Here is a 144,179-nt window from a genome sequence, read left to right as displayed (position 1 = left end):
AAATACAACTTTCAAGATAATAGAGGGTCTTAATGAGTGGTTAATTATGTCATTTGGTCTTACAAATGCACCTAGCATATTTATGAGGTTAATGAATCTAGTGTTGAAAGATTATATAGGAAGATTGTAGTAGTGTATCTTGATGGCATCCTCATATTTAACAATTCAAAAGAACACATGAATCGCCTAGAGATTTTGTTAAGGAGGTTACATAAAGAGAAGCTAGTCATTAAGCTAGAGAATAGTGAGTTCTTGAAGTAAGATCTTGTGTACTTAGGTTTTTTAATCTTTCAAGGTGACTTGAAAATCGATCCAAGCAAGATAGAATCCATCCTTAATCGGACCATTCCAAAAATAGGGATTGATGTAAGGAATTTCCACAAATTGGTTCAATTTTATATAAAGTTTATAAGAGGATTCAGTGAAATATGTGCACCTATTATGGACACTATCAAAGGTGGAATCAAGACCAAGTTTAAATAGACAAAGGAGGATAATGAAGTATTTGAGGAGTTGAAACAAAAAGTAGCTACACAACCCATCCCATTGTTACCAAGATTTGACAAACTATTTATTATAGAATGTGATGCAAAAAATGTAGTTGTGGGAGTTAAGTAAAGAAGGAAGGCCTATATCATTTTTTAGTGAGAATTTGGAGGAGGCTAAATCAAGGTACTCATCTTATAACCTATAACTTGATGCATTGGTTCAAGCTCTTAGCAAGTGGAGACACTAATTTTTACCTAAGGAATTTGTAGTCTACACTTATAATCAAGATCTAAGCTTCATAAATACACAAGAGAAGCATATTCATAGACATATCAAGTGGATGAAGTTTCTTGAAGCATATGCCTTTACTATTGAGTGGAAAAGAGTTCTTGCATGATCTCAAAAGGGTAAAAGGAGTTGGATTTATAATTGTAGTAAAGCCCAAAGAAGAGGAGAAACCAAAAAAAAATTGTTAGAGCAGTGGAAAACTACTATCTACAATTGTTAGAGCAGTTTAGTGATATCATTAGTGATGGAGCACCTACTACATTACCTCCTCAAAGGGCCATTAGCCATTAGATAGAATTCATACCAGGGGCATCTTTTCCTAATAAGGTTGCATACAAGATAACACCATACCAAAATAAGGAAATAACAAGACAAGTTTAAGATTTACTTGGTGAAGACTTAATCAAGAAGACTATAAGCCCATGTGTTGTTCCAATTGTCTTGGCACCCAAGAAGGGAGGTAATTGGAGACTGTGTGTTGATTCTAGGGGAATTAATAAGATAACTATAAGATATATATTTCCTAATCCTAGAATAGAAGACTTTATGGATTGTCTAGGAGGGTCTAAGTACTTTACTAAGATTTACCTTAAGAGTAGATACCATCAAATTAGGATGAAAGAGAGGGATGAATAAAAGGTAACTTTAAAGACTATAGATGGTCTTAATGAGTGGTTAATTATGTCATTTGGTCTCACAAATGTACCTAGCACATTTATGAGGTTAATGAATGAAGTGTTGAAAGATTATATAGGAAGATTTGTAGCAGTGTATCTTGATGGCATCCTCATCTTTAACAATTCAAAAAAACACATGAAGCACCTAGAGATTGTGTTAAGGAGATTACATGAAGAGAAGCTAGTCATTAGCCTAGAGAAGAATGAGTTATTGAAGCAAGATCTTGTGTACTTAGGTTTTGTAATCTCTTAAAGTGACTTGAAAATAGACCCAAGCAAGATAGAATCCATCCTTAATTAGCCCACTCCAAAAAGAGGGATTGATGTAAGGATTTTCCACAAATTGGCTCAATTTCATAGAAATTTTATTAGAGGTTTTAGTGAGATATGTGTACCTATTATGAACACTATCAAAGGTGGAATCAAGACCAAGTTTAAATGGACAAAGGAGGCTAATGAAGGATTTGAGGAGTTGAAACAAAAAGTGGCTACACAACCTATCTCATTGTTACCAAGATTTGATAAACTATTCATTGTAGAATGTGATGAAAGAAATGTAGTGTTGGGAGTAGTCCTAAGTCAAGAAGGAAGGCCTATATCATTTTTTAGTGAGAAGTTGAATGAGGCTAAGTCAAGTTACTCATCTTATGACCTAGAACTTTATGCATTAGTCCAAGCTCTTAGGAAGTGGAGACACTAACTTTTATATGAGGAATTTGTATGCTAAACTTATAACCGAGATCTAAGCTTCATAAATACACAAGAGAAGTGTATTCATAGACATGTAAAGTGGATGGAGTTTCTTGAAGCATAAACCTTCACTATAAAACAAAAGAAGGGTCAAAATTAAAAGGTGGTAGATGCACTTAGTAGAAGGTTGTTCACTATCCAAGAAATCTAGCTACAAAGCATTGGAATTTAAGGGTTCAAAGATCTATATGAGGGAGATGAACAATTCTAAGAAGCCTACAAGGTACGTTTTGATTTTCATAATAATTTTCATAGCTAGTTTGTTGACTATACTTTTTAAAGTGGGTTGTTGTTTAAAGGAAACTAGTTAGGTGTACCTAAGGGATCTATGAGGGAAAGATTCATCCAAGGGAAGCATAATGGGAGTCTTCATTTTGGCTTAAATAAGACACTAGACTTAGTCCAAAGGTTTTACAACTAGCCAAAGATGCAGAGAGATGTAAGAAGGTACGTTGAGAAATGCATAGTTTGCCAAAACACAAAAGGGACATCTTCCGATGCAAGACTGTACTAGCCTTTACCTACTCCTGATAGACCATGGGAATGTCTTAATATGGATTTTATAGTAGGTTTTCCAAGGAAAAACATTGTTTTTATAGTGTCTTTGTGGTAGTTGATAGATTTAGTACAATGAGTCATTTTATATCTTGTAAAATAGCTCATGATGCTAGTTATATTGCTCATATCTTCTTTAAGAAAATAGTAAGAATTCATGTCTTACCTAGAAGTACAGTCTCTAATAGAGATGTAAAATTTGTGGGACATTTCTGGAAAACTTTGTGGAAAAGACTAGGCACCAACCTAGTATATGGTTCAACACAACATCCATAAAAGGATGGTTAGAAAAAGGTGATATATGTAATCACCTAAAATTGGTCATCTAGACTATTATCCCCCTTCTTCGTAGTTTGGCTAAATTAATTAATTAATTCCTAGACAAAATTGCTAAAAATCAATTTACTTGATTATAGCCTATAGTTTGACTATAATATCTGAAGTCCATATTTTATTAAAAGAACATGTCCCCCTTTTAATTAAATTATAGACCCTATTCTTTTAACCCACTTAATGTACACACATAAAGTTCTTTTTTCTATTTTCAAATTAAAAGAAAAGGCTTTTGTCTCACATAAAAAGTCAGCTCCTTTTCATTGGTTGACTTTCTCTTACACATGCATCATGCCAAAAGTCAACCCTGACCCTTGATCATCCACTTCTTGATCTTGATCTCAACCATTCATCTATCTTTAAAAGAGAAGGCTCTCTCCTTCTCAAAGGATCTCATCATGCCAAAATTCAACCCTGACCCTTGACCATCCACTTCTTGATCTTGATCTCAACCGTTCATCTATCTTTAAAAGAGAAAGCTCTCTCCTTCTCAAAGGATCTCATTTTGATCTAATGTTATGCTATAGGTTTCTTGGAGCAATTGTCGAGAATTTCTAGTCTTCTCATCTCATTCTTGCATCCTTCATATTAGCACTAGATTAATTTAGATTAGTTTGATTTTCTATGGCATAGTATAAGTTCACATTGTCTAATTAGCAATTGTTGTAATATGCCCATCTTGCTTAATCTAGTTGTATTATGCATTACATTCTAGCTTAGATCATTTCTTGCATTGTGTGTTTGAGAGTTCTTTTGGACACTTGTATTCTTGATCTTGTTTAAGGAATCTCCCATTGCATGGTTTACTAGCAAGGGTTGTGTCTCTAAGGCTCAGCTAAGAGCTCTTCATATGCTAAAAAATATAGCTTTTCACTCCATGGATAGGGAAGTCTAAGCCAATATTTGAATGTTCCAATCTATGAGATATCTTGGATAGAAGGGTTTATAGAAGTGTTCATTTTTGGCATCCACTGTGGGGCAAAATGTTCTAGTTTTGCCTCTTAATCGACACTTTTTCTTTCTTTTTCTACTTGCTAATTCTTTCTTTTATTTTTTGCACTTGTAATTATTGTGCGGTACTTTCTCAGTATTGTATGATAGTTCTTAGTATAGTTGTGTGATTCTTTTCTAGTAGAAGTATCACGTGCCCATATAAAAGTCTATCCTACCAGTATACAAGAATCTATCACTCAAGTATAGTGCAAAGTATTGTACAAAATAGAATTATTGTATCCCTATACTAAAAAGTATCATATGATATTCTATCAGTTGAAAACTATCACCAACCTAAAACTTGTAGTTTTTTGGATTCTTTGATCAATTTTTGGTCTTTAGTAGTCTACTTTTTGGGTTTTTTAGATTCATTACTATTTGGAAAATGTTTTATTACATGTTTTCACATTCTTTTGGGAGTAACCTTTGTTGGAATAATATTTTTTCTTTTAGGATTTCTCTAAATGCTTGAAAATTTTCCTTAAATTAATGTTTGTTAAAGCTTCAAATGCAAAAAGGCTACTAACAATTGTTTGTAGGGCTGCCGAAAAGCACAAAAACAAATAAGTGCTTCTATTTTCCTTATCTTGGTGTGTGGAAATATTACTAGTTGTTTATCTTTCATAAGCACATAAGACTTGAGATTGGGGTCTATTAGTGGTAGGAAAGTATGCTCTCCACCCTTGCAATGAAACAAAAATCTTGAACCACCTTTAGATTTCAAAATTGAACTTTTTTGGCACTTTTGGGGGAACCAATCAAGATAGGAGAGTATTCTCTTCACCCTTGCAGTGAATCATAAATCTTGACCCCCATGAGTGGATCCAATCTATTTTAGTCTAGAATCCTTTAGAGGGCTTGCTCTTGAGAAATCAAGAGGAATGGCCCAAGTGGGGTTAACAAAACTTGACTATTTCAACCCATTATAAACTCAAGGTTATCAAGGACACAAAACCTTGGTAGACATAGTGCTTGTCTTCGCTTAGTGTGAGTACTTGTGGGGTTGGGACCATGAGAAAAATGCTAGGCAAGAATGTTTAAGGTACTCTTGTAGCTGCAAGGTCCATTACTTGTTGCAAGGTAAGGTGTCCTATAATTTGGTGCAAGAGGAGTACTATGAACGGAAGCCCGATCTAAACACTCTAGGTTAGAAACTATCTTATTTCTCTTCTCAACATCTTGGTGCAAGGACCGATCCTAGTGGATAACCTAGATCATCACAACATTTTACACTCACCATTTGTGTCCCCATGGTTATGCTAATGATAGCTCCATTACAAAGCCAACATCTCTTGTGGGCAACCACTAGGTGTGAGGTGAAGGGGCATCAAGTGTGGGCCAAGTCATTGAGTAATGAATGGTGACTCTTAGGTAGATCTTGCTTGGCATATATCTTCAAATGGTAAAAAAATATGTGTAAACATTCTTGTAAATCAAACATCTTATTAGCATTCATAGCAATTTTCTTTGATATCCCAATTGTGTGTTGGCAAGGTGGCTTTATCCCTTGTCCAACTATTTGAGACATGCTAGTTACCCTTACTATTTTCAAACCAAGTTGTTCTCTGCTATAAATTGAGGTCCTATACTATTTGCATCACATTATGGTCTAGAAACATTCAAAAAATATCCCAAAACATAAGTTTTCTAAGCTCAAGATTGCCTTTTTCACAATTCATTAGTCCTTTATCACACGACCTTTTGAGAAATATCATACGATATTTCATACTGTAAAAGTATCGCCTACCTATTGTAAAGTCTATTGCCTAATAGTAGTGAATTCTATCACACTCCTTAAGGAAAAATATTGTCTAGACCAAAAGTATTGCCCAACTATTGTCAATTCTATCGTACAATACATTTTGTTGTCCTAATATCACCTACTTCTTTGAGAAATATTGCTTGGTTTTTGTTGCTTATAAAATAGAGTCAACAATTACATCTTACCTAATTTAGAGGTGTCATCACTTCATCCTACCTAAATCTAGTCTAAAATCTTCATGTTAGGCACTATTCTAAGTTGAAAAGATGGGTTTAGTTTGTCAAATGTATTCTCCAAATGTCACTAATGGTCACTTGTCAAAATATAGTTAGCTTTCTATGTTAGCTACTTGCTATCAAGATTCTCTCTCTCTCTCTCTCTCTCTCTCTCTCTCTCTCTCATTGAATTATTAGTGTTGTAAATTCTTGAGCACTCTCAACAAGTTGCTTACTCATTTTATCTCTAACAAGTGATTATTCTTGACCTTATGAGCTCCAAATCTAGAATGCTTTTACCTCATCCTATTAGACAAAGACATACCCTTACATGTTAGTTGTGGCTAGGTTTCAAGTCAATAAAGGAAGTCATCCTTCTTTCACCTTTGAATAATTAGTGACTCCAACTAGGTGTCCTTGTGGACAACCTTGTGTGGAGGAACTCATCTCTGACAAACTGCAAGATGCCAACTCTTGGCATAACCCACTCCATAGCTTTGAGAACCCATTTAACACACCCTTTGATACATCTAAAGTAGAAGACAATCCATCACTCACCATGCATATAGAGGAGAGGGAACTCCACTTAGAAGAACAAGCATGTCAAAAAAAGGAAATAATGTAAGAGGCCATACATAGGACCACTAGAGAAAGATCTTATCATCAAGCTAAGGCTATCACTCATGCTAATTCTCATAATATTGAAAATAGACATGGCTAATATAATAACCACTTTGATAATATTCCTTTTGGTGGCAATGATGGGAACAATACACCCCCTAGGAATTTGAGAATAAACGATGGAGGGTTTCCATCACCATCTAGGCACTCATAATCATGTCACAAAAGTGAGACTAATAATAAAATTACTAGCAAAGATCTCATGAGGTTTCAACAAGATGAAGTCGCCTAAAGGCTAATACTAAAGGCCTTGGAACAAAATGGGGACCAATACTTCCAATACATGATAACTAAGGGATGGAAACTCCCTCATGATTTTGATGTGCAAAGAATCATCTAGAAATGAGAACCTACTAAATTTGAGATCTTGAGAGAGGAAATGCGAGAACTCAAAATTCAATTTGCACAATTACAAGTTCCAAGGAACAACCCAAGACCTCCTCTATTGAATCAATAAGTGCTCTTCCTTTTAATTGGAGTCTTTCAATGGTCCCATTTACTAGGGATATAGAGGTTCCCAAATGTGATAAATATGGTGGAAATGGTGATCCTTATGATCATGTAAGGCACTTCTATGCTCTTAGTATGGACTTCATGCATGAAGACACTTACCTTATGAGGCTATTTCCTAGGAGCTTGAGGGCCCAATCTATGGAATGGTTTACAAAACTATCACCCCCTCTCAAGATGTTTGAAAAAATTCCAAAATTCTTTATCCAAGAATATTCTTATAACATTCAACATCCTATTACCATGCTAGACTTGTGTAATATTAAACAAAAACAAGGTGAACCCTTTACAATGTATCTCCAATGATGGAGATCTTTACACTCTAGGTACCCTCGGTAGATTCTTGAGACCAAGAAGATTAATTTTTTTGTCAATACACTTGTACCTAAACTCTACTTCAATCTTAGAAAACAACTATTAACATCCTTTAATGATATGGTTGAAAGTGCATACTGCATTGAGTATGTTGTTATTAGAAAAGGTGACATTCTCTTAAATAAAGACAAAAATGACAATGACAAAAAAAAAACCTTAGAATAAGAACAAATGCATTGTCAATGATGGAGTAGTGGATGATCCTAAGACCAAGGAGTCAACCTTTAACCTTTCTAATGTCATTTATGCTTCAAAATAACAAGATACTTCAAAGTCTCAAACTTTTGACAAGAACAAACGAACATCTAAACCAAAGCATGTTTACACACCTATGATGGAATCTTACAAAGTGGTCATAAATACCTTACTTGAAAATAAACTTGTCACACTTCCATACAACTCCTAACCCTATGACCCACTCGTTAGACCACCTTGGTGGAGAGGGGATCATCTCTGCAATTATCATAGGAGCAAGGGCCATAACACTAAAAATTTCTTGAAACTTAAAGATGTTATCCAAGACCTAATCGATGGAGGAAAATTCATAATAGATGGCTTAGTCAAAAATTATAATCACAAAGCCTTCAAACAACCATTACTTGAGTATGAAAAAGGGGAATCATCCAAGGCTAACAAGAAAAAAAAATGATACAAAAATCAACTATACCTACATTGATGCTGACAATGTCATAAACATGCTAGAACCTGTTGAACATATTTGCATGATGGATCCTATGTTTTATGAGGAGCATAATTATGATATAGATGATGAAAGACCTAAGGTAGTCCTAAAAATGTGCAATGCTCAACAACATCATAGGGACACTAGGCCTTAAGTAATTCTCAAAGTGGAAGAACCCTCCCCCTCATATGGTGAGACACTTAATGCTATCACTAGGGGGCAATCTAAAGTTTCCCTAATAGCTGAAAATGATCCTAATAATGCCTCATTGTCTAAACAAGGAGTTGTCCTAGCTATATCCATCTATGACCTTGTCAGTCAGTTGCAAAGAACCTCGACACAAATTTCAATCTTTGAGTTGCTAGAACTATCTTGCTTGTACAAGGAAATTCTCTAGAAATATTTATGCACAATGAACATACCCACAAATATTGACATTGAGTGATTCCAAGCTATGGTGAATCACATTCTTCACCACATTACCTCACATTCTGAAGTAGGAACATCTTGGGGCTTTAAGCAATCTTGCATCAAGCAATAATAATAATAGATTTCATGAACCTTATGGTTTGTGAAGTTGGGTATGTGTTTGAGAAATGTTTTTGAATCTTATCCTATGTGCACATAAGGATTGGATGGACTGTGTTGAAATTAGAGTAATTTTACATTGCTATTGGAGCTATATTTTCTATTTTCTATGTGTTATTTTCTCATTGTGTATCCTTGATCCTTAATGAATAATATTTTTTACACTTAAGATATTAAAGAAGACCTAAATTAATACCTTTAGTTAAGAGCACAAGTCCTAATTCATTTAGAGTTGGGAGATATTGTCATTTTCCTCAAGTATCAATTTTCGACTAGTTTTCACAAAATATGTGGAGTTTTTTTGTCTTGCACGGTTCTATATGTTGAAATGGGATCTTTTTAAATTAGGGACATGTTCTTGGGTCATGTTTGGACCTAAATATTATAACTTGGTATCAAGTTTTGTTCAAATTTTCTATAGTTTGGTTTACTCTTCCAAGGTGGACCTATAATGTAATTAAATGCTTGACTAGCCAACTTGTGGCTTAGCTAGCTATATAAAGAACTTGGATTGATGTGGAAGAATAATTAGAGATCATTAGAAGATCCTAGAGAAGAAGGAAACATGCAAGGTTGGACTTTATTTCATAAATCCTTGTATATGGCCACAACCCGGAAGGCCTCACAGCCGGGCATGTTTGGATTTCTTTTATGAAAGTTAATTAATTACATCAGTATGGTTATCTGGAATCTGATCTTTTGTTCTTTTTTGTTAATTTAATTTGTATGTTTATTCCACAGATAAATCTAAGTGGGAAATTTTCATAAGTTTAGATTGGATTGATTCCTCTTGAATGTTCTTGTACCCACGTCACATTCTTCGAAGAAGATGACAAGTCACCCAGTCATTCCCATAACTTAGCTCTACACATAGACATCCAAATATTCTATACTCACATTCATCAAGCCTTGATAGATAATAGTGTTGGGTTAAACATCATTTCCTTCAATTTTATTCAACAACTAGGCATGTTTGAATTTACTATTGACCCTACACCATCAAAGCCTATGATGAGGTTGAATGACCTTCTAAAGGTCTTATTGTGTTGCTAATCCATGTGGGTCCTATTGAAAAAGACATGCTCTTTCAAGTTTTAGACATCCCACTAACATATAATTTATTGCTAGGAAGAACATGGATTCAAAACATGCAGGTAGTACCATCAATGTACCATTAGTGTATAAAGTTCCCTTTTAATGGTATCAAGATAGTCAGTCTAGGGGACAATCCAATGTCTATCAACATGCTATCTATTGCTGAAATGTTAGTCCCCTGCAATCACTCTTCTCATGAGCTCAAGCTGTCTCTTAAAGAATGTGACCAAAAATAGAAAACAATGAGTCTTGGTATGGATGAGTACACTCTAGACTCTATGGTTGCTTTATCAATTTCTCCTTGATCTTATGGGAAACCTTTTGAGAAATTGAAGCCCTTGGCTTTTGCTATGACCATTTTTGGAACCTTTAATTAGTACTATATTCCCTTAGAAGCAGAAAAAGGAGACCAAGCTATTAGAGATTGGATCTATAGGGAAGAGGAAGATATAGAGGAAGTTGTAGTCACTACTCCCATTTTCCCTAAGTGTTACGGAAAAGGCTACAATTTTTTGAAGAAAATGGGGTATCATGGACAAGGATCCCTAACTAGTGACAAGAAAGCTCTTATTGAACCCTTAAGTCATACTAAGGGATGTAAGAAAAGAGGAACTGCTACACTAGACTTTGGCCTCAAAAATGAATTACCAAACTTTGATAGAAGTGCTCCCATGTTTAGTGATTTAGAGGATGATGATCCACCATTTGTCACTACCATTCTACAAGAAGAGATTTCATGTGTCCTACTTCTCTCCTTTGGGAGAAAGAATAAATGGTTTCCCACAATGATGATAAGATTTCTACCTCTAAACACCATGAACTTGATGAATTTGACCATGAGAATCCTAATAGAGGAAGGATAAGAGAGAACATTACTTGATTATTAGCTAGAGACCAAAGTACTGACTCTGGCGAATATGAATAGAACTCCCTTTCAATTGCTCCCTATGAATTAGAAGTGGTTGTCATCCATGCCTATGCTATCCAACCAAATGTAGCCGAAGAGTCTAGTCTAGGGCCTAGCATGTTTGGTTCATAATTTGCTCTAATCACTAGTAAATTTAGCCCTAAATTTAAACAAGAAAAAGTCATAATTTTGATTAGAGTTCGTCAAATAGACAACTAAACTTGTCGTTGATATTTTTAGTCAATATTTCATCATATTCATTATGTGTCAAAATTTTGACTTAAAAAAGGTCGACTTACCAATGAGAGGTTCATTGATTTCCTTAGTCTAGCTTGAACTCTTATTTCCTCATTTGCATCCATTGTTGGTTGAAATTTCAATGAACACCCCTTGAATTTTGCAATGGTGAAGCCAAACCTTCAATGGAAAAAATGACCAACCACTTTTGAAATTGTGACCAAGATCCCTTCAATCTTCTATGGTGGTGCCATACCCTGGACGACAAAATTGAGCAACCGTCGTTGAAATTGCAACCAATACCCCTTAATTTTCTTTGGTGGTACCATATATTCAATGACAAAGGGAAGATATGGTCATCAAAATTGAGACCAACACTTGGTAGAAATTTAGATGGGCTCTGCCAATTATTGGAAAAGCTTTGCTCTCATAGGAGCCTTCTAAATTGCACAAAATTTAATTCTAAATCATAATTTCTTAGTGCATGAGACTTAGGGTATTGTGCACATTTCTACCTCCACACCATTTTTTCATTCATCACATGATTTATTTCATACAAAACAATGGGAAGGAGGAAGAAATGTGCACGATATCCAGAGTCTCCACTGAGTAATTATGCTTTAGAATCAAATTTTGTGTAGTTTAGAAGGCTCCTATGAGGGCAAAGCCTTTACAATAATTGGCACAACCCATCTAAATTTTGGTTCTTGAGACACCATTTCTTGTGAAGATTGTAGGGAAAAATAAAATTAGGAAAGAATTATTTATCAAGAATGAAAGCCAATAACACTAACTAATCTCTATTTTTCAAACAAATAAATGTGACAATAAAACTTACAGTCCCAATCACATCATCATAAGAGTGCATATATAACTATAACCCCTTATTTGGCTACTTGTTGATCAATTCCTTGGCAAGAGCATGTAGGACATAATATTAAAACAAAATCACTCATTGAGCCTATTAGCTCTTTCCTACCACCAAGTTTGGAACATAGTAACTTTGTGGATAGAATCAAAGAAAAACAATGCCATACATATGGATAACAAATACTACTAAGGAGATAGAAGCTCAAGTGGAATTTTTAAAGGATCAGCTCAAGGAAGATTCATGGAAGATCTTGGCTAGACTAGTCTCAATTTTTTCAACCTTGGCCTCATTCATGAATGAAAATGTTTTAGGGCATTAGAGACTTTTGTACCAGAAGTGTTGTGCATAGTCCATAATATCATAGTCCAAAAATCAAATGTGATAAGATGTTTTTCTTGGAATCACAATTTCTTTTGTCTTGTCTCCAACAAACTTGCCAAAAACTGACAGTGTTTCAATTCGTCACTTTCATAACAAAACAAAACACAATAGTATGACAGTTCTTCAAATTATAGAGAGAAGCTACTTAGGATCTAACTATGTCTAAAACCAACATAATTTGCAAATATCCACAATCCAAATATTATCCCTTGATGTTTTCTTTAATGCAAAGATTTAACTCAACTATGTTATCGCCTTGGATATAATATCAAACTGTCATTAGGCTAAAGACTGCAATAAGATTTACAAATGCAAGGAGAACTACCCAACCAAAGTAGAAAATGACATGAAAAGTTAACAATCTATCAATTAACACCTCTAGATGAAATATTTCTAGCAACTGAACTGTACTATAGAAACAAAAATTGCCTTAAAATTGACACCTCACTAGTTGTAGTTCATTTGCATCCGTAATGGCTTCACAAAAGTTGAAAGCTTACCATTTTTCAAGAACACAAAAGGCACTCGTAGTTTAGTTGCATCAATAGAAGTAAATTTATTTGAATGTTCAAAAAATATGAAACTTCCACTTAATAGCTAGAAAAGCCATATCCTCAGTATACATCATCTTTTATGGAATGTTCATAAGTGAATGATTTTCTCTAAAAGTTCAAACTTATGCACAAAGAAGCATCATGCTCTTGAAGATATATATATATATATAGGTTAGAAGACTAATATATCAAATGGAGCATGGTGAGGGCAAGAGACTATCAATATCGATTGTGGAGTTGTAGATAGGTAAGTGATAAACATAAAAAGGTAGTACAAGGCACTATTTTCCATGTCCTAATATGATGAACTACCTTGGAGCTGGTTCTGAACCTTGATTGCTTAATGTTGGATTTGACCAATGGTACCATTATTTGGAGGAGGTCCCACACCCCACTTTCCTTCTGATTCTAAAGGCCCAACGACATAAACTCCTCTGTCAGTCATTCCAAGAGCGAACTAATTTGAGTCAGATAGATGTGATGCAATTACTAGAGGATAGACACTGCATGAACTGCATGAATAATCAAAGGATACATTTTGAGTTAAATTATAAAATACTTGGGGATCCATTTATCCATACATAATATAACTTTTTCCTCCTTGGGCCAACCTACCTATTCATGCCTAAAGCTAAATATGAAGAAGGTGCAATACGAGAATGTGGCCTCAAGATCTCTATATCAAATGCTCCAATGACACCATCACAGTAGTCTACAACTATGAGAAGGTTGTCGCATGAATATACCACACTTGAAATGGTAGCAAATAGAGAATCATGAGGTGTCCATTGCAGTACAAAAAAATGTGATATCAGTTTACACTCATATAGAGAAGGTAGCTTATATCATTATCCCTTACTAAATTTGAATTTTAAATTGCCAACAAAGACTTACATAATGCAAATGGTCAAACTTAGAAGCATCATAAATAGCAAGATAGCTCTCATGAACAACCAACAAGTGAACTTGATCATTATGGAATTGTACTCTTGTATCCCCAACCAGTGGTGATGATCTTCCTGTTTGTACTTGAAATTTTTTTGACTTTCGCTTCTCCCATCTATCAATGCTCTAGAAAAAAAGCTGCAAGAACATTAGCCAAACATTTACTAATTTGAATCTATAAACATGTGAATGTAAAAAATGAGATGGCAATGGATATACAAAAATAAGACAAACCTGGGCATTGGCCCCAAAAGATACCAATACATTCAAAATGTGTGAAAATGCCAAGCCTATAATTTTCTTTTGGTGGCCTTTAAGCTTCATTTTTATCTAGTTAGTTTAAACAAGTTTTGAAAAGACACAAGTTAGAAGTCACCATTTTTAAATATGCACTAAATGAGTGAGCAAGAAAGAGACTCATTGATCACACCTCATCTACTCAGACATTGTATATCTAGATTGTTGAATCTTCCATCCCAATTGCAATTATGTTATTATCTTGAGGGTGAAAAGCCAGAAAAGTAGTTGTAGGAGGAGGTGCCATGAAGATAGTCATAACATGCTATAACACTCATTAGCAAGCATGCCACAAAATATTTTCTCAAAATTTTGGTTGAAAAAAGGAAACAAAAAACTTGATAAGGAACCCAAGTAAGATATAACTTCTAAATTGACTAGTTTAATAGTCATGTTGAAGAGGAACATATTTTCAAAAGATGGACCTTGAATGTCATCATATTGAACAAGGAGACCTTTCTACTAGAGGCAAACATTACATAGGAATCATTCTTAGACAAAGCTATGAAAGCATCAACTTCTTTTGGATTCATAGCACCAATATCATTAGTCATCACAATCCCACTAGTTGGTTGCCACATTTGTGGTTGAAGATTGGTAATAGACTATAAAGAAGATCATTGTCTTAGTCACTTAAAAGACAATTTTCTAAGAAGCATAGAGAAATTCTTTCCAAATTAAGAGCATTACCTTTCCAGATGGATTTTTCTCATTCCATGGCCATTTCCATAGTTTGTGGAGTGCATTTGATGCCAATGCTAAAAGAGCAACACTAGAATTAGTATATATCAATCTTGTAACTTATACAAAACAATAGGTGCTTCCTTATAGGAATCTACTTTTGGATTGTTGAAGATATAGTATAATGTCATATTAGTTCATGTATAAGACCCAACTTTGGTGGTAAGACATTTTTGGATCTGTATATACACTGGCAAATGAGGAATACAATTTTGATTTCTATTGCATTCATTTTTGGTGCATTCCCTAAGGGGGAATCGAGAGGGATAGGGGAAGCTAATGTAAATATTGAAGTCATGAATTGCAAAGAAGGATATGTGGGTCTAGTTATAGATATGACTTTTCATATTATAGGGAGTAATGTATGGTAACACAAAGTCCATATAGTGTTTTAGAGGACACCCTTTGTCCTTGATGTTGGGGGAGGGGGGATATATGACATTATGAAGAGTCCACAAGTGTTGTCATAAATGACAAAGGGGGGTATTGATGCAAATATGTATGTTGGGTTGCCATTAATGTCAAACTTGTCATTGATGTCAACTATGGTCCAAAAGGTGTGTTAGCAGTATTTCTTCCCGTTTTGTTGTGGTATAGTGACAACAATGCCTGCACCAAGAGTTTTGGTTGTCACGATTTCATAGCCAAATATCTACTTTAGATTGGCATCAGTTTAGAGTATAGCTCATCTAAATCCTTCTTCAAATTTTGAATGTCTACTCACACAAGGTTCACATGGAGAAAGTAAGCTCTAGAAGTTCATGAACCTTGATCTTACTTATCTCCATACTCTCAATAGAAGATGGCAGACAAATTGAAAGAAAAGATGTAGCAAAAAAGGGATGATTTGGAGAAACATTATGAATGGATATAGGCTATAAGCATGAATCCATATTAGAATGCCACATAATATCATATAAATAAAAAGAACACCATAAACTTGTAATCATAGCATCATGATCATACCATTGTATCATCATATGCTTCAAGTTCAACATCAAAATAATAAAATGTTAAATCATAAATCATAACATCCAGTTCAAGTAAAGGAAAGAGAGCCTAAGAGACTAATGAAAGAAGGCAATACTCTAAACTGATGAGCTATACTCTAAAGTCTAGATGAGCATTATATCTACTTTAAACAAGTATGAATTATAAGAGACTAAGAAAGAAGGAAAAGGTGTTACCTCACCAAGATGATAGTAATAATGATACAAAGAACCATGAAGAATAAATCCAAGGAACTAGATTTGAACATCCAAGTTCATTCAAATTCAAAAATTGGTTTTCCTTCATAGCACTGTCAAGTCAACAACATGAGCATTATTTTGTGTCTAGAGTGTCATCAATGTTTTTAAATGTAGAATGAAATGGTTATAAGTATGCATTTATACCACATGAAAATTATTTTGAGATATAGACCTATGCAATCCAATCTCCTAAGGAATAGACAACACGACTTATCGCCATCTTTGCCAAAATAGGATTTTTCATAAAGTGATGTTAGAATAGTTACTAAAATGGTCATAAACTATGTTCTTATAGTAAAAGAATACTTTGACTTAAGAAAAAAACTACACAATATTAAAATATGACATTGCGCTTTAAAAACTAAAAAGGTACCAGTAATGAAGAACTTCATTTGGACTTGCTAATTGGTTGTCACTATTAACTATAAGCTTATCTTTAAAGTTTGAGCTTCACTTGGTTTCAAGAATAGTTTAATATTCTCTACTAAACAAGGCCAACCACGTGAAGGTGGAAGCTCATTTGGCCTCTCGCCTCCCCCCCACCTATCACTCTAAATTCCCCATTAACATTTAATAACATTCATTCATTCATCCATTTTTTAAATATAACATTCAATCATTATAATCACATGATAACGTTCATTAACACATAAAAATCATTAACACACAATATTCATGTATATTTCATTAACACACAACATTCATGAGTAAGTCATTCATGAATAATTCATTAACACAAAATTCATTAACACACAACATTCATGAATAAGTCATTAACACATAAAATTCATTAACACACAACAATCATTTCTTTTTGGCTTTCTTGCTTTTTTTTATTTTCATGAAATTTCTAAGAGGAATATAATGTCCTCATCACCCCCCTCCTCTACTGGTTCTAATTGCAATGCATGTCTCCTCCTCATCTCTTCAGGAACATTAAGTCGCTACACCAAAGGAGAGTCAGTTGCAATAACAAGTACTTCATGAGTTAAATTCACACCATTTTATATTAGTGAATTATGAGTTTTTATTTAAGTAAAAGAACTGTAAATCAAAAAATTAATTTAAAAGAACAAAACATAGATTTTCTTTACCTGAATGTGCAATATGATCTATCTTCTGATCAATCTAAACATCCTTCAACACTTGTTCAACATGACATGATTCTATATCCTCTAAAATATACATAAAAAGGTTACACCAAGTTCAATTAAGGATGTTAAATTGTATTGATAATTACATAATTAGTTTAGCAAATAAGCACCTCCATGGACAGTACGATTTACATTAGGGGCTTCATGATGTTGCATATGGTCTATGTCACAATTAATAGGCTGGATTGCAATGTCATGCACATTATTATCAAATAGATTGTTGCTCAAGTATTCTCTAATATATTTTTTGGTATATTTACCTATGCACATGATGTAGGAGACTGTTCAGTTGGGGCAATGGAAGCTTTCCATAGGCGTTCAACCACGGCTGCATAGCCTTGCTTGAAGGCAATTCTTTTGTGTTCTTTTGTGGCCTCCAGATTAAAATCAGCACCCTGCATTTTTTTATTAATTGACAAAATTATTTTCATTTTATAAATAATTTTTCTCTACAATTCATTTACTACTACTTACAACTCATGCTTTGATTTTAGAATATCCCCCAAAGCCAAGTCTATGCTGCCCAACCTTTTCCAACTTGATCTTTGTTGCCTTTGATGTGTCCTACAACCTATGAAAAGTTTGAAATATGTTAGATGATATAGATATAAATATTAGTACTAATTAGTTCATTATTACATTAATGTACTAGTAGTTAATACTATTGCATACCTTCTCGCATTTGCTGTTGTAATTTATCTTCAGCCATCCCCTTTCTCCTTTGCATCCAAAATGAAGTCATTCCATTCCCTCACTGTAATAAAGGGAGGACACTTGTACTTTGGGTTTAGGATGAGACTCTTTCTATATGAGTCCCTCACAACGTTAAGATGTTTGCAAGATTTTTGTAACATTTTCTTATGATAAAAAATATTAATACCAAACTCATGCTTTAAATATTTGATGAGCTGATCTTTTAATTTTTTTTAATCTTGGAAGTTCCACCTTTTAAGAAAAAACACAAAATTGTTAGATATAGCCAGTAAAATAAAAGACCCGCATAAAAGGAAAAATGTTGCACCAATTAATGATATGAAAAAAATTAGTGGGATAAAATTAGTTCACTTATGATGTTTCACCTTGTACGTATGGTGGGCCCAAATGTTTGCAGTGTGAAGTCATAAAGCTTCTTATAAAATGTATCATTTCCTGCAAAAAATGTCATGGGATAATCAATCCAAAGCTTCTTATGAATAGGTAAATGCATATTACAATATAAAAAATAATTATTTAAAGTACTTGGAATCTTAGGACTTTTTAAAGGCATTGATTCATCATTGTCAATCAACAACAACATCTGCATAGCTCTCGTGCTAGAAACACTGGTAGCTCCAGGAAATGATGGTGAATTATCACCAATACATGCACTATGATCTGTATTTGGTGTAGTAGACAGTGCATCTCCTACCACCGAAAAAAAATCCACTATGTGATGCACCCAGATAAAAGTACAAATTATCAACTCATAATTAACATAAAACCAAATATAGGAAAACAAGGATTTACTAGCTAGACATCCCCTTGTTGCCAACATTATAGTTGGAAATCTTGTATACGTCCGTCAACCTCCTAGGAGTCTCTTGCACTTGATGACCTGAACAATACATTGTTAGCAAAGACATTCTAAAATAATAAAAGTAAGAGTTAAATTTTTTTTGAATGTTTGAAATACAAAATTCCTTGTAACTTGTCAACTAAAAGATTATTTTACCAGTGGCAGTCGAAGCTCTACTAGTATTGGCCTCACCACGTTGTCCTTGACTAGGTTCTGGATCAGCTGCCAAAAAATCCTGTAACAAGAACACATATTACATATTTTACTTTACAACATAAAAGATTATAAAATATAAACCTTTATTGAACTTTTGTTATAATTAAAGATTCATTACTGCTTACTTCATAAAGAGAAGCTTGTGCTCTCAAATCAGATAGCCTCTTCATCATCTCCTCAGATGGAATATTTGCTTCATCCAAAATTCTCATTATTTCTAAATAAATTATTATTATTTTTTTCTTCAACATAATTGTTACATTAGGTGTTTCTACAATATCATCATCAGAAGGGGTAGCTATTGCCTCTGTACTTATTATAGGTGCTTTTCTCTCATCCTGAACATCAAATTGTGAGAGGAATATTAGTAAAACTATCATAAAAGCTCAAAAACTATAAAAAATAATAATGTAATAATATAAAATTTTCAACTATCTAATTTGTACAATTTTAATAAGGTTTACCCTTACTAAAGAATGGGTGGGAGTAGCATTCTCGTGGCCTCTATCATGTATGGGATCCATATCATCTTGTCACAAAGATTAAACATAAAAACTTCAGCTAACTGAAAGCAATAGACAACAAAAAAAAAAACTTATTAACAAAATAGTATATAGTACTTTAAATCCTCATGATAGTAACTTTGTTTGTATCTATGCAATTTAAATGGTAATCTATTAGTAGTTCTTCCCCTGCACTTATTGATTTTATTGCACAAACAAAAACTTCATTCCCCTCATGCGCCTCAAATATGCAATTGGGTTGCTTACTAGTTGAGGAAGGTTGTGTACTATTTAAAAAATCTACAATATTACCTATTCTTTTGGTCTCCCATCAATGTACATAGAAAATCTTTTACTTTGATCATTTTCTTTCCATTGTATATAATTAGTTGATAGTGCATACCTATGCATACTTTTTTTATATTGAACAATCTACATCTAATCATTGTAATTGTACCATGGACTGACATACTTGAATAATTTGACAACTTTTTTGTAACATACCTTTATCCCATCCATGGAAAATAGGCCCAAACCATGTAATGAGGATGGAGCAATGTGATATATCCTCTCATTAACAAAAAAATTGGTGTCAATTGGAGGTAGCTCATTGGGTACCCATTCTTTCTCAATGTGTGTGTACCGAAAGGGCACCTTGATGTCACCTTTGGTCTCATCATCATAAGAACATGACCCCCCATTATCAAGGAAAAATTTCATGCATTTATCAAATTTTTTTCTAATCTTTTGATCTCTAGTTAATCTCCCTATTTTAGCCGTACTACATGTAGAGCTTTCATCTACCTTTTCCTCATTTCCCTCATTCAATATAGATAGATCTAAAAAGTACCTATGTGGTGGGTCCTACAAACCATCAAATGAAAATTTGATAATATTTAAATAATATATATAGAATAATCAAGTTGTGACTCATACAGTTCTTCTTTGTCTATACGTGAGAGATATAAAATGTAGTAAGTTGAAAGTGATTATACAATTATATTTCTTTATGAACCTTCTTTGTCTATATATACATTTTATGATTAGATAATATGTCTATTTATAAAATATGTTCTCAATGATAAACAAGAAGAATATAAGAAAATTATGTCTATTTATTGACTTATACCTGCTAATCCATGTCACTGTGCACGGTCCATGCTAAAGGGGTCAAATTTCTTGCATATGTTAATCATTTATCTTAAGTTAGCTAAAAATTACATGATACACATATGCTACAAATAACTTAGAAGACAACATGAACAATATACAACATCATAAGCATGAACAAATTTACCTTATATATGGAATGCAAGATCGTCAGTAGAAGGGGTGAGAATGTCTGTAGTCAATTTCCTATTTGCAAAAAGTGTGATAATTAAACACAATATAAACATTGGTAATTATAAATAACATATGTTGTAATCATTAGAATTGAACACAATAAATATGTAATCAAATTTTCTTCATATGTTAATCATTTATCTTAAGTTAGCTTAAAATTACATGATATGTGTATACTACAAATAACTTAGAAGACAACATGAACAATATGCAACATCGTAAACATGAACAAATTTACCTTATATATGGAATGCAAGATCATCAACAGAAGGGGTGACAATGTCTATAGTCAATTGCTTTTTTGCAAAAAGGGTGATAATTAGACACAATATAAACATTCATGGTAATTATAAATAACATATGTTGTAATCATTAGAATTGAACACAATAAATATGTAATCATTACAATTGAAAGCAATAAATCATGTCAATCATTTCATTGATCATTTCAATTATGTCATTGATTGTCTTCTTCTTCATTCTCCTCCTCCTCCTCCTCCTCCTCATCATCATCATCATTATCATTTCCATCATCATCGCCATCATCACCATCATCATCGCCATCATCCTCACCATCATCACCATCATTATCGCCATCATCACCATCACTATCATCATCATCATCACCATCATCATCATCATCACTATCATCTTGATCTTCATCATCTACTTCTTCATCATCTTCAATATCTTCTTCTTCCATAATATTATACTTTATTGGCCTCCCTCTTGGATAATGTCTAACAACAAATGAACAAACCTATTTATGTGGAACCTCTGAGTAAAACACTTGCTCACATTGGCTTGGAAGAACATAGGGCTCATCTCCAACTGGCTCAAATGACCTTGTATTAATCATTGTAAATCCATTATCATGTTGGATAACCATTCTATTTGGATCATTTTGATTTAGTCGTAACTTATACCATTTGATGACAAATATAACTACTTTGAAGGAGTTAAAGTTGCACTCAATTATATCATCCAAGATGCCATAGTATTGATTTTGAGATTGTTGAGGATGTATGCCATTTCTAGATGATATATTGGTGACCTCAAAAACTACAGTTATCCCAAAATCACAAATTTTCTTTGTGTCATCCAACTTTTTTATTCAAAATTTGTGGCCATGATAGTACATAACTTTGTGGTGCTTGACCTACAATTTTTGAAGCGTGCATAAATTATTTTCATTATGAGTTGATATGAAACATATGTTAAGTTAAGATCATTAATAGATTTCTACATACCTCTCCACGTCTTAAACGCTTTACTAGATCAACTACCATCAGCATAACATTGGAATCTTCATTAAGATGAGCTTCTATAACCAATGAAGCAACACCTTCCCATGTTAATGAGAAACCATTTTGTTGACATCGCTCAATCCATATTGTCATCCAATCAAGATTGTTCACAATATACAAATGTATTGTATCCCACTCTCGACCACCTGTATAAAAAAATATACACCAATTATGAATAACTTATATTGAATATTTATAAGAATTAATTAACTACAATAACATCTTAGATTTACCTCTCACTTTCCTCGATCTACCTTTTCCCATCAAGTACTCTTCTTCAAATTTGTTAATTGTGTTGGGATCCCAAATACAATCTACATGGATCTTTGTTGCAAACTTAGGAAGATATTCACTAATGTACACCATGGTCTAGTATACCATATATCCCTCCACCATAGAACCCTCAAGATGTGCTCTCTGGCAAACCAAGCCTTACAAAAATTTCAAGTGCCTCTCAACCATCCACATTGACCTGGTTGGTATAGGTCTACACAATTCAATCTCCTGAACTTGATGTATGAGGTAGTGTTCTTGTGCATTGAAAAAACTTGGAGGTAGACACTTTTGCATTTCACACATAAGAAGAGGAATTTTTCTCTTCCAATATTTTATATCTTCTTTATTGATTTCTTTAGATGACAACCACCTCATGTATTTTCCAAGATCATATATAACTTGTTTGACATTGTTGGCAAAGTGGTGTGGGAGAGATAGAGGTAGAACATACTGCAATATTTGTAAAATAATCTTGTTAATATTTAATAAAAGAATGCAATTAAAACTACATGTAGTATACAAATATATAGTGAATACAAAATAACATGAATTACCTTAATAAATGTATGCTAATCATGTGTTTTCAACCCTAGACCAAATTCACTTTTCTTTGATATGAGATTTTTTATGTTCGCAGAAAATCCTGTGGGAAATCATATTTTTTTATGACTTCTTTTATAGCATTACTTTGCTACTCCGACGATAACCAACTAAGGGCACGTGTATCAATCTAGTCTCCATTGTTATTTGATTGAATCAAAAAAATGCATAGGATCAAACAAATTGCATAGGATAAATTTTTAGTCCTTTTGGAAGTTGGTCATTGATGCCTTGATGAACTTCACAAGCATCAATTACATCATCAGTAAACAAAACACAATATCAAAATATATATTTTAAACAAAAACCATCAAATGGAATGACATTACCTTGACAATTTATTTTATTGTATACCAACTTCCATAGGTGAGGTGTCATTCTCTATGGCTTTGACATAGTCTCTTCTTTCCCATTGAAAAGATGTTTTTTAGTAATTGGGTACTTATGATTTCTGTGTAGAAAGTGTCTATTCTCATCGAACACCTACTTTCTTAAACTTTTTGAATGATGAGATTTTGTCTTTGGACCACAAATTGGACATGCAAATTTTCCCTTTGTCTGAAGACCTACAAGATCATGTATAATTGGATTAAATGTGTTAACTTTGTGTTGTCACTATAGCATACCAAAAAAGAGGTGTTAAGAAGAGAACATACCACAAAAATGTGTTATCCCAGGGGCATCATGTATTTATCATACAAGCATTGCATGAAATTGAAATTGTCTTTGTCCTATTAGTCTATAGATGTCATACATAGTAACCCCATTCCATAACACCATCAACTCATTGATAAGGGGTTCAATATATACATTTATATCTTTAACTTGGTACTTACCTAGTTGAATGAACAAAAACATCACATAATTATTATGACCATTTTGATAGATTAGTAATAATAAATTAATTTAGATGAGCATTAAATCAAAAAATACCTGGAACAATCAGTGTCAACATTATGTGCTATCTCTTTATGTACAACCAAGGAGGTATGTTATTGTTGATAACAAAAATAGGCCACACCGAGTAAGTAGATCTCATCTCTCCAAAAGGATTGACACTATCTACTACCAATGAAATCTTGAGATTATGAGGTTCTTCTTTAAAGTGTGGCCATTTTTCTTCTATTTTCTTAAATTCCAAACCATTTGTAAGCACTCACATAATGTTATCTTGACTTCTATTGCATGCGTGGTAATCCATAAATTGTGCCAAGCTATTGCACTTGAATAATCGTTGCAGACGTGGAATAATGGGAATATGTCGAAGAACCATGAGAGGCACCTTTTTTGTTAATCGATCTGATTGATATTTACTAATATGACAAATAGGGCATTGTGTTGCAAATTCATGATGTTTATGATATATAATATGATAATTCAGACATGCATGTATTGTTTGATACTCCATTCCAATATCTTTCATGATGGCAGATAATTCTCGGTATGAGCGAGGTAGAATGTTTGATGGTGGTAACAAACACTCACCTATCAACCTATGACCAAAAATATAATTTGTTAATTTAAAGAATATTAATTGCTATACGAACCCAATGTTAATTGTAAGGGAACTACAAGTAAAATAATGAAAGAAGATGACATACCTTAACATACATGTCATTGCTACATTGGATAAACCATTCATAACCTTCAAGTTCACCAACAACAATACAGTGGCAAGAAGAGTTGTTTTGGAGCCTTCATATAGGATTCGTGTGCCTTCTCAAGTATAGGTACATCAAGCTCTACGTTAACATCATCATCATCATCATCTTGATCTTCATGATCTTCATCATCGTGGTCTTCTTCCATGGTATCATTACCTTCTACTTCAATATTCACACCTATATGTTCCCTCATTAGGAAATCTGCATTCTCTAAATTGTCATGGTCCATAACATGAAACTCAAGGATGTTGACCTATATTAAAATGATGACCTTATATTAACCATGACCATGATCTCATCATCAAATCATGTCTTATGTAATTTATAAATTTTTAAAATACATACCAGTGGACGATATTCATTTCCCCCTTCAATGTGACCATGTTGCTTACAATGTTCCTTAGCTATTTTGATTAGATATCTTCAAGTCTTTAAGCCCTTAAAAATTTTGCAAGGACAATAATATTTTCTATCACCTTTTCCTTTTAAGTTAGACCATAGTTTAGGAATTGCGTCCCTATTTTTTTGTGCATTGATATTGTCAAACATGGTCTTTCTTGAATGGAATGACTTGTTGGTGGAAGAAGGATGATTTGTTTGCAACCTGTAGATGGAGTAGTAAGAGGAAGACACATATAGAAATGAATACTAAAGTGAGACAAATAGAAAGAGGTATAGATAGAGAGATATATTGATAAAGAGATAAAGAAATATAAAAAATGAAAAGAAACAAATACTTAGTTGACCTTCCATAACTCTACCTCTACATATTGCACCTACTACATACAAGTACTTCCTAAGAAAATGGGCAACAATAGCCAAGAAGGGAATAGGAGAGTCCATTTGGCTCAAGAGGAGGATGCACAAAGTGACCAAGGGGCGAGAGGAAATGCTAACCCAGAGAGAGGAGAGTCTATAATGTTCAATAGAACCCTACTGAAGACTGTCATAGAGCAAGAAACTCCCCAAAGAAAGACATTATTCAAAACTCTTTGCAAGGTAAGAGGTAAGGTCTACAAAGTTATTGTAGATTCTGGTTCAACTAATAATATAGCCTTAGTAGAAATGGTAGAGAAGCTTGGATTGAAGAAGTTGCCTCATCCTAACCCTTATAAGGTTTCATGGCTAAATAAGGAGCAACAGGTCATAGTAAATGAACAAGTTCATGTTCAATTTCAAATAGGGGAGTACAAAGACAAGATCTAGTGTGATGATGGTTGGAGAGGAGGAGTTTTTGAAGACCCTCAAGGTGAAAAACATCTCGTGCTTTGCTATAGTAGTAAAGCAAAAACTTGGAGAAAAAGGAAAGGAAGGCAGATCCAATGAAAGGATTGTGGGACCCAAGGAAGTAAGGTAGCTATTGGACAAGTACAAAGAAGTAATTTCAGATTGCACCAAGGGAAAATACACCAAAATCATGATGAGGAAGATGGGACCCTTCAAAATTTTGCAAAAATATGGCACAAATGCATATAAACTTGAACTCCCTACTGACATTGGTTTATCTAGCATTTTTAATGTTTGTGATTTGTATCCCTATAACGGAACTGCTGACTGTGATACAAGTCAAATGGATGGGGTGGAGGTGACTGTGATAAGGAATTTCAATTAACCATTTGTTCACTATTGAACATCAAAATTCCATAAGCTTGTGATTCCACTGAAACATGATTCTGTTATATAGATAATTATCCACAACAAAATGACTAACCTCCTCAGAAGAAGAATCCTCACTGCTAGAATCTTTTGTTGGCAGTTTCTTTGCGATGGCAAGATTTTTTCTTACAGTATGCTTCACCTTTATCTATAGAGCATTAGCACAAAACTGAGTACCATAAAGTCAAAACATATGTTATATTATCAATATGATCCCAAAAAGTAACAAAATAACTGGTATTCTTCAGATTTGGTATTTTTTTCAACATAAATGTTCTAGTTCGCTCAAAGACAAAGACAAAGACCTTAGGAGAGTGGGTTCCACTTGGGAAGGTAGAGAGCCACATGTGGTAGAGCTTGGTAATAAATGTATAATAATGCACAATCTATGTTGTGCTATCAACCATCTCAATAAAAAAAAATAGAGAAAATTTGTACTTGAAATTAGATGGAGAAAGATGTAGCACATGACTTCTGAAACCAAGGCTCATGATCTATAGTATAAAAAGTTGGATTTTCAAGTGTAAAGAATTAAGTTTAAATGCATTCATTTTTTTCAGTCTATAATGTATGTCAAATGCCATGCTATGCAATCAAGGGTTAAAATTGAAAACAACTCAAAATGCATAAATAAACATTCTTGCATTATCACACACTAAATGAAAAAACAAGTTTGATTCTAGAGAAACCCTCAAATAGGAAGAAAACTCTTGTAGAGTAATTTCTATTCTTAATGCCACTATATTACGATCTAACAAGAGTACAGGTGGAGTCTCTTATACCACAGATGCATGGCGTTATTTCCTAAGAAGTTGTTGGTGCAAAGGTGGAGTCTCTTATACCACAGAGGCCTGGTGTGAATGCCTAAGAAGCTACTGGTGCAACTGATGTCATCATGGTAGCCATAAAATACATTTCTACTTCTTGGGAAGTTCATTATGATGACAAAGATTATCACCATGAAGACCAATCTAGGGCTAGAAAAGTTGAACAAGTATTTTTCACAATCAATGATGTCTATTGTTAAAATTTTGACCATTGTAAAATTTTATTCATCATAAATGTTTCAGATCATACGTCATGATCTAAAATTTAAGTTCTTCAATATTGATAAAAATCACAATCTAAAATTTAAGTGTGATGAGAAATCGACTAAAAAAGATCGATGAGAAGTTGTCAAGGTTGGCATGTTATTGCAATAGTTCTTAGGTTTGTCACAATGGGTCAAATTTTGTGTTTGACTAAAAAATGAGTAGGAGGGGTCTCAAAATAGTTAGATATGTTATTGAAACCAAACTAAACCCTTTAGGAGTGATCATGACTTTCCAAGTCATCAAAGTGAAAAAATTACAAAAATTGTCAATGAAAACTTTGATAGCAATATTAGAAAGTCACCAAGAAATGGTTGGGGATCGATGAAGAAAGTTGGCACTTGGACAATAGAGTTATATAAGCTCATTTGAAATCATTTTGAGGGGTTGGAGTTCCCAGTGTATGAAATATTGACTAATAAAGAAAATTGTTATATTAAAAAACTATCACAATGATTTTGCAACTCAGAACTCTATATTATAATGGATTGAAATGAGTGGTTTGATGAATCATTCCAAGTAATTTCTTAGTACATTAATTAAGTTCCCATTTTATGTTTTGGTAGTTGTAAATTTTTTTTTTTTTCTTGGCTAGTTTATTGGCCTAGGTAGAGTAGTTGGTGCAAGAGCCCCACACACAACCAAGCCAATGGTGCAGCTTATGAAGAGCACAAAGATAGCTAGAGGAAATCAAGGAATTAATTGGCAAGTTATAAGAATTAGGCTAATATGATGATTCAAATATTTGTAATCTCCTTAATAGGACTAAATGAAATTCTAATGGATTGTCATTGTCCAAGCACAAATAACATTGGAGTGTTTAGAGTCTAGGAATGTTAGTGATCATAAAAGATTGAAATTTGGTTAATGGTCTTTTTGTTTAAAGGGATTCCATAAAATATATGTCGACATTAGTTTGAGTGTGTTCTATTTTAAAACCAAACCATTCAACTAACCAATAATAGTTGTATTGGTTTTGAGTTAGTTTTAGGCAATTCTATATTTTTGTTTTGGGTCTTTGTTATAAGAGAGACAGTCGAGTGTACAGACAGAGGAGAAAGACAAAAATAAGAAAACTCTATTCTTTGCAATTGATTTCCATTACTTTGGATCTCCAATCAATTGGTTTTTATTTGAAAGATTTTGACCAGGTTTTATGCATGAATTACTATGTTTTATTGATACATTTCATAACATTGTAGGCTTGCTATTGTACTGTTCTTGACTTAAAATAGTTACTCTTGATTTCAATTTGCTGTTGTAGTAACACCTTAGATAGAATTAGGATCATCCCACAAATGTAGAGGCCTAACCTTCATCGGATGAAATTGTAAACATGTATTATAATTTTCTAATAGTGCATATGCAATTTTGTGGGCTGTAGAAGTGATCACAGGTTGAAGATATATTGGAATTGAAAACAACATACAACAGGGAGTATTCTACCCAAATGTGGAGTGAATCCTATGTTGGAAAAAAATATAACATATTGAATTTGTGTGTAGAGGTAAGAGTTTGAGGGAACTCTAATCAAATCAAGTTTGAGTCAAGATTCAAGGACTATGGTGTTGCAGCACTCGAGAGGTCAATCATTTATGAAATTTGATCATTTGCAGTCATTTCATGACTTTGGTGTGAGTTTGGAGAGATAAGGATAGCAGGTGTGATGTCCCTTATTAAATTGATGAATTCTCATGCTTAGATGTGGGGTATAGTTATGTATAATCCTATTGGTCTATGGTAACCATAGACAATCCTTTGCTATGTTATAAAACTCTTTAAAAAGGGTATTAGGAAGTGTCTTTAGATTGTCAAACATTTTGAGGAAAACCAAAGTTGTCCCCATTCCAAGCATGCAACAGCACTGACAGGTAGGGTATTGTGTATTTGAGATAAATTTATAAAAGTACGGTATTTTCTTAGAGTCTTAAAGAACCTTGTGCCAGTTAATTGGGTGTTTAAGAAACCAAGTCAACATCTAGGAATATTGTGATAGACTTAAACAAGTTAATTCCTTGAAGAATTTCAAGTTGTTGATAGGCACAAGTATCTAAGTCTCTTAAGTTTGCAACTTTTATTATGTATTTAATACCAACCACCCTTCCTCTGCATTAGTAGTTATCATAGAAGTTGCTCTAATTTGATTTCTAATTGTTGGAATACAACAACATTTAGGAATCTATTAGGGAACTATAAATAACTTGGGGTCAATATGAAATGGTCTTCTACTTTTGGAATCAATCCCTAGGCGGATTCAAGCATACCTGACAAGGTGACTTGATGGTTATAGGGTTTGGATAGAGGAGTAGTTTGATTGGTTTGTGCCAATTGAGGATTGGAGTATGCATAAAAATATCTAAAGGTATAGTTTCCAAGAACTAAGAAGGATTTGAATCTTTTTGTGTTCCTTTTGAATCTTTGTAAGGCCCATCAACAAGTAAATTCTTAAAACCCTTGTAAGTAGGCTATTTTATAGGAATGAGTTGTACAGAGGGGTTGAAGAACTAAAACCTTGAAAATATTCAAGCTCTCTAAAACCATAACTTAATTGGTATCTTCTTGAGTTTTTTTTGAAATATTTTCAAAATGGAAAATTTGGAGGCCTAATTAGTGGTGCAAGGGCACCAAGATCATCGTATGAAGACACCAAAACATACCATGAAGACCAAAGGAGTGAGTAGGAAAAGGAGAAATCCAAGCAATACAAATGGACTATAATTAAAAGATATAATGGTTTTCATAACCAAACAATGTAATCAGATGAGTTTATTTTGTAATGTCCTAAAAGGACTGAAAGTCATACTTGTAATGTCTTTAAAGGACCAAGAATTTGTTTTTATTGGACTAATGTTGTCCAAACCTAAGTTATGTTTACAAGAAGTTTAGAATGGGCATGGGATAGGTCTAGGTATTAGAATAAGGGTTGAATATAAATTTAAAACCATTTTTGTTATTTAAAATTCAAATATTAAAAAAAAAAACAGATATAAAGGTATTTGGAGGGAATTAGTGTTTAGGGTGTCTTTAGGCTTAAACTAAGCCTCCAACTGGTAAGAGTTGGTTGTGATAGTTTGAGGAAGGCTATTAAATTATAAATGCATCTATTGTACAACAAAGATCTGGCTGTACAGACTGATAAAAATAGTGAGCAATAAAATCCTTATTTTGTTGTTTCATTGATTTGTTGAACTCTTCATTGTTTGGATTGACATATCTACGAATTAGAAAGGCTTACTAATTTCATTTTAATCATTGTTGGATGAACTTCGTTTTAAGAAGTCTGTATGCCTGGTGCAAGTAAACAAGTGTTGATTCTGTTAGTTATCTTGTAACTAGTCCTAAGACCTATTACTTTATGGCCATCCCATGAATTCTAAGGGCCCAGACTTCATGGGTGTGCATTTCTAACATGTATAATTGTCTTCTAACCTTTTAATTACAAAGGAGAAAGCAACATTGGTTGAATGTTATGAAACAGTGCAGGTTTCCTACAAGGAATTCGTGGGTATAGAGCAACAATAGAGTTTTGGTCTGAGGGAAGAACCTATTTTATGGTTTGAACCATCTTAGTATGATCATATAAAGGAGAAACAACTATCAATTGTTCTTGGAATTGATCGGATATAGTGGATTTGAGAAACCCTTGGATTGAGGGTTTGGAAGTCATAAATTGGGGTTTTGGGGGTTTCCAGTGGATTGAGTCTTAACCCTTTGTGATTTAGTCATATTTAGCCATTATATGACTCTATTGAGAGTTTGGAGTGATAAGGATGAGAGAAGAATGAGGATGCTCTATTAATTGATGGGATTTTATGCTACTTAAGGGTCACATTGTGTAGACAGTTAGACCTGGTCCAAAGAAGTCTATAGTAAAGTCTAGGTATGTTAAGGTACTTGGAAAATGGTATTTGAAAATGCTTTTACTTTACCAAGTGTTTTGGGAAAAGGTAAAGTTATTTGTGTTTTAAACCTACTGCAGACCTACTAGATTGTCAATTCCCCCAATCAAAGATGAAAAGAATAATGTAAATAGTCAAATTATTTTTCAAATTTCATTGCTTAGCAAACTACCCATTCCCATCCTTGCAAAATAGAAAATTTTTTGCTATTTTTTAGCTCACCTATTCACCTATTCACTAGTTGCAATGTAAAGCTAGGCAAGTTTGTGTATGCTTAAATGACAATTGACAGTTTGAGTTTAGGGCTACAATAGATGCTCATAATGTTTCCAAATGCTCCAATGTTAAATGCTCGAAAGATGCAGAATGCTCAAAATCCTCAAATTATTTGTGAATGATGCTTTAAATTCTCATCTCAAGTGAAATGCTCAACTCTTTCAAACACTACACTTCTCCTTTCTCCAACAATCTGATCGCACCCCTAGCCAACAACTCAGTGTCAATTTCTTCTATGATAAAATCACCTAATAGCCCTAATCTATCTATAAATTACTCTATTTGAATCTTGCAAATTGTTTAAAAATAATAATTCTTTTTTCATGTCACTAAAAACACCTAAAGGGTGAGGTGGATGATAGGAGTCTTCACAGGCAAACAAGTCTCCCAAAAGAAAAATCTCCCATAGATCCCTTGATTATATAATCATCATCAATTGTTAAAATAATTATTTTCTATTTAGATTGTGTTAGCAGAAAATATCCCTAACCTTTTTCACTATCTCTATGGAAGATGTTATGGCAGATGGAAAGAGATGAGTTCTGATGATGTGCCATATCATGTTGGTCCTCAGCAACTAGCTCAATCAACCTTCCCTCGTGTATTATGGTGCTCAAGTGAAATGCTCAACTGATTTGCCACTTTTTAAAAAAAATCTTTATGTTGTCGTGTTGGTTGCAATTGAGACCAACACAAAATATAAAGCATTGGTCGCAATTGTGACAAACATAGGCATGTATTAAAAAAAACAAAAGTTTCCTTTATAATGCGACCAACCAAGCAATTTATACTTGATTGGTTGAAATTTAAGGCAAAAATTTGGGGTTAAATGTACTAGTGAATGGATCATGCTGGTCCCTCTAGATCTATTCTTGCTTTGGATTCTTTTGGGGATTTCCCTATAGATCCTACCTCTCATGTCACCAAAGATGAATCTTTCCATATCAAAAACCTTGAAGCCTCCAATTCACTCTCATTACTCAAACCTAGTCTCATAGACTGGTCTACCTAACACCAAAGACCAAAATTGTCATCTTTTCAGAATGACTATGAGATTGCTCACTACCTCAATCCTATTGAACTTGTGATATCTTCCACTAGTAAACCCATAGTTAACATGACATAAACAAATATCAAGTATCCAAGTTAGGAAATTAAAATTGAAACAAGAAATAAGCATTTAGAGGGAAAAAAAACCAATTTGTGGCAGTATCTAAATCCCAAAAAAGTAAAAATAAAGACATATCTAAGGGTGAAAACCTCTTTGAGGAACTTGAAGACGAGGTACTTGGTAGTATACCAAGCCATTATTAGGACACATATTTGATTCTTATTGAACCTACACAACCTATTAATCTGGGTACAAAAGAGTCCTCTTAAATAATTCATGTTGCTCAATCTCTATCGACTTAAGAAAAGGAGGACTTCGCTAAGTTCTTCCAAGAGAAGAAAATCAAATTTTCTTGGACCTATTCAAATATGTCTAGCCTTGACATGGATTTAATCATGCATCATTTGTGTCTCTCTTGGTGTCAAACCTGACAAGCATCAATTGAGAAAAATGCATCCACATGTGGCTCTCTTGGTCAAGGTAGAGCTAGAAAAGCTCCTAAGTGCAAAATTTATCAGAGCTATTGATTATGTGGAGTCAATCTCCAACATTTTACCTATGTCCAACCATGATAAGTCCATTCAAGTGTGAACCAATTTTAGATACTTAAACAAAGCATGCCCTAAGGATGATTTTCCACTACCTAACATAGACATGATAGTGGACATGACCGTGGGTTATGAAATGTACTCTTTAATGGATGACTTGTTTGGGTAAAATAAAATCAAAATTGCCCTTGGGGACCAAGAGAAAATATCCTTTACATATGCATGGTGTAGCTTTTATTGGAATGCCAGGCCCTTTGAACTAAAGAATGCATGAGCTACTTATCAATGAGCCATGATCACCATCTTCCATGATATGAAGCACAAAAATATGGAAGACTATGTTGATGACACATTGGCCAAATCTAAAAAAAGAGATACATGTCTTAATGATCTTAGTTTGATAGTGGACTATGGAACAATTTTAGCTTAGGTTAAATCCCAAAAAGTGTGCCTTGGTATCGCATTAGGCAAATTGTTAGGCTATATCATATCTTTGAAAGGCATTGAAGTTGATCTAGAAAAGGTGCGAGCCAATATGAATATGCCTCCTAAAAATATTGGCTAATTAAGAAGTCTTTAGGGGCATCTGCAATATATTAGGAGGTTCATATCTTAGTTGGCTGATAGAGCTCAATCTATCAACAAAAAATTTCACAAAGGATCCACGTGTATTTTGAACAATGAATGTCAACAAAGCTTAGATCAAATCAAAGGGTATTCAACCAAACCTCTAATATTAGTATGACATATACCAAGAAAAACCTTTGATACTATACATCTCAGCTACAATCTCATCTCTAGGAGTATTGTTAGCACAAAGTGATGACAATGGAAAAGAACATGTTATTTACTAAATTGCTCACTCTTTGGTGGCTTATGAGATGAATTAAAAAAACATTGAAAAGGATTTTCTTGTAGTGGTATTTGCCTCTCAAAATCTTAAATACTACATGTTGGTTCACACACTACATCTCATTGCAAAAATTGATCCACTTAAATATTTATTGAGTAAAGTAGAAATTATTGTACGTCTTGCTAAATGGATGATGATTCTCTTTGAATTTGAGATTCAATACGTCAAAGACAAAGCTATTAAGAGACAAGACATCACTAATCAACTTGTTGATTTTCCATTGCAAGATACCACTCCTATGTATATTGAATTTCCTGATGCTTCCATCATGTATATCACTAAAAGGACTTATAAAATGTTCTTTGGCAGTTCTCACAACTAGAATGGGGTTGGTGCAAGCATTCTGTTTGTCATACCTCACGGTTATACAATCCTAAATTCTTACAAACTCTTATTCTCATTGACTAACAATATAGAAGAGTATGAGGCTTTAACAAATGGGATTAAAATGGCTTTAGAATGGAGGATCATAGAGCTACATATATATGGAGACTCCCAACTTATTATTAGCCAAGTTAATAATGATTATCAAACAAAAGATGACACGTTGGTACCCTACAAGAAATTGGTTGATGCTTTATGAAACTACTTTACATTTGTGACATTTCAAAAAATTCCTAAACAGAAAATAAGGCTATAGATGCTATAGCCACCTTAGAATCTATTCTTTAGTTGCAAGAACATGAATCACATTTTGAGTTCTTGGTGAAAGAATTATGTCATCCTACATATGAACCCCCTAATAATCATGTGATCTACACCATTTTTGGTCATGATTCCTCTTGCTACTCCACTGGCTTCTTCTACATGTGTGATGAGATCATTCCTAAAAAATCTCACGCATAACCAAAAATTCCAACTCCTTCACAATGCCTCATACTACACCCTTGTCTCTAGTGACTTGTATCAGGAATGGTCTAGAAGAAACACTTCTTAGGTGTCTAAAACTAGAAGAGTCCAAAAAGGAATTGGTCAAAGTTCATGATGAAATTTGTGGGGAAAACTCGAATGGCCTTGCACTTTCTCAAAAACTACTTAGGGTGGGATATTATTGGCCAACTATGTAGGATAATGCTATTAGATATGCTAAATCTTGTAAGAAATGTCAGCTACATGGTAATTTGATTTTTGCTCCTAGACATGAGCTTATGCCTTCTATTACATATTGGCCTTTTTAGCAACAAGCCTTTTAATTGATAGGAAAGATTTATCCAAGTTCATCTAGTGGCCACAAGTTTATCATTACAATGATATAATACTTCACAAATGGGTTGAAGTTGTACCTTTATCTAATGCTATAGGAAAGTATGTTGCCTTAATTCTTCTCAACCAAATTATTTGTCACTGTAGCATCCCATCCTCCATCATTATTGATAATGGAGGACAATTCCAAAAAAGGGACCTTAGACAACTTTGTAAGAAATTCAAGATCAAAATACACTAGTCCTCAATATACTTCACCTGAGAGAACATTCAAGCTGAGGCCTCTAACAAGACATTGCTCAAAATCCTACACATAACGGTCCACAGATCAGGTAGAGATTGATACCCACAGATCAATTTGCCACTATGGGCTTACAAGGCCACTATACATACTCCTATAGGGGCTACACCTTTCTTACTGGTCTATGGTTATGAGGTTGTCTTACCTTTAGAAGTCAAGATTCTCTCACTACAAGTCTTACTACATGGGTTGATAACTAATGAAGAACATAGGGCTATGAGAATACATGAGCGAGAAACCCTCAATGAGCACCACAAGGCTTCTTTTGATCACATGAGGGCTTATTAGAAAAGGATGTCCACTACCTATAATAAAAAGGTCCATACTTGTGAGTTCCAAGTGGTTGAGCTTATGCTCTCAGAAAACCCCAAGAATCAACAAAATAAGGAACAAAAATGGAAATTTGAGCCTAATTGGTTGGATCCTTACGTTGCCACAACAACATTTGGATCTAGTGCATATCATCTTTCTACTCTTGAAGGGGAACAACTTATTGAGCCTATCAACATTCTACATCTGAGGAAATCCTATGCTTAAGGCTCTTTTGGCTCAACTATTTGTATATGTCTATTGATCCTAAAAAAATCCTAAAAATTAGAAAATGTCCTGAAAAAAAGATCTTCTTAGTGAAAAACTAGAAATAGGCACTTTGATGTATCACCACAAAAAAAAAAAAAAATGATTCAAAAATACAAAAAAATTGAAAAAATTCCTAAAATAGTCTGCCAAGTGGTGAAAACTTGGAAATAGGCACTACTTGACACTCTCGCACCTATGTCTACTAGTCTCACTTAACACTCATTCACTCCACAACACATTTTCTAGCTTAGAATTCTCTCTTGTCCTTGTCTCAGGGGCATGACTGGTTAGTTTATTAGGACCTTCCTATGCATTAGGATTTCTTTGGAAACTTAGGCAAAACAATGTTCCTCAATACTACCCCCATTAACATCAATTGTTTCTCAACACTTTTTAGATACATTACCTATAGTTTAGGATGTTACGATATTTATCACTATCAAATGTGAGCATTAAAGAAATGACCATGTGACACACACACACACACAAACTTAAACATTGAACTCCTTGAGCTATGATGATTTTTTTTTTCTTTGTGTGATGTCTATGACAATTTCTTTGTTGAGTATTCCCTCACTAATAATTTTTTGAGGATGTCCTATACTAGAAGATTGGGGGCATGGGGCATATTTGACTTTTTTTTTTCTTGTGGGTATGCTTTGTTAGTCTAAGTTGTTAAGAGAATTTATGCTTATCCTACTTGACACTTTGGGCCTACAATGTATCATCCTTGCCTATTTTCACAAGACCACACTCAAGGGTCATCCTGGTGCTTATGCCTTGATACATGTGTAATCTTGTAGCTATACTAAACTTAGGGAATCTAACTGCATTAGTCATATTGAATTAAATGTCTTTGATGCTTAGGTTGGATTCTCACATACCTATCCAACACAGATCATATTTATAACTTCATAGTTATACTAGCAATGATTGTGTGATCTTTCGATGTCTCTTAAAATTCTTAATTATGAAATAAGAGTCTAAATGTTTTGCATCTTTTACAAGTAAACCATTTTGATACTAGTTTGTGTTATAGGCTCATTCTAGCTTAGTTTTGCATTTTGCATATGGGGAGAGCTCTCTCTTCATCTTTCATAGACACATCAGCTAACCGCTTTCATATTTTCTTCACTTTCTTCTCGATCATATCTTTTCATTTTCTTGATCTTTCATGCCACCTCTTTTCTATCATGTCATCACATGGGGTTAATATGAATCATCACATCTAATCTATCCAAGTATCAAATTTTCAAAACATGAGTCTACATCACAAACATAACATCTAAAAACATCTATGAGAGAGAGCCATGAGCATATAAACATGAACATAAAACTGAGCATACATAAACATGAGTAGAAGATGAAACATCACATGAAAAAATAAACACAAGTATTGGAATTTCCATATAGAAAAAATAAGCATAAAATGAAACAAGTACACAAATACATTGATCAAATCCAATATCTCATATATATCAAGTGTTTCAAAGTACATATGCAATATGGGATCTAAAATCTAGAAAATTGTCTCAAAAAAATACATATGGTACAAGGAAATTATCTTAGACCTACTCCTAACTCTAGGACTAATTCCTATCCTTTTGGGCTAGTGGTGGTCATGGAGGTGCAACTTGTCTCTTGTTTGGTAGTTGTACTGCACCCTTTGATCTCCCTACCCACTTAGAGTAGTCTGTTAGTCCCTCTCTAGGTAGTACCACACACCTATATGTAACATAGTAGTAGGTAGACCATCCTCCATGATGCTTTGACTCTTGCCTCACAACATCTTGCTACTTGCAAAGCTCCTCGCTTTGTGATCACTCATCTATCAACAACTAATTTTGCATGAATATTGTAATCTGTACCACCTATAGCTCTACCTCTAAATTCCATATATAAGCATCGTGATCATCCTATCCTCCTCGGTAGGTTGCTTCTACCATGGCTCTGCTCGCTCTACTCTCTTAGATCTGAATGGATGATCCTCTTCCTCATTCTCCCCACTCTCCTCCTCTCTAGTGGCTTGGGCCTATATCTACCTCACCCTAGTAGATTAGGAACTACTCTTGACCTCCATCTGCTTACCACCCCTGACTTTGCCATCTCCCCCTTGTCCTGCTGCTATAGGTGGTGTATCTGACTATGTTTACCATGGAAATAGATGTCTCTACATCTCATATAAGTATGTTGGATCCTCTCCTGCATCTTGTAAGTCTGGGTAGTAATCCTAGGGTTGTGGAATTAGTGTTTCTATATCTCTCAAGGTTGTCTAGTAGTCCAACATGGGAAACCAACCCTACACCTCCTCCTTATGAAATTGAGCATAGGTGGTGGTCTACATTGAGATCACCCATCTCTAAGAAAACTGTTGCCATACTTGGTTGATAAAAAATCTCTCCACTATGTCTGAGTATCTTCCAACCAGTCTCCAGTTGTATTGCATATACTCCAACTCCCATGCATTCGAACATCTAGCACACTATTGATATGACCACCAGACAAAGAGGTAAGCTCATCAAAAAACTGTCAGTATTATGTCACATCCTTGCTTTGGATTTTAGAGATGAACCCTATATATCTAAAAATGAATGGCTTACTCCACTCTCATGGTTGTATAACTATGATATTCTCCCATTCCAATATTTGGGCTAGCACTACATTGCATGCCTAGGCCTTGCACTCTTAGTACACTATCTCATGGAGCTCATGATACATGTTATCAAGGATAGTGGGTCCCCATGCTATCCTCTAAGGCTACCCAATCGAGTTTTCTACCAACTAACCCCAACCAAAAGGGAAACCCTTCTGACCCCTATCAGTGACAAGGGTCTAAGAAACTATTAAACAAAGGAGGTAGGGTAATGTATACTGGTCTCCATACTCATTTATGAGCCTCTCCCAACTCAAGTGGCTATCTAGGATGGTGACATCCCTGAACAACTATTCAATGATAACTTTAAGAAACCCCTCTCAAAAAAATGCCTAAAATGCTGACGAATCCAACATTTCATGGGCAAGAAAATTTTAATGTCAAGGGTGATTATTTTGTTCCATATAGGGAAATAAAATATTATATGTTGGCAAATTTTTTATTTGCCCTAGAAAAAATCATTTTAAATACGGTGAACTAATGTTTTTTCTTGTTGATAAATAAATAAATGATGGTTATTTTTCTCTTGCCAAAAATGAATTAATAATGTTAGATGTGAATTACTTGTTTTCTAGGAAAATGAATAATAATGGTCTTGGTTAATTTGAAAGTGAATTTACACATGTATTGGCTAGTGACTGTACTGACTATTGAGTAGTCACTTCAAGTTTCAACTTGTGTATTGTCTTAGGTCTATTACTAATAATGTTGTAATGTCATTATGTCAGTGTTACTATTACCAAGTCGGCTACCATCACTTTTTGTATTTTAATACAATAGTTTTATTGATGGTTGATTAATTAGAGATCAACGATAAAAGATGCATTTTAGGGCCACTTTCTTGAAAATACTTGAAGTCGCATGAAATTCTTTGAAATGGAGACATGTGGAAAGTTTTGCATGAAAACCATTAACTGGAATGTACCCAATGTAGTGAACATCACAACAAGATTAAAATCATGAATGTGGTACTAATAGTTACAATTATTACATTCCATTTACAACCACCTTGGTAGGCACTTTCGATTATCTGAAATTAATGCAAATACATTTCACACACTTTAAAATTAATAGGAATACAAAAAAATAAGTTATGAAAGATCGAAAATTCCAAACAATTTAATGCAACTGCCATTAAATAGCCTCTTCAATTCCTCTTTCATTATCATTTCTCAAATTCTTGAATCTAAATTTGGTTTGCAAAGTTTCTTGAATCTTAGTCATGGATATGCCAATTCGCCATGTACTATAATGGCTCTATAAAATCCCTTTTTGGACATGATTCCTTACGATGTCCTTGACATGGTTTGCAAGCAAGATGCCCAAGGTCCTTTTATCTGCCATGCTTTATTCATGGTCCTCAGCCATGAATTCTTAAGAAACAATAATAGTTATAGTGTGTCCATAGATATTACTTCCTACTTCCTCATATCTCTTCTCAACCTTGGAGGTAATCAAGTAGACATTTTTATGCTTCTGCATAAATTTTTTAAAGAAACATTTTTAGAAGATGACATCAAAATTCTTGTATTGGTCGAGCAGGTATCGGGGCCAGGCATTGGCATCCCTTTTGCAGATGTAGCAGACAAGTGTTGGGAGCAAGGCATAAGGAGCATTGCACAAAAGCATCCCTTCCTACTCAACATGAATGAACAACAGTTGGCTCACCATTGGAAGTGGGCACACTAGTACATTTTTCGACCATTTTTTGACCATTATTGGTCGAAATTTTGACCCAATTTTTGACCAATTTTTGACCAACTTTGACCAACCCATTGGTCAGAATTTTTTTGGTTGAAATTTTGACCAACCTTATGTTGGTTGAAATTTTCACCAATACGTTGGTCGAAAAACCTCAATTTCCATGTGCAAGTTCTAGCAGGAATTGGTCGAAATTTTGACCAATAAAGGTAGAAATTTCGACCAATGAAAGAAAAAATTTCAACCAAAAAAGGTAAAAATTTTGACCAATGAAGGTCAAAAATTTTGACCAAGCAAGGTGGAAATTTTGACCAACGAGGGTTAAAATTTTTTGTGGATTAAGGTAGAAATTTTGACCAATGAAGGTCAAAAATTTCGACCAATGAAGGTAGAAATTTTGACCAACGAAGGTCAAAAAATTTGACTAGATAAGGTAGAAATTTTGACCAATGAAGGTCAAAAATTTTGACCAATGAAGGTAGAAATTTCTACCAACAGATAGGTGTAAATTTTTTTTCAGGCATTCTATAAAATAGTCACATGTCTTGCGTATGATATGACATTTTGCATGCATCCTGCACTCTCTCATCCAGTTGATGATGGATTATGGAGAGTGATCTAAAACCATGGTGCTAAAAAACACACACAATCAAATCCAAAATGAACTTGCATTACAAATGGATTGTGGAAATTTGATATTTTTAATTTTGCATGCATGTCTACCAGGACAAATATATGTTTAAGTTGTGATTGTCCTGGTAGACATGCATGCAATTTTACCACTATCAGATTTCCACAATCCATTTGTAGTGCAAGTTCATTTTGGATTTGATTGTGTGTTTTTTAGCATCATGGTTTTAGATCACTCTACATAATCCATAATTAGCCGAATGAGAGAGAGTGCAGGATACATGCAAAATGTCATATCATACGCAAGGCATGTGAACTATTTTATAGAATGCCTGAAAAACACTGACAGTAACTAATATGAAAAATATATAATTAGTTATATGATTGAGACAAATCATGTACCAGTGAGTTGGTCAAAATTTTGACCAGATAAATTTTGACCAATGGGTTGGTCAAATTTGGTCGAAAATTGGGTCAAAAATTTGATCAATGAAGGTCAAAAAATGAAGCCAAATGCACTAGTATGCTCGCCAAGTTGACTCTTTGAGTTTGGTCATCAAGTCACCCCACCAAAGTGCCTCAACAAGGTCAATCTTTAGGTTCGCTCATCGAGCTTTCTCACCAAGTCAGCTCGCCATGTCACGTCTCTAAGTGGCCTCGCTAAGTCGGCTTGCCAGCTCCCGGCCAAGTCAGCCCACCAAGCTAACAATTGAAGTACGCTTACCAAGTCGACTCTCTAAGTTCACTCACCAAGTCTACCCCCTAGGCCAACTCTCCAGGTCAGCTCACCAAGTCACCCCCACCCAGTCACCTCAACGAGTTGACTCATTAAGTTAGCTCAAAAAGTTGGCTCACCCAATGGTTTTACCACCTTGCCCCAACAAGTGAGCTCACTCAGTGTGCTTACGAAGTTGCCCCATACAGTTGCTTCTCTAAGCTCGCTCACCATGTAAACTCACTTGGTCAGCACGCCAAGTTGACACTTTAAGTTTTGTCATCAAGTCACCCCACCAAAGTGCCTCATCAAGGTTAGTCTTTAAGTACACTTAGTAGGTCAGCTCACCAAGTCGCTTCGCGAAGTTGCCTCACCAAGTGGCCTCGATAAGTCAGCTCACCAACTTGCACCACCAAGTTGGCACTTTAAGTCGACTTGCCATATCAGCTTGCCAAGTCGACTCTCATAGTCAGCTCGCCAAGCTGACAATTCAAGTACACTCACCAAGTCAACTCTTTAAGTTCACTCACCAAGTCTGCCCCCTAGGTCAACTCTCCAGGTCAGCCCACCAAGTCACCCCCACTGAGTCACCTCAACGAGTTGACTCTTTAAGTCAGCTCACCAAGTCTACTATTCAAGTACACACGCTAGGTCGGCTTGCCAAGCCCACCAAGTCATGTCACCAAGTTAATTGTTCGAGTACACTCACAAAGTTGACTCTTTAAGGTCGGCTCGCCAAGCCAGCCTACCAATTCATGTCACCAAGTTGCCTGACCAAGTCGGCTCGCCCACATGTCCCACCAAGTCCCCAAGTCTGCTCACCAAGCCAACAATTCAAGTGCATTCACCAAGTTGACTCTTTAAGTTTTATCACCAAGCCCATCCCCTAGGTCAACTCTCCAGGTCAACTCACCAAGTCACTCCCACCCAGTCACCTCAATGAGTTGACTCTTTCAGTCAGCTCACCAAGTCTACTGTTCAAGTACTCGAAGCATGCTCTGCCTCAACAATACTCGAATTTAGGACAGTACTCTTTGGTTGATTTCTATTATTATTGTACTTATATTAATGCTTTTAATATAAGGTGTACAACCCCTCCCCACTACAGATTTGAACTTTTGACCTCTTACAAGAGCACAAGTTCTCTACCATCCACAATTGGCAAAGTATCAATTCATTTTTCACTTTCTATATCATTCAAAGAATATGATATTAACATTATTTCATCATCCTAGGGCAAACAATTTGGATTATTGTCATCCTTCATCTTTGCTCCAGGCCTTTAAATCTATTCATCTCAAGGTTTGATGAATGGAGAAACTAACCTTGCCTAGTTTTTGTGTGTGCGTGTCATCATTTACAATTTGATGAAGCAAATTATGTCATGCCCTTACACATCAACAACAATGATTTTAAGTGATTGTCATTGTTTTTGCACCAATAGACTCAACAAGACTTTTCATAAAAGCATGCAAATCAAAAGCCAACTAATGTTGTCAATCTTCAAATGTATAGCTATGGAAATAGCATACAAATAAGCTCAAAATGCAAAATCATAAAGTTCACCCCACATGTAATATTTTGATGTGTGCAGTTCTCTACCACTGAGTGGAACTTCGCTTCTTTGTGTAATGTGGAATACTATTGGTTATTGTCGTGATAGGCACTCATTGTATTCTCTAATAGCCATGGTGAATTGTAACTCCTTGCATGTGTGCCATACAGTGCCCATTGCTTATTTTATTGCACTTGAACCCCAAATTTAACATTAATCTAAATTGCAAAAAGTATAAAACATATAGTTACAATGAAAATTGACACCAATTGATTTAAACTTGAAAAGGATGCCATCCGTGCAGTCTAATGTGGTCTTTAGCTGCCAAAGAACTACATATTTAACTTTGATCTACATTACACATTATATAACACCATAAGGTTAAAATGCCAAAAATAATACAATGATTGATTTCAGCATAAAAGGTGCCACACATGCAATAACATACAACCATTCAATTTATCACCAGCTCCTGATTATGGTTTCGTGAGTTATATGTTACAACACATTGCATTTTTATGTTGTGAAATCCATTCTTTAATTTTTTGCGACATTAATGTAATTTTGTACTACCAAACTCATGTGTCAGTCACCTTGTTTAACAATTTGATGATATAATTCTTTATGATACAAGTAAAGATCGAGCACATTTTCTATATTACAGAAAAGTTAAATATGAGAAATGCTAAAATACATAATGTTTAGTAGAATCCAAATCCACTAAATAGATATTGGGTGCACATCACTCACAAATAATCCCAATTTTATAACAGGGAATCGGGAACTGCAATTAAGGCACTTGACATGCACTGATAGGCCATATAATTCACCTTTTATGTAAAATTATTTTGCGAGGCCCATTTAGATATAGCCTAAAATTTGATAAAATTTGGCGAATTTGCATGGCACTTGATGTAGATTCAGGTTTCTCAAAATTGACCTCAAGAAGGCAACTTCTAGAGGTGTATTAAAAAGATTAAATCATTAAGAAATTTTTTTCATATCTACTACAAAATTACATTGGCTTTACAACAAATAAAAGAATGCATAGATTGAGAGGACAAAATTAGAAAATTCTCTCTGCACTACGTCTCATGCCAAGCCAACTTCCTAAAAATACATTTGATATATTCTCGAATAAAATATTTTGGCCGGCCACAGTTAGGGGTCAGAACGATCTTGGTGCTTGAAACTTGAAATGTGGCAGACGACCTTAGACATAAAGAAAACATTGACAAATTAGGAGAATGTGTTGCTATAAAGGATTTCCCAAAACAAGCACCAAGTTCTCCTATACACTAACGTACATACCAGGCATATCACTGAGAGAAGCAACAAATATATGATACGATAATTCCAATTTTCTCCTCATGCTCATCATGAAATATCTATAGAGTACAAAGCAACACTTTTGCGAGTAGCTTGAATGCGACCCCATCTACCTAACCGAGGCTCTTGTTTAAGAAATTTCCAATTAGATAATTAGTGCTTGCTCTAACTGTTAATTTTGATTGATAAAATAACTTGAATTGTAATCTATGAAGGAATCCATACAGAATTCAAAATGAAAAGATATGTAGATGAATGTGAAAAATTGTACATTTAGCATTGGTTTGTAGCTATAAATCAACAAGCAAGGAAGCAAAAGTATAGGAGCAAATAGGATTTATTGAAACTAGAGCCCTCCCTTTCCCAAAGACATGCAACACCATATCCAATACATTTAGTTTGGATATGTATTAACTTGTTAAATGTATTGGATATAGTACCACCAAAAAAATCAAGCCGTGAACTAATTAAGAATAGTGCAATGCAATCTTTTATAACAAGGTAAGCATTTAAGTAGGTACGATGAGCATAGATAAATCATAAAAATCAGTCATAATTATGCTTGTGACCACTGATAATGCCAAAGCTTGAAATGTACAGAGTTCGGATAATTCCATGCAAGTTCTGGTGCAGGCAATTTTAGAGGAATGGAGACAAAAAGCTGCAGAACCAAAAACTCAGGTGAATGCTGCATTGGAATTACGATCTTACAGTTTCTATTTAAGAAAAATATTCAATGATAAACAGATATGATATATCTAAAAAATGTACAAAATGATAGACCAAATGCAATACTAGAGTGGAATCCTCCAAGTATTGTAACAACAAAATATACTCAACATTACGAAAAAAAGGAGAACAGAATATAAATTTGATAATAGAGTGATGGCCTTAGACTACCTATAAATTCTACTACAAAATTAACATGTGAGATGAGCTGGCTACCCTCTTCCAAAACATGCCCACATACATCTTAGAGTATCAGTAATACATATATAAAGATATATTTAAGACCCATTAATGGAGTTTTGCATCCACTCTAATATCACCCCAACATCATTGCTTAAAGAGCCTTGACAAAGGCAAAATTCACTTAACACTTTGTGACAATCTTCCATCCCAAATCTTTGCACAGCCATGAGTACTACTCCCTTGCACTAATTACAAAAAACAAGTTGCAATGAAAGATGTCCCAATAGAAATGTGGCTAAATTAGCATATAAAGGTAGAATCATATAAAGTGATTGGGAAGCATGAAATTATTGGAAGTAACCTAGAACCCTAATAAAAACACTTATATATTGTATGCAGAACTTCGCAGAGAATTATGTATCCTCTTTGCCATAAGTCAGAACATGAATGAATGCATGTCTCAAGGTTCACCTTTTTAAGCTTATTATTTGAGTCTGTAAGACATGATTAAACTCTTCTTTCGAAACAGTGCAACAACTTAAGGACAATGAATTAGTGAACAGTAACCAGCCAGGAAGAATGGCACACATTAAAGCAATTGAAGCATAAGAAGAAGTTTCGTGCAGTAAAATTGAAACACAAAATAGTAATGCGTAACAAAGGAGTATATGTCGGTCAATGGAAGGGTGGTTTTTAGGCCTTATTTCTAGATCTGAAATCCTTTGACCTCTTTGCCGTTTCAAATTTCTTGTAGTGTTATTTTTAATATTTTATTGGTTTGTGTTAGTATTTCTTTATTTAGTTATTAAATTTTATTTTTATTTCTATTGAATTGACCCACAAATCTGTCAGCAACCTTGGTTAAAAGCCAGCAACAATTCTTTCCAGTATATAATCTGATAGAAACTTATCTTCAAAATTAGACATGGTAGCTTAATGTAGAACATTAATTGAACCTCTGTGCAGATGCACAAGGCAATTGCAAGCATTTCTATCATTGGTTAAAATGAAGCTTTTGTACAGTAATACTTAAAAATGTTTAACAGGATAAACTCAACCTTAATGTGTATTGATTTCAGTATTTGTGTAATTAGTAGACACATATTAAAGAGCTCAGGAAATATTGAACTCAACCGCAGTGTTTTTAGAATTACAAATTTTATGGTAAAATTGTTAATGTAGCATAAAACTTCCAAAAAATTCTACAAAAAAAATGGTTTGATGGTGAAATGTTTGCAAATTAATGATAGACTACTTAATTTGGTACAAGTAGTTCTATGTCTTGTCTGAGATGCATGAGTTGATTTCTAGCACCACAATGCACAACATGGAAAAAAATTATCCTATTTTTTGAGACAATTTGGTATGTGTTGCCATCTCACATCAAAGTTAGGCAGTGAAAATGTCTTAAGGTTGTTCAATCCTAGTGATCTCTGCCCTTTTTTTTTTTTTGGCATTGGTACTAACCAATAATTGCTATTGGTGTGCGATGGGTACACCAAAGAGGAGTGGAAGGTGAAATGGGGAAAATTTTGGTCTATTTTTGACATACATTTTTGATGTCCATGAGAGAGAGAGAGAGAGAGAGAGAGAGAGAGAGAGAGAGAGAGAGAGAGAGAGAGAGGTTGAGGAAGAGGAAGCTAGAGAGGGAGAGAAAGAGATGAGAGGAGAGATGAATGGGCAAAGAGACTAAGATCAAAGCACGCTCTGCCCCAACAATGGTTGTTATTCGAGATGTATATTCCCTAAAATACTGTACTTGCTTCCACAATGCTCATTTAACAATACCTACACCAATCAGCAGACACCAAAGAACTAGCAAATTCAGAGCCAGATGTTACAAACACATTGCAGAGCTAAGTCTTATATGACAAAGCATTATCTACAAAATTTGTGTTGGGTTCGTTTAACAGAATTTGGAAAGACTTTAGCAAGAATATGATAAGGACCAAACTTTTGCAAGAATGGGACTAGACTTTGGGCTTGCCAATGAAGAATTTGATAACATAGTACTCAATGAAAAATTCCTGCAAAATATATACTTTCAAAAGAAATTTTGACCAGAAAGGCACCTGATAAGCTGAAGGTTCAAGAAAATTTTTTATAGGAAGATCAGAGCGGAAGACACCACTTTCAAGACATTCAACATGGCCTCCAATATATGTTTCACTCTCAAGTAGATGTCCATTGTAAAACTTTTCTGGTTCAGATTGATGCTTGTTGGAACAAATGATGTTTGCCTTGAATGCCTGCAAAGGTTCATACATTAATAAAAATCCAACAATAATATCATCAAAACCCTATATTATAATCACCAAAGCACTAATAATCATGTTTAAGCCTCAAAGCACCTTTCAAAAAACCTGTGAACAAAAAGGATGAAATTGCTAAAGAAAATAAACAGATTTTTCTAGAATGATAATCCGGGACTTGAAGAAAGCATTTAAGCATTATAACACTTAATAAGATCTAGCTTGGATTTAACCAATGTTGTACCAAAATAGTAGGGAACAACCAGGAATGTAATTATTTCAATAGCCATTTCATTTACAAAAAATCTTTAAAAGTATACATTATTGAATTTCAGTTTTCTAAATGTGTGAATATTCCAAAACCTTGATAGATTTAAGTGACCCTAAATTAGATTGGAACAATTTATAAAATATTTCAAGCCATTGAGAGATTAGTCACCTGAACCATAAGCAACATTTCACAAAGAGTTCCACTGCCTTTGTGTAAAACTTCATCAGGGGGCATAGGGATTATTGTTGCTAAAGAAAAGATAAAAGGGTGTACATATGTCATGTAAAGGTAATATGTTGCAACTGCATCAAATACTAAATAGGAAGCCATTGTTTGCACAAAATAAGTATCAAAAGAACATATCATGGCACTCAGAAATGGAGAACAATGAAACCAGTACACTAACAAATAATTTAAACAAGCAATGTAAATAGTAATGCAATATTATCTTTTACTCCTACCAGGGAAATACAAAATGAGTGAATCAAGAAATCGGCATCAATATTCAAGTGTATCATTATGACTGACCTGTGGCTCTTCCATTGCAAAGAAGACCATATCCTTAGGATTTACTTCCAATGAATCATAACCATGAATGAACAAGAATAAGTCAACAAGCTGGAACGTACATAAGATATAATACAAGCAAACTAGGAAAACTTGTCCTAGGACAATTAACTGAATTGTTAAGCACTGACATTATACTTGCATATTTCTGATTCGTTGTCTACAGCTTAAAACATGGAGCATCACAAATCTTGGTGTTACTTTGATTTCATCTTGAAGCTTTTTTCTATTTGTTTGAAGCTATCCTGGGTCAATCATTTTTCTCTAAAAAATTAATGACTTGAACTAACAACTATGTAGAAACCACATATTTGTTAAAAAATAGTGCTATCATAACAAAAGCATTTTTGGTTCTAATGGGAAATTTTTCATACCCACACTTTCTTCTTCATTATGGACTTCGTTTGGTTGGTTGTTCTTTATGCAATGACTAGTGCAAGTGGCATCTTACAATGTGGAATAGTCCTACTGATCCCTAATCATGTACCCAACCTCATTGCCCCACTATGGGAAGTCCTTTTGAGAATATTAAACTATACATTCTCCTCCTAGGTGCTCTTAGCACTGCAACCAAAATGTACTGTCAAATTGTATAGTTGCACCATATTTTTTAGATTGTACCCTACTGCAAGACCTATTGATGAGCCCTAGAGATACAAGGGGCCTAGAAGGCATGATATATGTGCTCAAAGGTCATATGGACCTAAACTGATGTAATGAAGCCTTTAAAGACATTAATATATAATAAGCTCAACATTGGTGTCAAAGGACCCAATTGACAAGAATAATGTAAAAATGGTCAAAATGACCAAATGATACAAATATGGGTGTTTAAGGTCTAGGAGTATTGGGATAATTGTTTTAAATCATAAAAATCATGATTAAGTCATTTTGATGCCTTTTCAATAGGTGGAAAGAGTGAAGCAAATTGAGTACAAGCAGATGGGTTCAGAAGTTTGCAATTTTAAAATCTTGCTTTAGGAATGCAATATAGAAACTAGTCACACGGTGCAGAGGATGAAGGATCTACCCACAAACTTGCAAACTCAAACACAATATGGACCCAAACCCCTATGTTTCAATGGTGTTCCCAAAAGCACACAATGCCACCAAAGACTCCAAACTTGGATTTACCTTCACCAAGTGTTTCCTCCACCTCTACACACCTTAAAAAACTTCAACCAACATGTTTCTAAGGTTTCCAAACCCACAAATCTTTGTTAGATACAAAAAATAACAGTTCTTCCCTTTACTAGGCTATTCTCTTCTTTGGATCAGCAGACCCTGTTTTCTTGATTTTCCTCTGAAACTTTCCAAAACACCAAGAAAATAAACAAGAATTTCAGATACCCTTTTGGGAGTTCTATAACATACTCAAAAATTAATATGGAATCCTTTGCAAAAATATGCCAAAAATCATGATTGTCACTGTTTTTCAAGGGTAAAACATGAGGTTTTACAAAGCAACTATGCAATATACTTTACCCAACTCCACCAAATTCATAGATTCATCATATTTTGTGCCTAATTAGACAAATCCATCATCAATTTCATCCTACGAGGACTTTTGATATGAAACCCCCAAATTCAAGCCTTAAAACCCTCAAAATCAAGGGTATCACCAATCTAGGTCAAGCACACACTTCTAGGATCTAAAACTTAGGATTCACCATCCACTCATCATGTATTCAAAGAATATCAAATAAAAAGTATACCTTGTTAAGCCAAATGTACGGCTGCATAACACCTAGCACTCATTTGGGTACCCAAATTAGTCCTTCTAGCACTCAACTTTGCATTTCTTTCACAATAACCTGAAAATATTCACTTTTCTTGCATATTAGAGGTTATTTGGGCATGTTAGTGCTATGTGTTCCATCCCAAGAAGCAGTTAAGAGTACACATTGGATGGAACCCTCATTTCTTCATGTTAAACTAGGCAAAACTGTGACTTTCAGCGTGACGACAACAATAAAGATTTAAACCTGTTAATAAATGTATTAAATATGATTCAAAGTATCTTAATAACAATTTACAAACATGAATGAAAGATTACACCACCAAAATATGCTTCAAATGTGCAAAAAAACTCAAAAAATTTATTCAATTCTTGGTTGTCCGTACAATTTCTATACTATTCCGTACATACCAATATAGACACTAGTCATATTAAAAGTAATTTACTTTGAGATTGAAGATTTTTGGTGATCAAATGTGTATGGGGGGATCAGTTATGAAGTGTTTATGCAATTATTTTGTTCTGGTGATATGGTTAGAGGTCCTATTGAACATGCCCTAGATTAGTGACCCCAAAACCAAGGGTTTGGTGGCAAATGTGTTGTGTAAAGGGTAGAACCTTAAAATATTGAAAATATATTGTTTCTCAACCCCTAGAAGGACTATTTCACCCTTTGGAATCGTAGGGTTCAGTGGAGTTGTGGGTTGCTGTGTAAAATTGGAGAATTAGGCCTAGTGTGGATAGGCTAGGGGTATCGGATCTTGGGTATGGTCCAAAAGAGTTGATATTGAAACTTAGGGAGGATGTATAGATCCCAAAAGGGTATCTTAATCATGTTTTAGTTTCTATAGTTGTTTGGGAACTATTGGAGAGAAATCCAAATTAGTGACTGGTGAGGGCTACTAGCTTTAAGGCTAGATATGAATGTTGGGTAAGAGATTAGTTGTCCAAAATGAATGGATGGATGGAAAATGGTGAAAAGGCCATGAGGAGATGATTCACAAAGGAAGAATGAAGGTTGAAGCCTTGGAAGAAGTTATGGTGTTTGGGAAACTCTAAGTGCACTTGGGGTAGCCTAGAAGGTAAGTCCTTGAGGGGACATAGGAGTAAAGAGTTGTTGCTAAATGAATGGATTTTCTATCTCATATGAAGAAGATGGATACCACACACCACCTCTGCATCATAGACTAAGAGTGCATTGCGCTTGTTATGGCACTTGGGAATGTAGTTTCTTCATGTGATGCATTGGTCTTGGGGATCAATCTCGATTGGGTGTCAATGTTGGGATTTCTCAACAAGAAGTAACAGAATTGGTTGGGATTCACTGGAGTGACCTTGGAAGATATAAGGATGAAAGTTTCAGAAATTTAGGTGTTATTCACCATTTGACTAGTCACTTTGTGTCCCTGTTTCATCTAGAGATTGATTGGGACAAGATTCTCAATAAGGATTGGAGCATTGATCAAATTGGTACACTTGAGATCGTTGCTTGGAAATCCTTGGTGATGGAAGGCTCATTCCTTTAATTGTGAACTTATTGGTTGGTTTCAGACCAGCCACACCACTCTGTAGTTTGCCATAATAGTAGAGAGTTGGCAAGTTCTTCTTGGCCAAGGCGGGGAGAGTTCATAGTCTCAGATTCATGCAGGCTTCTTCCAGCCACTTTTGAGGCAATCTGGACTGAGGCATTACTGAAAATTCATGCTAAGACTATAGGCCACTCCTATGCTTTGAATAGAGTGTTGAAATTGGTGATATCAAAATGTATTTCACAAATTCATGTTATGGGCAGCAGTAGTCATGGATCATTTTAGACCTACCACATGCGAAGTGTCTATTTTATGTTAGTTTGAGCTTCACTTGGTTTCAAGAATACTATAATATTCTCTACTTAACAAGGCCAACCATGTGAAGGTGGAAGCTCATCTAGCCTCACCCCCCTCCCCCTAACATCAATCTAAAGTACCCATTATCATCTAATTACATACTTCATTAGTTCATTCATCCATTTATGAACCATAACATTCAATCAATACAATCACATAACATTCATTAATATGATATAAAATTCATTAATACACAATACTAATCAAGACTTCATTAAGACATAACAATATTCATTAACATAAGATAAAAATCAGTATTAATACGCATCATTCATACATAATTACTTAAAAAAAAGTTCTTTCATTATCCAACAAGGTTTATCAAAGAAGATTTTTAAAACATCATTTCTTATTTTTGTTTTTATGAGCTCTTTTAAGAAAAGCGCTCATAGGAGCATCCATATCTGCATCATTCTCCTCCTCTTCTAGCACGTGTAATGTCAAATTATGATGGCTCCTTCTCTTTGCAGGAGCAAGAGGCTGCTGCACTAAACGGGGCTCTGTTGTAAGAACAAGTGAATGGGATAAATTGGCATACTCTTTTTCTTTTTTTAACTGTTACCAGTCTATAATTAAGTACTAGTACAACATAACATGCATTTTTCTTACCTAAAAATGCCACATCATGTACATTAACATTTTGATCTGCCACCACGTCAACATGTTGAACACTTGGAACATGTTCCACTCCTTCGACATGATGTTCAACATGCTCTAAAATATTCAAAAAAATATTATCATGAGTGATGGATTCATTTTGAGCACTGCACATGAAATATGAGTCAATAAATTTGACTCAAATACTACACAGTTAAATCATGATAGCAATATCACAATATTTACTCTATGAGATTTGTTAGAACAAATGATTTATCAAAGTACAGAGTTGGAAATCATAATCAACTACCAATCAAAAGCTTAAAGATCCCTATTTTAAAATAATGAATATGTTTCAGCAACCAGAGATAATCTTTAAAGTAGTGTTAGATAAATAAGAACAAAACTATGTGAATGTTCCAAATCATATAATAAATTGCCTTGCCAATCTATAAACCTAGTTGTCATTGCTCAAGAATACCCTAAATACATAATACAAGAAATGCAAACTACTATGATTTAATAAACAAAAAACAGCGAAGAATATATGAGCATAGAATATATATTTGGATAAGACCATGCTTGGACAATAAATGGAAGGAGAACATTTCATATTTCTGATTGCATAATTAATTTCCAATAGCAAATTAATACCTCCACCACTATAATGCACATTATGGCCTTCGTCATGAGCAGGTTCTGTGGTAGGATATGAAGGCTGCAATAAAATGTTATGCACATTGTTATGTAGTCAATTTACGTTCAAAACTAATACCAAAAAAGAAAAGGATCAACTATTCAATATCATTTACTTTTCATCTAACCAATTTACCTGTGAGATATCATTTGGTGAACTGGATTCTTGGGCAAGGCTTATAGATTCTTCGCATAGGTGTGCAGCCACGACTTTATAGCCTTCCTTCAAGGCAAGTTTTCTATCTTCATCTGTGACCTCCACATTGAATTTTGTGCCCTATATTTTTTGCTTAATATCATCAGTTTTGTATGTATGGTTTCACTAAACAAAATTGTTTGCAACATTATATTAAAAAAAATTATTTCATATCATTGCTCCTACTTACAACTCGAGACTGGAGATTCATATAGCCACCAGAGCCAAGTTTGTATTGGCCAAACTTTTCTAGTCTCGCTTTTGTAGCCACGGATGTGTCCTGCAATCTATGAACAATTTCAAACATCTTAGATTATATATTTACAAATATGAATAATTAGTGCATGATTACAATGTACTTAATACTATCATGACATACCTCTTTTTGCTCTGTGATGCTTCATTACCTCTATCTTCACATAGCCTTTTCTCCTTTGCATCTTCTACTATTTCATTCCACTCCATTGGTGGAATCATAGCTGGATGATCGTACTTTGGGTTATCCTTAAGAGCCCTTCTATATTGATCCCTCACAGTCTTTAAATGCTTTGCTACTCTTTTGAGAAGTAGGCCATTGTCAAACATGTCTTTTCCAAATTTCTCGTCAAAAGATGCAATGAGCTGATTTTTTAATTCCACGGTTTGTAAATTCCACCTTTTTAAAAAGAAATAGATTGTTAGATCAATAGCTTTAATATATTACAGTAAATGAAAGAAAAGAAAAATTATGTAGAAATGATATGAAACTACGTACCTTTTACGTATGGTGGGTCCGAATAGTCTCAATGTCATATGAAAAAGATGATTAAAGAAAACATTATTACCTACAAAAACATAAAGGATTTATTAGTCTAAAACGAGTAATATAAAAATAAATTAAATTTACACTTTAAATAAAAACAATTTTAAAGCACCTGGAAGTTTTCGTTCTTTTAACGGAAACATAGTTTTCTTATTCAGCAATAATGTCCCTTCATATGAACTAGTACTAATCACACGAACTGCTCCAGGAAATGGATCAACTTCAGCAGTACTGCTCTCTGCTAGTCTATCAACTGAAACATCATGAAAATTAAAGTAGCCACCAAATGAATTAAAGTATACTTATGGATATAATCAAATTGAAGAAATTGACTAGCAAAAATGTTTTTCATTAGGTAGTCAGATTTGCAAAAATGCATAAAGTTGCATATAAAAGTTGCTGACAACTTTTAAAAATGTTGCTGACAACTTTTAAAAATGTTGCTCGATATTGTTTAAAAGTTGTTATTGTTTGTTTTAAGTTGGGGAATGGCTACTTGGTTGTTCCAATGGTCCTATAGGCCTCTATATATATCATGTGTGATCTCAGAAGGCGAGGGAGATCAGGTTGTAGTCGATGCTTGGACAAAACGAATAAAAAAACCTCTGATTTACTAGTAATTTTGCTGTTACAGTGGGTTGTACGATTCCGTACAGTACTGTTATGATTGCTAAGTATGTGGCTTAGTTGTAGGGGTGTGTTCATAAGTTTTTTGGCTTTGATTTGACATTAATTCAAAAAGTAGCACAAAATCTTGCCTACGTAGTACAATATATGTATGTATGTATGTATGCGTGGTGTGTGTATGCATGTGTTTGTGTGTATGTAGGCTTCTGTAGACATCATTTAAGCACTGATATGCTACTTCATTGTTCATCAACTTGTACAAATACATTACAAAATCTAGCAAAACAAGGTTTTACTAGTTCTAGTGGGTATAGATGAGGATGTTTGCATGGCCCTTGTTGCCGACAATGCAGTAGGCAATAGTGGACCAACAACCGAAGGAGGAGTCTGCACGTCATCATGAGCTGAGGAATACAATATTGTTAACAAAGACATTTGCAATGGATAAAGATCAAATGGGATACTAGCTAGAAATGTCCACAAAAAAAAAGTAACTATTATAATGTTGATGAAAACAAACAAAGTGCTACTGACACGAAGGTTGTGCCCAACGACCATCACCATGTTCACCATGTGATGTTACAAATGGCACAAATGGCACAAATTTCTATACAAGTACACATAAAATTAGAGATCAAGATCCATAAGATAGTATAAAATATTCATATCTATTGAACTTCTATTATTGCTTTAGTCGAATTACTGCTTACCTGCAAAGATTGGATTCTACGGCCCAATTATGTTCTCAGTGCCTCTTTCTCCTCACTTTTGTCACCCTCGATGATAATGTTAACAAGTTCATCAATGTATCTTTGCTTGATTTTCTAGGTGATGAACACAAGGTCAGTACTAAGGGCGATGTTATGTAGATATGAAGCTCGTATTTCAGATCGCATTTGATTAGCGGTCATTCTAGCTTTTTCCTATCATTTGTGACATTAAATATCAGTAAAATTTCATCAAAACAACTCCAAAGCCACAAAGAAAAGAACATAATAATACAACATCTGTTTCTATAGTAACATTAAAATTTACAATATTTAATGTTTACCTCTACTGAAGGTGTCTGAGATGGTGCATCCATATCGCCCTATGAAAAAAATTAGTAAGTCTTAGAAATTAGCAGTGAAATTAAAGTAATAGACTTACCAAAAAAAAATATTAATAATAAAGTATATTGTATATGTAAATCATTTGTCTTAAGTTAAAAATTTAGTGTAACTAATGTGTATATCTAAAAAAAATTTGACATGTTCTACTTAATGTTTATATGTGCACATATGGTTTAGAAAGAAAAGTTTGGTCGTACAAGACCCCATCATAGTTGACATTGATCCTAGCTAGACATTTCATTGATCATCATGATCTTCATCCATGTCATCATCATCATCATCATCACCATCATCATACTTGTCACTTTGATCATCATCGTCACCACCACCATCTTCTTCACCATCATCACCATCTTCATCGCCATCATCATCATCTTCATCACCATCATCATCATGACCATCATCGCCATGATCATGATCGTCATCAACATCATCATCATCATCATTATCACCATTATCATCAGCATGACCAAAATCATCACCATCTTCTTCATCTTCACCACTGGGTAACTGTTGTTCCTGATAATCATTTACTTCCTCTTCTGCTTCTTCAATTTCTTCTTCTTCAATCACATTATACTTTATCGGCCTTCCTCTTGGGTCATGTCTAACAAAAAATGACCAACCTAGTTTTTGTGGAACACCAAAATAAAACACTTGCTCGCATTGGCTTGGAAGAACATAGGGCTCATCTCCGACTGGCTCAAATGACCTTGTATTAATCATAGTAAATCCACTATCATGTTCAATAACAGTCCTATCAGGATCATTTCGATTTAGTCATAACCTAAACCATTTGATGACAAATAGAACTATTTTGAATGAATTAAAGTCGCACTCAAGTATATCATCCAAAATGCCATAGTATCAATTTTTAGATCGTTGAGGATGTATGTCAGTTCTAGATGAAATATTGGTGACCACGAAGGCAACACTTATCCTAGAATCACATGTTTTCTTCGTTTCATCTGACTTTTTTGTGCAGAATTTATAGCCATGGTAGTACATAGCTTTGTGGTGTTTGACCTGGAATTATTCAAACATGTTAAGATTATTTGCATCGATCTGTGAGTTGATATTAAACTTATGTGTGATGATTAGTAATCTTATGCGTACCTTTGTATCTCTTAAGCCATATATTAGATCAAGTACCATTTGTGTAACATTGGGATCTCCATTATGATGAGCTTCTTTAATGAATGATACAACACCATCCCATGTTAATGAGCAAACATTTTCTTGAGATTGCTCAATCCATACCGTCATCCAATCAAAATTGTTTGCAATATACAAGTGTAGTGCATCCCACTCACGACCAACTATAAAGAAGACAATTAAACTAGTTAGAAACAACTTATATATATTGATGATGAATAATAATTATTAAACTATAAAAAAAAAACTTATAATTACCTCTCACCCTCCTTAATCTACCTTTCCCCCTCAGGTACTCCCCTTCGAATTTGTCATTAGAGTTGGGATCCCAAATGCGATCTACATGGATATCTGCTGCAAACTTTGGAAGATATTCAGTAATGAACACCATGGTCTAGTATATCATATATCCCTCTATCATAAAACCCTCAGGATGTGCTCTTTGTTGAACCAAGACCTTCATAAATTTCAAGTGCCTCTCAACCATCCACATTGATCTAGCTTGTACAGGTCCACACAATTCAATCTCCTCAACTTGATGTATGAGGTAGTGTTCTTGAGCATTGAAAAAGGTTGGAGGTAAACACTTTTGCATTTCTCACATAAGCTGTGGAATTTTTCTCTTCCAATATTTTATATCTTTTTTGTCAATTTCTTTAGATGATAACCACCTAAAAGAGATTCAACACACAAAACCACATAAACAAGATTTCAAATAAAATTATACAATAGATTTAAGAGAAAGCTACAAATCTAAGAAAAAACACTTCTAACCTCATGTATTTTCCAAGATCATATATAACTTGTTTAATACTGTTGTCAAACTGTTGTGGAAGGGATAGAGGTAGGATGAACCGCAATCATTAAAAATGATCATTTCAATATATTATTAAATAATGCAATAGGTAGTACATTCAATCTTACAAATATACTATAAATAAAGAACATGACTTACCTTGACGAAGGTATGCCAATCATGTGTTTTCAACCCAGGCCCAAAATCAACTTTCTTTGATAAAAGAGTGCTTATATTTGCAGCAAATCCTGTTGGAAATTTTGTTTTTTTTATGACTTCTTTTAATGCATCACTCTGTTGCTCCGTTAATAACCAAGGAAGGGCGCTTGTATTTATGCAGTCTCCATTGCTATTTGATTCAATGGAAGCTTTTAGTGCATGATTGGATTCATGAATGTCGGTACAAATTATGGCAATTTTTTCTCTATCATGCCTTCCATCCAACATTTTCCATAGTGTCTCTGTTAGATTCTTTCCAATATGCATAGCATCAAAAAAATGCGCAATTGGGAGATCGTTGTAGTACAGTAACCTACTAAATTGAGTAGGATAACTTTTCATTCCTCTAAGAAGTTGGTCATTGATACCTCGACGACTTCACAACCATCAATTACAACATTAGTAAATATAAGACAATATCAAAATACAAATTTTAAACTTCGAACGACAAATTGGATATTACCTTGACAATTTAGTCGATCATATTCCAACTTCCATAAATGAGGTGTCATTCTTCGTGGCCTTGATGATGTCTCTTCTTTCCCATTGAAAAGATGTTTCTCAGCAATTTGATACCTATGATTATTGTGGAGCAAGTGTCTAAACTCATCAAACACCTGCTTTCTTAAAGTTCTCGAATGGCGAGATTTCATCTTCGGACCACAAATTGGACATGCAAATTTTCCCTTTGTCTGAAGACCTACAAGATCATGTAGAAGTGGATCATGTACAATTATCATGCGCAACTTAAACATTTGATAGTAATGTGTAAGTACTATAACAGACCAAAAATATGTGATATTAACAATATAACATACCACAAAAATGAGTTAACCCAGGGGCATCATGTATTGTCCATACAAGCATTGCATGGAATTGAAATTGTCGATGTCCTATCGGTCTAGAGATGTCATACATAGTGATGCCATTCCATAACTTCAACAATTCATCAATTAGGGGCTCAATATACACGTTCATATCTTTCACTTGGTATTTACCTAGCAATTGAATGAACATAAACATTACATTATTATTATGACCATTTTCATGCACTATTTATAAATTAATTTAGATAACTATAAAATGATAAAAATACCTGGCACAATCATTGACAACATTATGTGCTCCCTCTTTATGGACATCCAAGGAGGAATGTTATTATTAATAACAAAAATAGGCCACACTGAGTAAACAGATCTCATATCTCCATATGGATTGACACCGTCCGCTGCCAATGAAAGCTTCAAATTACGAGGTTCTTCTTTAAAGTGTGACCATATCTCTTCTATCTCTTTAAATGCAAAACCATTGGCAGGCATTCGCATAATGTCATCCTGACTTCTATTGCATGCATGGTAATCCATAAATTGTGCCAAGGTAGTGCACCTGAATAACCGTTGAAGACGTGGAATAATGGGAATGTACCAAAGAACCTTGTGAGGCACTTTTTTATTTATTTGATCTGACTGATATCTACTACTATGACAATCAGGGCATTCTGCTGCAAATTCATATTGTTTATGATATAGAATGTGATCATTGGGACATGCATGTATTGTTTGATTCTTCATTCCAATCTGATCCATAATGTTAGATAATTCTTGGTACGAATGAGGAAAAATGTTTGATGGTGGTAACAAAAAATCACTAATCAACCTACAACAACAAATATGCATTGTTAATATAATGAATAGTAATTGTATGCTAACATTGAAGATGACAAAAATGACATACCTTAGCATACGTGACATTGCTACATTGGATATACCATTCATAACCTTTAAGTTCACCAACAACACTATAGCCGAGAGTAGAGTTGTTTGGGAGCCTTCGTATAAGGACTCATGTGCCTTCTCAAGTAAAGGTATATCAAGACCATCTTCATCATCATTATCAGATTCGCTAGTACCATCATTTTGAGCCTCTTCATCACCTACCCCAATAGCATCTTCTTCAATCATGTCCTCTGGCATATTATCATCTTCTTCCATGAGAGTGCTATCCTCAGCTTGGATATTCACACCTCCATGTTCCTCTAGTAGGAAATCCACATCCAACAATGGATGAAAATCGTGGCCCCCTTCAACATGAACATGTTGCCTACAATGACTCTGGGCTGTTGTGATTAGAATTCTTCGAGTCTTTAAGCCTTTACACTTCTTGCAAGGACAATAACATTTATTAGGTTTTCTTTGAAACTGAGCCCACAATGCAGCCATTGTCTCATTTTGTTCAGCGTTCATATTGTAGTTTGATATGCACCAATGATCTTAGTCATCCATTACTATATTAAGAAAGATATTAGCAAATATTGTAGTTTTATGTGCACCAATATGAGGAATTAGAAGATAAGGAATCACATTAAGAAGTCAAATGATATGAAGGTATCATGTCGATACTAGTGATAAATTAATTCAATCAAATAAAACATATTCATATGGAATTATTGACTAAGATCACTCTTAAAGAGGAGAGATCCACTTTTAGAGTAGGCCTCCGGTGTTCATCATTTACCTTGACATCCTAGTAGGTGCTTCTAGGTCTACCAAGACACAAACAAATATGTTTCCATGCATCCTCTTTTGAATGTAGAAATTTTGTATGAACCTAAGATCCACGATTGTTATTATGAAAAAAATGATGGAACGATGTGGAAGCATTGAGAAAACATTTTAACATAGCTTCTTCCCCAAAAATCTCACATTGAACCTCAAATGAAGTTTGAAAAATGTCCTTAAAACAAATATTTGAACAAAAATAAATAAAAGAATGAAAATTTTGTCATTTAAGTGAAATGATACCACTATAACATAAATGCCTGATAAAGTCCATTTACCACTTTGTTAGGGTATTGAGTGCAAATATGGCTTCAAAGGAAGAACTTGATGATTCAAGGTTCATCCAAAATATTAAGAAGAAGAAAATCTACTTGGATAACATTTCAAGTTAAGAGAATGAGGGGAGTGGCGAAGGCTTAAGCAAGTCTCCATACAGCAAAGGTAAGGCAATGGCTGCACCAAATGAAGGTGACTTTGGATCAACTGAACCATATGCCAATTGGCTTACCCTTGAAGAAGGCTCATACATTGAAGATGGAACCAGTAAGCATACAAATTTCATAGATGAGGCCAATGCTATAGAAAATAGAGGGGAGGCTTCATCAAGCAGTGATGATGGATCAAACAAAAGAGTAGAAGGAATGGAAGATTTTTTTTTTCCATGTCATATTCCAGAGGAAATCTTGACCTTGATATTTTGCAAACTTCCTCTCCAAATGCAAATAGTTTCTACTTCATAGCAACGTACTATTTTTGGATCTGCTTACTTTCACAATCTATGGGAGCAGGGCAATGCACAAAGGTGGCTGGTGATGGAACTTTATGACGAAATCATTGGATCTTCCAAAGGTCTTGTTTTCTATGATGTCAATAGAAGACAAAGGTACAAGCAGATATTTAATGAAGGCTGGAGATGTAGTGACTTGCAGTGGTGTCTAAGAGCTGGAGATGGAGGTCTCTTGGCGTATAGCTATAAGAGAAATGGGAACCTTCAAGTGGTCAATACACTGACTATGCAGTCCCATTATATTGAAGATGTAAGACTGAACAAAGAAACCAAACTTTCATATTACATACAAGATTATAATGATGATGTGGCTGTTCATCTCAACTTTGATCCCAAGACAAAAACCTATCAGGTAACCCTTATAATTGGAAATCTTTACCTTGTCAGAAGTAAGAAATTTGTTGTTCTGATTTATAAATCTATGAATAAGAGAAGGGAAATAAGAGATGCTCCCTTCAAGAAAATAAGGTCTTATGACTATATGCCAATTGGATTTTTACAAGAATTTTCATGCAGAACCAAAAAATCTATTGGGTTTCTAAAGATGGGACATATGTCTTTGTCTGTGATTTGAATAGAGATGGCAATATCAAGTATCTCTAGGTTCTACTGAGGACGCAAGGTAAACTGCATCAGATCTTGGGAATTTTAATGTACAATGGCAGAATTATAATGGTTTGTAGTGGTGAGACATGATATCCAAATACTCTTATTTTTAATGAGCTTGATGAGCTTGGGGAGATCTGGAGATTTAAATATGAACTAACTGTAGCTTCCAAAATTTTGTTTTCTGGAATAACTGTTGTAAATCTATTAGCACTATCAACTTGATCTATGGCTAATACTTCTTTAGAACTCTCATTCTACTCTAACATTAGTGAAGCAACATAAATCCCTCTAAGCTTGGCCTTCGGCACTACTTAAATAATAGAAGATGATGGTTCATATTATTATATGCAAACTTGGTCTTTGGTCAAGCTCCACACATTATTATTGCACCCTCATCATAGTCACCACATCAACAACACCTTTGATTTCTGAAAATACTTCTCAAATAGAGGAGTAACTGTATTGCAGATTTTGTACAGTATCACAGAAAAGTTCTAAATGCACTTATGTAGGGCCAACTTTCATGCAACATAAAATGAAGTAATGTGTAATTTGTTGTCTTTGATTCTATCATCAAGATACAGAGTTAGAATAGAAGAATTTTTTTACATCAACATTTCAAATCCCATTTTGTCATTAGTATAATATAGAGTCAGAGATAAACATTTCTAGATTGACATTTTAAATCACATTCTATCGTCAGTATAACAGAGAGTTAAGGGAGAAGAATTTTTTTGCATTGACATTTCAAATCAGATGCTTGTATTGCACTGGCATAAATTCAGAATCCATCATCAGAATAATAGAGAGCTTGAAAAGAAGATATGTTTTTTAATAACTATCTAAAGCCCTATTATATAACTAGGATATTACAGGGGTTGCGAATGAGAACTTTTTGCATCAATGTTTCAATTGTATTGTATTTTCTATGTTAATACTTTGAATCATCCTCTGATTTTTCATCCAAATAATAAAATCCTAAATAAAATAATAAATCACTTTCTTCCTCTAGTCCATCATATCATCTTTCCAAAACTATCTCATAGAATATAATCCTCTTCAAATAATGTTCCAAATTTGTCACAATCATATTAATAGTCTAATGTCTTGTTATTCAGAGATAGGAAAATATATGCTTGAACATATTGTACATTCTATTAGATAAACATCACAGAATGTTTAAAATGTAATTAGTTTTATGTATAAAAAGTAAATTAAAAGGAAGCACATAAGTAGTTGCACTACTTACAAATATTAAAAAAATACATTGCTTTTATTTGTGTAATCTTATAATCAAATTACAGGGGCCAAAGTATTTGATTTGTGTATTCATTTGCATTTCCTTATGGCTCAAAATATTTTTTGCTTCTGATTTCCTAAAACCATTAAGATGTTATCAAAGATTGTACATTTCTTCTTTCCCCTATCCAACTTATTTATGATGGTTTGCAATGCTTGGTGGTGTGATGATTTTCTGCTCTATAAAGTAACTCATAATTGATCTCAATGCTTTCTGGTCAAAAAAGTTACTGTGCTTATCATGTAATTTTTAATTGCTTTTTTCAAGATAAGTCTGCTCTATCTTTCTATCTGTAATGAATGCTTGAATGCCAAACAAGAATATAACATTTTTGATACGGACCTGTGAATGATTGATAAGTGCACAAAAATTATGGGAAGTGTGCACTATTGTATTGCCATGTTCCAACTGGGAAAAATGTGGTTGGCACACTACATTTTACACTGATTAATGAACCATCTGAATGAGAGTACTTTTTAAAATTTTCTTGTCTAGGCACCAGTCTAATAGGTATCTCACGGACAATTAAGTATTATTCTCAGTACTTGAGATTAATGGAGAGTTCAATCTAGTCTGTTTCTAAGAAGGGAAAAGATTTGTTTTTTTCTTTAAGGCACACCTTGATTTCCATGTCCAATACAATGGTAGATAGAGCACCTGACATAGAGTACCTATTGAAAACATGCAAGGACTCACCCTTTCTCTAATTATATAGTGTTGATCATTTTTTTGCAAAAGAAGTCTGGTCCATCTTCTAATTGATGTCGAATGCTTGGATTCCAAGTAAGTGTCGGTGCATTTTTTCTATTATTGTGGGTCTTCATAAAACTTACAAATAATCTTGTTAATTACAAATGGGTGGGAGAAAAGGGAGAGACCTTCACTTTGCCTCCATGTAAAGACAAGCAGTGTTAGGTCAAGGACACCCAAGTGACTCCTGAAGGTGAAAACCAGAAACAAGAAGAGAACTATCTCACCCTAGAGAAGCTTTAAGAAACTACAGGAGAGGCAAGAGATTATTGAACAAAGATTTGATGATGTGGCCAAGTTTTTGGTAGGGTTATGCACTTGATAACTGGGAATCTTCACCTGCTTCATGCTGAAAAATAAGGCCTCACTACTATAGTGGGATTGGACATCACTAGTTCTATATATATGTTCTTAGCTGATGATTGGTTGTAGCTATTGTTAGACAAGCGAGAGGGAAAGGAGACAAATCAGAAGAAATATCTCTTCTCTTCATTTGGGATTTTGTTATATGTTTTTTACTGCAGCACTTGGCACAAGTGGGCTATGTTTGTGGTACTATATATCTCAAATGAAAATCTAGACATCAAACAATATAAAATATTGACTAAAATCATTATGAACTTAAGAAATTTTTAAAAATTTAAATGCATGATGTGTCACTTTAATGTTTTATGGTATTTTTGCCCCCGCAAATTTCATCATATCCCTAGCTAAAATAGTTTAGTAGATGACCACTATAAAACTCCCTCACCACTTTGTTAGGGTATTGAGCATAAAGATCACTTGAAGGAAGAACTCCATGATTCAAGGTTCAAGCAAATGAGAAATGTCTAGTACAAAAAAAGGCAAACATTGTATAGGGTGCATATAAATATATTCAAAACAAGGCAAGAAATGGAAATCTATAAAACAAAAATTCAACTCGCCTTTGTAACGCTGGGAAGGAGACTCTTCAACATTTCCAGCTATTATTTGATCCTTTCATGCCGCCTTCTTTCTGAAATCTCTTTCAATGTGACGCTATTAAACCCTTTTGCTGCGTACTCCTAGCCACAAATCGCAGTGGTAGAAAATGGTTCAGTGAAACACACAAGGAACATTTAATTGGAGATCCACGAGACATTCAAATCCATGCCATAATCTATGACATCAAACAATTATCACCTCGCTACATTGGAGTCATTTCACACATTTACATCTAAGAGCCAAGTTCCCTGGTCAACCATTGTATACATTGCTCTGAATCTGGACTCATTGATACAATCTGAGCTAACTATCACGTGAACACATTGGCATTGCAGTCTAAGTATTGTGATCTACTCTTAATCAAACATTGGATTGCCAATTTTTGGCATGCACTTTAAAGTCTGACAAAATCGCTTTCAAGCTTAAGCAAATGGGTGACATAAATCTTGATACTTCTTTGAAAATATTTTACTCCTGCTAACTTTGTGAATCCAGTAAATTGTAGATCTCTCTCAAATCTACCAAGGTATTATCGGCAATGCATTTACTTTTGGCATAAGCCTTTTCCTTCTATCAACCTTTGCATTTGCATCCAGAAAGTAATGTGCTTGAAAGATAGGTGGGCTGAAGTCCGCTCTTATAGATCCAGGAACAAAAGATTAAATTTCCTTAGTGGGAAAGGAATAATCCCCCAACTAGGTTTCTTATGTGCAATGGAGGCAGGCGATCAAGGAAATGATCTAACTCCTTCGACCCACTCCAGAATGTAGAAATATTGGATAATAAATCTCAACTAAACCCATCTTCGCAGAACTGCAAAAAGGAGTCCCCAATGCACGAGTCTTCTGGGTCGCGCAGTAACAATAAGATTAGGGCGACAAACATAACATTTTTTCAATTTTTGCTTAGTGTGAGCCCATGCTGGTAAAAATTTTGACCAACACATGCTGGTAAAAATTTTGACCAACACATGTTGGTCAAAATTTTGACCAACACGGGCTCATCTTTAACTAAAGCCATCACAATTCAACCAAAATTACCCCAAACTATTAGATGGTCGAAAGTTTTGGTCAAAAATTCGAGTCAAATGTACTAGTGGCACAACTTAGAATGGAGTTTCTACAGAAGTGGTTGTTGTTGGACGATGTCAGCGAGACTAACTTCACATGGCTGGACAAGTTCAATGACATCATCTTCTCCAACAGATTCCTCCTAGAGAGATTTGAAGACCTTTCTAATTGAAGGCTTCAAGCCCTCGACCCCTCAGCCCGCTAATGCTTCTAGCCTTCTTATTCCCAGGTTCACTATTTCCTATTTCCTAAATCCTATTTCCTTAACCCTTGCCCTTTGGGAAAAAAATAGTTTTAAGATATCTATTTTTTCTTGTGACTGGGCCTTGCCCTTTAATGCAAATAATGAAATAGTAAAACTAGGCTTATTTAATTAACTATTTTGAATATCTATGCTATGAATCAGTATTATGTACATTGTACACTCTAAAATATTATCAATAAAAACAATAGTTTTTGGCTTCTCAAATCGTTGTTCTTGCTAGTCTATGATTTTGTTTTTGGCATCTCAATGCACTGTTGAAATGTTAGTATATGACTTTGTTATAAAAAATTAGCTGTTAATAGTTATAAAGTTAGAAACAAAAAAAGGATTTCAACAATCCCTTTATAGTTTCATATTTGATTAAAAATTTATAGAAACAAATTATTCAATTGAAAATTATCCAATGAAAATTTGTAAATTTGTAATATGTATATGTATGTCCTTTAAATTCAAAATTGTAAAATTTTATAATATATGAACACAGGGGCTAGGGCCATGCAAGTTAATTGTTATTAGTTTTAATAGTTTTAACTATTATTAATTAATTTAAAATATTAAATAAATAAAAAATAGTTTGTTAAAGTTAAACTTAATTATAAAAAGTCGATGCCTATATATAACTTTTATATATAACAAAATGACAAATACTTCAATAACAAAAAATTATTCATTGTTATAAAAATAACACATTATTATATAAAATACAACCTATAACCAACACAAAGGTTTAAGGGACCATTAGTTGAACACTAAAAGTTTTTGACAATCTCACACATTTTATAAGAAAATACAAAACATTTATTAGTATTCATCTTTTATATTTGTGAGACATATCATTGACATGATTTACTCTATGCATATACATTGCTACCCCAATAGTTGTACAAAATAAGAGTAGTATTTGTACACTATTACTAAGATATCAATGTTTATTTAATTGAGCATATTATGTTTTGAGTGACACACATATATGAAATAGCTATGATATTTTTATTTTTATTTGAGACAAAAAGTTATTTATTTTTTCTATAACATTTATAAGTTTTTATGTGTTCAAGTATTGGTATACTTTTTTATCAACATTTGGATTTTTTTATATGTACAAATAGTTCAATTAATTACAATATATAATATAATAGTAAAAATGTGTTTGAAGATTGGACTCTATGTTCACAATAGGGTGATCATAATTAGTTCATCTCGTAGGCTATAGAACTATAGACATTGACTTTTTTAAATTATTAGTTAAACTATTGAACATCAACCAATCAATTTTCATAATTTTTCTTCTACATATGAAATTTTAATATTTGATAAAATAAAATGCACAATTTTTAAGTTTTGTAATTTCTAAAACTATTTATCTTTAATCTAATTGGTTAAAACAAATAGAGCAATAAGAGCAGATTTCAAGGAAAAATAAAAGATTATAACCTTAACAAAGTTAAATAAAATTTTGATAATTTATGTGTCAATTTTTTATTTCATACCTATCTTGTCACCTAACTTTTTTTCATTATGAAATATTTTAAATGATGAAGAATAGTTTATAAACAATTATCAAATGCACATTTTCAATATATGTTAATAATTTATAGATAATTAAACTATATTACATTTAAATTTTGAAACTAATTAATTAATATGAATAAAATATAGCATTTGTAATTATATTTTTTAATTTTAATTATTTTATTTAAATTAAACTATTTTCATTATTATTTCATATCTTGCATCAATTTTATTTTATCAAATTTAATATATCTTCATTGAATTTTTCATATTATCTTTACAATAAAAAGTTTATGATAAAAAAGAAAATCTGTCATGCCCAAAATACAGGGCAAAACACCCAATTTTTTTTCCTTTTTTTTTTTTTTTCTAAAAAAGTTAATCTACTAAGTTGATACATGCTACACTGATTAGGTCATGGAAAGATGACAGGGTTTAAAGTGAGTTTCAAATGCATATCATTAAGATGCAGAGTTGACCATCTCTACATAATGCACAGGTTTGAACCCCTGAAGTCCTAATGATACAGGGGGTACTTAGTTCTGGTTGAATGTGTCGATCGCTTAACATTAAGATTCAATTTTCAAGGATACGACTTCCAACTCAAATTATATTTTAGGGTTTCCAAGTTCATAAGTTGACTATGATGCTATCCCTTTTAACACTATACTAGATCAACCCTTACGCAGGTCTACTTCTGCATTTAAAGGTTAATCTATCATAATACTTAATTTTGGATATAAACATAACTCATTTAGAACTAATTAAAACCCTAAATATTTATCATTAAACTAATTGCGATATTGTCTTATCACCTAATCAAAACCTAAACCATCTTATCAACTATCTAGACAACTTTAAATCTATTACACATTTAAATCGTGATATAGCCATTAAATCATTTCCATTTTTCATTTAATTTATTACAACATTCACATAATTTTAGAACATGACCTAATTCCCTAAACAAGTTATCTAGCCAACTGGAGTTATAACACCCCCTAATCCACAATCTACCTCTTAGTTTGGAATTAAAAAAAAAGTTCAATACCCCAACTCTAAAATCATCTCATAAATTTAAGTCCCATCAAAGATTACTAATATAAGATTTCCAACTATCCCATTTTTCCATTTTATCCTCCACTTAACTACTAAGGACATTATCTAACAATAACTAGCGCCATCATAATGACTCTAACCCTTAGAACAATTTCAATATTCTATACCAAAAATAAATACTAATTATTCTTTTCAAATATTAATAATAATTATCCATTAATCTAACACAATATAATTTATAATCTTTCTTTTAGAACAACCATACTTAACATTTCATATAGTTAAATAAAACAAAGACATCATTACATTGTAAAGTCATAGACCTAGTTATTAAGAATATTAATGTAATCTTATTCAAAGAATAATAAACAAAATAAATATTAACAAAAAATTATAGAACTAGCTAATATAATACTAACAATTAAAACAATATAACTAACTATATTAATTTAATTTCTAACATACCACTCCTAACTTTTAAACTTTAATGCATATCCTATTTAACAACTAAAATATTTTAACTATATATTTAAAACATGATAACATATCCTAATCTATTTTTACTTTAACTAAATTAACTTTTAATACAAATCCTAACATTTAAACAAAACTACGCCCAAACCCACTAACTCTCTAACCCTACTAACTTCTACCTAACCTAACACTACACCTAACCCCACCTATCAAAATCCCCCCTCACTTCCCTCACACTTGGCAACTTGCCACACATGGGGGGATGCTTCTTTTGGATCCCCATCCCATGCCATCCAAGGACAAGGTGTCATGCACTTGGGATGGGATGAGGGTTGGCCAAGGGAAGGCTGACCAACCAAGAGATGCCACCCCTCTCTAATTAAGATGCACCCCAACCCCCCCCCCCCCCACCCCACTTGAAGGTTAGTGTACCACTCCAAATAGAACATTAAAGCGTCCAACCTAAAACTACATGGGGGTAGGTTGGGAAGCATAGTCATTCCATTCAATGTGCCTCGGTCAAATAAGTCTGCGCTAGGGGTGATGAGGGTTAGTAAGTATAAAGTTTTAGTGGTTGGTCTGGTAGGATAGGATAGAGTAGTTAGGTGTCTTATGGATTTATTTATTTATTTATATATATTCTCTCTCTTTTCTTTTGTAATGAATTTATTTAAATAAAGAAAATAGCATAATAAAAGATTCTAAGCGGAATATGCTATGTCTAAAAAGAGAATTTATATTTCCCCATACAAAGGGCAGTGAGCTAAATTGCTCTAAGGAGATCACCTTTCTATTTTCCATGCTTCTTTTTTTAAGAATAGATTTTCAAATTTATTTACTAGCCAAGGGGGAGTATTATTTTTCTCTATAATGTTGATTATAATCATCAAATTTGGGTATCTATTTAAACCATAATGTAAGATTATTATATCTCCTAATAATCACGAAATAAATTGACATCCCAATCATAAAATTACAATTTCCTCTAACGTATTTTGAAATTATAATTGAATAATTATATTTCATCATTTTATCTAATTAATCTAAATCAATGAATATGATTTCGAGACATACAAATATGGCGAAAGGTGTGAAACATCATTACATTTGATTTCAAGAAAACATATGCTTAAACTGAAATACAAGAAATATCATAAGTGGGAATATTACTCAATTTTTATCAACAACGTGGTTTAGTCATTTTTCATATATTTTATTGAACCACTTGATTCAAAGGCTCCGTCGAGAAAGAACCAGGAAGAAAACCTGACATTGTTGCCATTTCAACAACAAGTTTAAATATAACATTTTTACACAGGATTATTATCCCGAGGGAAAAAATCCCAACATATTTGAAATCCATTAACAATTTTGAATTTCCTTCTAGGCTCCTTAGCAAGGGATCCATTACGAGGTCTGTAATACATCACGGTGATCATGGAGAGAACAAAAACAAACTGGAAGATAACCAATCATAACATGAAGACAAAATCAAACATTCACTCCCATCCCAAGTTTGCACAAGTTCATCATTGAACTAGACTAGGGAGAACTTGGATTTTTCCAATAGGAGATGTAGGCCACAACACCAAAATAGGTGCCCTTTTGGGGATATAAACTCAAGAACTTTCATTCTTTCATATCTTAATTTCCAAAACTCATACACATGGTTTGTGCTGACAAGTAGGAGCCCATAACACCCTACTCTCTCTCTCCCTCTTCTCTTCCTGAGAAGAGACTCTGCATTGTTGGAGTCTAACTAAAGACCTCCTCCCATACATGGCCACTTCTGCCCTATCCAAGGGTGACTAATGCCAATACACCCATGCAATCCCTTTGAAAATCAAAGAAAAAAAATACAAAGGAAAACCATTTAAGAAAACCTATTTCAATCCCTCCCAAACATATTTAACACATACACGAACATACATATGCAAACATAGTAACTTAAGCATGAAAAAAAAAATGAACAATATGAGCTTAGGGATTCTTACCTTCACAATAAGGTTATGGCAATTGAACAAATTTTAGATGAGCTTCCTTTCCCCTCCTTCTCCTTCAATCCTGAATTGCTCTCTATAACTAGAGGTTGGGTGAACACTCAAACCCTCTCAAATTTGTCTCTAAATAAGATCCTAAACTCAACCACCTTCAAAATGTAATAACTCCCCACTTGCCTAAAAGTTCTAGAGTCTTCTAACTCAACTAGACAAAAGGCTAACCACAAGGTGGAGTTAAACTTATCCAACTCATGATGAAAACATTAATTTTCGCAATAAAGCAAAAATGAGGTTTTTGAGTGACCATAAAATTCAACAAAAGGGGCTAGCAGGGTGGAAAATGCCCCCAACCCATACCTATACCCCTTAGGTACTTAGATTTCATGATTTTTGGTCTTTAGGACTAATTAAGGACCTGTCAAAAGTTTGGAAATTTTAGGACTTTCTAACAACCTCCAAAAAATAGATTACTCACTAATCCTAATTAGGGTAATTAATCTTGATTATTAATTGATTAGAAAAAAGGTCACTAACCTAGTCCAACTTAGATCTTTAGGTTACTCGGTTAACCCTAACTATCATGTTGGAATGCATATACAATTTATGAGTGTCAAGTGACATTGAAAAATTACTATTACAAAACATTAACACTTAAAAATTACAAAATGATACATTCATTCAATCCATGATACAAATAAAATATGAACAACAAGGTTTGTATCTTTTTTTAGACTCAACCTTGGCTTCCACAATTGGTACATAGGGTTCAATTTTGTTTCTCTGTTAGATTTCCCACTAAAATATCCTGCACACTCATTACACACATTAGTAGCTCAAGAAAATCACATGCATATATTCAAAACTTATCTAGATAGTTACATAAATCAAAACATGAATATTTCATCTAATTAACTGTTTAATTCTTTTCTCCTCACATTTAATCATCATAAATCACATAATCAATATAACATAACTTATTCATTAATTTAGATTAAAATACTAGAATAATCATCATTAGGCATGCATATACCTAACATCATAAACATCACCAGTTAAGAAATATTGAACTATCTGAGAGCATAAAACTTAAACATCGAGGTACCAAAATCAACACCCTTATCATCAGGTGAAAATATCTGTTAGTGAAATTTGAATGTTTAAATAGTCGAGATAATGTAGTAGTTCTCAAATCATTGAGTATTAAAACATGGATGTATCAACTACTCTAAATTTCATTAGGACATTCACAACACAAAACATTACTTCATATCCATTCTAATCTCCTATGACAGAACAGAGGAATTCATATTTAACAAGTACATATGAGGAGGGATCTTACATTCTCCCCCACTAGTCTTTGACTTCCTCTTAGAAGTCACACAACTAAAATGTTCATTCTATACTAGAACTTGTCTAGACTTATTCCAAGATTTATTCTTATAAAAATAATGATTAATAACTCACATACTTACACATGGATGATAACCTATCTGCTAGATTACCAATTCTAAAAGTGAAGTTCAATCCACAACTCTAAAATGGTTACATTTTCTAGGGTCAAATACATCTTAGGACATATTGGTCACATGTAAACAACATTCTAATCTAGTATAAAATACTTATAGAGTCTCCAATAATAAAAATATAATAAAATATTCCAAATTCCAGATATCCACTCATTGGGTAACAGTTGTACAAGACTCCTCCAAATGAGGTTTCTTATAATGCAACTTGGCTCTTTATGTAGGGTTAATCACTTTTCCTTTAGTGCTTCCACAACATAATGATTTCTTGATAGGATACTAAATAGTCCATTGCCACACTTACAACTTTTTGCATCTAAAAACATATTAGGTTAACTTGTAACCTTATCTTGTTGTATGCTTGGGTGCAATTTTATTGCTCATAAAAGTCCATAGATATCACTAGTCCTATTCTTGAACTCTTGGGAAGGGGTGGGGCATGAATACTCTCACTAATAACCCCAAACCCTAATGTTAAACATCCACTTAATCGTCAGGAGTCCCTTTGTGTAGGCCCATCATATGTCACCTTGCCAACAAAATTTCAAAAGAAAGTGCCTCACAATTTAAATTCAACATCAAGTATGAAAAATCCAACACAAAAGTCAGAAATCATGAAATAAAGAGTGGCCACGATAGTAAAATTTTAATCAAGAAATAAAGACATAACCAAGAGGTAAAATAGAATCATCAATAATACAGTTGGCTAAATAGCCCCACATCACACTATTGGCAAAAAGGAAAAACATTAAGAGTACTAAAATCTGAAATTAGACAAATAAGGACATAAATTTAATTACTTACAAAATTTAAATTTCTAACATAATGCGGCCGTACCAGGGTCACTAAGGAAAATGAGGAATCTTAGGTCTTTCAAATACATTGTAGGGATCTAGAATTGTAATTAGATGGTGGTATCATGACTATGTCACTCAAACTCTAATTGATCCCATGTACTAACTACATAGCTCACTTTTTCGATATCGCCCTATGATTAGGGTTTATTGTACTAAGGGGTTTGTCCTGATCCAAACTCACTCAAAAGTGTAAACACAAGGATACTAGAATGTGTCCCCTTTCATCCCCTTGTTGTTATATTGGTTTCTTATCAAAGGATCCGAACATGTGGGAAACTTCAGTGTCAGTAGAGTTGTACCCTGGGTTGCAGTTACAACATCAAATCTCTTATCTTCAATTCACTATAATTCTATATTAGGCCTCCTACCCATAATCTTTCTTAGGTCAAATTCACCACAATATACCAACTGAAGTTGTGTTATCATTCTCGCCAAATTTGGTATGATCTTGTATACATATATATATATACACCACTGTCTATGTTATTCCATCATTTACACAAGTTCTAATTATCATCCAAGAATGCATTGAATGCTACTATTCTTATCAATAATTCCATATTTCATGTCTCCTAGTCATAAATGACTTATGAATTCATTCTTGGGTTGCAAGTTTGCAACTAGGTAGGTTTAAGACCATTATCAAGATGTTGTCAATGTTTACTTACTCCCTCTTACAACTATCTCCTTGTTGTCAGTATAAGTCATCATCATTTTTCATATCATATCTCATGGCTTATACTCCTCTTATTACTTAACTCGGATACTTGAAACTTTTAGTTCATATTAGGTCGATGACCTCATCACAACTTTACTTTCTCTATATTGTAGGGTTATAGTTGATCCAAGAATTTCAATACTAGAGTCTGCGAGTTTTCACTTAATAGTTAAAAAATTTAGTATTACTCATGTTTTAATAAGCTTGCTAACATAAATTGACTCACATAACCCTAACTTAGAAGTTTGCATTTTCTATCTTACCAGTTTGATATTATATGATACATACTTCTCACCATTTAATTTTATTCTTACCACCATATAAATATATATTACCCAATTAGAGTTCTATTCCTCATAGTAGACTGAGATACTCCCTTTCTTTCTGTGTTCCTAACTATCTCGCTTGTTAAATAATTTATTGCATTAGTAATCCTATAATATAAGGTTTCCAAAGGTTACTTGCAGATTCTAATTTAGCTCTCGTTTCCTTTCTTTTTTTGAGGGTTATTAGAACAATAAATTTTAAATTTTTAATAAGTTAGAGGTATTCCAAATAACTTGGTAATGTGGTATACTCTTCAAGTGTTACCTTCCTATTTACTCACCATTCATTTTTATCTATTCAATATTTCAACCCGAAGGTACAAAATTAGATTTATGAAGATCCTAGGCTTCCTTTACTTATGTTTGTAAAGTTTAACCAATACTAGTTTACTAGATCACCTCCGTACTTGATATAAACTACAATGTTTCCACGAGAGATCAGGTCAGACAAAATTTGACTTCTACTAATGATGATGTGAAACACTTTGTCTCTGATCACTAGATTATTTACTTGTTTCCACTCAAACAAATATATTTTTAGGGTCCTTAATTTAGTTTTTCCCAAGGTGATAGTGTTTAATATAATTTCAAAATCTTTAAGAGATCATAATCTACCTTAATATAAATATAATATTCTTGTATCTAATTAGTTATTTTCAAGTCCTTAAGACTGGGTTATATGTTAATGGTTAAACCATTTATAATCATTAATATCAATTTTAGGTTTTTCTTAGGTATAGTCATCAATATCATTGTTTAGGAATAATGCATTAACTTCTTTAATTTTTGCAAGGAGAATTCCCTACTTTATTTGGTAATATTTAAACATCCACACTAAACATGGACCCATTATTGCCCAAGTGTCATGAAACTAGGCTCTAATACCAAAATGTCATGCCTAGAATACAGGGAAAAACACACCAATTTTTTTATTTTTTAAAGTTAATCTACTAAGTTGATACAAGCTACACTGATCGCGTCGTGGAAAGATGACAATGTTTAAAGTGAGTTTCAAATACATATCATTATGATGCAGAGTTGACCATCTCTACATAATGCACAGGTTTGAACCCCTAAAGTCCTAATGATACTGGGGTACTTATTTCAGTTGAATGTGTCAATATAACTTCCAACTCAAATTACATTTTAGGGTTTCCAAGTTCATAAGTTGACTATGATGCTATCCCTTTTAACACTATACTAGATAACCCCTTAGGAAGGTCTAATTCTGCATTTAAAGGTTAATCTATCATACTACACTAATACTTAATTCTGGATATAAACATAACTCATTTAGAACTAATTAAAAACCCTAAATATTTATCATTAAACTAATTGTGACATTGTCTCATCCTCTAATCAAAACCTAAACCATCCTATCAACTATCTATACAACTTTAAATCCATTAAAAATTTAAATCGTGATATAGCCATTAAATCATTTCTATTCTTCATTTAATTTATTACAACGTTCACATCGTTTTAGAATATGACCTGATTCTCTAAACAAGTTATCTAGCCAACTGGAGTTATAACACTCCCTGATCCAAAATCTACCTTTTAGTTTGGAATTTAAAAAAAAATTCAATACCCCAACTCTAAAATCATTGCATAAATTTAGGTCCCATCAAAGATTACTAATATAAGATTTCCAACTATCCCATTTTTCCATTTTATCCTCCACTTAACTACTAAGGACATTATCTAACAATAACTAGCACCATCATAATGACTCTAACCCTTAGAACAACTTCGATATTCTATACCAAAAATAAATACTAATTATTCTTTTCAAATAGTAATAATTATTATCCATTAATCTAACAAAATCTAAATTATAATCCTTCTTTTAGAACAACCATATGCAACATTTCATATAGTTAAATAAAACAAAGACAAGATTACATTGTAAAGTCATAAACCTAGTTATTAAGAACATTAATGTAAACTTATTCAAAGAATACTAAACAAAAGAAATATTAACACAAAATTATAAACACAATTAAAACAAGATAACTAACTATATTAATTTAACTTCTAAAATACCTTTCCTAACCTTTAAACTTTAATGCATATCCTATTTAACAACTAAAATATTTTAACAATATATTTAAAACATGCTAACATATCCTAATCTATTTTACTTTAACTAACTTAACTTTCAATACAAATCCTAACATTTAACAACTTAAATACAAAATTAAACTACCCCCAAACCCACTAACTCTCTAACCCTACTAACTTCTACCTAACCTAACACTACACCTAACCCTACCTATCAAAATCCCCCCTCACTTCCCTCACACTTGGCAACTTGCCACACATGGGGGGATGCTTCTTTTTGATCCCCATCCCACGCCACCCAAGGACAAGGCATCATGCACTTGGGATGGGATGAGGGTTGGCCAAGGGAAGGCTGGACAACCAAGAGCCGCCACCCCTCTCTAATTAAGATGCCCCCTCCCCCCCACTTGAAGGTTAGCATACCACCCCAAACAAAAGATTAAAGTGTCTAGCCTAAAACTACATGGGGGTACATTGGGAAGCATAGTCATTCCATTCAATGCACCTCGGTCAAATATGTCTGCACCAGGGGTCATGAGGGTTAGTAAGTATAAAGTTTTAGTGGTTGGTCTTGTAGGATAGGATAGAGTAGTTAGGTGTCTTATGGATTTATTTATATATATTCTCTCTCTCATTTTGTTTCAATTAATTTATTTAAATAAAGAAAATAGGATAATAAAAGATTCTAAGTGGAATATGCTTTGTCTAAAAAGGGAATTTATATTTCCCCATACAAAGAGCAATGAGCTAAATTGCTCTAAGGAGATAACCTTTCTATTTTCCATGTCTATTTTTTTTAAGAATAGATTTTAAAATTTATTTACTAGCCAAGGGGGAGTTTTTTTTTCTTCTAATGTTGATTATAATAATCAAATTTGGGTATTTGTTTAAACCATAATGTAAGATTATTATATCTCCTAATAATCACAAAATAAATTGACGTCCCAATCATAACATTACAATTTCCTCTAACATATTTTGAACTTATAATTGAATAATTATATTTCATCATTTTATCTAATTAATCTAAATCAATGAATATGATTTTGAGACATATGAATGTCGTGGAAGGAGTGAAACATCATTACATTTGATTTCAAGAAAACATATGCATAAATTGAAATACAAGAAATATCATAAGTGGGAATATTACTCAATTTTTATCAACAACGTGGTTTAGTCATTTCTCATTTATTTTATTGAACCAACTTATTCAAAGGCTCTACCTAGAAAGAACTAGGAAGAAAACCCGACATCATTGCCATTTCAACAACAAGTTTAAATATAACATTTTCACACATGATTATTATCCCAAGGGAAAAACTCCCAACATATTTGAAATCCATTAGCAATTTTAAATTTCCTTCTGGGATCCTTAGCAAGGGATCCATTATGACATTTGCAATACATCATGGTGATCATGGAGAGAACAAAAACTAACCGAGAGACAACTAATCATAACATGAAGACAAAATCAAACATTCACTCCCATCCCAGGTTTGTACAACAAGTTTTTCATTGAACCAGACTAGGGAAAAGGTGAATTTTTCCAATAGGAGATGTTGGCCACAACACCAAAATAGGTGCCCTTTTGGGGCTATAAACTCAAGAACTTCTATTCTTCCATATCTTAATTTTCAAAAATCATACACATAATTTGTGTTGACGAGTAGGGGCCCATTACACCCTACTCTCTCTCTCTCTTCTCGTCCTGAGAAGAGACTCTACACTGTTGGAGTCTAACTAAAGACCTCCTCCCATACATGGCCACTTCTACCATATCTAAGGGTGAGTAATGCCAATACACCCATACAATCCCTTTGAAAATCAAAGGAAAAAAATACAAAGGAAAACCATTTAAGAAAACCTATTTCAATCCCTCCCAAACATATTTAACACACACACGAATATACATATGCAAACATAATAACTTAAGCATGAAACAAAACATGAACAACATGAGTTGAGGGATTCCTACCTTCACAATAAGGTTATGGAAATTGAACAAATTTGAGATGATCTTCCTTTCCTCTCCTTCTCCTTCAATCCTGAATTGCTCTCTATAACTAGAGGTTGGGTGAACACTCAAACCCTCTCAAATTTGTCTCTAAATAAGATCCTAAACTCAACCACCTTCAAAATGTAATAACTCCCCCACTTGCCTAAAAGTTCTAGAGTCTTCTAACTCAACTAGACAAAAGGCTAACCTCAAGGTGGAGTTAAAGTTATCCAACTCATGATGAAAACATTCAATTTTCGCAATAAAGAAAAAATGGGGTTTTTGGTTGACCATAAAAGTCAACAAAAGGGGCTAGGGGGTGGAAAATGCCCCCAACCCATACCCATACCCCTTAGGTACCTAGATTTCATGATTTTTGGCCTTTAGGACTAATTAAGGACCTATCAAAAGTTTGGAAATTTTAGGACTTTCTAACAACCTCCAAAAAATAGATTACTCACTAATCTTGATTAGGGTAATTAATCTCGATTACTAACTAATTAGCAGAAAGGTCACTAACCTAGTCCAACATAGATCTTTAGGTTACTTAGTTAACCCTAACTATCATGCTGGAATGCATATACAATTTACGAGTGTTAAGCGACACTAAAAAATTACTGTTACAAAACATTAACGCTTAAAGATTACAAAATGATACATTCATTCAATCCATGATACAAATAAAATATGAGCAATGGGGTTTGTGTCTTTTTTTAGACACAATCCTAGTTTCCACAATTGGTACATAGGGTTTAGTTTCATTTATCCATTAGATTTCTTGGCTAAAATATCCTGCACACTCATTACACACATCAATAGCTCAAGAAAATCACATGCATATATTCAAAACCTATCTGGATATTTACATAAATCAAAATATGAATCTTTCATCTAATTAACTATTTAATTCATTTCTACTCACATTTAATCATCAAAAAACAAATAATCAATATAACATAACTTATTCATTAATTCAAATTAAAATACTAGAATAATCATCGTTAGACATGCATATACCTAACATCATAAACATCACTAGTTAAGAAATACTGGACTATTTGAAAGCATAAAACTTAAACATTGAGGTACCCAAATCAACACCCTTATCATCAGGTGAAAATGCCTTTTAGTGAAATTTTAATGTTTAAATAGTCAAGATAATGTAGTAGTTCTCAAATCACTGAGTATTAAAACATGGATGTATCAACTACTCTAAATTTCATTAGGACATTCACAACACAAAACATTACTTTATATTTGTTCTAATCTCCTACAACAGATTCAACAGAGGAATTCATATTTAACAAATACATATGAGTAGGGATCTTACAAAATCATTTCTATAATGGAAAAGAATATCCTTTATTTATATTATATTATAACTATTATAATAATAATTATAAATTATATTATATATATATATATATATATATATATAATATTTTATATAAATAATTAAATTAACATCATGATTTTGACATGCTCAAACTTAAAAATAAAATAATAATAATTAATAACAATTTATTTAACAATATTTATTTCAATATTTTTCTTTATATTAATTAATATGCTATGTAAATTATTTTCATGTTAATTTTTTAAAAATCATTATTTGTACTAATTCTATCATTTTTTCTTCCACGAACTTTGTTGCGATGGAATCTTGTTTAAATAATTAATATTACTTATTCAAAAGGTTTAAGTTTTAACAATTCATGATTTGATCTAGTTCGTTCAATGAATGATAGATCAACGACTGCAACTCTATTTTGGGCCAAATTTTAAAAGATTAAAGTTAAATTCCATTTCTACCCAAAATTGGGACATGTGTAGTCGAAGATTCTTTCTTATAAGTTATAGTTATGTCCAACTCGGCAACTCCCAACTCTTAACCATTGACTAAAAGAAAGATCGATGGCTCGAGATGAATTTTAGGCTGATTTGTGGAATATTTCCCCATTTACCTAGATTCATCTAGAATCATGACACGTGTCTAGTCATTGCCAAGCTCAATTAAGTGTTAGGACTTGGTTAATATTAATAATAACTATGTTTAGTCTTTTAAAAAATATATTACTTAATCTTGACTTGGTGATGTCGTGATTGTTAAGTAAAAGACAGATCAATGCCAATGGCATAGGATGAATTTCGGGTAAATTTTGGGTCTGCTATCATTGTTATCAAGAAACATCCAGAATCATGACATGTTTCAAGGACACATGTCCTTGACAAGTGTCACGATTCTAGATGACTCTTGAGAACAGCGATAACATTCTACAAATTGACCTAAATATGATATCAATAATTAAGTTTGATTTTAATTAATTAATTTATTTAAAATGAACAAATTTCAAAATTCAAATGAATATTAATGTAATAAATTTTTACTTTTTATTATTATAGTTATGTACATTACTACATTATTGAGTCTTTATGTTGTTTATTGTACATAGTATTAGTAAAGTACCTAAAACCATTGATTACTTAATACTTACATTTTAACTTTTAACTATTTACCTTTTATGTTTTTAAAGTATGAAGTTGAAAGTTCTCCAAGTCAAGAGTCTGATACGATAGGGTTTTCAAATTTCAACTTTTCAAAGATTGATTGAATTCTATTTTGTGTTCTAAAGACTGGAAGTGTGAAACTTGAGTATCACAGGAAAACACCAATTATCTGAGTATCTACTAGCACTAGTATTGTCGAATCTCAAATCTTGATTTTGGGTATTTAAATTTTAAAATTTTTTCATTGCAATTTACAGCAATAAAAATCTTGATTTTTATTGTCTTAGATTTACACTTTATAATTTTTTAAAATAGGGCTTGAAGAAAATGTTTGTGTAATAACTAGTAGTAAGCATGGGAAAAACAAAGTCAAAAACCTCTAGTACGAGTGCAAGCATAAAGGAAAAGAAAGACATTATACAACTCAGACAAGTGCTATAAACCCCAAGTTTCACCGATGAATGCCATGATATTTTTGATCCTATTATCTATGGAGATTTTGAAATCATAGGAATTAGACATTCATTGTTTATAAGTGGAAAGATCCACAAAATGGGATAAATTATTACAAATATAACAATAATATTCATGCAATTACAAATAAACTAATTGCTTTGATTACTAGATTAGCAAAAATCGTTGTACTCGAAGTATTCTCTTGCTCTGAAATTATAATGCTATGTGCTCAGAATTATGATGAAAATAGAAAGACAATTGTAAACCAAAACACTTAGGAGGAAATTTTATCCATAACTAAGAGTGAATTTTTCACTCTTTTAGACCTATGGCTAGGGTTTAAACCAGAAAGCTTTAACAAGTGCATTGACTTGGATAAACTACCACACGCTTATGAAAAAATAGAAAGATTTTTCCTAGATTCATATATTAAGAGTTTAATAAACTTAGAGTCATCTACTAGTGTTACATTGGACATAGACCATAAGCCTCCTTATAAGTATGATATTTTGTTGTCATGGGTTCAAAATACTATTTCTTTGTTATCATTTTGTTTGGGATTAGACAGTAACAAGGAAGTGGGGGCCAATGTATAATATCCATTGTCGAGGTCAGTTAGTTGAGAAGGTAGATGTAAGATATAATTTTTTTTAGCACATTATTGAATCTATGCAACAATGATAACTAATGATTAAACAAAGTACAACTACAAGCAAGATGAAAATATTTAGGTTCACAAGTTACTTGTGCTACCTTCTTTTAGCAAAGCATCACCCAATATTTGAGACAGAGAACAACAAGCTTGATATTGAGGTCTATAAGTTTGATCAGAAAACCTAGAAGAAATCAAAGACTCCAAGTCCAGTATATGAGTGGACACATAAGATGAGGATGATTTCTAACAATAATAACTACAACCATTTTGTAGACTTATTTTTGGCACCTTTTTACCAAAAAATCATAGGCACTTTGATGCCTAGATTGCCTGTATCTTGTAAAGATTGCATGCAACTAGGAAGTCAAATTCAATTGGCGGACTGGTTCTTTAGAGTACACTGTCTTAAGGTTTTATAGTTCAATGGTTGAATCGTGCAAACTTTTAATGCATGTTACATAAAAGATTTTTGCACTGGAATATGTATAATAGATGGAGAGTGCTGATGAACTTTTCACTAGATAACAAAAGAAAATGACATTTTCTTCCTTTCATTTCACAATTGGAGGCCTCACATTTGAGAGAAAAGATTTCAAAGTGACAAATGAATTAGTAACTTTTTTTGGATTTGATTTTATCAATCACTAGAATTATGATCAATTGAACATAATAAAAGAAAGACTAATTACCAATGGGAACTCTGTGAGAAAATGTCAACATCAGGAGATGGCATTGATAGAAAAACTAAAAAATAAGGATTTGTGGGATGAGGTTAAGAAAGAGATGGAGAAACATACAATAGATCAGAATAATATTTCAATGCAAGAATTGTCATTCCAAATTATGACATTGCACATTCAAAGTCACACAAATCAAATTCTTTGACATGCATAAATTTCTACAAGAAAGCATCTCAACCTTTTAAGAGGTCTATGCCGAAAGAAATTTAAGAGGCATGCACATCTAAATTGTGGTGTCAAACCAAGATGACTAATTTTTGGAAAATGAGGCAAAATTTGAGTGAACCAAAGATATCAATAGGTTTTGAGAAAATTGAGGAGGATGAACTTTTTTTCAATTATTGGAATAAAGAGCATCCAATTTTACTATATGATTTTGGCAGTTGCAGTGATAGTGATATTCAAAGACAAAAGGAGCTCAAGTCTGATGGAGACATTCAAGGTATTCAAGATTCTGGGTCAACTAGGGGTAGACATATTGTTAATCTTTAAATGAGTGATTCTATTAAATAAATGTATAGTAAAGGGGCAACTATGATACAAAAAATGGGTTATCCAGGTATAGGACCCATTGGTGCAAGTGGTGAAGGGATTTGGAATCCAATTCCACTACTAGACCCACCCAAAAGAGGAAGTAAACCAATCATTGGACTCTCTAATGAGATTGAAGATGATTCATCTAGAAAGGGAAAAAGATATTATAATTCTACTTTTGAATGTCATCCCAACGCACTATTTGTTACATCTTCAAATCCAGTTGTAGTTGATCCCAATGGCACTGTCATTGGCACTAGCATGGACGAACCTTGTGCCGAAAAGAAAAAAGTTATGACAATTAAAATGGAAGAAATGTCAATGGTTACTTCACCAATGTATGCATTAGTAGCTTTTGTACAAAACCTTGAAAATAGTCCTAAAATGCTAGGATTTAGAATGGGCCATCTTCAGTATGTTGGCAATCCTCAAAATACAATTGTAGGTGGAGTAAGTTTAACTAGATTTGGAGGAGCATACAACAATACAATTGATAATTCACCTTTCAAATACTTAGTTGTGTTAGCAAACCCATATTTTAGGTTGAAGGAGTTTGCATCAAAGTTTGATCAGACAAGCAAAAGAAATAGGCAAACTATGAAGACTCTGAAAAGTGATGCAGTTGTTGAATGTCAGGGATCTACTAACAATATATTTCCAACATACAATCCAAACATAGAAGTGATGAACTTCATGGCTATTATGACCCTAGCTACAGATAATAATCCACTAGAAAATGTAATAAATCATAATGATGTACAAGTTACAAGTCTTCAAATGGAGTTGTCAAAAGTGAAAAATATTGACAAAATCAATATATTAAAATAGAGAAACAAAATGGTCTACTCTACAATTCTGAAAGTAGAGAGGGGAAATAAAAGGCTTACAAAGAAAATAGAAAAGTTATAGGTAGACCTTGATAATGTGAAGGCCAAGGAGAAAGTAGTAGACAATAGGCTCAAAGAAGTGCAAAACAGGATAAAGAATTCCTCTCCTACAGAGGCAATTGCCAACAAGAAAGGATGAATGAACAATTGCAAAATTTGACTAAAGAATTGGATGAGAGCAAAAAAAAAAAATCAACATGAAAAAGCCTCTACTACATAGTTGTTAAAGTTTGTAGAGACTAGTGCATAGGTCAACAATAAATTGAAAACTGACCTGGACTCTGTTGTCAAGGAAAATAATAATTTGAAGATTAAATTGGAGAATGAAAAGAAAAAATAAGATTTTAAGGCAAAGATAATTGATAATTTGTAGAAGGAATTTGGGAATGAGAAGAAAAAAGAGGACTCTAGTTCAAATACAATCCATAATTTGAAGAAGCAATTGAAGAATATGAAGAAAAAAGAGGAGTCAATTGCAAAAACAATCTTTGATTTGAAGAAGAAATTGGAGAATGTGAAGAAAATGGAGTCTAGTGCTACTACAAATAGTAACACAATCCACCATATAAAGAAGGAATTTGAGAATGCAAAGAAAAGAGAGGAGTCAACTGCGAAGAAAATCATGGATTTGAAGAAGAAATTGGAGAACGTGAAGAAAAAGGAGTCTACTCAAACACTCCATGATTTGAAGAAGGAATTGGACAATGCAAAGAAAAAGGAGGAGTCCACTGTGAAGACAATCCATGATTTCAAAAAGGAACTTGAGGATGAGAAGAAAAAAGAGGTAACTACTACAAAGACAATCCAAGATTTAAAGAAGAAATTGGATGATGAGAGGAAGAGAGCAACTAATTGGCAAGGGCAACTAGACGAAATATAGAAAAGGAGTGAAATAGAGATGTATGAATGAATAAAAAGATGGAGAATATAATTGCACAAAATATAATGACATCTTGTAAAGACCATCATATCAAGGATACTATAATAAACATAGTTAAGCTTATCAAACAAGAAAATTTGGACAAAATAATGAAGAATTGTGATAGTTTGTTTGAATGGCTTGATTTAAATAGAAATCTCAAACTTGTTTTTTAAAATGTGAAAAAAGATGTTGAGGGTAAAAGAATTATCTTCACCAATTCCTTAAAAAATCTTGCTAAACAAATTTTGAATAAAGTACAAAGATCTAGTGACAAGGATTTGGCAAACCAAGGAATAAACAACTGCTTGGATGCCTTTGTAATGACCTTTGCTATCTATCACAATTGTGAACAAGTAATGAAAATAGATGAAGCTCTCAAATCTGCTTTCAAAGACTTGATGAAGGTGAATCACAACATACTGAACTTGCTAAATGTTGGATTACCAAATCCAGCTTACTCAAATGAAAAATTCATTGGAAAATAAGATTACATGAACAAGTTGTAGAACACCATGAATTCTAATTTAGGCAACTTTCCTAAGGAAACCACTCTAGAAAGAATTGCAAGTTGCATGAAACAACTATCAACAATCAATGCAGTTATAGATAAATTCATTGATTCATGTTAAACTATCTCTTTGAAGTATTCATTGTTGACAATGTTACAAATATTTAGCTACAACCTCAAACAAATAGAGCTTCCAGATGATGTAGAATGGAGCGCCCTAAAGAACATCATTGGATTTGGGTCATCTTCTCAAACTGTTATTGTTGTTGTTAGTGGCAATCATAGCTGATAGCACTAAGAAGTAACAACTTAGTAAGTGATAGTACTATAATCTTTTTGTTACTTTTTGCTCTTTAATTTCAAATTTTGGATTTAATTTCAATTTTGTTTAATGTTAATTTTTACAGGAATCAAGAGCTAGCATATCAGGATAGTTGGATAGCCAGGCACTGGCATACTATTACTACATAGAGCAGATGGAAATTTTTTTCCTACTCCTACTTGAAAAAATTATACAATTGGTAATGTGGTTGTACAAACATTATGTATTATGTAGTAATAATCTAATTATATATACAATTACAAACTGACCTACAACTATTGTTGCTCCCTTGCATCCATAAAAGGGAATTCATGTCATTTGACATTGAGTCATTTGCAAAGAGTTGTAATTGTTAAATGTATTATGTTACAGGCTGATTTATAATTATAAATTATAATACTTTTTTTTTTTTTTTTGAAATAAAGCTTATTCTGTTAAATGAATTATGTTACAATTTCTTAAAGAAACTAGAATAAAAAAAAATTTAAAAGTAAAAATGTTTAAAAACTAGAATGAATGAAAATCTCAAGTTCAACATGTACTATTGTATTAAAACTAGAATCAATGAAAATCTCAACATGTGTAGACTTTTAAATTAAAAGCTAGTTTCAATGAAAATCTCAACATGTGTAGACTTTAAAAGTAAAAACTAATTTCAATGAAAATTTCAACATGTAAGTTTGTAACATCAACATGCTTAAAAAAAATTTAAGCATCTATAAAAGGAAACTAAATGAAGGCTATAAATTAACTTCTACAAACATAATTAATTAATAGATAGAGTCTTAGATTAGAGCTACTAGCCTACTACTTGACTCATGCAAAAGTTAGAACTTGAAGTTGAGAAGCTACTATAGTTGCCACTTCACCTGGACTAGCTCAGCATCACTATCATCAAAATCCTCCTCATTTATTGCATATAAAATTTCATTGTTTATTGTGTTTTCTTTAGATTCACTGTCAGTTTTAGTATGCATGCCAAAGTCAACATCATCTTCATTGCTTCCAATATCAAGACATGAACCACTGCCATTACCATTGCCACCACCACTTCCACTACCACTGCCACTACCATTGCCACTTAGGTTTGAAATGTTGGCCATCCCTCTTCTTTTAAATTTTTTTCTCCAAATGATGAGAGCCCTATTATAAGGGAAACTGTCTACCTCATACCTTGAATTATAGAGCCTCAAACAATTATCTAAATTTTTGTCTAATTTGTTTCTAACTTTTGACTTCAGGAAGCCCAAAGTATTGAAAACTCTCTCATTCTCCACTAAACCCAATATCACTATCAAACTTAAATTAGTAAGCTTGAAATATTCTAGTATTGACTCTCTCAACTAATTTTTCTCACCAAGGTTTTTCCAAAGCTTTGTTACCACTCCCTTTTCATTTGGATTCTCCATAAGATCGTATTGTTCCCTCATTATGTTTGCAAAAGAATATGATTGATCTCTTAGTCAAGATTCATCTAAAATTCTATTTATAGTTACTTCATTGATTACTTTAGGTTTGCAAAAATGTTGAATCAAAGTCATCATCCTTCTTCAAAAATCAGTCGAACATTTTAGAGACCAATATTGAGGAAAAAAAATTGACATTGCTTCAAGTAGTTCCTTTGGAGGGAATTTGAATCTAATTTTTGAGGAAATGTTGTAGCAAACTCACTTGACAAAGTCAAGCACAAAGTCTTTGATCTTCTTGAAGTTTTTACTTGTAACACATGAAAGTAGTTTCTTTGGTTCTGATTCTACTTCGCTTCCTACTTTGTTGGGGTTGGAGTCGGGGTTGACGTGGGCATAGTACTGCATTGGAATGTCAACTCCACATACCCTAGCACATACCTCATTGTTTGCACCAATATGTAAAAAGTTCTCAAGATTGTTCAAATCTATAATCTCTATCCAGTTTGCAAACTTTGATTCATCTAATGGTAGTAAACGATACAGAGTATCTAGGCTATTACATGTCATTTTACATAGCTTATTATATTCTATAATGTACATAACCCTTTGTTGAACCTTTTTTATAATATTTCTCATGTCTTGTAGCATGGGGAGAATAGCTGCTAAAGTTAACAGTATCTTAACATTAGTTAGACTTGAATATAGCCGAGGGAATCTGTCTTGTACAAAGTGGATTAGTCTAAGAAATGACAAATATTTAGAGAATAATCGATGTGCTGGTCCATCCAAAGAGATCCATTTGGTATCATTGTCTTTAAGAAGCTTCCTCCCATCAATAAGTCCTTGAGCAAAGTGTTGAAATTCCTGGACTTGTTTTGGACTTTGAAAAAAGTATTGGTAAATCTCTTTGATTAGAGATTCCACTTTACTTACACAAACAAAAATTTTGACAATTCCAAAAGCTAGATTCATTCAATGGGCCATGCAATGAATGGGAATAGCATAGGGTGCCAAATCATTCTTGATCTTTTTGCAAAGACCACCTTTATGAGCTTGCATAACCGAAGCTCCATCCACTCCAACATACACAAAATTTTTGGTAATCTCCATGTTATCCAAACCTCCACATTCAATTAGAGTATTCTTTAATAAATCATATAAATTTTTAGCTCTCACACTACAATTCGAATTAGCGACAGATAGTAGAAAAGGTTTACGACAAAGATCATTTATAGTATAAACATGCATGCAGACCTAAGAAGTATTATCAATTGTTGTAACTTCATCTAGAGATAATGCAATGAAATTTGAGTGTTTTATTTTTTCCTTCATATCTTTTTTTTCAATTTGTGCAAGACATCTAACCCATTCCCACCCATTTTTTACTGACTAGTGACTATTCAGATAATTTCAAACTTTAAAAAAGTGTAATAAGTTAGTAATTTAAGGGTAGTCTACCATAGGATGTCCTCTACTCAAAATATAAAAGATCACACTTAATTGAAATACTTTTCTCATATTTTGCACTTCCATTACTTTCCCAATGAAATCTTCAATGGAACCTTTTACTATAGAACACTTCTCTCGTAATTGCTTTTGTAACTCATATATTTTGACATTCTTGATATGCAAACAATTGTCCTTTATTTTCCAAGTTAGCACAGATCTTTCAACTCCATCTATAGTTTCTTTTTTTCAAACTTTACCAACATGCTTTTCTATGGTATCAAGTTTAAGTTACAACCTCTTCTCCTTCTTTGTTACCTTTGTGCAAATCTTACATCTACATTCTACAAGAGGCTCATCATCAATTGGATTGGCCACTGGTTCAATGAATTAGTACTTTTCCACCCATTCTAATTGAAAATTCCTTTTGGACAGATCCCAATGAGATTGATCTTTTTTTATTCCAATTTTCTTTTCCCCTTTTGTACATGAACATGATTTATGGAATCACTTTTGGTTTTCTCACTCGACTAGTCATGAACTAACTCCAACTCTATAATATCAGTTTGTGACTCCCTACTAAGGGAAGTGCCTCCAAATTATAGTCAAGTTTTTCCTTGACTACGATATTAGGTTCACCAACTTGAACTTCTTCAAAATGGTTCCAACTTGTGATGAGTCTCCTTTTTCAATAAGCACTAGAGATCTAACTTGTGAATCTTCTAAGTTGCCAACATTTCCACCACCAAAATATGTCAATATGGTTTTGCATTTTGATAATGGTGGCCTCTCTTGGCTTTCAAAGATCCTACTAAAACCCTTGTTACCCCTCTTGTTTGAAATTGCAAATCGATAAAGGCTGCAAAAAATAAATCAACTTAGTTGTTGAACAAAAGACTCAAATAGTGACAAGTCAAAGATTGAGAATAGTAATAGTAGACTACTAAAACTACATATAATAACAATAATATGATTCATTCTCATAAAAAGGATACTACTACTACGGTACTACAGTCTACAGTACTACCCAATAAAATTTGCAAACCTATAGGCTATCTTAGCATGTGAGATGTCCAGTCACTAGTGGACACTGGATAGTAAAACTAAAAAATAACCAGTATCAGTACCACTATCGACATAAAAAATAAATAAAAAATCACTTGCCTTTTAGGAAAACCATAGTCTATGAGTCAATGGGCAATGCACTCAGTACTTTGAAACTTTGGCAGCAATAAGAAATGTCTATCTTCAGACTAGAAAAGAGATAATTGTGTAGAATAATAATATCTTATAGTCCAATTTAGGTTAGTGAATTACATGAGATTAATAAGAAAGAATGTCAAATGTAGGTGAAACACACCTTCCTATGCAAGCCCACAATAGGAAACAATTGGTTAATAGGGCTAGTGATCGACACACATCAAGAAAATGGTAGGCAATGCCCAACCCAAGGGAAAATTATTTGGTTGTAGTAATGGTGAAAGAACATTGGCCAATAAGAAACAACATGCAAAGGATGGAAAAATGTTTAAAATAAATGTATCCAAAATGTATATTACAATTGGCGATTGGACCAATATTTTAAACCAATCATGTGATAACTAATGGGCGACTACCATGAGCATTGGACCCAAATCTGATAAATATCTAGTGACATGGTTGACCTGCATTACATGCACTATTCGCCAAATGATGATCGACCCATGAGACAGGATTTCCAAATGGCGAAGATTCATCGCTAAAGTAATTGTTGCTCCTCCATGGCAGCTTGATAAAGAGATTCTTTCCAATTCATATTAATTTTCAAAATGAAGAGCATGCAAAGATCTAGAACCTTCATATGATTTTCCTTGAGAAACTTAACCACACCATACTTCTCTACCTCATACACTTGGAAAACAACTGCATGACATCGACTTTGTTCCACTTCTCACACAGGAATGTGAGTCTAAACTTCCCCTAGTAACACTTCTCCTTTTGCATATGTACTAGTGAAATACAAAATAAATCTAACTCCTTCCTTTAAAATTGATCCAGTTCAATCATTTATTGCCTCCAAAAGTAGTCTCCCCCTTTGCATATATTTGACTAACTATTGACTATTGAAGGAGTTGGGGTCAAAGAATTGCGGTGCCCAAATCAAGGGGAGAGCACCAACATTCATCAAAGAATCAATATATTCATCCATGGTGATGATCAATTTCTTCAGTTCCCTCTTTTCTTTGCTATTCTTTTCTGATTGACTCAAGATATGGTTAGCTAAGAATTTGAAAATGTGGTTGTCGGTGTCCCTGGTAAGAACTCCCAAATCTATAGTAGTAACTTTAAAGTCTTTAGCTTCCACCTCTCCTAAACCCTCTTTTTGCATGTATATGGCCCCTTTCACTGTCAGCTTCCCCATGATAGGATCTTTAGTCAAATGTGCAACATTCTTTATCTTTTTATTTTTTGGAGTACAAGTGACATACGTGGTGACTATATATTTGATAGGCATAGACACCATCCGAAAGCTACATTTTCATTCACAAAATTAGACAACCAGGGCGAGATGGTATTGGCAACTATTACTGCTTGGTCAGCTTTTGGAGGAGTCATGAAACTAGACTGAACTACATTTGTGGTCCCTATCTCTTCCGCATCTAATTCCTAATTTCTGATAGAGCAAGACTTTCTCCTTTGTTCTGTTCTTGGTCAATAGTGTTAATTGCCTGAACTGTGTCTTGAGCTAGTTCTATAGACTTGTTTCTAGACTAGTTCTAGAAGCCATCAATCAATTTAGTGACACTACTTCTTTCTTTTTCTTAGCTATTAGAACAGCACCTACAACATTGAATGAAAGTGGGATGTTAGAAGCTAGAGACTTAGAGAAAGAAATTATCTTTGTGGGTTTTGCAATTTGTTTCTCACTGAGTGACTTCATGCTCTTCCTTCTTAACCAACTATTTGTGCAAGCCAATATGGGTCTAGTATTGAGGCTTAGATCATCTTCCTCATCCCTGTTCTAAACTTGAACTTGTTCATTCATTTCTTCCCAACCTAGTTCAACAATCTCTGAACTATCTTTAGTCATTCCTTCTAGTTTGAACTTCATTTTCAACAAAGTGATCTGGAAGAATGTTAACCTTGAGTGATCTCTTTTCATGACCTCACATTCACTATTGCAATCTTCCCACAAGTCTTCGAGGTGAGTTACTAGTTGAATTTGGTCTTTAATGCCAATCACTAGCCTTGAAAACCTTTTCTTATCAAAATCTCTCCTCCCTATATAGAACCCAAAATTGAAGCTCAAGAGGTCACACCCAATTGCAGAAGCATTAATCATTTTACTATAGGCTAGAGAACCAAGCTTGATGGGGAAAAAAATCCCACATCTCTTCAAGAAGACTATCTTGAATCATAAAGAACATTTTCCTACATATCTTAGCTATGATAAAATAATCCAAAGCATAATGAGGGAACTTGATGGGTTTTTCTTCAAATCCTCCAACTCTCAAATAGGTGAACCTAGGGAATTGGATGTAGAAACTTCCATAAGTTTGAATCAATCTTTGAGATTTTGGGGATACCCTATGCATAGGTGCTTTCATAATACTAAGATGTACATTTCCCAAAAAAATCATGCACTCTTCTAAAATCTTCTAACACTCTATCTTTACTTAATAAGGGACAATATTGATATATTGTTATATCTTCACTCCATGATTCTTGAGGGATAGAGGTTAGATCACTCACACATGAAAGGAAATAAGTTAGATAAGAAGACCTATAAAACTTTTCTTTAGAGGGTTGTGAGTGTTTGAGTAGATTTTTTAAGGAACTGGCTATCAATTCAACCTAGTCTAGAAATTGTTTACCAATTATAGCAATGTCTATAAAATGAAACATCCACTCTTCAAAAACCAAAACATCAATTGAACCCTTGGCTCAGTGCAATAAAATCATTAGGTCATGTATATGGGGTTTCATATTATTTTTAGTAAGTATTTTGGGTCATCTTGAACGTTCCCCATAAATGTTTATTTCTATTTCTTGGCCATTTGGTTACAAAATTTTGAAGGGTTTTCTTGGTATTGAACCAAGGAATGGGTGAGGCTAAAGCTAGCGAAGGCAAATTTTGGCACTTTCAAGATAGGTGAGATGGTTTCTTTGGTAATAGATAGCATAGGTTCCCCATTTTACTCAATATACTTTTGGTTTTCACATCATAATGGTCTATACAAAACTAGAGTAACTCTAGACTTAGAAGAGTGGGAGGGAAAGAAGTTGCTTTAAGAAGACCACTTGTCAAGACTTCTAGGCATCTCTTAACTTCAGCTTGGTCTAGAAATTTTTCTTGTAATTTATCAATCTCAACTCCCATCAAATCAGTATTAGAAATTACTGAATTTTTGCATTCAAGGCTAGAGGCATTTCTAAAAAAATGCATGATAAACTTCATTTTGACAACAATTTTTTTTCCAAAACCTCTCTTATGAAAGAAAATGAAAATATAGAAGAGGGAAAGGGATTTTTCAAACTCTCACTTGTAATTCATAGAAAGAATCAGAACACTTCCCTTCTTTTCTAGCTGCTCAATTCTTAATTTACCATAGAGTAGAATGAAAAAAAAGAGGGTTTTAGACTTGGTTTTTTAAAGAGGTTAGCATACCAGATAAAGTACTAGCAAATGATGTAGCTTTTATGGTAAGATTATTGTAGGCTAGTACATAGGCTTTAAGGAGTTACAATGCTTCTTCATTAAATGCTTTCTTGGGGAAAGTGTCATCATAATCATTACTATTCTCCCAATAATATGATTTAGCTCTCAAGTGAAAGATTTACCCTTTTCTTCTTAAGCTACTAGCTCACCACTCGTATCCAGTGATAATGACTCGAAGAAGATGCTTACATCATCATTATGATGTGATTTCTCACATCTTAGGGACAACTATCTTCTCAAACATTAATAACATACCTTGAGTATTGATTCCTAGTGCCAGAACTACTTTGAACCACAGTTCAAAGAGGTTCGAAGAGATTCAAAAAAGTGCCAGTGTTGCATTTGATATGTATACATGTAAGTATACATATACATATATGTATATGTCTATGTATATATATGTATATGTATACATATATAAATGTATATATACATATATATACACATATACATACATACATACATACATATATATATATGTATGTATGTATGTATGTATGTATACATATACATATATATAGATACACACACACACACACACACACACACACACACACACACACACACACACACACACACACACACACACACACACACACACACACACACACACACACACACACACACACTTGAAGAGATTTTCCTAGAAATATCAAAATTCATAAATTCTATCTAGAGTAGATGAAGCATAATCAAAACAAAACCAAAATTGTAATATTTAGTATTTTAAAGTACTTATAACATATCAAAGATTAGTAATGATTCAATTCTGAAAAATATAAAAATATTCATCACTCTAAATTTGATATAAATTCAATCTTCACTTACACTTATTAACTTGCTTGTGGGAGTGAAAGCTCCTTTAATAGACTTTTGAGAGACCATAGCCTAGGTAGAAGAATCAAATGTTTGTTAGTGAAAGTTGGACAAAGTGTAGGGTTGGTATTGACTTGGTTGAGGAAATTGAGAGAAAAGAGGGATTTTTGGGATGTGAGAGGAAGAATAGGGGTAATGTTTCTCTCACCTAATTAGCATAAAAGATTTTGATGTGGAATGGGAAGCCATGTGCCTTCCATCTCACAAAGACTATTAAGAGAATAGTGGTGAGACTCAATCATCATTGGGACTCTTGGTACAAGTGTCCTAGTCATCCTTGAGTGAGTGAGGTAGCTTTACCATTAACTAAATTGTAGGTGAGGTGGCAAAGGCTTCGTCATGAAGAGACAAGTGTCCCTAGGACTAAGTCATGTTAAGGAAAGTGTCCTTATGACTCATTCCTTTGAGGACACGTGATCTTCTTTGTCCCCTTAAGAATAGGACTTGTGTGTGATGAAAAATAAGGATAATGAAACATTAATTAAGATTAATTATTAGTGCAAATGTGATGTTTCATTTGAATTGGTCAAGGGATGTGAACTAGGAGACTTAGTCACATCATGAGTGTGTAATTATGTAATTAATTAAATCACTTAATAGGACTAATTTAGAAGACTTGGGATAGCGTGACATAACTTAGATGAATTAACTTAATATATCAACTAATTTAATATATTTAATAAAATAATCAAATTAATTAAATATTAAAATAATTAATTAATTGACTTCACAATTTTAATTGTATATTTTTTTACCCTCTTTGAAATAATGTGCTTGTCACATTGTTTCAAAGAAATTAACATTGTGATCTTGTTGCCCCTACCCTAAGACTTTGAAAGATGCATACTAATGGGATTCCACCTCAAGAGATTGATCAACAATTTTTTTAATTATTTAAATTTTTTTTTTTTTAGTTGGAAAATAGTGTTGATCATTCTCACAATAAGAATATGTGAAAAAAACTAAGAATGATAAAATACAGTTCAGTCATTTGTCAAACCATTACACCCCTAAGCAAAAAGGGTACCACAACTATAAATAGAGAAGAAAGAGGCAAATGAATCATCATTTTGCACACTTGTCAATTGGAGATCAAAAAAGAGAGAACATAGAAAAGATGTTGTTTCCCATTGGTGATCATGGATTTGAGCACATTAGGAGGTACTAGAGGCCAATCGACTATGAGGAGTTCATAGGTTATCTAACCTCATTCATGTTTTTTGTGGATTTAGCATGAATTCTAGTTAGATTTATAGATGTTTTATTTTAAAAATTGATAGTGTTAGGATTTGTTTTTAATTTTTTTAATGTGTTCATGAATACACACTTTTGATTCTTGGATGCGCTGATATATACCTCAAATGTGCAAATCTAGGAAATGTATGTTTGATAATGCATATTTTTATATAATTGAGTATGTAAGAAATAAATAGGTGCATATATCAGTTGTGCACATTAGTTTAGGGACTATGCTAATTAGTGAAAAAAAAATATACATACATTAAATTTATGTACATTAAATTTGTGCTTTGGATTAGGGTTTCTATGCAAATGTGCAACTATGTTACACATTTTAAACATTGGCTAGAAATTAAGAGTAATTATGCATGCAAATAGGGATGTTTTGCATGTATGAAAATTGGATTAATTTCATGATAATTTAATAGGAAAACTAATTAAGCCTATTAATATAGGTAGGTTGATAGATTAATGATCATGATTAGACTATTTTAAGATAAAACCCAATTTGGCTAATTTAGGCAACATCATCACAAGTTATGATAGGTGCCCAATTAGTGAGAGAAAAATGATTTATTTATTTGATAAACATGTGATAATATCATTTATAGAATAAAATTACATCATTAGATGATTTATTTGATCATAAGTTTTCCTAATTGATGATTCATGGAGTTTGATGATTGTAGGAGGATATCACTGATATATCGATGTTGAGGGAGAGATTTCCTATGGCCTGATCTTTGCAATTAACCTTGATTAATAGTGATAGAGTCTATATTGCATGTTGTAGGTTACACCATATGTTGTGTTTTCCACAAGATCAAGCCACTAGTAAATTTGGACCCAAATTTCGACCAATTTTGGTTGAATTTCGACCAAAGTTTGTCGCTATTTTTCTTGTTGAAAGTTTGACCAAATTGTAGGTTGGTCAAAATTTTGATGAATAAATTTTAGGTTGGTCAAAATTTTGACAAATTTATTCATTGAAATTTCAACCAACCTGCAATTTGGTCAAAATTTTGATGAGAAAAATAGTGATGAACCTTGCTTGAAAATTGGGTCCAAATGTACTAATGAGAAAAATCTCAACCTATTGACAATGCTCATAGAGAGATGACACAATAAGACCAACACTTTTCATCTTTTGAATAAGGACATGAATGTTACATTGAAGGATGTATATTGTATCCTCCATCTTCCTATCAATAGAGAGCTAGTGCTATATGATCAACATGAGGGATTAGCAAACATTGAGATGTATTTGAAGATGATGACTTTGATGATGAAAATATTAGTTGGGAGGACATGGTTGAGTTGTATGAGTCACTTCCATATTTTTTTTGTCAGGGATGGTTGTAGGATACATTTGTCCAAATAGGAGATCACATTGATCTCAAGTTGGATGGAGTAGGACCGTTTAGAGGATGATGAAGGAGAGATCCTATTTTTCTTAGGGTGTGTGTGTGCTAGCACACCTTTACCATGATATACACTAGGTTGTGTATCTTGGGGGAGCATCATTATCACAAGGAGTGACATTGATTCATGTTTAGGAAAGGAAGCATATTTTGTGACAACATTTTGGGATGTTAGAAAACCCTATCTTTATCTATATGCATCAATTTACTCCTAGCCTAAGTTGGGACATCTAGAGCATTGGAGATACATACTTCACACACTAGAAAAAGTTGCATGAAGACCATATTTGGACTATGAGTCATGGGATAATGAAACACAGTTGGGCTATTAATTTGAGAGTAGATGGTTGATTGAAAAGAATCCACACATATTAGAGAGATAGTTGGTTACCTAGGTATTGAGATAGTTCAAACACATCCAAGAGATGCACTAGGGAGTGAAAAATTTCAATCATACTCATTAAAATAGATGAGATTGGGGGCCTATGGTCTCTTATGATATTGTCATACAAGAGTTCTAGAAAATTTCTTTTCAAGCTTGGGCTATGAGGAGGGATATTGTGGAACCAGATATGACTATTGAGTGTGAGAGATATCTAAGAGATCATCCTATTCTATGAATATCCTCACTAGATGAGCCACCTCCAATAGAGAGGGTTGATATGAGAGGAAAATAGAGGATACATAGAGAGAGAGAGGGGTGATGGTGATAGTGGTGGTGGTGGTGGTGATAGGAAAGGAGAAAGGAGAGTTAAGACTTGCAGTGGTATGACCAAAGAAGATGTACAAAGAGGAGCTCCATGTCCTTAGGTAAAGAGGCCAGAGGGTAAGGGTGAGTAGGTGAAGATAGTAGTTATGAGGTATATAGACCAGAATAGGAGGACCTAATACATATCTTCTCACAAGATATGGAGGTGAGACACGATGATACACATATCCAACAACATGACCATGAGAAGGAGTTTGACATAGAGGGGACACTAGTAGAGCTTGTTGCTATACAACTATAGGTAACTAGATTTCCATAATTAGAGTAGAGGATTAATTGATTAGAGTCCTTTTTGGTAGAGGCTACCACAAAAAGATGCTACTTTAGAGATACTAGGGGAACCAAATACTCTAATGGAGGAGCTAAATAGTGCAAGAACCTTGGATCTACATGCATATGGTTTGAGACTTATGTTAAGAGATTTTAGGGAGATTTTCTACTAGAAGGATGCATCACTCTGTTATGTCTAGAGATCAATGGATTGTGAGTGACACAAGGTTGGAAGGGAAAAGGAGAAAATCAAAGATATGATCCAATCACCCAATAGCCTACCAAGAGTACACACAGAAGAAAACATAGAATTGTAGAATGAGATAGTAGAATTCATAGATTTATTGATGATAAATATACTATCAACTAGTAAGACCTTTTGGGTTGTGACCATAATAAAGAATTTACAACATGAGAGCTTGAATCTCACAATATTTTTTACTTTCTTCTATCTATCTTCTTGTCATGCTACTTTCCTACATCAAATCTAGGTTCTTATATACCCAACTAGACCACAAGCCAATGAGTCAAGCATTTAATTACACAATAGGTCATGCCTTGGAGGTGCAAACCATAACTAAAGCAATAGGAATCAATTTATCACTTTCTCATATAGATAGGTCCAAATGTGAACAAGGAAATGGCTCCCAACCATACAATATATTACATTATCATAGGAAACCACATAGAACAAAATAAAAAGCCATATAGGATGAAATGATAGGAAATATAGACTAATGAAAATGACATAGAAATCGAATCACATATCATAAATTCTTATGTTCTCTTAGGGTAGGGATCCAAAATTGGTCCTCAACATGATGGCAATCACATGCAACTAGAAACTGTGAGAAGGAATGACCACTTTCTAAGCTATAGACTAGTATAGAAAAATAGAAAATGCTTTTGGTTAAAGTAAGATTACTTATTGAACCAAGATGCTCATGCATCAAACACATAGGATAAGTAAAGAAATAATGTCCACACTAAGAGACTTTGATATTCTGACCTAAATCTTAAAGATCCAACTCAACTTATGTTATCGATGAATTATCTTCAACCAGTTTATCCTTCCACTAAACTAGATACTCCATGCAGTCTTTTCCTCTATCACTCTTACTTACTCTACTATCCAAAACCTTCTTAATTTTGTATGTCTCCCTTTTGGGGTAATCTATCTAATTCAAAGTACTAAAAGATATCTATAATATTGAATATTGGTGAAACATCCATGTGTTTTGGAAATTCAAATTCAAAAGCATTTCCACTGTCAAACTTCCTTAAGATTTTACACAAACTAAAATTCTTCTTATTCAGTTTACTGTAGGTACCAACTAAAAAATGTGTTCTTTTTTAAATGAACCATAACCTCATCTCCAATCTCCAAATATTCATGCCTTCTTCCTTTATCTTTTCTCTATTTGTACCTCCTGCAGAGTCTTCATGAAATCTTCAAATTCTTCTACTTCATCACTTCTCTTCATTTCCATATTCAAATCCCTTAACTCAATAGTCCCTTTAGGATTCAATCCATTAACAATCTCAAAAGGTGGTACTTCTTCATAGAGTTATTATATGTGAAATTTGGTTGTGATAAAATCAAATCCTAACTAGCAAGCTTATCTCTAACTAAAATCTTATCAAGTTACCCAAACTCATATTCACAACTTCTATTTGTTCATTTTTGTGTGGATGAAATGTAGAACTAAACTTTAGCTTCATATCCAAATTATTCCAAAGTGCGATTAAGAAGTAATCAGTGAACTTATTATCTCCATCTGAAATAATAGTTTTAGGCAAACCACATAATCTCACTACCTCTTTATTGAATAATTCATCCTCATGTACTGCATCATATGTGTTCTTACAAGCTATGAAATGAGCCATTTTTTGAATTCTATCAACCACTACTAGAATAAAATCATTAACTCTTTGAGTTTCAGACAAACCAAAAATAAAGTCCATATTGATATCTTCCCAAGGATTATTTGGTATAGGCAATGGTTAATGTAATCCCAAATTATGACTAGTTCCTTTTTCTTTTTGATAAATTCTATAAATTCTAACCAATTTCTGCACATCCCTAAAAATTTGAGGCCAATAATACCTATTATAAATCAACTTTACTATTTTTTCAATCCCAAAGTGTCCAACAAGTCTCCCACTATGTTTTCCTTCATGATGTTATCTCTCATAGATCCTTTAGGTATGCAAAATTAAATTCATTTGAACAACATGTCTTCTTGAATGAAATATTCAATCCACTTATCTTTCTCTTTTACCAATGGGTTCTTACAAGCCTTCCAAGATTCTGCAAAATCAGTATCAATTTCATACAAATATTTCAAATCATCAAAACCAAGTACCTCAACTCTCATTTTAGTCAATTCCTTCTTCTTCTCAAAGCATCAACAACTTTTTTTGACTATCCACTCTTATGTTTCAACACAAAGGAAATTTTTTACAAATATTCAACCAACTTCATGTATCTCTGATCCAATTTATTTTGACTTCCCAAATACCACAAAGGTTTATGGTCAGTGTACAACACAAAAATTTTAGGCATCAAATAATGTCTCCATTTCTTCAAAGCTTGAACAATAGCATAGAATTCCTAATCATAAATTGAATACCTTTTTTTAGCACCATTAAAATTCTCACTAAAGAAAGCTACAGGTCTTCATTCTTGACTCAAAATAATTCCAATAAAACTTTCACTAGCATCACAATCAACTTGAAAAACCTAATTAAAATCTTGTAAATAAAACATAGGTAATTATGAAATCTTCTATTTCAATGTTTTAAAATATTATGTGCTCCATGTATCCACTTGAGATCCTTTCTATCTCCTCTCATAGTCTCAATCATGACATTACATATTAAATTGTCTTTTTTATGAACTTCCTATAGAAAATTATCAATCCATGAAATGATCAAACTTCTCCAACATTATTAGGTGTAGGAAAATGAAGAATAACTTTCACCTTTTTAGGATCTATCTTCAAACCATCAATTGAAATCGCAAAACCAAGGTACACAATTTCCTCCTTCAAGAATAAACATTTCTTCAAGTTAATTGACAACTTTTCTTCTTTCAATCTCTACACTACTTTTCTAATATGCTTAAGATGTTCCTTCTTACTCTTACTAAATATCATGATGTCATAAAGATACACAATCATAAACTTACCCATAAATTTCTTCAAAACCTCATTAATTAGCCTCATGAAAGTACTAGGTGGAAACAAAAAGACATAACCAACCACTCACACAAGTCCACATAAGTCTTAAAATAAATTTTCCATTCATCTCCTTCTCTAGCTCTGATTCAATGATAGTCACATTTCAAATTAATGTTGGTAGAATACTCCACTCAGATAATATATTATGTCATCCATCTGAGGAAAATAAAATGTATATTTCATTGTTATCTTGTTTATAGCTCTAGAATCAGTGCACATTTTCCATTTTCCATTCTCCACTTTTCTTGGGTGCTAATACAAAAAATATAGCACAAGGACTCAAGCTTTCTCTAGTCAGAATTTTATCAAGAAATTCTTACACTTTTCTATTTAATTCAGCATTTTTAGCAGGCGCTAGCCTATGTGGTCCTTTATTAGGAAAACTAGCTCCAGGTATCATATCTATACAATGAATAATACTTCTCATAGGAGGTAAACCATCAAGTACATTATCATAAATAATATCTTGAAATTCAATCAATGAAAAATAATATCACAAGTCACACAAATCCACATAAGTCTTAAAATAAATTTTCCATTCATCTCCTTCTCTAGCTCTGATTCAATGATAGTCACATTTCAAATTAATGTTGGTAGAATACTCCACTCAGATAATACATTATGTCATCCATCTGAGGAAAATAAAATGTATATTTCATTCTTATCTTGTTTATAGCTCTAGAATCAGTGCACATTTTCCATTTTCCATTCTCCACTTTTCTTGGGTGTTAATACAACAAATATAGCACAAGGACTCAAGCTTTCTCTAGTCATAATTTTATCAATAAATTCTTGCACTTTTCTATTTAATTCAGCATTTTTAGCAGGTGCTAGCCTATGTGGTGATTTATTAGGAAAACTAGTTCCAGGTATCATATCTATACAATGAATAATATTTCTCATAGGAGGTAAACCATCAAGTACATTATCATAAATAATATCTTGAAATTCAATCAAGTACAGGTATCAAGAAATTCTTACACTTTTCTATTTAATTCAGCATTTTTAGCAGGTGCTAGCCTATGTGGTGCTTTATTAGGAAAACTAGCTCCAGGTATCATATCTATACAATGAATAATACTTCTCATAGGAGGTAAACCATCAAGTACATTATCATAAATAATATCTTGAAATTCTTACACTTTTCTATTTAATTCAGCATTTTTAGCAGGCGCTAGCCTATGTGGTGCTTTATTAGGAAAACTAGCTCCAGGTATCATATCTATACAATGAATAATACTTCTCATAGGAGGTAAACCATCAAGTACATTATCATAAATAATATCTTGAAATTCAATCAACGAATATTCAATCTTAGGTGCATCCTCAAGTTCATCTTATTTTTTAGTTTTCTTAGGAATCAAGGAAAAATAAACATTATGCTCCTTTATATCTTTAGCAAATTGATTTCCTTCAACCAAACATACTCTTGTTGTGGTATAATGATTCTAATCAAGTTTCTCTACCAAAGGAAACAATAATTGGTTTTTCCCATCAATTCAAATAGGATATTGATACGCCATCATGCAAAGCTTGTCTATCATACTACCAAGGTCTACCTAGTAGAATATCACAACAATCTATAGGCATAATATCACACAAGACTCCATCATAATAATTTCCAATCTTGAATTTAACAAGGCATTATTCACTTACTCATAATATATTCAAATTTTGGATCCAAGCATCATGATAAGGCTTAGGATGCCTCAACCTTTGTAGCTACAATTTTTTAACCAACTCCTTTGATGCTAAGTTATCTAAACTCCCATAGTCAATGATTACTTTTCAACATTCTCTAGTGAGCTTACATCTAGTCTTGAATAAAATCCTTCTCTAAATAGGTTCTTCATTGACTTCCTCATTCCATAAGACTCTTCTTAACATTAGGTTCTCACCATGCTTAGGTTCATTAGGTGATTCAATAATTTATTCAAAAGCCAAAGTATTTATACTACTACCTCCAATCATTTTTCTATAATTAGTACATTCAAAGGCCCTATGTCCTTCTCCACACTTGAAACAATTTCCCTTAAACCAAAATATGTCTTCTCTCTTATCACCACTATTATTCCTATAGTAGCCAATATAGCTGCCTCTAGTGTAATTACCTCTCTTACCAATAAGTTCTTTCCATTCAGTCTTCCCCTTATCTTACACTACATTGTTAGATCTACTACTTTCTCCATAGGATCTACATGTGCTTCTTTAAAATCTACCACATCTTTGTCTTTTTCTTTGATCATGTTTATTTTCCAACCATTCTTCAATATTCAAGGCATAGTAATATTATTCTGCCATACTATCCATCTAAACATATCTAATATCATCTTGAATTGATGTCCTCAAGCCATTCAAATATCTTGCCACCTTCTCCACTTCATCATCCACATGTCTAAATCTAATATCCAATTTGTAGCAGTACTTAGAGAATTATTTCATAGTCACATCCTTTTGTCTCAAATTTTGCATTCCCCTCAATAGATAACCTAGTAATCTATAGGAAGATACTTCTTCTTCATCTTACCAATCATCTTATCCCAAGTGTTGATCTTTTATTTTCCTCTTTTTTTCCTTTCAATTTGCAAATGATCCCACCAAAGTGAAGCATGACCCTTCAACTTGGTGACTACTATCTTAACCTTCTTATTATTAGGAGTGATTTCATACTCAAAGTATTTATCCATCTTAGAGATCTAATCTAATACAACATTAGTATCAAGTATTACATCATATCAAGAAAACTCAACATTAGGCCTGTAGTTAGCCATAGATAAAACACTCATAAACCTTGGTGTGGGAGAACCTAGGGGTAAGGTTAAACCCTAAAATCATTTTGGTTTGTACATAGTCTAACCAACCATGGAAGAAACAAGGACTACTTATAGAGTCCCAAGGTAAGTGTAAGAAAGTTAATTTGGTTGAATTGAGTCTAGGAGCTAGAAGTTGTCAAGTAGGTCCTAGGAAGAAAAAAAGTGCTTAAACTAGAAAAATAAGGTGAAGAGACCCAATGAGTGGTTAAAAATAGGTGGAAAATGGCCATTTGATGATATGAATCCATGTGGAGAGGAATAATTGCAAAAGTTTTCAAAAGTTTCTCATTGACAACTTTTCAATTTTGCAAAGTTGCTTAGAACTTTATAGACAATTTTTGGAAATGAAATCTTTGGAGTAGTTATGGATTGGTTCAATTAAAAAGAAGGAAGGGGAAGACTATTTAAACATCCCTTAATCTAGTTCTAGGGGTTGGATACCTAGATGTATAGACAAAACCTATTAGTGCAACACTCTATGAAAATTTGGAATAGTTTTTGTGAACTAATGAATTAGAATAATTGATTGTTACTATTTTCTTTGATTTGGATTCTTTGGATCATGTTTTGAAACTATAGATAGTTGGTTGGATTCAAAAGTTTCATTTCCTTAGGTTTAGAAAATCATTTGCTTTGTGTGATATTGTTGTCCAGTTTTGAGTTGTCAACATAGAAATGGCTATGGATTGAACTTCCATAGTCAAACTCTCATGGCCTTTGGAAATAAGGAAATAGCCTTTGTACAAGTTATAAATATGGAATTTGGAGTTTGTGCAAGTCAGTTGGCCATGGTTACAAGCGAGCCCTATGCAAGCTAGCAGAGCTTTGCAAGGCACAATGTATGCTTGTAAGGAGATATAGTAGTGAATAGGGGATTGGTAAGAGTCAATATGTATAAGGTATGTCAAGAGTATGGTGGTAAGAGTTTTGGATTTAGAGGAGGAGGTAGGAAGTAAGAGAAAAATCTTAGAAGGAGAGAAACCTTGTTTTTACCTTAGAAACCCTCAAAATAGGGATTTTCAAAAACCATATTGTATGGATAATATTGTGACCTAAGACCACCAAAATTCTTTAGCCTAGGTCCATGGGAAACAAAGTCCTTTATAAACCAATTGGCCTTATTAAGGGTTTTTAGGAGGGCTTATAGGGGCACTTAGGGCTACAAGGCATATTTAAGCAATTTGGGGATATGGGTGTGATGACCCTAAAAGAATGATACAGAATGGTGGGGAATGGAACAAGAAACTCATTAGGAGAGCCTAATCTTGGTTAAAACCTAGAAGTAATGGTGTGATGGGATTTTCCCTTGGAGGCTTAAATGTGTCTAGTGGAAAGAGTGGGAAGGAGAGAAGGTAAACTTGAATTTTTGGGGAGTTTTCTTGAAGGAAGGGGATCTAGAGTGTGATTCCTTAATGTAGGGTTGAATAAATAACCCTAGGAGGCAAAGGAAAGCCTTAGTGGATCTAATGAGCTCTTGTGGAAGGAAGCTCCTCATCAAACCTTTCATCATCTTGTTCTACCTCAAATTCAAGATTAGGATTAGGTATTGCTTCTTTATCATTGCTAACATCCTCAAAATGTATACCTCTTATTTGGTTTGTTTAAATATCTTCAAGTCTCACTACCATTTTCCTCAACATATCCATTATAACATTATCTAAATTTCCTCTACTTCAAACCAACTTGACAATAGTTCCTACAAAATCACAACCTTCTACAAGTTATAGGCCAGATTCTAGATCTTCCACCAAATCCAAAATAAGGTTCTCCATAATCCAAAACTCACAAGGAAAATAAACTTGATCTGATACCATTGGATGCAAGGATGGAAGGGAAAATGAGAAAATATGAAATTAGATCTTATCACCCAATAACCTACCAAGAGTACATACGGAAGAAAACACATAACTACAAAACAAGATAGTAGAAATCATAGATTTAGTAATGATAAAATATGTCATCGACTAGTAATCAACATGACCAATTGTAAGGCCTTATGGATTGTGGACATAACAAAGAATCTACAACATAAGAGCTTGAATCTTACAATATTTTTTACTTTCTTCTATCTATCTTTTGATCATGCTACTTTCCTACATCAAATATAAGTTATTATATATCTAGCTAGACCACAAGTCGACCAATCAAGCATTTAATTCAAAATAGGTCAAGTCTTGGAGGTTTAAACCATAACTCAAGCAATATGCATAATTTTTTCATGCACTTATAAAGTTAGGTCCAAATGTGAGAAATGAATTGACTTCCAATTGTACAAGATGTTATGTTATCATAAGAAACTGCACTGAAAGAAATAATATGTCACGCAAGATGAAATCACAAGAAATAGAGACTAAGAAAATGACATGGAACTCAAATCACAAATAACATAAGCTTATGTGCTCTTGGGGTAGGGATCCAAAATAGGTCCTCAACATTATGAAAATCACACACAACTGGAAACCATGAGAAGCAACAACTAATTTATGATTATAAGACTAGTAGAGAAAAACAAAAAAAAAAATTGGCTAATGAAAGATTACTTATTGACCTAAGATGCTCCTGCATCAATGAGCTTTGGAGAGATCTCCAATGTAGAGAGGCCATCAACTAGGGCTTAGAGTGAGAGTTGAGACATGGCATTTATAACATCAAGACCTAAGATAGGGACATGGATGGGGGTAGGTGAAGTAGAGGGTGCAAGACCTTATATTTTGATTTGTAGAAAAAGACATACAAAGTTTGGTGGTAGTGCTTGTTTGTAGTGTGTTTACACATTTACGTGGAATTTGTACTATGATGGGCTGACGCTTTGTATTTGAGACACTTTGTTATTATATCTTTTCTATCATCAACTATTGGACATTGAACATTTTATATTATTTTGACCATGTATGGACATTTGATGATTTTGATGACTATGCATGTTGAATGATGATAATATGTGATAGATACTGACATATGCAAGACATTTTATGACATGATTTTGATAAGTAAAATTATATACATGTTTTACATTTCCCTCTAATGTGACACATATATTTTATGCGATGTTATGATTCTTTATATTTTCATGCATTTATTAATGGATGCAATATGTATGATCTACATTATGCATGTTCCTAAATGATGATTCTATTAATGCTTTATATACATAATGAATATAAATGCTAAATGGATTCATTTTGTTTCTTTTTAATGGTATCTAAAATATTATAGATAAGAAAAATGGAAATTATGTGATTAATGTACATGTGATAACGGTCCTAAAGGTATGGATCTAAAATGATTAATTTTAATGACACTTATGATAATATGTACTATGTGGTATAAATAGAAGCAAAACTAGTGAGACTAGAATAATGATTAAAAAATGAATTTATCAAAATAATAATGACTAGTAACCATGAAGAAAGATGATAATGGATTAAGAATCATACTAATCATGAAACCATGAAACAATTTGCATATAATTTTGTATATATACAATAGCTTCAATCCTAGTAATAACAAAATGTTTCATCCTAAAAGACTTAATGGAAGAATTAGAAGATAGACAAATGATCCATAATATAAAAGGAGCATCAAATGCAAATGATATTAATGATTATGAAATGCAAAAGTGAACTAATGTGTAAAATGCAACTATTACTACAATATTGGACATCATAATCTCTACAAGTTTAGTAGCATCGTGAATCACAGTAGAATGATTTTTTTTTATCATCATTGAGCTCTTTATTGTTGTGATAAAATACAAGCATCATGGTATAATCAAAATAATATGACCATAACATTTCTTATATGTATTTTAATATAGAAAGATTGACAAGCACCTAGGTATAATTAAACCAAAATGACTAGAGCATTTTTTACATGGATTTTAATATAGCAATCTTGGAAAGAATTTAGGTGTAATTAAAATAGGATGGCTTGAGTTTTTGTTGCATAATTAACAGACAAGGAATGTTTTCCTCTCCATCTATGAACAAATATTTGGAGTCAAGGTATGTGTGGCACATCATAATCTAAGAAAGAGTTTGATAAATTGTATCGACACCATGTAATGGTTATTAGATATATGAAGGCACTTATTTACATACACTCCAAATTAATTGTTCATTCAACTTCAACAAAAAATATCCCACAAACAACAATCAAAGATAAATATCATGCCCCATCCTATCTATTATAGTCACATGGTATATAGGAGTGATTGACTCATACCAATAAGACATCCTATAATAGAATATGAAACATGATAAAACTGAAATCAAAAGATGAATGCATACACTATAATAATCAATAAATTTTTTTACTAGATATATATATTTATTTCCAAATATTTGTTTTGGTTTTGTTGTTTATTTGTATCAATGTTGATAAGTTGAATCTTTACTATAGGTAACTATTAGAGTAATAAAGTATTTTCTTATTAATTAAATCATATTTATTTACTTATTAAGTCACTTATTATCTCTAGTTTACTTAAGTTAAACTTTGGGCATATAATAATTAATTATTATCATGCAACCTAGGTTAGTTACCTATTAGGGTTTTGATCTCTTTGTAATTAATTAATTCACTTTTTAATATATCAATTTCTCTTTTTTTCTCATAAAGAATGTCTCATTTGTGGATCTGGGAAATCCAACCTCCATAGCTTTTGCTTCTCTCTTTCTATGATAGGTGTTTGCATGCAGGTGATTCTTAGGAGTTGTGGTATTGATTTTTTATCAACTTTAACATGGTATCAAATTTCTAGATGTTCATGCCCCTGTTCTGCTAATGAGAGGTTGGCTTGGCTTTCAGATTTGTATTTTGTCTTTCAAAGGATTTCATTTTTTAGAGTTTTTTTGTGTTGGATTGGGGAGGTCACATTTTTTGGTGCACTTTGGGCCCAAACAGACCTCACCATTGATCTCAAAGCACCAAAACCCCTATTTTCATATTAAATTTTTCCAATTTTGACACATTTGGAATGAGGCTAAAAACATGTTTCCCAAGGTGGTGATTTGATGATTTTTGGTATAAAATTGACATTTTGACACAAAAATTAAGATTTTTTTGCATGAAAAATTGAGATTTTTTAGTATGAAAATCAATTATTTTGGCATGTATAACAAGATTATTTCAACATGGAAATCAAGATTTTTGGCATGCAAGTCAAGATTTTGGTACTCAAATCAAGATTTTTGCATGCAAATTGAGGTAATTTTAGTACGAAACTAGCACACTTTGTTGTAATTTTAAGTACTACGGACACATTTCCCAAGGAATTTTTGCATGGATCTCGAGGCAAGAAATATTTCATTTTTCCCTTCTAGCTCTATTTTTACCTACATGTGGTTTTTTGGCTGTTACTTGCTCATTCATACTCCATTTTTCACAAATGAGGTATCATCAAAAAGTTGGTTCTAAGCCCATTGTGATGGTGTAGTTTATTTGGAGTTTTGGTGCCTCTTTAAAGGTTTTTTATGAAGTCAAATTCATAGGTTCTATTTTCCACTCTAGGAGACATATCTTAAGACATTCTATTTTCGAAATTCTACCCTAGGCACATCCCATTCAATTTTTTTGCTTTCATGTATTTTGGTGGATATGTTGGTCGTTTCAAGTCTAGAGATCAATTTTTTGCTTCAGATGATTTTTCATGGTGTACTATCTCTTGTATCAGCCTTATGCCCCTTTTAATCTTTGTTGACATCCTTTTGTAGTATTTTTGCAAATGCATTGAGATAAAGTGTCACTCTATTGCATTCTAGGATCTTGCATATCTTTATGTTTTGTTGTACTCGCACTGCATTATAAAGTTCCTTGGGGGTTTCATGTTGGTCATATTCACCATCTTCCTTTGTCAAGTGAGTGTTCCTTCTATGACATTAGCCTCATGATGTGTCGATGACACATTCAATTATAGGTGTTTGTACTTCTTTTGCACTCTCGATGTTCCTAGTACTTCTTTCTATAGGAGATATTACATTCAGTTGCAATGTTCATGTCTTACCTCTCAGCATTATAGGGGATTATGTTGTTTTTATTTCTTTCTTGGTATGATGGATTGACCTATGTATTCATTATTTCATCCTATGTACTAGGTAATTGTATTGGTTGAATACCTACGCATTTTAGTGAGATGAATAATTTACCATATAGACATTCTTCCATTCCTATTTTTGGAGGCCATAAAGATACCTTCCATCTTCAATTGATCAGCTCTTGAGACTTATTCTTCTCTACTTGGTCATGTTCTATATAGTGGAGGTTCTTCATATCAATAGTTTGGTAGTGTTTGCAGCTTCATGCTTTAATGGTGTTCTTCATGATCACCCTTTTGTTCCTATCTTTTGGAACATTATTTTTAACATTATTTCCATCTCGTTTTGGAGTACAGGGTTTTTCCCATGTGGTTTTCTCTATTTCTCCTCTTTTCAAAGATTTGGTTGTGCTTGGGTACCTGATTAGGCCTTGTTGCTTATACCCAAATTTACTTTTAATAGCATGATTTTTTTATCATCATTGAGCTCTTTATTGTTGTAAGAAAATACAAGCATCACGGTATAATAAAACTAAGATGACCAAAGCATTTCTTACATGAATTTTACTATAGAAATATTGACAAGCACCTAGGTATAATTAAACCAGAATGACTAGATCATTTTTTATGTGGATTTTAATATAACAATCTTGGAAATCATTTAAGTGTAATTAAACTAGGATGGCTTGAGTTTCTCTTGCATAATTAATAGACAAGGAATGTTTTCCTCTTCATCTATGAACAAATATTTGGAGTCAAGGTATGTGTGGCACATCATAATCTAAGAAAGAGTTTGATAAACTATATTGACACCATGTAATGCTTGTTGATATATGAAGGCACTTATGTATAGACATCCCAAGTTAATTGCTCATTCAACTTCAACTAAAAAATCCCACAAAAAAAAATCAAAGATAACTATCATGCCCCATCTTATCTATTATAGTCACATGGTATATAGGAGTGATTCACTCATACCAATAAGACATCCTATAATAGCATAGGAAACATGATAAAAATGAAATCAAAAGATGAATGCATACACTATAATAATCAATAGATTTTTTTTACTAAATTTATAAATTTATTTCCGATTATGTGTTTTGGTTTTGTTGTTTATTTGTATCAATGTTGATAAGTTGAACCTTTAATATAGGTAATTTTTAGAGTAATAAAGTATTTTCTTATTGATTAAATCATATTGATTTAATTATTAAATAACTTATTATCTATATTTTACTTAAGTTAAACTTTGGGCATATAATAACTAATTATTTTATTAGTTATTATCATGTAACCTAGGTTAGTTACCTATTAGGGTTTTGATCTCCTTTTATAAGGATTGATCTCTTTGTAATTGATTCATTCACTTTTTATTATATCAATTTCTCTTTTTTCTCATAAAGAATGTCTCATTTATGGATCTAGGAATCCTAGCCTCCATAGATTTTGTTGTTCTCTTTTTATGATAGGTGTTGCATAAAGGTAATTCTTAGGAGTTGAGGGGTTGATTTTTCATCAACTTCAACATGATTCTTGGGAGTTGTGGGGTTGATTTTTCATCAACTTCAACATGGTATCAAAGCTCCAAATGTTCATGCCCTTATACTACTTATGAGAGGTTGGCTGGGCTTTCAACCTTGTATTTTTTCTTTCAAATGGTTTCATTTTTTAGATATTTGTATTGGATCTGGGGGTCACATTTTTTGGTGCACTTTGTGCATAAATAGACCTCACCGTTTAGCTCAGAGTGCAAAAACTCCTATTTTCATATAAAATTTGTCCAATTTAGACACATTTGGAATGTGAGGTTAAAAAATATTGCTCCAAGATTGGACACATTTCTCGAGGTGGGGATTTGATGATTTTTGGTACAAAAAATAAGATTTTTGTCATGAAAAATTGATATTTTTTAGTGCGTAAATCAATATTCTTTGGCACATAAATCAAGATTCTTTCAACATAGAAATCAAGATTTTTGGCATGTAAGTCAAGATTTTTGGTATGCAAATCAAGTTTTTGCGTGCAATTCGAGGTGATTTTGGTACGAAACTAGTATGCTTTCTGATGTATCTTTATGCACTAGTGGATGTATTTTCCAAAGCATTTTGGTACAGATCTCGAGGTGAGAAATTTTTTAATTTTTCCCTTCCATCTCTATTTTAACCTACATGTAGTTTTTTAGCCATAACTTGCTCGTCCAGACTCTATTTTTAGCAAACAAGATATCGTCAGAGAGCTGGTTCCAAGCACATCATGATGGTGTAGTTTATTTGAAGTTTTGGTGATTTTATTATGGATATTTATGAAGTATTTGATAAATACACAATAAAAATTGACAAATCCCTTGAACAATTGCATGTAAAAGCCTATCACAGAGAAGAAAAAGACAAGAAGAGGTGAGGGTTTCCTCTGAAAATATGAAAATTGTATTCTTAGAAATTAAAAGGATGCAAGATACTTACAAATGATCTATCCTTATAGAAGAAGATCAAAACCCAAAAAAGGGTAACATAAAAGGCACAAAGGGTAACCTAAAAAGTAAATGCTATTTAATAATCACTAATTAATTATTAAATATGAATGCAAAAGGTGCATAAAATAAAATCTTAAGAAAGGAGAAAAGGTAATTTAATTAATGAAATTAAATTAACCTTTTTCTCTAATAGCCCCCTTTAAGATGGACAAGAATGTAGTTACAAATGATGCAATGCTAAAAGCAAACTTGGGTCCTAGCAACAGGGCCTGATGAGGTACCTAGTCAAAATTGAATCTCTATGAAATGGAGAAATAGAGAAAACCCAATGGGAAAAGCTCTACTCCAAAAAGAGATAGAAAATAATGCACAAATGAAACATCTCAAGAGAATCTCTTAAGACCATAAGTATAATAAAAGCCTCCATGATAAAAGCTTGAGACTCCATAGCCCCCCTCAAAATGGTAGAACTTCTATGTTGATGAACATGCTAATGTGACTCCAATCTGAAGGAAAAAAAGGTAGTGGACAAGGATGATAAAACCCATGTATGTAAGGTGCAACTAGAAGTCCTAGCTGATGCTTAAAGGAGAAAGCATGAGAATCCTAAAATGGAATCTCCAATGGAGGTGGAATAATAGGCATGTTGAATCTATCATCTGAGAGGAGATGTGTGTCCTCTTATATATCCTCAAAAATTGCAATAGGTGGTTTGATGACTAGAGCTGCAATAGTAGGCAATGTTGAAGAGTAATCCTATGTAAGAGACAAAATCTAAACATGAGGTGGAGGTGTATAAGTCACAACAAATAGTAGGAAATTTTGAAGAGTAATCCTATGTAAGAGATAAAATCTAAACATGAGGTGGAGGTGTAGAAGTCACAAAGGTGGAGGTGTAGAAGTCACAACACTATCTCAAGAACAACACATAAGTTCAAGCAACCTAACTTCACCTCAGTATAATCTCATGAAAAAAGAGAATGAGTCTTTGATAGTGGAGATGGTAGACCAAAATATGAGAATGAATATAGGCAGGAAGCATGATCAACTATCCCTATAGCAATAATATTGCTTGTCTCACTATCTCTAATGTGCACTAAATCCTATGCAAAGATAATACTTCTTCTTCCAGCTCCCTATGCTTTGATACATGAAGGATTTGAGCAATACACAATATAGATCTACAAAGCCCTCCAATACCTACATGTAAAAACCTATCATAGAGAAGAAAAAGACAAAAAGAGGCAAGGGTTTGCTCTGAAAATATGAAAATTATATTCTCAAAAATGAAAAAAAATGAAAGATACTTACAAATGATCTATCCTTATAGAAGGAAATCGAAACCCGAAAAGGGTAACCTAAAAGGTAAATGCTATTTAATAATTACTAATTAATTATTAAATATGAATGCAAAAGGTGCATAAAGTGAAATCTTAAGAAGGGAGAAAAGGTAATTTAATTAATGAAATTAAATTAAACTTTTTCTCTAATAGGTTATGTAGTCAAATTCAAAGGTTCTATTTTGTACTCTAGGAGACATATCTTAAGACATTCTATTTTTGAGATTCTACTCCATGCACATCCCATTCAATATTTTTGCTTTTATGTATTTTGGTGGATATCTTGGTTGTTTTAGGTCTAGAGATCATTTTTGTTACTTTAGATATTTTTCATGGGTTGTAGGATCTCTTGTATCATCCTTATGTCCCTTTTAATCTTTGTTGACATCCCTTTTTAGTATTTTTGCAAACACATTGAAATAAAGTGCCACTCTATTGCATTCCACGATCTTGAAAATCTTTATATTTTGTTGTAGTCACACTACATTATAAAGTGCCTTGGGGGTTTCATGTTGGTCATATTCACCATCTTTATTTTTCAAGTGAGTGTTCCTTCCATGAAATTAGCTTCATGATGTGTTGATGACATGTGTCATTATAGGTGTTTGTACTTCTTTTGTACTCTTGATATTCCTGGTACTTCCTGTAGGAGATATTGCATTCAACTTTAGTTTTGATGTCTTACCTCTCGACATTATAGAGGATTATGTTAGTTCTATTTCTTTCTTGGTACGATGGATTGACCTATGTATTCACTATTTGATCCTATGTATTAGGCAATTGTAGCAGTTGGATACCTATGCATTTCTGTGAGATGGATAATTTACCATATAGACATTATTTCATTCCAATTTTTGGAAGGCATAAAGATAACTTCCATATTTAATTAATTAGCTCTTCAAACTTAGTCTTCTCTACCTGGTCTTATTCTATATAGTGGAGGTTCTTTAGATGAGCAGTTTGGCAATGTTTGTAGCTTCATGCTTCAGTGGTGTTTTTCATGATCATCCTTTTGTTCCTATCTTCTAGAAAATTATTTTTAGAATTATTTGCATCTCTTTTTGGAGTAGGGTTTTTCCCATGTGGTTTTCTCTAGTTCTCCTCTTTTCAAAGATTTGGTTGTGCTTGGGCACCTCATTAGGCCTTGTTGTTGAGACTCAAATTTACTTTTAATAGCAGTTTATAGGTTTTTAGCTACTCCCTAAGTTTATCTTAAAGGGGGGTGTTAGAGTAATAAAGTATTTTCTTATTAATTAAATCATATTGATTTAATTATTAAGTCATTTATTATCTCTAGTTTACTTAAGCTAAATTTTGGGCATATAATAATTAATTCTTTTATTAATTATTATCATGCAACCTAGGTTAGTTACCTATTAGGATTTTGATCTCTTTTTATAAGGATTGATCTCCTTGTAATAATTCATTCACTTTTGATTATAGAAATTTCTCTTTTTTCTCATTAAGAATGTCTCTTTTGTGGATCTGGGAATTCTAGCCTCCATATCTTTTTCTTCTCTCTTTCTATGATAGGTGTTTGCATGTAAGTAATTATTGGGAGTTGTAAGGTTGATTTTTCATCAACTTCAATACTAAAATTTTTTTTTGAATGTCAACTTCATCATTTGATTGACATTATGAAGAGTAGTTTTTTTATTTTTATTGTTTGAAATGTGTTAAAACACAATCTAGTTTATCCTCTTTTGAGTCATGACTATCAAAGATCCACTTCTAGAACTAGGTCGAGGACATGCCCCTAGTTAGGTATTTAATTGAATTTTGATGGATGGAGAAAGACACACAAATAAATATGTAGGAAGACTATGTGTGTGTGTGTGTGTGTGTATACATATATATACATATATATGTATATATATACATATATATGTATGTATATATATATATATATATATGTGTGTGTGTGTGTGTGTGTGTGTGTGTGTGTGTGTGTGTGTGTGTGTGTGTGTTGAAAACATATTGATATAAGTATGATAAATGTGTTTCAATCATTATTTTGTCACTGATGTCAAACCTGCTACTTGCTAGTAAGATAATTTCTTATATGATTTCAGTAATATCATTTTTTTGATTGATGAAGATGATTTGATCAAATGAGGAACAATAACACTTGGAGGAAAGGTTGAGTTATGATATAGAAAAGGAGTACAAGGATCAGTTAAGATAGTACATAAGGTTGCAAAGGATGGTTACACTGATTAAGTTTAGAAGAGAAAGATAAACAAAGTATTTCTGCCAAGCTTAACATTCTGCACAATAGGTGTCGAACAAAAAATTATTTGGAGCTAAGCAAAGTCAATTTTAGTATAAGCCAAGTGATACAATGTATGATGAGTAAAATTTAGTTGATGTCGAGCACTAGTAAACTTTAGCTCATGCCGAGTGTTTTCATAGTGGATGTTGAGAAATGGACTATATGCCAAGCACTAGAAACCAATTAATGCCAAGTGTCAACATAATGAGAAAGATTGAGAATTCGATGAATCTAAGCCAACAAGTTTGATTTCTTAAATTGTGTGAATCATGTCGAAGATAAGCTTGATGAAATGATGGGTAGATTCATTGAATCCTACCTAAATCTAACCTTACCCTAAAATAGATGATGGAGGATAAATAAAAAAGATCTTAATTCTCTATTTATAGAGATGGTTGGTCAGAAGAAAAGGTTGTCATGTGCAAGAACCTAAGGAAGACAAGGAGTCTAGGGTATTGCTTCATTCAGTGACCTAAGAGAAGAGACTACATTGGCAAGAAAAGCAAGAAGACTTAAGGGTATGGATGCTTGAAGGGTGAACAAACTATCAAAGCTAAAGTGTGTAAAAGCCAAGAAAAATGGAGCACAAATAGAGATCTATAATCTACAAGTGTGTTGTAAGTTGTTATCAGATCAAGCCTTACTGTTACTTTCTAATCATTGTACTAGTCTAAGGTAAATCCTTTGGATTAAGGTTGACCTAACAATCATTTGTAAATCCTTTAATTGGGCGACATTCCAAGTGAATGATCTAAAGTCCTCTAACAAGACTCACTCCTAATAAGGTGATTGAAATCCTTTGACCAGGTCACATTTAACAATGTGCATTGTAACCTTTAATAGGGTTAGCCTTTCATAAGGCATCACTTCAAAAGAGTGAAAATGAGTAGCATGTTACTGGTGGGATTTCCAAAATTGATTTTTCATGTTAAATCATTGTGTCAAATATGTTATTGAATCTATTATGTTTCATGCTTACATTTTTGCGAAGTTGATTTGATAGTAACCTACAAGTTTAAGTGATTGTATAATCTAATGGATGCATGCATGATGAAAATATTTTATATGGGGTTCACTAAGCTATGAAATTTTTTAATTGTTCATCTAGACCTTGGATAACTAATGCACCACCCTCACCCCTACCCCCCCCCCCGCCCCGCCCCCGAGTTATTCTAAAGGATTCCAACAATTGTTATCAAAGCCATCTACTTAAGAGGACTAATTTGAATGTACTAGAAGCAAAAAGATCAAGATGTCAAAAAGAGTGGTACCCAAGCTTAATAGAGATAACTTTCCTACATGGAAAAGTCTAATGAAGCTACACCTAGGAGGTCTTGGAGATCATGCACAATCTACCATTGCTATTGAGCATATTGATCCTGCTCAAGGCTTAACTGCTGAAAATCTAAAAATGAAGAAAGAACACAACTAGGCAATGTTGGAGATTGCCTCTACCCTAAGTTATGCTGAGTTTGATTTTATCAAGGGTTGTGATAGTGTAAAGAAAATGTGGGATGCTCTACACACTATCTGTGGAGGTGACAATAATTTTATAAGAGCTAAATTTGAAAGTCTTAGAGGTAAGTTCGATGATATGAGAATGCAAGATGGTGAGAATATTGCTCAATATTGCTCTAGGATAAAAGATGTTGTTAATGCAATAAGATGAGCTTTTGGTAAAATAGATGATGAGACTATACTAAGAAATTTTTTAAGAAGACTGCTCCACATTTATGCTATTAGAGCTTCTACAATACAAGAACTGAGATGTATGCCAGGGAATGATTTGATTCTTGAAGGTCTAGTAGGTAGGGTCACTACTTTTGAGCTATGTAATTTTGATCATTACAAACTTGAAAATGTTGAATCTTCTTTCAAAGCTAAGCTGCCATTGAAGGAACCTAATGAGAAGAAGAAGAAAAAGGTAAAATATGTGTCCAGTGATAGAAAGTTACCTATCATGTGTTTTAATTGCAATGAGGTTGGTCATATTGCTACTAGATGTCCAGAGAAGAAGAACTATAAAGGTGGAGACAAGTACAAAAGTAGAAGAGATGAAGAGAGAAAAGATTACATAGACAAAGGCAAGAAGTCTTGCTATATTGTTGAAGAGGAAATAAAAGATGGATTTGACAATCATGATGATGAAGTGGTGTATGTTGCAATGAAGGATGAATCTGACAAGGATGAGGCAACTGCACTAGTGTCTTGTGTGAACAAGAATGACATATGGATCATTGACAGGGGGTGTTCACATCAAATGACTAGAGACAAAAGTAAGTTCATTACCTTGAATTATTATGATGGAAATAGTGTAAGGTCTGGTAACAAGGTAAACTTTAAGAAACCCCCTCCAGAAAAAGATATAAAATATTGGTGAATCTTTCATTATTTTAAAAAACCTAATTATTTCTATTGAAAAATCGCTCAATTTTTTTATTTTAAAGATCATTTACATTGGAGATTATTTTCAAATCATAATTTTTGTGTAGAAAGTATTTATAAATCTCAATAATAACTAATTGCCATGGAATATTACAAGTGAAAATTAAACATTTTTTACCTCATGGAATATTATGAGGATTATTACATTATATTTTAAATCAATAGTGAAAACTAAATATTGGTGATATATCCCTAAAGTAACTAATAATTATTATAATTATTGGTGAATTAATTTTAATTTGTTCAATGACATATAATATTTGGGTGAATCAAATCTAATCATGTATCAAATATTGTGGTGAATCTTTGTGTTTAATATTTTTAATAAAATAAATTATTGAGCTATTTTAAATATTTTAGAGCTAAATTTAATAAACTTGTGGCAATTTAGGTTGCGTTATATCTTAAATTATTATCCAAATTACTAGCAATTTTTTTCTAAAATTAGCCAATTGGCAAATATTAGCCACTAAAAAATACCTTTTTTCGTAATGATGCATTGTGTCTGATAAAAGGAAAAGGTTCTATCAAACTCACAAAAAATATCTTATGTGACAATGCTTACTATGTTGAAGGACTTAATTATAATTTTTTGAGTGTGTCACAACTAAATAATTTAGGTTGTAAGGTTGAGTTTGAAAATAATATTGCTAAAATATATGATACTGATGGAAAACTAATTGGGAAAGGTGATCAAACTAGAGGTAATCTATTCTACCTTAATATAAAAGATGCTACTTGTTTAATTGTAGAATTTGATGATGTGTGGCTATGGCACAAGAGGTTATGTCATGTCAATTTTGATAACTTGGTTCGTATCAGTAACATGAAAAGAGTCAAAGGTTTGCCTAAGTTGAAGAAACCTGACAATATAATTTGTAAACAATGTCAGTTAGGTAAAATGACATAGTCAAGTTTTAAGAGTAAGACTCATACCTCTAAAGGAATATTAGAGATTGTTCATACTAACTTGTGTGGACCAATTGAAGTGAAAAGCTACAAAGAAGATAAGTACATTATGCTACTTGTTGATGACTATTCTAGAATGATGATAATTATGTTTTTAAAATAGAAATAAGATTATTTCCAAATGTTCAAATTGTACTTAGCAAGAGTTGAGAAAGAAATAGGTAAAAGTTTGAAATGTTTGAGATTTAACAGAGGAGGATAATTTACATCAAATGATTTTGAAATGCTTTGTAATGACAGAGGAATCAAAAGACAACATCTGCTCCTAAGATCCCTGCACAAAATGGAATTGTTGAAAGGTGAAAAAAAATTGTAATGGACTATGCTAGGACACTCATGATGGAGAAAAATGTTGCTTTGAAATATTGAAGAGAAGTTGTAAGTATAGTTGTCTATACATTGAACCATGTAAAAGTCAAGAAAGGTACTCATTCTACACCTTTTGAACTATGGTATAGATACTCACCCAATGTAAAATATTTTAAGGTATTTGGAAGCAAGTGTTATATTCTCAAAGATTTTAGGAATGGTAAATTAGATGAAAAAAGTGAAGAAGGTATATTCTTTGGTTATTCCAAAAGAACTAAAGTTTATAAGTGTTTAAATACTAACACTAACAAAGTTTTGGAAAGTGCAAATGTGAAATTTGATGAATATATAGAAGTATATGAGGCCTAATCTATGAAGGAACCAAAAGAATAAAAATCATTTGTATGTTTTATGAAAGTATGCCTATTGATGAAGATTATGTAAATCAAGTTGCAAACCAACAAGTTTCAGTGACTGTTGAGTCACATACTATGAATGTCAAGCTACATTCAAGAACCGAGCTACACTTAGGTGCCAAGTTATGAAATGAAGTTGAGGCACATTCTAATTCTAATATTAGTGTACATGAAAGAGATGTTGAACTACCTGACAAATATGTACATAGTGATTCAAAAATTGAGAGACTAAGTGAAGAAACTAGAGCAGAACCAAGATTGTCTAAGTATGTCAAGAGACATCACCCTGCTACACAAATCATTGGAGATAGAGATGATAGACCAATGACAAAGAGCTAGTTGAGAAATGATACATTTTTTTGAGCATGCAAGAACCTAAAATAGTGAAAGATACCTTAGAAGATATGGATTGCATTAAAGCCATGGAAGAAGAAAATGAACAAATAGAGAAAAAAATAAGACATGGAGTCTATTTTCTAGGCCAAAAGACAAAAATGTGATTGGTACCAAGAGGGTATACAAAAACAAGTTATATGAAAATGGTGAAGTCACAAGGAACAAGGCAAGATTAGTTTGTAAAGGATATACACAAGAAGAAGGGATATACTAAGGAGAAGCATTCACTCCTCTTGCAATACTGTAAGGAGTAAGAACTCTTCTTACTTATTCTATGTACAAAGGTTTCAAAGTCTACAAAATAGATATTAAGTCTCCATTTCGAAATGGTATATTGGAGGAAGAGGTTTATATAGAACAACTAGAAGGATTTTTTGATGCTAACAATAAAAATATGGTATGTAAACTACACAAAGCTTTTTATGGTTTGAAGCAAGCACGAAGAGCATGGTATGAAAGGCTTCATAATTATCTTATGAAGATTGGATTTGAGAGGATCAATGATAACAACAATATATACTTGAAGATAGAGAAAGGAAAAGGTATTTTTCTATCTAAATTTTTTGTTGATGATATCATATTTGGAGGTCAAGATACTTTATGTAAGGCTTTTGCAAATGAAATGAAGAAAGAATTTGAGATGTTTATGTTTGGAGAGATCAAGTTCTTTGTTGGCTTGCAAGCACATTAGATGAAATATGGTATATACATCACTCAGTCAAAGTATGTTAAGGAGATATTGAAAACTTTTGGATCAGAGGATTCCAAGCCAATAAGCACACCTATGGTAACAGGACATAAATTAGATGGTAGTTAAGAGAATAATGAGATATCTGAAATGAACATAAGAGCATGGTCTATACTATAAGAAAAATGAGAAATTTAAATTTAAAGCCTACACTAATGCTGATTGGACTAGAAATGTTGATGACAAAAAGAGCACTAGTGGAGGAGCATTTTTCTTAGGCAAAAGGCTGGTTACATGGACTAGCAAGAAACAATACTACATTTCTCAATCTATTGCCAAAGTTGAATATGTTGTTGCCACAATAAATTGTACAAACATTGCATGGATCAAACAACTACTCAAAGGTATAAATGAAGAAATCACTAAACCTGTGATTCTTTATTGTGATAATACAAGTATTATAAATATATCAAAGAATCGTGTGATGCATACAAAGAGTAAGCACATTGTAATCAAGTATGAATACTTGAGAGAGTTAGTTCAAGATAAAGAGGTGAAGATGGAATATGTTAACACAAAGGAGAAAATAGTTGATATCTTCACAAAAGCATTACCTAAGAATTCTCATGAGTATCTAAGAGGTAAACTAGGGGTGATACCCCTATTCAAGTCTATCTAAGAAGCTTGAGGAGTGTCCTTCATCAAAAAAGATGATTGACATATGTTAAATATTGATGCAGTGGATCTTACTTTAGGAGCTACATAAAGTAATCAAAGAGTTGGAGTTACAAATCAATCACAAGCTAGGTGATTGAGGGAGAAATTGTAAATGTTCATAGCTACATCTTAAGATGACAAGTCTTTAGCATTGTTGTCAAAGAGGAAGAAAGAGAAATCCTAACTATTGAGAAGCTAGGTGATCAAGGGAGAAATTGTAAATGTTCATATCTACATCTTAAGATGACAAGTCTTTGGCATTGTTGTCAAAGAGGGAGAAAGACAAAGAAATTTGGAGAAATCCAAGGGAGACAGAGAAATCCTAACTACTAAGGGAGATGAAAGAAAAAATAGAAGAAACATGAATACCTAGTAAGAGGGAGTTAATGTCAAAGGTGAAATAAGAAGTGGTCAAGAGGGAGTCAGAAGGATGAGTTTATTGGTTGTTTGTTGATCAAAAAAAAAATTGCAATCTATTCAGAAGATGAAAGTTACTAATAGAGGGAGAGATTTCAATACAAGGAACTATTTTCTTTTTATTATTTTGTTGGTTATACTAAGTAAGTTTGGTTAGTCTGGTTTGACATCAATGCCAAAGAAAGAGATTATTGAAAATAGAGATACAAGTATGATAAATGTATTTCAATCATTATTTTGTCACTAATGTCAAACCTATTACTTTTTGGTAAGACAATTGCTTATAAGATTTGAGTACTATCATTTATTTGATTGATGAAGAGGATTTGATCAAATGAGGTAACAATAACACCTAGAGGAAATGTTGAGTTATGATATGGACAAGTAGTACAAGGATTAATTAAGATAGTGATATTATACTGCATTGGTAATCTACTTAAGGTTTCAAAGGATGGTTACACTAATTAAGTTTAGAAGAATTAGCTAAACAAAGTATGTCTACCAAGCTTAACATTCTACATAGTAGGTGAAAAACAAATATATTGTAATATGAGCAAAAAATTAGTTGGAGCTAAGAAAAGTCAATTTAAGTGTATATCAAGTGATACAGTGTAAACTAAGTAAAGTTTAGTTGATGTTGAGCACTACTAAACTTTAGTTCATGCTGATTATTTTGATAGTGGATGTTGAGCAATGCATTATGTACCAAACACCAGAAGCCAATTATTTTTTAGTGTAAGAATCATGAGAAATATTGAGAATTTGATGAATTTGAGCTAACAAGTTTGATTTCTTGAATTGTGTGAACCATGTGGAAGATAAGCTTGACGAGTTCGTGGCACAAAATTCTTGGTGAACCATTTTGACATGAATTCAAAGAGGATTGAAGGAGAAGTTTCTAGAAGGGAATGAAATGAAATGATTGGTAAATTCATTGAATCCCACATATTCTAACCGAATCCTAAAATGGAAGATGGAGGATGAATGAAAAAAGATCTTAATTCTCTATTTATAGAGATGGTTGGTTAGAAGCAAAGGTTTTCATGTGTGAGAACCTAAGGAAGACAAGGAGTCCAGGGTATTGCTTCATTTAATGACCTAAAAGAAGAGACTACATTGGCAAGCAAAGAAATAAGGCTTAAGAGTATGGATGCTTAAAGGGTGAAAAAGCTATCAGAGCTAAAGTGTGTGAAAGCTAAGTAGAATGGAGAACTGAAATAAAGATCTATAATCTACAAGTGTGTTTTAAGTTATTATTAGATCAAGCCTTACTGTTGCTTTCTAACCATTGTACCAGTCTAGGGTAAATCCTTTGGATTAAGATTGACCTAACAATCATTTGTAAATCCTCTAACCAGGTGACATTCCAAGTGAATGATCTAAAGTTCTCTAGCAACACTCACTCCTAACAAGGTGATTGAAATCCTTTAACAAGGTAACATTTAAAAGTGTGCATTGTAACCTTTAACAAAGTTGGCCTTTCATAGGGCTTTAGTTCATAATAGTGATAATGAGTAGCATGTTACTGGTGGTTTTTCCCAAATTGGGTTTCCACATTAAATCATTGTGTTAAATGTGTTATTGAATCTGTTGTGTTTCATGCTTACATTTCTACAAAGTTTATTTGATAGTATAATGGATGCATGCATGATAATAAAATATTTTATGGATATGGGTTCACTATGTTGTGAAAAGTTTTAATTGTACATTGAGACCTTGGATAGCTGATGCACCCCCCTTCTTAGATTTTCTAAATAATTCCAACAATATGTACATATATAGGTATATATATGTACATATGTGTGTGTGTGTGTGTGTGTGTGTGTGTGTGTGTGTGTATACAAGGTAGGAAAAATAGTGAACAAATTTATTATGGATATGTACACTTGTGTGTGGAATGGTGCAAAATTTGGATTTGTAAAATAGGATAGGACATTAGAAGAATCCTCATAGATAGAGGAGATAACTTGTCACAAATAGTTATGTTGCCAGGTTTTCACCACTTGTTTTTATTGCACTCTTTTTTATATTTGATTTTTTTTTTTGTATTTTTTAACTTTATTACTTTTTTGTATTTTTCATCCCTTTCATTGGGATTTTAGACATAAATTTGTTGAAGGTGCATGATATTAATGGGTTCATCCATCAGTCACCCTCAGATGTACATAATTGATAAGCCCCAAATCCATATAGAATAGTTATCAGAAAAGGACTTTGCTGATTTAGTTCAAACTTTCTTTCTTTTCTTGATATGATTCATTCTTTGAATTCTCTCTATGGACTAGATAATCCACCTAAATCTCCATGGGTTTTACTTTATTTTTGTACTAATAGGACATTATTGACAAGCCTTCAAATGATCAAAGGCTTTATGTCTTCTCTCATCCAATAATTTTAGTTCTTGTAAACTTGATACTTCATATTCTTCATCTAGAAAATGATATCTTAATGACACTCTAAGAGAGGGTAATTTAATGTCAAGGGGAACTATAAATTTTGAACTAAAGAGAAGGGAATATGGTGTGGCTCCAATGGGGCCTTATATTGATGAACAGTAAGCCCGAGGTGTTAGACTAAGTTGGATATGCTAGTCACATCCAACCTAATTGATTGTATTTTTCAGAATATTTTCAATGGTTTTATTAGATGCATCAGCTCGAATATTTCATTGAGGGCAATAAATGGTGGAATAATGATGGGTGTTGTAAAAATTTTGTATAGGTCATTAATATCCTTATTTTAATATTTATTTCCATGATTTTTTTATTATGGACATAAAAATACCATATCTCCATATAATATAGTTTAGGATGAACATTGAAATTTGTTTGCCAATGGAGGTTATCAATGGAATGACCTCAAACCATTTGTTAAAATATTTTGTTGCATTGTTAATATAATTGTGGTCATGAGAAGATGATAAGGGAATTTCCCCCATGAGGCTAAATCCCCACTGACTAAAATGAGATATGATCATAAAAGGATGGATCTCCTAAGCTAGTTTGTATATAAGGTTCCCATGCATTTGGAACTTTTTACACTTTCTAGTATATTGAAAGGAATTTACCACCATCATAGGTCATTGTAACCCATGCACATGAGCTTATCCAAAGAAATACCACTCTAGTATGACCCACATATACCTTCATGTAATTCTCACAAGGTAATTTGAGATTCATCATGTTTAAGACATCGTAGGAGAGTAATGTCAAAAACTCATGAATATAGGGTATCAACAATTAAGATATAATGGTATGTTTGGCAAAGGAAGTTGTACTTTTGGTTTCTAGATAGGTTCATGGGTATGGTATTAGCTTTCAAATAGGCATATAGATTTCCATAAATGGGTGAGTCTTAGCTCACAATATGAAATATATTTCTCACATCAAAATCATCATATGTAGGATAAGACAAGGGTTCCACTAAGAACTCAAAATGAGCTTCTACATCTTCCATATCTAAGAGTGAAGCAATAGTTTCCATGACATATGTAGCTTCATTATCCTACACCAGGATCTTCTCAAAGGTGATCATTAAATTTATTTATTTTTAATTCATCCACCATACATTTATATGGTAATAACTTATCATCTTTGGTCTAATAATCATCATTAACTTGACTGGTGATCAACTGAGAATCTCCACAGATATTCAACTCTATTATTTTACACTATACTAGCATATTTAGTCCTACCATCAGTACCCTATATTCCACCATATTATTAATGAAAGGTAATAATAACTTATAGGAATTTGGTATTTTATATCCTTGAGGTCCAACAAATAACACTCTAGCACCATAACCATGTCAGTGTATGATCCATCAAAGTATAAATTTCATGCTTGCATAGATAATGCTAGGATCTTTACATCTAGGAATTTAGTATGTATAGAATGTGTATCTAATAGTGGCACTTCTGCTAAATGATCTACAATTACTTGTCCCTTTATAGCTTTCCTAACCAAATAATCTATGTTAAATTCACTCAAACTCATGATCCACTCTGTTAATCACCTTGCCAATGTTGATTTACTAAAAAGATACTTTAAAGGGTCTATTTTTTCAATTGGCTTAATAGTATGAGATAAAATATAATGTCATAATTTATGTGAAGAAAAAAAGTATTACAAGGCATGTGTGCTTAATTAATGAATAATTAAGCTCCTATCCAACTAAATAATGATTGATATAGCATATAGCCTTTTATTTTTCTTCTTGATAGTTTGTGCTAATAAGGCTCACAATGAAACTCCAGTCACTAATATGTACAACAAAAATGGCTTACCTAGTATAGGTGGCATCAAGCAGGTAGATTAATCAAATATTTCTTGGTTTATTAAACATTTCTTTACAAATGACATCCCATTCAAATGATACATTCTTATGCAATAGGTGCATAAAATGATGGCTTTTGTTCATCACTTGTGAGGCAAATCTTATTATTGATTACAATCACCATTGTAGCAATCTTAATTGACTTATATTTTTTGGAGTTGACATCTAAATAACTATTTTGACTTTTTTAGGATCACCTTCTATTCCTTTGGTAGAAACTATGTATCCTAGTAGTTTTCTAGAGGTAACACCAAATGTACACTTCTTGGGATTCAACCTAACATTGTACTTTTCCATCTTGTTAAATATAATTTCTAATATTTATAAATGATCTTGTCTTGTTTTTTATTTACCTATAATTTCATCTACACAATATTCCATTATGGTATGCATCATGTCATTAAATATTGTATCAAATTCTCTCATAAATCCAACATCGAATAATTCTTCAATTCTACTTTCACTAACATTGCAATATGTGGATTCACTAGTTTAACCCATAGTACTATAGATAAATGATGCATTATTAGATTAGAGTCTAAAATAGACATATCAACATATGACCATAAAATTTTGATTTGTTCATATTTTAAAAACTATAAAAATTCTTAGGTTTATGACTCTATAAATGATGCATCTACTTGTAGTTTATGTTTAGATTCCTTAAATTCCAATGTTGATACGAATAGTTGATTCAATTGGTATTCTTGATCTGTCTCTATAGAAATAACCAAGAAGAGTATCAATCCTTTCATCCTTAAGAACCTTAGAGAGATCTTCAACCTCATATATGCCTTTACTTTTTACTATTTTAGGATCTAAATCTGCCACAGTATGGTTTTCACCATTAGATATATTTATTATTTTCACATTTTTATAGTTGAAAGAATTGGAACCCACACCAAAGTAATCCATGACATTAAATTCAATAGGAAAACTTGTCTTGTTATCTCCAAATGATAAGTGATTATGAATACCAAGGTAATCAATAACTATGTCATTATTATGGAAAACATCTAATTTAGGAATAAGAGGTGAATCCTAGTCTATGATCTCAATATGTATGAGGGGTAAGGGATAATTTGGGTAATTTTCAAAGGCGCTAATGTTGTTGATAAAAAAATGGTCAAGATTTAGGATTGTATCAACAAGAACTATTTCCATAATCTCTCCCAAAATATCTCATTCATGATGAAATGCTATTTCCTCGTGATTGTCATGATTAGCATAATATGGAACTAACTTTAGTGATTCCATCTATGAACTCTCACCCTTGTGATAAGAGCTAATATAGGTATTTACAACATCTATTTGCTTGTCTTTAGAGATAACTAATGTATCTTCCCATTCATAAGCATTAGACTTATCATCATCACCACTACCATCTTATTTATCTCTAATTTGGTTGAGAGATTCAAGTGTGACCTTTTGTTTTCTTTTATGTTCACTCATTTTATTTGATCTCTCATACATGATAATCTCTTGTTTCTTTTATCTATAAAAAAATTAATCAACATTCTTGTAATTTTCTTCATCATTAAAGGTTCCCCCACTTATAAAAGTACCTAAAATAGTGTTGCAAGGAGGATTTGATTTATTTATTTATTTTTGTGATCAATGATCACCCATAAAATCTAGGAGATAAGGGTGACTGTATTATGCAAAATAATTGTCTCCAAGTGTATTATCCCATGCTTCATTTTTTTTATTAACCCTAAGATAAAATAACTTGGAAGTGGATGCTCCATTGCTATATTTATTATTTGTTAGTGTGGATATAGTTCTATTGTGTGGTACCAAAGATTTTGATGACGATTTCACAATATTACAATATTGAAAGCGATTGGGTTCACCTTTTATTTTTATCTCTTGTCCAATATGGGGGAATTTCAAATATGGATGGTAAGTAGATGGTATTAATTTCATATAATGAATCTAAGGATGTCCTACAAGAATTTTGTATGCTAGTTCCATATCAACTACTTGACAAGGTACATCTTTGACCATAGGACAAAATCTGATAGGTAATACAACTAATCCTTTAGATGTCCTTATTCCTCATCATAAGATTTTATTTTGATTTTATTCTTAGGATCTACAACATTTTTATAAAACCCCAATGCAAGGACTAGGTTTAGAATACATATGCTCAAGCCAACTCCTCCATCTATGACAACTCTTTTAATTTTATGACTTTGAACAAGGACTTCAATATAAAGAGGAAAAAATTAAGGTTGGTGAATCACAAGATCATAGTGTTCACTAAAATATATGAAAGGAGTATTCAAATGTCCTACCATAGCTTGGAATTGATATTGATCTAGATTTGTAGGGACATTGATTTCTAACCATGATTTTTCAAGAATTTCTCTATGGGATGATGACAACTACAAAAATCTATAGTATGGATATTTGTGTGAGTGTTCTCTACAATTGATATAAAAGACTATAGTATTTTGAAACTTTGGATATGGACTTTGGTAAATAGTCAACCTTGTTTTGAGATATGGATGGTTTTGATGAGGTACCTTGAAGAGTAAATTTTTCTTGACCTATAGTAGCAACATTAACAGGTTTGGATTGATGTCTCTCATTGATATTTAACACATTAGAATAGTATTTATATACATTTAGATATGTGGTTAATGTACTTATAAGATGTTGTTGGAATATTTTATAATAATTGGAGAGGGGGGAGGGGGTGAATCAGTTACCCAAGGTCCAAATGTATAAATAAAACTTTTCATAGCTTAGTGAACCCATAAAACATTTATCATCATGCGAGCATCCATAAGATTATGTAATCACTTAAATCTTGTAGGTCACTCTCAAATAAGCTTGTAGAAATGTAAACATGAAACATAACAAATTCATGAACACACTTAACACAATGATTCACATGAAAACCCAATTTGGGAAAAACCAACAGTAACATGCTACTCTTTTTCACTATTATACAGTGATGCCCTATGAAAGGCCAACCCTGTTAAAGGTTACAATACACACTATTAAATGTGACCTTGTTAAAGGATTTCAATCACCCTATGAGGAGTGAGCCTTGTTAGAGGACTTTAGATCATTCACTTGGAATGTCATCCATTAAAAGATTTACAAATGACTATTAGGCCAACCTTAATCCAAAGGATTTTACCCTAGACTGATAGAATTATTAGAGAATAACAATAAGGCTTGATCTGATAACAACTTACAACTCCATTGTTGGTCAAAAGAATAGTCTTGACAATTGAGTGTCAACACACTTAACCAATTTCACTATATATGCCGAGTACACAATGTATGTTGAGTGATCTAGAATTGTTCAGATGTTGAATGATCTAAGAACATTCATGTGCTAAGCAATACAGGATATAACAAGTGCCAAGCAAACTAGAAATGTAGTAGATGTCGAGTAATCTAGAAACAATATGTGTCGAGCATCAGGAATACAATATGTGCTGAGTAACTCAGGATTAGCATAAGAATTTGTGCCATCACAAACTAAGATGTAAAATAATTTCTACATGACTCACAAAAGGATAAGAAGATAAGATTGAATCCTTGCAATTACCTATGAAATCAATGTATAGCTAACCAAAAAATTAGAGACAACATGCAACCAATAGGTGAAAACAAAGGATTTGAGTAGGAATTTCAAGTTCATGAATGCATAAAAAACCCTAAGTCCACAATATCTTTATAAGGATATCACGACACCATATTGAAAGAGTGTGAAGAAGTTGTTGAGATTGCTAAGACAAGAGTTGAGAAGGTTATTGATGGAGTTATCCAATTGCGGAATAGAACAATCAGAAAAGGTGTCAAGGACTTAGCAAAATGGACTGCAAATATACATCTAGTTGATCATAACAGAGTAGGGGATACATTCAGAGATTAGATCAAGCAGGGATCAGAACAAGAAGAGAAGATCTAGTACCTGAATCCAGCAATTTGAGATTGCATTCAATCAGGTCAAATGTTCTAATACTCTCTCACAATTGTATTAGAGGTTGAAATCCTATGTTGATAGGTTAGCTTAACAACTAGGTAGGAGAACCTTTGGAGAAGGTCATGAAAGTCCTATTAAATTAGGTGGGTTTAACAACCTATTGTAAATCCTTTAACAGGGTGGCACTTCATGTAAGTGTTTGTAAATCCTCTAACCAGGTCACTATTGACACAGTGTAAAGCCTTTAACAAGGGAGGCCTTTCATAGGGCAGGCCATCAGAAGTGGTCGAACATTGATTATTGCAGTGATTTTTGTGGGTATCATCCCCACCCTAGTTTTACCTTCTTATTCATGGAGGGTTTCTAGGTTATCAATTTTGGTGTTATGTGTTATTAAATGTAATTGATTTTATGTTCTTTTATATGTTTACATGCATGCAATTTTTTTTTTAGTTATATGTTTAAACAAAGAAAAAGGAGTTATAAAAAGTGTGTGGTACTTCTAATTCACCCCCCCTTTCAGAAGTACTCTTCCTATTTGAATATTCCAAAAATTGGTATCAAAGCACTATTCTCATAAGGAGAAGCCTAATAGCTTGGAGAAAAAGGTCAAAAGATGGAAGTCTTCAAACTTGGGAAGATCATTGACAATCAGGCGATTGATGTGCAACTAGCTCTACACAAAGTAGAGGAAGCTAGGGAGGAACTGAAAAAATCCTTGAAAAGAAGGAAGGAGATAGCCATAGCTAAAAATGACATACACTACAAGGAGATTGATACCACACAAGTGTTTTCCAATGGAGATTCCAAGGAATTTTATGTAGCAATATCAAAATTAATGGAGAAAAATAGAGCACAAGCTAAAGAAATCAGATTACTCAAGCTTGAACAAGAATCACAAGCCATAATGCTTTGTGAAGTGATTGAACAAAAGAAAAGAGCTATTGAAGACAAGGCCATGATAGAAGATGACAAGAGAAATCTCACCAATAGGCTAGAAGAGAAGACAATTGAATTTGAAAAGATTTCAAACATGTAGTTGGACACACTTAGCCAGATGATGAATGCTCATCATGAGCTAAACATGAAGGACACTGAGTTCTCCACCTTGAAGATGCAGAATGAACAATTGCAGAATGAATTGAAGAGAGAAAAGGAAATACCAAAAAGTTAAAACAAACCCAATGAGGCCATCAAGTACTTTGAGCAATTGCTAAAATCACCAAGGGCTAGTAATGATACTTCAGGACTTGGTTACATTAGCACTGAACAAGGAGAATCATCTAAGATTGTAGAAGAAAGAAGGAAAAAAGGTAAGAACACTAAACCTACTTGTCATTTATCTAGTAAAAAGGACCATACCTCTAATGTGTGTAGAAGCAAGAATAGTCATCAGCATGACAAGCCTACAAGTGCAAACTTTTGTCACAAGTGCAAAAAGCAAGGACATTCAACACAAGACTATTGAACCAAGACCATGAGGACACCAAGATTTGAAGGTCACTACTACAACTACAAAAAGTATGGACATAGAGAATTCAAATGTAGATCAAAGCCTATGTGGATACCTAATCAACCTGCAAGAGGAATCAATCATGCACATCACTACAATTGGGATTATAATACTAGGTATAGTTGTCACTATTGTCAAGTGTATGGACACATTCTTGAAAATTGCATAAGGACACATTTCAAGGGAAGTTATAGTAGGTGGCTAAACCAAACTACATATTTTAGTTGTTTGAAGATTAGTCATATCAATAGAAACTGTTCTACAAAGTTAAAAGCACCAAAGACTGAAATCAACAAAGGAAAAGAGAAGATTGATGTTGAACAAACATGAGGACAAATGAACAAGACATGGAAGAAGAAAAGTGAATTCAACACATCAAATGGAGAGATCACTTCATCCAAGAGGTCAAGTGATCACACCTCATCCAATTAAGCACAACACAAATACATGGGGCTGATACATATAAAGATGTATCACACATCAGCCCAATAAAACATAGAATTACTACAAAGAAGAAATATGCATGAGAAAAGATGCCAACTTAAAAGTTAGAAGATGATGTTGAGCTACCTTTGGTTGCCGAGTAAAACTTTAGTACATGCTAAGTTGAACAGACTAGTGGATGCTGAGTAAGAGATGTTAGTGGTTGCTGACCAATTCAAAAGTTTAGTTGATGATGAATAAAATTAGATAGTAGTTGCCGAGTAGATGAACTTCAGTGGAAGTTGAGCTAATAAAATCTTTGGAAGCTGAGTATATAGCTGTAAGCACAAACACAATAAATGCTACATTTTTAAACCTAATAAACGTGAAAATTGTTCATTTTCAAGCCATTTGAACAAAGAGCAAAGTCGAGAAAAGTGAATAGGTGATCACAAAGTGATTTAGCAATGATTTGTAGTGATTCCAACCATAATTCAACTCCAGTTCATCGATTAATAGGTATTTCAGTCAAGTGCTGAGCTACATAGAACTTGAAAGTTTATTTAATTTTAAACCCTAATTTGGTAAATGATGGCATCTGGGTCAAAAACCACTAAGGGGAAGGAAAGTCATGAAATTCAACTTGTCAATAATGAAATCAAATAGCCAAAGTTTAGGCCCACCCCTAAAGTTGCCTATAATAAATCACCCTATTGGTGCTTTTTCAGTCATTTTAGACAAAGTTGTAATGGTCCAAGACATCATAAAATGCTATAACTATAAGATTGGAGCCATAGGTGACTTAGAAATTTTCAATGCCTTTGATAAGATGTGTGACAAAGGTATGTTGAAGGACAATTTTCAAATAGTTGAAAGGAAGGGTGTAACTAAAGCCCTAGTTTTCTCCACTGTGTTTAAGATTGAAAGGATTCATATAGTGTTGAGTCCAATTCATGATGGGTCATTCTAGTTAGAAATAGGGCCAGTGAAAGTTATGAAGAAAATTGTTCATAGGGTTACTAGTTTCCCAACCCTGGATTGGCCCAAGACCTTGAGAAGTGATAAAAAGAAGGCCATAGAGAAGAACATTGGTGCCAAATGGAATAATAGGGGAATGACCATTGATACCATTACTGATCCACTACTTGATTTTACTATTAGAGTCATATCTCAAAAATTCTATCAATGAAGCAGATTGAAAAATGTGCCATGCATAGCAGTGGATGTAGCATACAAACTTGTAAAGAAGGACCACACGTATGATCTAGTAGGGCTCATGCTACAACAAATTAATGAAAATTTGGGAGCCATAAGGAAATCAAAAGGAGCCCAATGCAAATTTAGATCACTGTTGGTTTACATATTTTTCTATGTTATGAAGGAATTTCCATCAGTTGGAAAGGTTAGATGGGATCCTAACAAGATAATTTTCACACAAATCAATGACTTCATTGATCAAATGGGAGACAATTTTGATGCCCAGATGACAAGTTGCTTTGAGGACCTCAAGAAGTTCATGAAATGGAGGATGAGGATACCAATCTCATTGGTTGAGTAGTATGTAAAGGAAATTTTCTTTCTTGTGGATATTGATTACACTTATATACAAGTAGTCATACCTAGAGTGAGATGGCTTAGGCCACTAGGTCATGAACTTGATGTTGATAGGCCTCAGTAGTAATAAAAACACTACTTACAAAAGATACTAACAAGGTAGCAAATTTTTTTGGAACTTATGGTGTTGTTAAATCTAGAGTGGTCACAGACCTTAAAATGGCCACTGTAGTGAAGAAGAAGGACAAATTGATCAAGAAGATCAAGAAGAGATTTGGTGTTGAAGTAGCAGGCACAACATAGGAAGAGGAAGTAGATGAAGAAGAGGATGATAGTGAAAATGAAGAGGATGAGCCTAAACAAGAACCTCTACAACTGACACAAGGCCTAGCCGAGGATAAGGAAGAAGGTGCAGAGAAAGAAGAAGTTGAGGAAGCACCTATCAGAACCAAGGTCACTAAAATAAAAGCTAAATCTCAACTTGATCCTCAACCCAAGGCAAAGAAAGTGACAAAATCTATAGCAAAAAAACCTACTACCAGAGCCACCACCAGAGCCACTACTCAAAAGACTAAAGAAGAGGCAAAAAAGAAGAAGAAAGCCACTAATAAGACTGATGAGGAGCCAAGGAAGAGAAGAAAATATGTAGCTCAACTTGACTCAGATGAAGAAAAGACAGAGTCAGATGATAATGGTCAGTTCAAAGTGGTAAGTTTTCCACCTAAGTCTTCAATTGATAAATTATGTACAAAAATTAGGAATGGAGATTTTAAATATTTGAAGAATTTAGATTTCAATAAGCTCACAAAGGAAGAGTAAAATAAAATAGAGGAATCTATGTATACAATGATGGCAGAGTACAAGCACACACCTCTAGAGCTAGATGGCTCAATGTCCAAAGAGTTCTATAAAATAGTAGAAGACAAATGGCATTTTTGCTTGCAAATGGAAAAGGAAATAAGGGAGTCTACTTTAGCTAGATTGTTGCTTGATTTGACTAAGGGTCACATAACTAATGCAATCAAGAGGCACAATAGTAGATTTACTCCAAAGCATAGGGCATTTATTATTTTGTAGAATAAAATTGAAAATGTTGTGAGCAAATCTACACAGTTGTGGAAAATAATTTATAAGAAAACTGATGATGTTTTTTATGAGGAATACAAGGCAGAAGCAAGTGCCAAGATAAATGAAATAAAAACAATAGGAAAGAAGGGAGAAGAAAAGAAGGAAGAAGAGAAGAAGGTTGAGGAAGAGAAGAAAGTGGAAGAAGAAAAGAAAGATGAAGAGGAGAATAAAGAGGAGAAAGAGGAAGAAAAGGGTACAGATGAGCAACAAGAACAAAGTGTGCAAGACACACAACTATCACCTCCTAGCCCTCCTCATGCTATTGTCACATCTACATAGAGTATTGAAATAAAGGATTTTATTGATACTTCTTGTCAAAACATCAATCCATTTACTATAGAGGATCTCACAAAGATCCTTGACCAATCAACCCAAGCAGCTAGACTATGCACAATTCCTATACTGGTCAATGTTGATGAGTTGCAAAAGTCAGTAGTAAAATCAAAGGAAGTCAAGGTGAAAACACAAGAACCACCTTTGACCACTCAAACTACTAGACTCCTATTCCTTCCTCCACCATCTCCACCAAAAGTATTCATAGATGCACTTCAAGTGCTAAGTGCAACAGTAAGGGAAGAGAAAGAAAAATTAGTATAGTCAACAGGTACACCCCTAGCCATTAATAGTGAAAAAGAAAGAAAAATAGAAGAGAAGGAAGAGACAAGAGATGAGGAGGAATCTAAAATACAAACTTTGGTTCAACTACCCAAAACAGGTACTCCCACTCAAACTCTTCAGAAGCCAAGCACCGACATGATAGCATTGCAAGTTAGAACACTAGGCTTGAGCTCAACAAGGGTAGCTAGGACACTTCATTATGGAATTCCTAAGCTAGATGAAGAAATTAAAATAGCCTACTATGAATCCAATACCCTCACTAAGGAAAATATTAATGAGATATAGAGTGCATTCGATGGAAGGAGGAGACAAGAGGTATTGAGAAAAAAATACAAATATAGGCAAGCACTGAATGAGATAAAGGACATCTTTATGGATGCCTTCAGCTTGCAAACACCTGATGAGTCAAGGCCAATAGTAGAGAAACTATCTAACATAGTTGACTAGGTGACAAATGAAGATCATGATACAGACACCAAATTAATGGAATGGTTAGAGAGGAAGTTCCAAGGTAAAGATAATGAGAAGATATCTGGTGATATAGCACTATCTCAAGTTAAGCTAGCTAAGAAATTGGAAAGAGTAAAGATTGTACTTGGGAATATATTCTTCCTGTACAACAAGTTGTGTGATTTTTCCAATTTCACACAGGAGACTAGCCAGAGAATAATGAGCTTGCAAAGAAATCTAACAATTTCTAGTGTGCAACTCCCCACCAATCTAGCTCAAAGTGAGAAGCATTTTTCTCAAACACTTCACACTCAAAGAGAATTAGTTGTATTAATAGTAGAGGAGGCTAATAGAAAAGCTAAGTTGATGCAAATCTAGTCCTCTATAACCCCTCACTTGGAGGTATTCCATAAGGAGAAAATCTATGCAGAAACAATCCTCAAGAAAGATTCAAATCTTTCTACCTCAAATGGACTTGTACATCTAGTAGCAGAGATTTCCATCCAACATAAGTCATTGGACATTGCACTAGCAAATTGAGATGCAGCTCTGAAGATACTCTTGGAGGCAAATAACACATTTTTGGCTAAACATGGTATTAATATATAGAACCCTTTGACATTAGTGTCAAAAAGGGGGAGAAATATGTATAAGGGAAGAAATAAGGAGATTGGGAGAATACCAAATTTTTGAAACTTTTGCTCATTTTTTATTACATTCTTTCATTCATTTTGAGAATAGAGTGGAAATTTTGTAAATAGCCAAAAAAGGGGGAGTCAAGTAATAAGGAGAAAGGGGGAGATGCAAAATTTTTAACTTCACACAAATTAGATACAACATACAGGCTCAAAATGTAGCAACAGGACAAAGGACAGAGAGGATCAGGCACTTAAGCACAAAATTTTAGTTTCAAGATTGGACAAGGCATAATCAACTTAGGGGGAGTCATAAGGTATATTTTTACTCACAATATTTTTGAAATTTTGCATGAATGCCAAGAAAGAAAGAAAAAGAATGTACTCAATAAGGATAAGTTCATAAATGCTTAGTTAAGTATTTTTGACACAATGTCAAAGGGGGATATTGTTGGTCAAAAGAATAGTCTTGACAATTGAGTGTCAACACACTTAACCATTTTCACTATATATGTCAAGTACATAATGTATGCCGAGTGATCTAGAATTGTTCAGATGCCAAGTGATCTAGGAAAATTCATGTGCTAAGCAATACAGGATATAATAGGTGCTAAGCAAACCAAAAATATAGTAGATGTCGAGCAATCCAGAAATAGTATGTGTCAAGCATCATGAATACAATATGTGCTGAGTAACTCAGGATCAACATAAGAGTTTGTGCCATCACAAACTAAGATGTAAAATAGTTTTTGCATGACTCACAAAAGGATAAGAAGATAAGATCTAATCCTTGCAATTACCTATGAAACCAACATGAAACTAATAGGTGAAAACAAAGGATTTGAGCAAGAATTTCAAGTTCGTGACTGCATAGCAAACCCTAAGTCCATAATATCTTTATAAGAAGACCACAACACCATATTGAAAGAGTGTGAAGAAGTTGTTGAGATTGCTAAGAGAAGAGTTGAGAAGGTTATTGATGGAGTTATCAAATTTTAGAACAAAGCAATTAGCAAAGGTGTCAAGGACTTAGTAAAATGGATTGCAAATATACATCTAGTTGATCAGAACAGAGTAGGGGATACATTCAGAGATCAGATCAAGCAGGGATCAAAATGAGAAGAGCAGATCTAGTACCTAAATCCAACAATTTGAGATTGCATTCAATCAGGTCAAATGTTCTAATACTCTCTCACAATTATATTAGAGGTTGAAATCCTATGTTGATAGGTTAGCTTAACAGCTAGGTAGGAGAACCTTTGGAGAAGGTCATGAAAGTCCTATTAAATTAGGTGGGTTTAGCAACCTATTGTAAATCCTTTAATAGGGTGGTACTTCATGTAAGTGTTTGTAAATCCTCTAACTAGGTCACTATTGACACAGAGTCAAGCCTTTAATAGGGTAGGCCTTTCATAGGGCAGACCATCAGAAGTGGTCGAACATTGATTGCTGCAGTGATTTTTGTGGGTATCATCCCCACCCCAATTTTACCTTCTTATTCATGGATGGTTTATGGGTTATCAATTTTGGTGTTATATGCTATTGCATGTGATTGATTTTATGTTCTTTTATATGTTTACATGCATGCAATTTGTTTTTCACTTATATGTTTAAGAGAAAAAAAAGGGGTTATAAAAAGGGTGTGGTACTTCTGATTCACCCCCCCCTTAGAAGTACTCTTCCCATTTGAATATTCCAACATCCATTTGTAGATTTTAGATCTTTGTTCTAGTCCTCCATTCTGCTTGGCCTTCACACATTTAAGCTCTGATAGCATGTTCATCCTTCAAGCATTCATACCCTTAAGCCTCATTGCTTAACATTCCAATGTAGACTCTTCTCTTAGGTCACTTGATGAAGCAAAACCCTTGACTCCTTGTCTTCCTTAGGTTATTTCACATGAAAACCCTTGCTTCTAACTAGTCATTCCTATAAATAGGAAATTTAGATCTTTTTCCACTCATTATCCATCATCCAATTTAGGGTTAGGATAGATTAGGTAGGATACAATGAATCTACCTCATATTTCATATCTCTTCTAGAAACTTCTCCTTCAATCCTCTTTGAATTCACCTCAAAATGGTTTACCTTGAATTCTATGCCACCAGATCATCAATCTTATCTTCCACCTAGTTCAAACAATTGAAAAAAAAAACTTGTTAGCTTAGATCCATTGAATTCATGATATTTCAAATAATGCAACCACTTGGCATTATCTGGCTTCTAATACTCAGCACATACTACATTGCTCGACATCCTCTATAAAATCACTCGGCATGAACTAAAGCTTACTGGTGCTCGAAATCAACTAAACTTTACTTGGCATCCACTATTTTGCTCGATATACACTAGAATAGACTTTTACTTAGCTCAAACTAATTTTCTACTTGACTTGCACTAACTTTTCTCGACACCTACTATCCACTTGGTCAACCTTGGCAGAAAAACTTTGTTTAACTTGTTCTTCTATACTTTCTTAGTGTAACCAACCTTTGTAACCTTAAGTAGATTATCAATACATTATGTTATCATTGTCTTAACTGATTCTTATACTCCTTTACATAATCATAACTCAACCTTTCCTCTAGGTGCTATTGTTACATCTTTTGATCAAATCCTCTTCATCAATCAAATAAGAGACAAGACTTAAATCATATAAGCAGTTGTCTTACTAGAAAATAGTAGGTTTGACATCAGTAAAAAAACAATGATTTTAGCATATTGATCACACTTGTATCAATTTGTTCTCCATAGTCTCCTTCTTCAACAATCTTCTTTGATCTATTCTCAACATATATCTCATTATAGCTAGCTTTATTATCACTATTGGTATTGGAGGAACTTCCTTTCTCATGTTGAAACAGTGGATCTTTAAATGTAGTATGCAACTTATTAGATGTATGTTCTTCAATATTTACCTCTCCATTATCTATCAAATCTTGTATTACATGTTTCAACCTTTCGAAATCCTTTATTTTTCTCCTCTATGGAACTCTCAATAGTTATTATAATTACAGCAAGATGGTTTTACTCTTGGTTCATAGTCTCTATATTTAGGAAGTGTGACAAGTTTCATTATGATTAACTTCCTTAAACAAGATTCAAGAGACTCGCCTAAAGGAGTGAATGTTCTTTTTCTTTGGTATAAAAGATGATCTTGAAAATTATTGATTAGTACATTGGTTTTTTGGAACATTTTGAGTATTTTGATTTGTTTGAGGAGTGTTGGACTTGATTCCAAGATTTAAAATTGGTTGTGGAAATTTAAATTTTGATTGTCCATAACTTCATCATTCACAATGCTCTTGTTCTTATTCTAATATTTGGATCTATCATTGTTGTTATTGGAATTGTTTTCATTTCTTGAGTTGGAGGAACTAACATTGTCTTTATAATAGATCTTTATTTCACCTTTTTGGACACCATTTTCTATGAGTAGTTTGAAATTTGAGAGACATTGAAGTTGTACTCTATATCACATTTTAGGTGTGACGATATGAAAAAATATTTACATTTTTTCTTATTCATGTATATATCTTGGATACTTTGAAACTAGTTGATGTCATCTTTGCAAGAAAGTGAGAAATGGTTCCCCATTGTTTTGTCATGCATTGCAAAGATCAAGCATAGTTGACTTATGTCTAATATTATAAGAATAATGTGTCACAAACTTTTCAAATAGCTCATTGAAGGACTTAATTCTAGGTGGTAACTTAGAAAACCATTCCATAGTTTGGCCTTCCAAACTTTGTGGAAATACTCTCATAAGACAAGTCTTAGTGTGAGACACTTCAATAAAAGCAATAGATATTATATATCATGGTCTTGGGGGTCCTTATTTCCATTGTATTTGTCAAAATTTGGCACTCAAACTAAGCTAGAAATGGAAGCATTGCTAAGTTTCTCTCAAATGGTTATGGACATATATCTTCTAAGGTGTACCTCTTTGTTGAAGATCCAATTTGAGTATAATTTATTTTTTGTTCAAGCATTTGGATCTATTGCATAGAAGGGTCCAAAGATAAAGTAGATCTATATGAAATGTTACCTTGGATATTAGGTCCTTGGTTTCTATTGAGCATGATTTTAACACAATAACAATGATAGAAATTTGAAAGAAACCTCTTTCTTGAAAAGGTGATTGATATCAACTCCAAGGTTTTGATAGGATATTTTTCAATCACTTGGGTAACCCAATTGAAAACTGGTCTGAATTTTCATGAGGAGGCCTTTGTTGTTTCATATTTGACATAATCTAGAATCTTGCAAAATTATAAAAATAACATGCAAAAAAATATTGTTGTATTTTTTCCAAATCTTACAATGAATACAATATTAATGTGAAACTAAGTATGAATTCCTAATTTAACTATATTTCAATAAATAAATTGCAAATAAGAGTAGGGTAATGAGAAATTAAGAAAATTATGTTCAATTGAACTAACGTAACAGACATAAGCCACAATGATAATACTTTTACGATTTGGACCTTCTAAGGAAATGATAGGAACCCTATGAAATTAAGAGAAACACAATCATAATCTCATATGTAATCATCAATGGATCTTCCCAGAGCTTAATTGATGTTTCACAAATCAACAAATCATGTAGCTACTTTGGACATATGCACACACAAGATAATTTTATATAAACATGCTAACCAAATTTCCCTTTTCAATTTGTCATAATAAAGATATTTGTGTCTAGGGTGACAAAGTCCAACAATACTTACATTGAAAAGCATTCAAATATAATAAAAAACTATCTCTATCATCGTTCATAAAAAAAAATTTGTGAATATGCAAATTTAAGTAGGCTACACCACACATAGAATAAGTGCACTAATTGTGTATTTTTATTGCATATAATGTTGACCCTTTGCATAATGAATAATTTTGTTTATATAGACAAGCCTCATCAAAGTTATAATTTATGGAGGCAGGGTTTCTATCATTCATAAGAATTGAAAAACAACATGTTTTACTCAAATTATACACAAAACTAAGCCATATCATGAAACTAAATAGACATGCACTCATTTCTTACAATTTTTTTTTGCACATGGGCCTTTACATGGCATGAAATTTGTTGAAAAATAAGAGTAGAGGAATTTGGATCTCTATTTGAAGTCATATTTTAGTTATTGTTCGAGCCTCAATTATCAAAGTATGTCTACTAAAAATATAAAATCTATAGCCAACATATAGTTAACTCATAACTATCTTATTCGATTTCAAAATTTGCATGTAAGATTTCTAAATTAATCATTAGAAATGGAAAGAATAGAAATACATTGACAACTAAAATCATTAGAGGTTGAAGCCAATCTTTAAAGATCAAATTTGTCCAATTTTTGGACTTGTAAGAGTTTAAAAATTTTGGAGGTGGAAAATTTATGACCTACCTAGTGGATGCTTGCACTATTCTAGAAAGACATTCCAATCAAGGTTTCCTAAGTCTATATCATTTGTCTTGGTTGTATTTCCATTAGCTTACTTTGTGTGGGCTTTCTTTGATACTTGTATTTTATGAGTTGGAATGAAGAGACCTTAGCCTTTTAAAATGAGGAAGCCTTTGTTTATCATGCATGAAAGGGGCATCATCAATGTAACCATTAGTTTAGAAACTCATTATCCTAGAAAACAGAATAAAATCCTAACAACAAACTAACTTGATGAATTGACTGACACAAAAAAACCAAGAAAAATGACTTCAAAGCAGTCAGAGGCAATGTAGTGCAAAAATTACAAAAGGTATGAATTA

Source organism: Cupressus sempervirens, chromosome 9 (assembly GCF_028749045.1).
Source record: "Cupressus sempervirens isolate cs-2001-9-10 chromosome 9, ASM2874904v1, whole genome shotgun sequence".
NCBI lineage: Eukaryota > Viridiplantae > Streptophyta > Pinopsida > Cupressales > Cupressaceae > Cupressus > Cupressus sempervirens.
This window is presented reverse-complemented; position numbering follows the sequence as displayed.